Raw genomic sequence first — 144,179 nt, forward strand, 5'->3', positions numbered from 1 at the left:
CCTAAGATGCTTCTTATGGTTCCCACATCCCACACAGGCCATGGAGATACTTTCCCTGCCTGTCCCTTGCCCTCAGTCCAGCAGCAGGCATGTCCCATTCAATGAATGGACAAACTCAAAGCTACCTGCACACTGAGCACTTTGGTTAAGCAATTTTTCCAAAAACCACCTCCCTCGGCCTCTCCCCAGGCTGCTTAGCAGAAGCAGAGCCTTTTCTCATGTTACAGTTTCCAACAAGCTCCTTCCTATTTATTAACAACATCGTGTTATCATTGCGAAGCTGGTGACGGGTCTGGACCACAAGTCTGAAGGGGAGCAGCTGAGGGAACTGGGGCTGTTTACCCTGGAGAAAAGGAGGTTCAGGGCACACTGTATTGCTGTCTACCTGAAAGGAAGTTGTAGCATGGAGGCTGTTGGTCTCTTCTACCAAGTAAAAAGTGATAGGATGAGAGGAAATGGCTTCAAGTTGTGCCAGGGGAGGTTCAGATTGGATATTAGCAAAAAATTCTTCACAAAAGGGTTGTTGGGCATTGGAACAGGCTGCCCAGGGCAGTGGTGGAGTCACCATTCCTGGAGGGGTTTAAAAGACGAGTGGATGAGGTTCTTAGGGACGTGGTTTAGTGCCAGTGTCAGGTTAACAGTTGGACTTGATGATCTTGAAGGTGTCTTCCAACCAAAATGATTCTATCATTCTATCATTCTATGATTCTATTGCTTGGCCACTTTTAACTCACTGTATCTGTCTAACTGAAAGGCAGCACAAGCAGAAGACAGTGGGCAAGTTATTTACCCATCCTATGGTGGGTACAGACCTCCGGGGAAATGTGTGTCCTAGTGGTTAATGTCAGTTTGGACTATGGGTGATGGACAGGTTTTTCTTCCCTCCTACAAGCTTTACCAATACCCCTGTCTGATGAGTGAAAACCTGACCCAACTTGAGCATTGTCCCGTAGATGGAGCTACCCTATACTGCAGAGCCATATAAAATATAATTCTGTCCACCTCTATGGAGGTGTTAAACATGAAGGTTATTCTGATCAAATTGATAAAAATGCTTGGATTGAACTCCCCTGGAAAACTCTGAAAGTGATTCTGCTCCAGAAGGGGTCTGGCATGGGACATTTGCAGACGGCACATGGCATATTTTTCATTTCCGATCTGTGCCTGTAATAACCTTTATGGCTGAAAGAAAAGTTGACAACTTACAATAAAGGTGCTATAGCCAGAAAAAAAAATATATTCTAATTTATGGTGATTTAAACACACTGTACCTGCACTGCCATTTGAAAACCATGATTGTAAAAGAACTATAACATGAAAAACGTGGGGAGGAATTTATTAAAGGCCAGGCCACTTCAGCAAAGCCAAGATCTGAGCTGCCTGAAATGTAATGTGGTGCTTATAAACTAAAGGCATAAGTTATTAACTTAACCTAAATGATTTCAGATTTGTGTTCAATGGACTTGGTAATTATACCAAGGAATTTAAGCTGACCTCATCAAGCCTGCTTTCTCTTTTAAAATGTATTTCTGTGTCAATTAAAATGCCTGAGTATAAAAAGCAAAGTTTTTATAGGCCCAGCCATACAAATTCATTATTGTGCTATTATATACTTGGCAGTCTACAAATATGCCAGTGATTAACTTAGTGTGCATTAGCTGCCAGTGTTGTAGCATTTCAGATAAGTGTGGCTATTGTCTACACTCAGCTGACTGAAATTGCCATGGATATAGACCTTGGATATCCTGGCGAAAGTAAGTCCTTTGCAGCTGATAGCAGCAGACTGTGAGATGAAGCTTATACTGGATACAGAAGCATCACAGTCAATAGACAGATAACTGTTCTTGGAAAATGACTGCTGTAGAGGCAGGTTTTCTGCAGGGTGCTGGGCAGGGATGCCAAATTCCCAGTCTGGGATCAGTTCTCACCTCTGCCCATGCATGGTTGGATGTCTGTGGTCAACAGTTTCCCTATCCATGTGTTTCCATCATCATATTATTCCCACTTTGTTTATATGTCTGCTTTACATCGTAAATTTTGTGTGGCAAGGTCTGCTTTATGAATGGCTGTTACTGGGTTATTGTAAAATATTATCAGCTAAGCTGAAATTTCTCTAATGCTTGTTTCTGCTCCTCTGTCTCATCACTGTGATGGCAGTGGTGGTGGGGAGATGGAGGAGATCACCACCAAACACAAAGATCCAGGGAAAGATAACCCCTCCGTCTCCATCCCATCATGATTGTAGCAAATCAGACCAAGAATGCCCAGGGGACACTTACAGGGGCAAATGCAGAACAGAGCACACCCCAGAGTTGCAGTTTGGCACCAAAGCTGTAGACGTATCCTTTCCCTCTGTACCTTCAACACTGTTTAGTTAAAAAATAGGATAATATCTAACCCTTCTGGTAAATATTTCAAAATATCTGATATAAAGCTCAATAATGTGATAATGTCAATAGGGGAGGAAACTATTTCCTCAGGGTAATGAGCTCTTTCTGTCAGATAATTGCTGGAGCAAAGCCTTCAGCTGTATTGGTAATAGACATCAGGGCAGGCCCAGGGGAAATGGGTTTGATGCTGTGACTGACTGTTTTTTCACTTGTGCTTTATGTGTGGGCATCTGAGATCTTGTTTTTTGGTGATTCTGTGTAGCCATATTCCCTATGGGAGATGGTGGTGCCCAGTACTTCCAAAAATCAAGCCTCTCAAGATGAATCCTGCTAACCTTGGCTATATCTGAAGGTGAGTGACAGCTGCCCAACAAGGTGTGAATCTGTAAAGGAGATGATACAGTGCTTTTTCTCTGCTGTTTTTAACCCTTTGGAAGAGCTCTGTGTTTCTGGGTTCCAGCCGGAGCAAGTTTCAGGAGTAATAGTCCGAGAGGTGAACCTTAGACTTAGTGTATCAGGAGGCCAACCTGTTCTTGTATAATTTTTACCAGTCCCAAAAGGACTCCCAAAATGCAGACACAGTAATCTGGGGAAGCATGAGACTGGGGTTCCCAAGCTTGGTGTCCTCATTTCCTCTGTCAGTGGTAGCTCTACACTCCAAGTATCCCATTGAGACAAAAGCATCTCTCATCCTGTGTGTACTGCAGTTGGGAAGTCAGTCCTAGCAAAACCATCTGGTGTGCGTCTGGGATTCTTGTCCACGTCTGGGCTTCAAGACATCATGTAGATGAGATGAATCTTACTCCAAGTTTAGCCTTATGAAAAATTTGGGACCTAATCTAAACAGTTAATCAGATCCCTCTGCAGTCAAAAGTGAGGGCAGCTACGATGACAAGACCTCCAGCTTAGATGCTGGTTTTAGGCTGCCCATCCTCTGCAGATGCACAGGCATGCACAGGAGAAACCTAGGCTGCTTGCTGACATTAGATACTCAATGTTTAGCTGCCTGAAGGTATGAGATTAATTCCACCCTGACTGGATTAGCTGATCAGCAATTTGGATCCGTTCTTAAAGGCCACCTAAATATGAGCTAGTAGCATGGTGGTCTCCAGGAGTCTGACCTGTGACTGAGACCTGATCTGGGTAACTGATAACCTCTCTGGGCAAAAAAAGTCCAGGACTAAGAAGCATCTATGAAATTCATGTTTATGTATATGAAATGAACAGTTCTGTCTTAGACTATAAACAAAATTAGGCAATGTGAAATGAGATGTGTTGTATTTTTTGGTTGTTTAAAAAATACCTGATGCACTTACCTGCCTATGAAGTCTGGCTATGATTAGACTAGACCAGGTTGGAAGGAACCCAGAGATTTCCATACCAAGCTGCACATCTCTTTAGCAGATCTTGCTGTATATTTCAAGCAATGATGGAGCCAACAGACACTGTTGTTATTACTTTATGTCACTGCAATATACACCCATTTGAAGCTCACAACTGTAGGCCATGGTGAATATTAAAGTCTGTTGGTTTTAGCCAGTCTGCAAACAGTCTCTTTCTGGACAGACTTACTGCTTAGGGTAAGCTGAAGACAAGGAGGAGCTGGAAGGGAGATACGTGCCTTATTATTTCTTTACAGCTAAAGAAATAAGATAGTGTTGTTTGTGGCAAAGGCAAAGCCTAAATGTAAATTTTCTGTTTTGCTTCATGCACGAGATGACTATGAACATCTCTGGGAAGGGGATCAGTCTCACTTGGGAGGTAAACCACTTTGGGATCACAAGCACCTTTGTGGGTTCCCACAGACAACGTCTTATACCTCAGGTGTGGCAAATTCCAAGGCATGAATGGAGGGTGGTGTATTAGAGGTCCAGATATATATTTTACTCCTGAGCAAATAAAACTCAATTATTGAAGTTTTTGGAATGAAGGAGGACAATTATGTATGCAGCGGAATACTTAACACAGCTAGACATGTCACAAAATGAGACTCAAACTGATGCATTATTATTTAATTAGCATTGCTCCATTTAAGAAAGCCCATTTATACTTGTACATATCACAAGCCCTTAATATAATCCATTCAGGCACAATAATGGCACAGGAACAAACAATTTTAAAACGTACCTTTTTGTTATTGGAATAGTAAAAAGTCTGCTTTGGGTCCAGTGAAATTCTTCTTTCTCAGCAGGAAGATGTAGCAGTATTCACCAAACAAATGACGGTTGTCCTGTGGATTTGGAGTATTTGGGTACTCAGGGAATATTGAACCTGGTATGTCACCCATGAATCCCTCTGCTAGAGGTCTGGTTCTCAGAAGTGGATGCAATAGCATGTTCATAAACAATGTGTTGTACTGCGTCTGCTGGGGTAAAATCAGACCCTCTCTTGAACATGCATATAGATTTATGCCTGAGGCAGATCTGACAGTGTCCCTACTCAAGTGCTCTCAGACTGGGTACCATCTTCTCTTCAAGATGTTCGTGGCACTATCTCTGCTCCTCTCTGTGCCCAAATAACTCTCTGTTGGACACAATGGGAGGAAAAGATGAGGAGGTGACACTCAGGTCATGGTCTTGAAATACCTGTGGGTCTACTGGGAGGAGTTCTTGACTGAAGGAATTTCAGTTGTGTTACAACCAAAAAGGTGTCAATATGTTCACATACCTTAACCCTGCCTATAAGTGTTTATGTGAACCTGGACCTTCTTTTGGCTGTGCTTTGATTTGCTAGAATCCAATTTTACACCTAAAATAAACAAAAGTAGTCTAGACCTTATCACTGTTGCTCTTACCCAGACATGATTTGTACACTGATGCTCACCTGAGTCTGAAGACGGACTACAGATAGCTTCAGGGAATAGGGAACATGAGTCATTCCTCAACCAGGTGGAAGTGCTGCAATGCCATGACATTTGTGTTGGTTTTGATATTAAGGGCAACGTAACTTAGCAAATTGTCTACAAAAAGAGAGTGCAGCTGACCCCATCTTTGGGCAGAGGAATGGTCAAGACACCTTCCAGTCCTACTTTCTATGATTTTTCTATGAAGATGACAGTCTGTGCTGGAATAGTCAACAGCAACAAGAAAATCCTGGGAGAGCGTCACCATTTATTTTTCCCTCTGGGAAATCATGGACTTTTTTTTGGTTTTGCCACTACGGCCATTTGTTATCCTTACTTAACCTCCTCATCTCTGTCTGCTGTGGGAATCAGTGAGCTCAACAAGATGGCAGAAGCCCTCATGTCATTTATATTTGATGTAATAGCTTGGGACGTGTGGATGGTTTTTTTTCCCCCAAACTAGAAACATGCTGTGAAAGTAGATGCCTGCTATCTCCCTGCCTGCTGAGCTGACGGAGCGAGCACAAGGGAATGTTTGCTAATCTAATGGGCTTCTGGCGTAGACCCAGCCTCAGTTCCAGCCATGCGAGACTGAATCTGTCCCCACTGTGGCTTTGGTTTCGAAAGGGCTGGATAAGAGAAGAGCGCTACTTTCCATGCATTCCATCCTCTTGGCAGGGAAGAGACATGGAGGTAGTAGGTTATAGAAAGGGGGATGAGTGTGCAGTGTGCTGGAAAGAGAGGGAGAAGCCCAGTTAACATGGTTGTTGATGATAAAACCGCTCAGAATATTTCCCTGTGCCTAAATCAGTGGCACTTATAAGGACTCAAATCAAAGTACTGCTGTGCCGTGACAGGCGAGTATTTGTTTTCCTAGCCCAAACCTAGGCTACGATGTGAATGATCTGGGCCAGAGACCTGGCCTGACAGACTTGTTTGTCATTAGAGAAGGTTGTGACAACATCCATTAATCTTTTTAAAATTCTTCTATTACTCAGGTATTTTTTTTTTTTTTTAAGCAGGAGATTGTAGAATGAGCAATTTTGTCTCTATTTCTAATGATCAGTCTCTGTGAAGTCAAATCCTTATTTATTTATATAGGGTTAATATTTACGAAGCATAACGGTGAAGTGTCTGATAGCTTTCTGTCTGGTGATGCCATCCATCTCAGCTGGGTCTTTCAGAGGAGACTATCAGCTGAAGTGAGCAGCACTTGTTTTTTCCTTGGTAATAATTTGAGTGGCTCATCGAAAAGATCAAGACTTCTCCCCATTAAAACAAAATCAATCACCTGCATGTGAGAAAGCTGCCTGTACCACTCACTGCCACCAAACAATGCTTTTTCCTTCTCCTTTCCATGGAAGATAGATGCATCTCAAATAGTTAGACCATCCTGATTGCCTCTCCTCTCCACCTTGGCCTGGGTACCAAGTGAGGAGCACACTTCATAGTGATACACAAGCATGACTGCCATGGTGTAACAGTGGCATGTTTGTTATATTATCAGTAAGCAGTAATGTAAGCTGTTTTTGCTGCTAGAATGACATTGTGGTTACTGAGCCCCACAGCATCTCCTGGCAGCTGCTCTTCATGTGGTGTTATTCTCGGAGATTCTAGAGCTGTCCACAGTGAGCTCAGGATGCTCCTGTAGGAGATGCACCCCTCTGCCCCTGAAAGCAGTAGAAACTTCTAGGCTCATGGACCACTATGGTCATGCACACACCCCTTGGTTGACAGACAGGGCTTTTGACCAGTGAGATGCCTTGATTGAGAGAAGTTTCTAGACCACTACCATAAATGACAACAGCTCAGATTCAGTTAGGGTATAAATAGAGCTGCTGGAGAACCCTATTGGGTTTATCTTCTTTAGAGTAGTGGGTGTGCAGTTGAAGATTGTCCTCCTATGACTGGACATCTAAGGAACATTCCTTGAGGACTGACACACCTTGCTGAACTAGTAAGTGACCTTCTGGGTACCCTTGAGAGTCCTCACTTTGTAAGAGGGAAAAGATGCACATTTTTGATCATCACTCTAGAGTTGTAGAATCTGATGCTTTGAGTTTGAATTAGCTGTATAGTAGCTGAACTCCTAACCAGTATCTGAGCCTGTGTTTTCTAATGTTGTTGGAGTTCTGAATAATTTTGGATAGACCTGTTTCTAGTTGGTTTCTTTGCTAAATGGTTCTGGTTAGAATAAAGTCTGTATGGAGCTTATTGTATGCCTAAATTGACTTTTGGGGTGTCTTTGTGACACCAATACAGCTCCCAATGCAGCCAAGTTTGCTTTGTAGAGAAAGCATTTCCACAAGTGCGCGGCAGATGGTTGAATAATGTTGTATGACTCTGAGATGCATTGGTTTTAAAATAAAGAGTATTAAATACAGCATGATGGCAAGAATAGCACAATACATTCATGGAAGACCTTCTGGACAACTACCAGAGAGAAGGAGCCATTGAGGGATCTGTCACTTTAAATATTAGGTCTGTTGTTGTTGAAGACAGTTGACTTTGAATGGGTTTTGTGCAGAAATGTTTCAAGGAAGACCTAGACGTCCACAGATGGGCTACTTTGGGATTTGCAGTATCATGGCTTGATCTGTTGACAAGAGGTGAGAGAGATCATTGAGGCACTCAGCTTTTCTGAGGCAAGGGCAGGAATTTCACCTGAGCCCCTGAGAAAATCTGGCAGGCTCGAGGTTCAGGACAGGTCCTCCTACAAATGGTGAGACTCCACTCCATTGAGGGGAAATGTTCTCAAAGCATGTTTGCTTTTCATAATTGATTGCTTTCTGTGGTTTTTGATTGTTGTTTTGTGTTTAAAAGTTCCTGTGGCTCACCAATGTTTTGGCTTTGCTGTCATCTAACGCTAAGGAATTAGCTGAGAAACCAGAGCTCCAGGCACCTCGGAAAGTAGCTTTCTGCCTGACTGTTGTCTCAGTAGAGCTGAAGGGCTGTTTCCAGGCTGCAAAGAGATGGGCAGCAGGGCCACATATTGTCCAAACAAGACAGTCTGGTGTGAGCTGGGCCTCAGGGTGCCCTTGCAATGAGCTGGTGGCCACAGGAGAGAGAGACAGGACCACTGTGAGACTTCATTTAATCATGCTTTATAGATCCCATCAGGGTGTTATCTGAGCACCTTTGCCCTATAGAACAAAGGTTGTGCTTCTGAAGTTCACAAACTGTCTCAGAGCCAATAGGACTTTCTGTCGTCAACACACCCCCGAGGGGATCATCTAAGACTGCCTATCAACATGAAACAGCCACATGATGCAATGAATGAAACAGCATTGCTGGAGACCATCCTGCTGGTTGTCATCCAAAACATGTGGACTGTAGTCAACTGCTCCAGTGACATCTCCTCAGAGCCATTGTTTACACAGCAGGTAGGTTTTGCCTAGAACCAGCATCCCAGTTAGGGATCAAGAGGAAACCTGAACCATTGAAGTGGTACAAAATACAACTGGGTGTCTTGGCCTGTGGTGGGTCAGAACCCATGTAGTGCTGTGCTCTCTGAAATCCTACTGAAATGGGGAATTTTGGAGGATGTTGGAGCTCTGGGAGAGTAGTTTCATTCTGTGGTTCTTCCATACACCTCTGGTGATCATGTTGAGCAGCTGATTTAGCTCAACAATCATGCTTTTAAGGGAGGTTCCCTTGCATTTACATGCTACATGCATGGGTGATTCATCCTATCATGTCCAGTAGGACTGATGCAGGCTCCAGGGAACAACTTCAGTGATTGCTGAGGCAATTATTTTGGGTTTACTGTCTCCATGGACAACAGCCAAGAAAGGAATTGTCCCACAGAGATCACACAGATCTAGCCTCTGTACCTCTTCGCTCTCTCTTTAAAATTGAGATGATACTGCTTTTTTTCTTTTTAGATGGTTTGCTTTCTGAGGGAAGAGACATTTCTCACTCTTGGTTTACTACTTTGTACAAAATGTGAATGCTGATCTGCTGTGCCTCTTATTATATGTATATGGATGACCCAGTACAAAGGGTCTCAAACTATTCAATAACAGATGCAGCAGACATGCTTTTCAATACTGCCTTTGCCATACTGAAGCCGACAGCTTAATAAATTAAATAAAAATTAAAAGGGGAGCAGAATGGACCTTCAAGCAGTGTGAGGTGCACAGCAATATTGCTGGGGTTGGCAGTGCTGAGCTTTTGTAATATTTGGACTTTACCAGCTCTCTGCCTTATAGTCTGAAAGCTCCTCAGAGGCCACCACACCCCACCAGAGCTGCCTTTTCATCGGTGGCCAAGGTGGCAGGTGCTGTTTGATTATTATTCATTCCTTTTTTTATTACCTTTGACATGTTAAAATATTGTTTAGTGATTTACTCCCCCTTGTATTTAAATGTAGTGATTAGAATATCTTTTTATATTAGACTGCAGTTTTACTTTGAAGATGAAAAGTGCCATGTATTAAATTATAGTGCAATAACTCATGTTATTCACAGTCTGCATAACCTGTACTTCAGAAGCAGCAAGTTGGACACTCTTCACATGTGTATCTGGATCCTTTTGTTGCTCTGACAATTGCATTTCTGTAGGGAATTAACTGAAAGCATCAAGACTATGTGGTCCACCTGTGTCCTCACAGCCGATACCAGCAAAGAGTTTATTTTGCCTCCTGAAGAAAGAAGAAACCCAGCATCCCAACAAAAGCGTATCTACCCATTTTTAGGAGAAGGTCACAGACTAGGCAGGCTGAAAAGGCCATTCAGCAAAAATAAACAGAGGGAAATATGACCATCTGTGCTCATCTCAGATGAGCAAATGGTATTTGGCATAGTCATAGTCACAGCTGAGTACCATTACCTTCTGTCCCCTCCAGAGAGGGAGTGTGAACGTCACCATTTAAGCACCAGGAGGTTTTGAAGTTGAACTGGCACTGTGAGCTGTGAAACCTTGTCGTATGAACCACAGCCTTCACTGCACAACTCTGAGTATTTGTGACTTTTCTAACCCTCATGTGTATGTAAAGCAGACAATACAAACCATCTCTGTTATGACTCTGTCCCCTGCTGTGGCTCACAATCACCCTGAATTTGCCCCAGAGGGCTGACAGTGTGGCCCACATTCAATCACAGAATAGTTGGGTTTGAAAGAAACCTCTGGAGATCATCTAGTCCAACTCACCTGCAGGTTCACTGGAGCAGATCGCACATGATCGTGTCCAGGTGGGTTTTTAATGTCTCCAAAGAAGGAGACTCCACAACCTCTCTGGGCAGCCTGTTCCAGGCTCTGGCACCTCAAAGTGAAGAAGTTTCTCCTCATATTCAGATGGAACCTCCTGTGCTTCAGTCTGTGCCCGTTGCCCATTATCCTGTCATTGGGCACCACTGAAAAGAGTCTGGTCCATCCTCTTGACACCCACTCTTGAGATATTTATAAACATAAATAAGGTCCCCTCTCAGCCTTCTGTCGGTCACCCCAGAAAGCCATGAAGTTTGGCATTAATTGATACCTGTCTTCTGCCTGACTCCAGTTAAGCTCAAATTGTTGTGTAATCTTGGCTTGCAAGGCCAGATGTAATCTGGATTTAACTGATGAACTCCAAGCACCTTCAGGCAGAAGGCAAGGGCATTTTCAGTAGCCCATGGGCCCAAGCTATGGTGATGGTACCATTTGGTTCAGCTCTTGTGTAATGGCTGAGTGCAAAGTTTGTGATGTGAAGAGCTAGTCCAAGGCTGAGACACCAAGTTCAGCACAGTTACCTTGTCAACTTATTTGCACTTTTCTTAAACACCCAGTTCCTGGAATTGTGGTTTAATCTGTCTCTCAACTTTCATTACAGATAAGCACGTGACTACAGAAGAACTATCAGGATGAGTCTTGATCATTCACAACCACAAGGAAACAAAATGTGAAGTAAGATAAACCTGTCTGACTTTGAGGTGGCCTTGATGTCTACTTAAGCCCACTTGCCTCATGAAAGCCCTCATGATACAGTTACAGGTGTCTCTTTCAGGACTGCTCACCCTTGGCTCCATCAGTTTCTTTCCCTGGGGGAAACCCAGCTGTTGTGGTGTTACCTAGTTACCTCATCATATGACTGCACTCTTTGCCAGATTTGTGAAATGAAGTATTTAAAAGCAATTAAAATCTCCCCAAAAAATGCCATGATGCCAGCTGGTCTGAGGTATGTGCAGCTAATGTCAGGAGAACTACTCCCCTACTTCAGCTGCTGATGTGCACACCCGACTGTAGCTTTTACAGCATCACCAGTGATCACCATGGACATGGTTCAGTTTCCTAAATACGATATCTAGGCAACTTTTCATGCCACTTGATGTGCCCTTCGGTAGCTGGGGTGTCCTCATGGGTTGGGCAGATGTGACCCACTGGAGACCTGTGCCTCTCTGCAGTGGCGGCTGGGTCCACACAGGAAAAGCTAAGACAGCCCAGATGACCACAAATAGACACTTAAATAGCACCTGATGTGTCCACACTGCTTTCATTGTACAGAAAAAAGGTGTGGTTTTTGAAGTACACAGGCAGTTACATCAATCTGAGGTGGCTTGGTGTGACTTGAGCACACAATTACATTTCCATAGCCAGTGTGTGCAGTCTGGTGTTCACACTGCCCATCTGCTGACCACAAGAAGATGAAGATCCTAACCTGAATAGGGGAATATGGACGAACAACCCACAACTGGCATAACATCTTTTTGGACTAGATAACATCCGGATACCTTTGAATCTGAATTTGGCTGTGGTTTGTTTTGTTTTGGGGTGGGGAGGGCTAGTGTTTGTTTTTTTAATTAGGGTTACATTTGTGTTCTCTGGCCACAGTGCCTTTTACGGACACCCTAGAACTTGGTTTATTGAGTGGTTGATCCATGACCCATCCACGCTGGCATCAAGCACGGGACATTTTTATAATTATTCAACTCCATCTGCACTAAGGCGTATGCCAGTGAAATGTAACTGATTCTAAATGAAAGGATCACATGGATTTGCATAACATATATAGGGATATGGCACACAGGAACATGAAAAGTAGTAATGGGCTTATCTAGTTCCTACCTGTCAAATGTTGTGCTGCAGCTATCTTTGTGTATATTTTTGAATGTCTTTTGAATGTCTAAACCCTCTGCATATTTCTGTTACGAGACCTGCTGTTTAGCTTACCCCTTTTTCACTGTGACAAGCTATTGTGCTTAACTCACAAGAAGCAGCAATTAGTTACCTTGCCAATTTAAGTTGCTGCAACTCAATTGACTGATTGTGTCCTGGTGTTTTAGGCCGAGTCTATCATGGCTGCAAATGTTAATTTAGGGATTCACCAAATGCTTGTTTCTGGATGGAGTCCAGCTTTAAACAAATGTTTTAATCCTGAAAGATGTATTCATGGAGGATTGCTAATTTGCAGCCCTATTAGTTAGGTCTCTTTCTTCAGCAGGTGCTTCTGCTGCAGGAAGTTTTTCTCCTGTCTGTAGGGGGCTATAGGAGGGATATTGGACCAGCACCAGCCCCCCCCCCATACCCATCTTCTCTCTGCCCCACAAAACCCAGGGCTCTGAACAGCACTACTAGCTGTATGGGCTCACTCAGGCTTCAGATAACCCTTTAACAGCAAAACTTTTGCATGAATTTGGACTTTGCATGGATTTGCAGAGATTTGGAGTAAACCTGCATATATGCCTCAGTCAGCTGCGATATGTAGATATGACTCAACATTGCACCATGCCCTGGCTGTTAAGTTGTCCTCTGGTGAACCAAGAAAACAAGAGAATTTCAGGATTTAGGCCCACTCAGCCAAAGCCGCCTGCTTACTGCTCACTGTTTTCCTGGAAGTCTCTGAGAACTTCTTACGCCTTGTACGGGGGCTTGAAGTGACAAGTGGCTGGGTGAACCCCCTCATCAAAGAATTGCATTTTAGTTTGAATATGTTAAATTACACCTTGAACAAGAAGCTAGAACAGCCTCAAGAGCCTCTGCAATGAATGTTATTTTGTGGTCACTGCCACCAAGGGAATGGGAGGAAGATGTGCCAGGGCAGGTTCAGGTTGAAGTTTGGAAGAGGTTCTTCACCCACAGGGGGCTGGAGCACTGGAACAGGCTCCCCAGGGAGGTGTCACAGCCCCAAGCCTGACAATATTCAAGAAGTGATTGGACAATGCTCTCAGATACATGGTGTGAATTTTGGGGTTGTCCTGTGCAAGGGCAGGAGCTGGACTCGATGATCTGATGTTGTATCAAAAATAGCGTGGTCAGCAGGACAAGGGCAGTGATCCTTCCCCTGTACTCTGCATTGGTGAGGCCACACCTGGAGTATTGTGTTCAGTTTTGGGCCCCTCATTTCAAGAAAGATACTGAAGTGCTGGAGGGGGTCCAGAGAAGAGCAACATGACTGGTGAAGGGACTTGAACACAAGCCCTATGGGGAGAGGCTGAGGGAGCTGGGCTTGTTTAGTCTGGAGAAGAGGAGGCTTAGAGGTGAGCTCATCACTCTCTAGAACTACCTGAAGGGCAGTTCTAGCCAGATGGGGATTGGTCTCTTCTCCCAGACAGTCAGCAATAGGACAAGGGGCCATGGGCTTCAACTCCACCAGCGGAAATTTAGGCTGGATATTAGAAAGAAATTCTTTGCAGAGAGAGTGGTCAGGCATTGGAATGGCTGCCCAGGGAGGTGCTGGACTCACTGTCCCTGGAGGTTTTTAAACTGAGATTGGACATGGCACTTGGTGCCATAATCTAGTAAATGGACTGGAGTTGGACCAAGGATTGGACTTGATGATCTCTGAGGTCTTTTCCAACACAGTCGATTCTGTGATCCTTGTGGGTTCCTTCCAACACAGGACATTCTATGATTCTATACCCCCTGAAAAGGGTGGGGATTTTTACGTAAACTTCAAAGGTGAGTTTGTTTAGGATCATGTTCTACCATCCCAAATGGACCTTTGCAGGGTAAGAGAATCTGTGGATAGCACTGAGCTGATGGCCACATGAAGAGCCTGCTCGCACCATGGTGCGGGACCCAGCCTTGATGGAACACATCAGGGCTCGTATCCAGAGTGGCATGGGCATATGCACAGTTATCACTGGAAGGAAAGGCTTTCCAAACCCACATACACAAAATGAGATTTCAGGCATAACTCGGGATTCAAAATGGATCAGTGCAGGTTCGCAAGCAAGGTAGGAGCAGAGCTCCCCACCCTGGAGAAAGGCACCAGGCCCTCTCAAGGAGGTAGTTTTCTACAAGCAAACCACAATTCTTAAGTCTCAGCCTGTTTCTACCCATGTCCCAGGGTATCCACTGTGTTGTGTCTCATGAAAAGGAGAGAAAGATTTCCCTGTCCTGAGCAGCGTGACTTCCACTGCTGCCTTTGGGAGAGTCTGTGCCAGAAAATATTTAAGGGGAGTATTCAAAGCAGCAGCAGTTCTCCTAGTGTTTAATTTCTCTAGTGAGAAAAGCACAGGGTGGGCTGCAGATGATCTAAGCATGTCAGTTGTCAGATGAAAGCATTTCCAAATGGCTTTCTGGTTATATTTATGTCTTCTGGCTGAAAATGCATTTGATATTTTTTTCAGATGAGGACTTTTTTTTTCCCCCTGCCTGTCTTAGAAAGGGAATTTACTGATTAAAAGTCACTGCACTGACAGCGCTGGAAATTGAAGTTCCTTTTTTATCTACAGAACAGGTACAGCATGTACAGAGGCAGCATAAACCCAGGCTGCTGATGTGTCTGAGCTCTGTCCTGAGCTTAACAAACTCAGAAGAGGGAATAAGCTGCTCCTCATAGACCTGTTAGGTCGTGCTGCTGTTCAGATACAGAACCCTGGCTTTAAATCTGGGATAGGAGGTTTCGTTAATGGGATTGTCTGTTCAGCAGGAGTGTGCTGAAAACTCTCGGTGTCTTTGCAAAGAAGGTAACTGGATAGCTGTCAAGTACTGACAAGCGTTGATCTTCTGAGTTGGATTTGAACAGCTCAATGATCAACGAAAGACTTTTCTCACTTCTAAGAAAGTCCCTTTAAGAGGAAAGCGGTCTCCGTTTGACTGCTAAGGAGATCCCATTACATACTCACAATGTGGATATCACTTTACGTGCAGGTCTCATTCTTTTAACAAGTCTCTGAAAGAGGTCTTTGTCTTGTGATTTAGTAACGTCCACTTTTTTTTTTGAAAGATCTTTGCCAAGAGCTGAATGTATAAACTGGTTTGAGAAAAACAATTCCATGGCAAGGTAATTGTCTGTACCATGAAAACCAAGGGCTTCCTTACCATTTGGTGTAGAGATGCTGTTTCTGTTTGCAAACTTAGACAGCAAATATTGCAGCAATAGACCTTTGGTAAGCAGTCTACATTTTTTATTGCCTCTAATTAGGCCAAAATACCTTGAGAACAGTTTTATTCTGGTAGATCGTCAGGACACTGGCTGTCAATGTAGTATATGACACTTGTTTCTGCATATAGAAACAAAAATATAACCATGAAATAAATGATCATTGACCTTTAAACAGGTATCTGCACGTATGTAAGAAAAGATGGGGGTGTATTTCTAGCCTACATACTTCAGGAAATAAGACTTACATGGTGGGACATAAGACTGTGTCTGTGTATACATCCTCTTGCTACCTTCTAAGCCTGCTGGCCTATTTCAATCAAATTTGAAACAAGTCTCAAGATGCTTCATTGCTACAAGTTTCATTAAAATAGACAGTACAGGAGGCAAACTGTCTTAATGCCTTCCCTAGAGAAAGGTTGCAGTGTGAGCTTGGCTCTCTGTAGACACCAGAGTATACCTTCAGAGATGTCGAATTTGCGGGAAAACTGCCTTCACTAGTTCTATTATCTGTGGAGTTATTTGGTGAATTAGAGGGCAAGGTGAGGGACTGGAGTGTGCTGTCACTGCAGGATCTCCACTGTATGTCCTTTGCTTTTCTTTCCTTTAATTTTCACAGGAACCTTGGTGGCCACAATATCTCCTATGATTACCAGAACATCATGAGGGTATATCTATTGGTGAGTTTAGGTTAAGTTCCTTGAAGTCCTTAGGCAGATGTTTTGTGCCAAGGAAACATTGTACTTCAACAGGCAATACAAAATAATAGAAGAAGGAATGTTCCAAACTTGGAAATGCTAATGCTTGAAAAAAACAAAATATTGAGAGGAAAAATATCCATAGTTTGACTTGCTGGAGAACAGATGCAAGTTTTTGAAGCTTTCTCGCTCAAATGTTGAAAGAGTGTTTTGGTTCTTTTTGCAGAATGTTTCTTTCAGAGCTCGCTTTTCTTTTTCATCTTCTTTTTTTAACTAGCTCCAGTGCAAAGAACATAAAGCAAGTCCTTCAAATGAGTGAATTCATCATTAAACTTGGATAGTGTTCTTTATAGAAGACATTTTTCTCTTGAGCTGGCAAATTAAGTCCATATAATAGGGAGAGGTTTTGGTTGAGTAATCTTTACATAGCATGCTGTTTTCAGTCTGCACATTGCATGTTATTTAAAAAAAAGTGGTGATCAAATATCTAAGGTGGTACTTTGCATATGTTATTGTTGAATTGGAGGGTGAATCCTCTCTTGAGTGTAAAAGACACCCCCAGAGAAAGCTCCAGCACTGATAGAGGCCACAGTAGGACCTTTGGTGGCTCTGAGGTGGCGGCAGTTACAAGTAATTATCTTCAGTAGGTCCAAAAATATATTTGACAGCATTACCTCTCATTTTCAAAACATCTCTCATCCAGGGGACAAACCCCATTTGCCCTATATCACGGTTTGCTAGAGAAGGAAAATTTTGGCAAGGTGGAGGATCTGTCATGTTATGTGTGACTGGAGGCAACACAGCACTGTCTGGGGGCTGTTTTCACGCAAAAGTGAAAAAGTTCTCTAATGATTAATAATCGGGAGGTGTGGGGAAAGGGGGGAGAAAGAGCCCAGCTAACTAGTTTCAGCTACGCAAAATTCATGTGGTCAGTAAATCAGTTAATAAACCTGTCTGTTGGAAATGCCCTGTCTTACACTGATCAAAACGTTCCAGCAGGCAGTGCCTCTGAGACCTTATAGCTCAGCAGAGGATTGCAAACTGTTAATCTGAAAAATATTAAGAAGCAAAGCACAAAATAAAACAACCCTCTCCCCCCCCAGCCGTGAAGTCAAGTGTCTGTGGTTCTAAATGCATTTTGTCTGTGTCACCCCGGCTGCTAAATGCTTTCTATTGATTTCTTACTTACACACATTTTACCCTGTTTTTATTTAATTTTTTTCTCTTCCTTTACATTCAGTCCACTTGTTCTATAGGTACAATGCACAGATTTAAACAAAAGCCACAGAATGACTGTTTGGAAGATCACATCCCTTTCTGTTGCCCATGCCAGCAACACCTTGGGAAGCCGATTCATGTCTTTTGTTCTATCGGGGGACATTCAGAACAGCGGCTGAGCAAGAAGTGGTGCTCATAGAACCCCGGTTGAGTATCATCGTCACATACATATGCACCCATTGCTTCCATCCCTTCCCTTGTATATGGGAAGGAGCAAAGAGAGGGCCCTTTCCATCTGAACCAGGCCCATCACCACCCTTGCCCTGCGTGTCTCAAAGACCCCCAAAAAGTCAAATAACCAGCAAGCTGCTGCATATTCTTCTACTGGCTTCACTGAAGATTAGTTAGCATCCCATAACACAGTGCTCTTTTGAGACCAACATGAGTAGTTAAATAACAGGGAACTTCAGAAGCTTCCATGCAGCAGCAATCTAGTTCAAGTGACTCTACAGCCCATAGCATCATGTCACTGTTTTCATCTTTTCCCTTCTCCTGCTGCCCCAGGGAAGGACCCGCAGAGATTTTCCAGCTGTGTGGGGGTGGCAGGGGAGCACTGGTCCAGTGACAGGCGCTGCTGCAGCACGGGTTGGAGACTTCGGAGGGGATGTCTCACAGGAGGAATTCCCGCTCCAGAGGGTTTAGTGTTTGTGTGGGTTGTTGTGACTGCTGTTGTTTTCTCCTTTGTTTTCCACAGCACAGTATATCGTTATAATACAACAAGGCAGCATGGGAGTTGTTTAAAAAAAAAAAAAGAAAGTGTTTTTCCCTCTGCTGTTAAGGAGCAAAAGGCAATCCAAGTCCTCTAAGGTGGAGGTAAAACGTGGTGTGCAGGGGTATGAGCCACCTGGCTTGAGGTATATGAGCAAGCCGCTTTCCCCCGCCTCCCTGCTTTCTCACCATCCATCAGAGTTGTGCTCAATTCAAGTGTCTTGGCCGCAAATTTGGTTAGTGAGCAGGGAAACTATGCCTTTGTTCTGATGCTGGCAAACCTCAGCAAGCTTGATTGTCTAAAATAAAACCATCTGCAGCCACTCTAATCAATGGCACATGCAAAAGCTCTAAGCTCATGGCTCGTGTAAAATGTTCATTACATCAGACTGTTGTGCTGCAGGAAAGAATTTATGGGCGAGAGCAAGTGGCTCAGTATTACCCAAACTTGTCAGTGGGACACATGTCCCACTATGTGCCTTGTGACTCTTGTCCCCTCCAGCGGCTGGTCCAGCAAAGGTGAGGATGCTGCAGGTACTGGCTGGAGGAATTGCTGTGAGTGCCAAGGTCATTCCTGTGGCACTGCAGGTCCTGGATTCAGGACTCATTACATGGTGATGTTTTCAGGCAGGCTTGGAAAACAGAAAGGGGTCATGAAGTTTGTTCATATTACTTGTGGGGCAAACGAGATTACACTAAAGATATCAGGGGGTTTGCAGGAAATGGGTTAATCTCCATGCATTAAACCCACTGCAAGCTGGGGACTTGTGTTCAGGTCCTTGTCTCAAGGGTGAGGTGCAGCCTGCTGATAACCACAAACCATCTGGGTCTAACTGGTGACCATATACTGGATCATAGAGCCCAACTTTTCTTAGGCATCCTTTCACAAGATGGAGCAGATATCTAAGGCAGCTTGGTGGTATGGGAATCAGCAATGCAGTGTCTGTACATCGCTTGTCTTTTAAATATGTGTGCCAGCCTGGACCAGAGCACATAGGAAGATCTTTTCTCTTCAAAAGCTCAATGCAGGTGCTATGTCTAGTTCCAAGAGAATTTTCTTAAAAACTGATGGGAGATCAAGGCCAGGAATAAGTTCTCATCTACTCCTGTAATTTTCTATTCTTACAGCCTTGTGCAATTCAGCTAATGATGCACCTGCCAAGACCAAATATTTCCTTAGGCATGAAAAAACTATATCACTTCACCACTGGAGCTCACCTGCCCTAACGTTAGAGAAGTTGTTCACTGCCATCTTTTCCCATTTACACTTTTCAAGTTGAACTATTGTGCCAAAATTGACAGGCACAGCAAAGCTGAGATGCTGAATCCATTATCCTGGGTGATGATAATCACAGCATCTATTCCTCTGAAAAGTATAAAATACTGGTCCCCCATGGTCTCTTTGGAGCAACGTGAAGCCTGGTACTCGTTAAAAAATTTCTTTGACTTATATTTTTCTGCGTGTTTGAACAAATGGTGAGCCTGGGAGATCCTCTCTGAGTTTGTGATCTTCCTCCTGCAAAACCCACCTCTTTGTTCAGCAGTACGTGACACGGTGGTAGACGCAGTTGCTTTGTATTCTGAGGCAGCACTTAAAACTAGCCTTCTCCCTTCAAAATCTGATACACGGGTCAAAGGGGCGACTCATCACGTGGTTTCATCTACAGGCGCCTGACAGCTCCCATCCTCTTCTGCATATTCATCGCTGCCTCTTTCATTGCAAAATGATGTACTTGAAAGTCTACTCTGCATCTGACCACTTTGGGGACTGATTTATGATAGCAGAGATTTTTTTTTCCAAATTGTATTAATCTTTACATATTGAACGTGGCCCTGGGCTACAGCACATTGGTTTCGGGTCTGAATGATTCTGTTTTTTGAAGGGTTGTGATGTTAGTTTATAGCAAAGATTGATTTAATCGGACAAAATCTCCCAACCTAGAACCAAATCCTAATTTAGCTAACCATAGCCACTTAGCAAAGCATGTAAGCACATGGTTTATGGCAAGAAAGTGCTTAAATTGCAATAGGGTCAACCGGTTTGAATGATTTTCTTAGGGAGCTCTGCTGAACTGGGTAAGGAAAGCAGAGGAGGAAATACATCTCTACTACTTCTTGCGCCAAAGTTAGGTCACTTGGGTACAGTGAAAGCAGTGGTGGGAGCTACACTGATCAAAAGCCAGCTGGCTTCTCTCTGCTCACAGAGGCCCATGCACTATTGGTGACGGAAGCTTCACGAGACTTTTTCCAGTCTCACTGGCTACTGTCCCACCAGCTTTAACTCATGCACCCACCAGTCCCACCAGCTTTAACACATGCACCCAATGGTCCCACCAGCTTTAATGCCTGCAGTGGGTCTGAGCACTTTGCAAGTAATGGCGTCACCTGCAGAAGATACTTTGCTAGACACTTTCTCTAGAGCAAATAGGTAGCAAGGTGGAAAAACCTAGAATGTCTGAGTTGGAAGGGACCCACAAGGATCATCAAGTCTAACTCCTGTCTCTGCATATGACAACCCCACCATGTGTCTGAGGGTTTTGTCCAGTGTCTTCTTGAACACTGTCAGGCTTGGGGCCGTGACACCTCCCTGGGGAGCCTGTTCCAGTGTCCAGCACCCTCTGCATGAAGAACCTTTTCCAGATGTCCAACATAAACCTCCCCTAGCACATCTTCCTGCCATTCCCTCAGGTTCTATCATTGGTCACCAGAGAGAAGTGTTCAGCACCTGCCCCTCCTCCTCCCCTTGTGAGGAGCTGGAGCCGCCATGAGCTCCCCCCTCAGTCTCCTCCAAGCTGAACAAACCAAGTGACTTTAGCTGCTCCCCATACAGCTTCCCCTCCAAACCCTTCACCAACTTTGTGGCCCTGCAATTGCCAATTTGCATCCATATAAGAACTCTCAGCCCACAGCAAGAGCGAGGTAATGTGCTAGTTTAACCTCCACTGAGGAGAGGCTCAGTTAATCCAGGTTTCCTCAACCTGATGTTGTTCACAGGGGCAGCTATCATGGATCAGCTGTTAGGCTGAAACTTGTCACCTGCCAGTAACTTTGCTCGTGTTTCCAAGCCCCCAGATGCGCTACAGGCACATATGCAGCTTTGATATTTACTTTCCTGTAGCACTATTTGACCGTTCACCGAAGGGAGATTCTGAATTTGACAACAGCACTCAGCAAGGGTGTGAATTTCCAAGTTTTACGCTTGCATGTGCAGTTTGAAATTCATCCTGCCGTTGGTTACTTACATAAGGCTTTCCAGGGAGGGAACAGGAGCGTTACCTTGACGTTCCTAGAGCGAACCCACACAGCATGAGCTGCAAACCGTACGATTCAAACGATCTGCACACTGATTATGATTCACCGAAGAAACCTGCAAATAATTTTAGATGAAGAGTCCAATCAAGAATCTATTTGCAGACAATTCACAAACACAAAAAGAAGTGAGATTCATTGGATAAATTATGCATTATGAATTATTCATCCGGCTCCAGTTAATGAGGTAAATGTTACTATCAGTGTTTAAAGTTAAGCTTATTTGTATATATTGGGCAGATCAAGGCCAAAGTAGGAGAGGAGGTTTTGGGGGGATAACCTCGGCTCCAAGGAGCTCAACAGCAGAATAACTAACTATGTATGAAACCAAAATTTAATCCTTCAATCTGAACATAACAGCTTGTCTGTACTTTTGAATCGGAGGAGCAAAAGAAGGTATTCCTAATTCCAGCTTTGGATCTCCACATTAGGTGCCATTCTATGGGGTTTGCAATGAAACCAAGAAAGAAAACATCAGCAAGGAAGGGAAACCTGGGGTGGCTTCTTTAAAGGTTTTGTGATGTATTTAATATGGGGATTGGCCACAGTTGGAAATCTTAGGTCTTGAATGGTGGGGTTTTTTGTTTTGTTTTCTTTTGGTTTTGTTGGTTTTGTTGTTGTTGTTTTAGTTTTGTGTGGGGTTTTTTTTGTTGTTTGGTTTGGTTTGGGGTTTTTTTGTGTTTTTTTCAAGAGTTAAGTGACATCCAGGCATCCATCTGTGTTACAATGTGGAAAAATCCTATTGGAGGATGAATCATGAAAATTTGAGAGTGTTCTAAAGCTTTCCTGTTTAAATGAGCTTTGACCAACATTTTAAGACTTCCATACTTAAAACTTGGCTTTAGACCAGCAAAGCACTTAAGCACATGCTTGACTTCAATGACATGAGTAACTCTACTGAAATAGAGGGGAATACTTCTATGAGCAAAGGTATTTGTAAGCATAAGTCCATTCACAAACCCCAAGGTTTGGTTTTAGCCACTCAGAGATTTAATCAGAAATAAATGAGAGGTCGAGTGGATATTAATGTCTTCCAAAACATTTTTCTTTAAGAGTCTGAATGTGGATATAATACCTTCGTTTATTCACCCAAGTTTGAAAGTTTTCACTTTTAATCTTCTGTAACCTTGAGTAGAAGAATTCAGAGTATTCTTCATGGAATTGGTTATTACTTTACTGGAAAAGTCTTTAATTCTAAATCTAGCTTTTTTATTTTCAAATTCTTAATTTTTAGAAAATGATTTCTATTTGTTCTAGGTCCTGACATTTTTAATAAGAAATGACATTGCCAACAAACAGGTTTTTTGAAATTGCTACACTGAATCTTTAGCAGGTAACGCTTGAAATTACAGGCCCCAAATCTCTGTAAGTGCTATTTACTAACATGATAATTGTGGAACATTCGATGATGTGTTAAGTACCATGGAGTGGCAGTATAATTACAGTACATGGCACGTTACAATATAAATATAAAGTAAATACATGATTATTTCTGGCTTAGGTCACATGGTAAATACTAAGTGCAATTACGGCACCAAGTAATCTGCAGGAACGTGTAATTACTCTTGGGCTCAATTAATTTACAAATCCTTGTCCAGCTTTTCACACCACATGGGTTGTGGAAACTGTGGAAAACAGATTATTCATGGCTGCAATGTCCTCCTTATTACCACAGCCAAACCTCATATATGGATGATGGCTCCTCTGCCCTCTCCTGTGTCCCAAAGGACAGAGGTGAAGGTTGGCATTATCAAGGCAGCACCGTGTAGCCAGATGTCCATGGAAAGCTGGGCCAAGAGCTCTCTCCAGCTCATTTGACAAACTCAGCTGACATTATCTAATAGTTTTCATTTCACCAGTTTTGCTTTAGTGAGATCATCTCTTTCCACTTTTGAATTATCCGTCAGCAGAGTGGGCTCTGTCTTACTCTGCACCCTGGAAGTTGAAGGCTATGGCTGATGCTGCTCATTGTGTACTGGTCCCAGGTTGATCCTGGAATGTGCCATTTTGCAATCTCAATTTGGATCTCTCTGTTCTATCAGCTTGTAAGTACGAAGGCTCAGTAAGATGGCTTGGGTGATACATCAAACACCTCCACAGGTTCAAGAGCAAGAGATGGAAGTAGAAGCAGCCAGGGCACATGGAAATTCTGGACACCTAACAGAGAGCAGACATTTCATTCCAGTGGTGTGGAACAGTCAGGCTATGGACAACCACAGTGCATGATACTAAAATAAAAGTCTGTCAGAAAAAGGAAGAAAAAGTAGGGGAAATAAAAGTTTAAAGCCACCAGAGCATCGTTCTGTTTATCCAGCCAAGAGGAAAACATGGTGCCTCAGACATCATCGGCTGACTGTTCTCCCAGGCACCTGGGGCCTCAGAGAAGGTGATCCCTGCTGTATTTTGCTAGGCAAGATTATTAGTATTAATCTTACAGTCTGTCAACAGGATCTGAACCTGGGACCTTCACTGTTAAAGCCCAGATCCCCTGAGATAACATTAATGACTGCAGCTGTTTGCCATTAGCAAGTCATGCTCTCCGGGGACTGCTTCTAGGGTAGCTGGGATTTTGGCTTATTTCTTTTAGGGTCAGCTGCTGAGCATTTGAAGTGGAGATGGGAGGTGGGAAACCAAATCAGATGCAGCAGGAAGATGCCATGGTCTGTGCAGCTTCAAAACACATGGGAGGTGCTGGCTCCCAAGTCGAGGTGGCTGACATGATGAAAAGAAAACTTCCTGAACCCAGGACGAGCATCTCCTGAAGCTTTGAAACTCTTTCAACACTTGGGTGTGGGAATATCCCAACTGAAGAAGCGAATTGGCTAAAGGGCAATGTGGCTGCAGAAACACCGCTATTTTTTGGCTCCCCTTGAGAGCCCAAATGATGCTCCTTGTCTGAAACCTGCTTGCCTGCCCTCAGCTGGCCAAACACAACTTCCAAGCCTGGGGAGGTGGATCACCCCTGCTGTGTTGCTTTGCCATGGTCTCCTCACTCTCCCCTCTCCCAGCAAAGGGAAAGGTTGCACTGCTGAGCCAAAGCACTGGAGCAAGGATGAAAGGATCTCTCAGCACTTTTGTTTTATCCTTCTGCGCTCCCTTTCAGTGTGTTTTTCTTTGGCTCGTTCAGTCTTACTTGGTTCAGTTTTTCACTCTGTCTCCCTTGGCCGGAAAAGAAGGAAAAATAACAAACAGCCTGAGGAAATATTTCCAGTTGTGTTGCACACACTGCAGTGCACAAGGATAGTTAAATGGAGCCTTGGGGCTAAAACAGGGGGGAGAAATAAGAGAAACAGCGATGATTCTGATTTAACCTCAAAATGCATCAGTATCTCCCTAGTAAAACCATTGAACACTCCTCTACAGTTCCCCTAACTTTGGATAACATCTATGAAGAGGTGTCAGGTTAAAATTTCTGCTTTGCATTAGGCTGGAATATGTAATTGTATATTATACGATTATGGCACCAAGAGAAACTCCAGAGCAAGAACCTTCTTATTTGTTGCACGCCATTTACTTTTCATGAAATACGAAACACACTTACACTGTGATACAGCCTTGAGAAATCATTATAAAAATCTGTCATTCCAAGCGAAGACTCTTGCTTACTCTATCCAGAGCAAAGGCAATAACAAAGACATGAATTATGTGTTACCTAACTGAAGGGAAAAGTTCCTTGCCCTAGTTGAAGACTAGTATAATTTTTCAAGATACTGTGTCTAATGCTAAGTGTCTGAACACTCTCAGGTTGTTTAGAATCAATTGGCTTAAATCTCATGTAATGAAAGTGTATTTGCTAAATAGGCTCAAGCTTATTGCCATGCAAATTAACATTTGCAGGGACAAATTTCTAGGTCCTTCCTCTCTTTGTTGCTTCCAAGATGTTACAGATACAATTTTGCACTTGCAGTTATGTGTGGGTGCAGTTCGTGTCATTTAAACTTCTAATTACGGCATCTGATTGCACCCACGCATCTTATCAGCTAGTTAGACACGTCAATGACATGCACCATAACTGCAAATAACTGGGGGTACAAAATTGCATCGGCAATTATTTGCACCCACTGAAGGAGAGGATGGATGTAAAGCAGGCCATTAAAGTGTTTAAAATACTTTTCTTACAGTAGCACAAACCACTGCTACAGGGATATTACCTGCAGAAATGCAGAACAAACATTAGGCTGAATTCTGAGCAGCAGCTGGGTTGGCTTCATAACTAATCTAACCAAGGTTCTCTTTATGGGTGCAAAGTGTGTCGGCCAGGTCTGAGTTTACTTACCTGGCTTCCTCTCTTATTTCTACTCAGGATCCTGATAGCACCAGCACTGAAGCATTTCCTTCAGTCCAGCTGAAGCCAACAACGATGCCCATACTGCACCCTTTTTAAAATGTGCTTTGGCAGTGTCTGAGACGACACCTGCAAATTCACTGTGAGCAGTCTGGTTTTTCGAGCAGCCTCAGGGTTTCTCTTCGCAGCCAGAGGAGATATGTGGATGGGGATTATGCTCATATTTAAATATAAGCTTGCAAGTGCTCTGCTGAATAGGGGTGTAAATGGAGCGAGGACATTTTAAGCAGAAAGAAAATTAAACTCAGGATAATAGAAAGCAGATTCATGACCTTCCTATTAAAAATGCAAATAACAAATTGTGGTCATCTTTGGGACACATATCTCTTCCCAGATCTCTGTAGTCTTGCTATTATTTCCCGGAACATTAAAGAGGTGTCACCAGCACCATGGCAAAACGTGGTGAATACTGTGTGATTGTCCTACACCTTTGTGTTAGCCCAACCCGTTGGTATTTGGCTTAGAGACTGATCCTCCACTGGTGCTCTACAGAAGGATGGTCCCTGACCCAGAAACCTTCCAGGCTGGTTTGATTCCCTGTATCAGGCATGGGACATGAAAATGGCGTTTGCTCTCATAGATTCACGAGTGGCTGAAGGTATTAGATTTCATAACAGGAGCTGAAATAATGGTGGTTTCGAGCGCAACATTGTGAAACCAGATCTGATTTAAACAGGTCTCTTTTAAGTGATAACCATCCTCACTCAGAAATGGTGTCCGTTTTCTCATGGATGTTTTGCTGTCTAAATTGAAGTTCCCCACAACAACCGAGGTGGATGCGTCTTCAGATCTTTTTTCCCCTACCACAAATTCTTGCAGTTATTCAGGATTAGATCTGAGCTGGTGACATTACAGGAGCTGAGCCAGAGGGGCTCTTAGAAAAGAGCCCTCCCAGAAAGTAGAAGACAGTAGAGAGCACAAATATTTACATCCACACAGATAGTAGTGGTGATGAAGAGGTTGTAGCTTGGAGCTGTACTGATATTAGCTTCTTGGAGTCCAACCCTGATTTGTCTTTAGAAAGGAAAGGAGTGAACAAAACACCAACCTGGGAGGATTGTCTTCTGTTCTCATTTAGCCTGGTGTAAATCCAGAGAAAATTCAATGATCTAAATGGAACTAGTCCAGATTTCTGCTGGCCTAGATGGAAACATTGTTTTCCTATACTAGTGGGGAATTATGCCTTCTTCAGTATCATACTTTTAAATTTTGCTGTCACCATGAGACACTGAAGTTTTTTTTTTTGGCTTTTATTTTACCCATGAAAGAATTAATTGCTTCAGCTTCCTAGAAATCATTGCATGATTCAAGTTATTATTTTTCATAGCTTGTTCGAAAGTTGGACTTAGTTTTCACCACAACCACTCCCTAACCTAAAACATTATTTATATCCAGAAACTACTGCAAGTAAGGAACAGCCGGTGAAGAAGTAAAATAAACACAGTATTGCCTTTTAGCTGGAGTTGCACTCTGCTCTCCAGAAGGGATGATGCTTATAAATCAAACACGGGTTTAATTAACCTTCCGTCTTTGCACAGGATTACGAGGGCGGGCGCAGTCACACCGATTTGAAGATGCAAGGTGCTCACACGACTACTTCACAAAATTTCAGGGATTCAAAACAATAAAATAAAGCATGGTTTAATAAACTAAGGTCTAGGTTTAGGGCTCTGCCAGTGCTGGCCCAAAGCTGTAAGAGCCACGATGAAGTTATTTCAAAGCAGCGCACAATCAGAACATTGTGCCCAAAGTGAGTATTTCTGTCTTTTGTATGGCAAAAAAGATTTTCTTTTTTTCCCAGATGAAAAGACAGTAATATATGCTCTAGTATTTGAAATGGGTTTGCATATACTTTACCATCTTGCAGTCTACAATCATACACACTTATCCTTAACCTGTCGTTTCAGTGAGTGACACTACTGTAGTCAGAACCTCATTTCTCCCTATTGAGAGAGAGAGAGGAAATTCTTCTTGCTTTGAAAAAATGTTGTATCTTAGTTGAAAGGCATCCTTCCTGGGAAGCCCTTCTTTGTGCAAGTAGGCAGTTCAGGAACCATTCATAGCCTAAAATTAACAGTTAGTATAAAGTCAGTCAAAGAGGATAGCAGCTCCTTTTGCAATGAAGTTAATTAAGCACATTAATCAAGATTTGGGTGCCTTTTGAGAAGGAGAGCTCTAGCTCAATCATGAGGTGTGAGTGTTTGATGTGGGAAGCACGGGGTGCGTTTCTGGGTCTATCACAGCAGGGTTGCGTGCGATGTTCAGACTGATTCCTGTGGCCTTTAAACTCCAAGTCTACCAGCTCTGCCTGTGCTGGGAACTCTTGCCAGAACATTTATGCTATGGATACCGTCATTTGAATTACTTTAGTGGCAAAAGAAAACACCTGCTATCTACAGGCCACTGCCTTACATTTTTATTTTCATTGCTGTGTCTGTTACAGCTGCTGGGTGCTCAGGCCACATGAATCCTCCAAGCTTTGCTAGCCCGATGTGGGGAACTGGTGCTAGCAGAGGAGATGCAAAAGCCTTATCTGATGTGCACAGGGCATGAATATTTCCAGAATCTCACCGAAGAAGTCAGCAGATGAAGATTAACAGTGATGGAAGTGTTAATCTCGGTTTTCTGATTGACCCAGAACTGATTTCCACTTGGCCTGTTACGAAGGTGGGCTGACACCTCCGCCTAGAAGCCCATGGGATGGCTTCATTCCTCTACACCCACTGTTGACACCACTTGTATCAGTAGGTATCAGCTTGGGAAAGTGTTCGGCACTGCCTGGGAGCCTTGGCAGCGTGGGTGGCTCTGCTTTTTATAGAAAAAGATGGTGATGCCTGGGAATTCGGCAAAAATTCTGGATCTTGATCCCCAAAACTAGGGAGAGCCCCAACAGGGAAGGGAAGGAGCGGGGCTAGTGGCTGCTGACGAAGGGTTTGCCCTTGGGGAAGAGTTAAATCCTGCCCTGATGTCCAGTTAGAGGGAGAGAAAAGTTTTCTAGTTTGTCGTGATTCTGTTCCTTTTGTTGGCATTTCAAAGAAAATCTGGCTGGGCATTTTGGTATGCCTCTTGTTGGGCTAGCCTGGCAGGACACAAGACCAACCTCGCTAGCCTGATCTCGGCTACTGAGGGCACAGGGCTGCTGGTCTGACACCTGACTGCAGTTCTGAGCTTTGCTGAAGGATTTTAAACATAGATTTCCCCTTTTCAGTGCTTCAATTTCCGTCCTCTCACCCATTGCAATGCTGCTGTATTACCAAGAGTTTGAGGAGCATCTAACGGCTCCCACTGGAGGAGCCTACAGTCAGATGGAGCTCCCAACCTCCTACCATGGATCAAGTATATGGTATATAAAAAGGTGCAGGGCACAGAGATAAGGCATTGGTAATCCAGCCAGGAGCGCAGATAGAGAAAGCACTAAACAAATTGCTCTGCAATGCACAGTGCGTGCGTGTGTGCAAAGGACATGTTAATTCTAACTCCATTTTGTGTTTCTTCTCCCCAGTGAGCATTGCTGATGTCCGATCTGCGTTCTTGCCTTGTTATTTCTAAGGAGCTATCAGGTTTAAGTACTGTCTTTTTCTGTCTTACAAGAAGGCAATGCTTGAGCCTGTTGATTAAACACATCCCTGTTCAGGCACAAATTTCCAGACTCAAACTCTGAATGTAATTTCTATTCCTCCCACACCATGTGCGTGTTGCAGAATTTTACCATCACATTCCAAATCTTGCAGTAAAAACTTTTACAAGTTATTAACAGGCAGGATGGATACTTCAGCTTTGGCTGCTCTAGTCTTTTGGATTGGGCTGGGCTCTTTATTTTGTTTTATTTTGTTTTATTTATTTTAAGTGAGGGATTCCAATCCTTGGAGATCTGGCGAAAAATAGGTTGAGGCAGGATTGCATGGATCACTTGTTTGCACCATGCTATCAATCAAGGTGAAGCACAACATCCTAGATCACCTTGTAGAAGTTCATATAGCAAAATGGATAAGCATGTCATTCAGGTGAAGAATGGCAACCAAAAAAGGTACTGAAACTATCTGATCTAATTACAGTGTGTCTAGCAAACTATGTTCTATGGTTCCTGTATTGCTTTGCTATTACACATGTGTATATGGACATGACACAGTGCAGTGCACACATTATTTTTGATTCATGGAAATATTAACTGGGAAGCCATTAGTCACAAGGCAAAACTTGCAATGTGCATGCCTGTGAGTAGGGAAATGATTGACTGATTTTCAAAGGACCTCTTAGGGGCTTCAAATAATTGTCAGGGCCAGGCTGTGAACCTCATTCTCCAGGAGATCCAACGCTATTCACACATGTAGCCTCTCTGGCTTCACTGGAATTACTCATGGGAATGCTCACCAGTGGGAGTAGGTGGCACACAGTCTTGCTGTAAATGCTTTTTTCCCCTGGGTTTCTTGCAGCCAAGTAACACTGATAATTATAGTCACCCACAGGTTTGAGACATGTAAAATGAGGCACTAGGGAGCCCCTCCTGGAGTAACTACACCCCAGGAGTTCCAGTTCCTACTGCTCTGAACATGGGCTTCAGGATGCTTTCCTGCCTCCCACATTGAGTCTGGACACTGGATTTTCTGTTTTCAAGCCATGACTTTGGGTCTTTTCTGATTTCCAGGTGATTGATAAGGTGAGGTGGGAAACAAGGGCTCAGTACTAACCACGTGCCCTATTGTGTGACCCAAAACATGGTGTATGTCACCATGGCATCAGCATCATCCTTGCATCCTGTTTGTGTCTCACCACAGTGCAGTTGCTCTGGGGTTTCTTTATGAAGAACAACAGGAGCCTCCACTGCAAAAATTATGTCTTCAGTGGGCTGCATGCTCTCTGCAAATGTCACTGAGTACAGAGGGCAACTGGTGTGACTATGTTCAGGCTTCATGGCTCTCGTAGACCCTGAATGTGCCATCCTGATGCTCACAAGAACCCTCTGACAGTCTTACTGAGAAAGGAGAAGCGTGAGTTGTCCGTCCCTTACCTGCATTTCAAGCGTGTGAAAGATCTTGGCATTCTGGATCTGATAAAATGAACTTCTGAGTTCAGGATGGTGGGTAGCAGGGTGCTGGGAAGCCACTGTGTCTCTTAGGCAATTACTGGAGAAGAGAACTGCAGCAGCGGTGCCTGAGCGGCTGAGTTGAGAAACATGAACTCCATCAGGAGAGGGCTTCTGCCAAATGTCTTGTTGATGGTGAAACCCCTGATCCTTCTGTTGGGCTCAGCACAGTAGAGAGTACTTTGGAGACAGTGCTGGGGCACCTCTGGGGAGGTGGCAGAACTGACACTACTCCAGAGAAGGCCACAAAGAGCAGCAACCCAAAAGGTGGTCTCTAGGAAGTACCCTATATTTAGTAATTCACCTGGGGATGGTGCAGAAGTCCTGGATCCACAGTGTCCTATAGAGATGGGGCTGGAGTTGGGGCCAGGGTGGAAGTATCTGAGGGATCACATTGCCCCGTTAGCTTGTCGAGACTGAAGTAAGACTAACACAAAGGACATCCCGGAGAAGGGTCTTCAAATGATATCACGTTCCTGATCTGCTCAGTGCTGGGTTTTCTAACTTGACTCTGCTTTTCCATGTCCTACCACTGTTTTGAGTCCCAAAACTGTTCCAGTTTTTTTAAGTCTTTGCACTTAGTACTTGGAAATGAGAAATATTGCACATCAGAGAGCCTGCATAAGGGAAATATCTCTTCTGGAATTGCACTGAGGTTGCTGATGTTTTCCTGTCCTTCTAGTGAATATATTCAGCCACCCTGAGTGTTTGGGCTGAAGTCACTGGCCACCCAAGCTCTATCCTTCCCAGGACAGGAGTCATTCAGCTGCATGAATTATTTGGGGAAGACTAGTTAGGGAGCAGATGGAAACCACGTACAAATCCTCGACTGTGCTCCTGCCTGAGCTTTGGGCCAGAATCAAATCCCGTATTTGAGCAGCCTTCTGGCTGTGGAGGTGGCATAGACAAGAAGCCGTGCAACTCAGCTCACAAAGCCAGAAGGCAAGAGCAGGAAAGATTCCATCACTCACCCTTAGAAACCTCCACATTTCTCTGCTCTTTATTCTTCTTTTCCTTTATGCTGCTCTTGCCTCTCTTCACAAGAGTCCTGTGCAGCAAAAGGGTGAATAGCTTTGATATCTTTCTTTCCGTCAAGCTGCAGATACGATGAGAGGGAGATTCACCACAGTCTAGATTCACCCATCAAACTTCAGGCATTTCACCAAGGCTCCTAAATTAGAAGCCTCATTGTACCGACTTACTGCTGTTTGTGCCAGCAGCATCTTGAGAAATGAAGAAATACTGGCATCTTGAGAACATGATTCACCCTCCTCAGATGTGAATCCATCTCCTGAGGTGTCTCTCTCTTCTCTGTGACTGTAGCTGGTGCCCAGATAATGACAGTCCTAACTTCAGCGTCTCTGCCTACTATCAGGTGGGATGTATCTGAGCTGAAATGCCAGACAAGCAAAACAGCCCATCAGAAGTATGACGGGGAATACGAAATTGACTGATTCAGTCTTCTTTGTGAGAGAAAAAAAGTTATAAGAACTCTTTAAATCTGCTTCTGGGATGATATTGGTCCTTTTTTACATCTATCTTCTCTGGTAACTCACCTCAAGCAAGAGCAGTTTTTTAGTCCACACCTTTCAGGACAGCCAAGGAAAAGCACTCCCCCTCTTCCCCACTGCTAACAGATGAGATGTCCACTGAAGATATCAAAACAAGACAAAAACAAACAAACAAAAACCCCAAACCCTAGGAGTAGATAAAGTTTAAAATAAATGGTTGCTGCTTTCCAGGAAAAGGACGTAATAGGAAATATAAAACCTCTTGAATGACAAACCCATATCTACCTTGCCAGCAGGTACCACTTCCCAAAATTGTGATGCTTTTAAGCCTTAATCCATCTGTCAGCAGTGATAGGATACTTTTAAAACGAAAACACTGCTCCAAGCTATTGGGATGAAAATGGAACGGAGTATGTTAGCAAGATGTGTTACCTGTCTTCTGACAGCTAATGTGTCTTTCTTCACATCGCTGCGTCTGTCCTCTTTTGTTGCCAGATAAAAACAGAATCAGTATGGATGTCCCCAAAGACAGCTCGGTAAACATGTACAATAAATTAAGTTCTAGATTTTCCCAGTGAGATCTTGGTGTAGAAAATTCCACGCTGAGTCTGAATAGAGTCCAAGTACATCTGCTCCATGGTTGTGTCCAGAGCCAGTGAGAACAGCAAAACCTCAGACTGAATTAAAAATTTTCTTTCTTATTAGAAATGTTCATCCTTTTGCATTTTTTTAAGGCTATTCTGTTTGTGTGCCTGATCTGCCAAAGTCAAGGGAGCTTTAATATTTAAAAGTCACTTCCACCGGTTAGAAGAGAAATAGTGAACCACTCAGGTTAAAGTATCAACCACACAAAGTTATGGTCGGAGGAAAGCAAGACATCAAATGGTGAAGGTGCTTTGGAAGAAGTGAAGGGAAAGCACATGGGTTTGCAGCTGGAGGAGAAAGAAGGTGACATACTGTCAAGACAGCTTAGACACATCCTTCTGGTAACTAAAGAGAAGAGAAGAACTTTTTTTCTTTTAAAAAAGCATTTACTTTACTGGTGGTAGAACAGTGTGAAACCTTACAAATAAATCATTCAGAGGATGATAACATGAATTTAACCATCCAGATAATGGTTTTGCATTGTTTTCTTGCATTGAATATCAGTGTTGAGGAAAGACAGAAGAAGTATCCCCACAGAAGTGATAATTCTGTTTTCAGGAAAAGTTGCTCTCAGTATCTTCTCACATGGAACTGGTTTTGGCTGCATTTTCATTATCCACCTGCACAAGTTTTTCAAATAATTTGCACTCTGTGATTTGTTCGGCTGCCTGCTTGAGGGCATTGTCCCAGGTCACAGTCGGGTGAGATACAGGAAAATCAAATGGTCCCTCAATGAGATAAAAGAAAATGCATGACTTGCTTCCAGCAAAGAGACTAGAACCATGGCCTTGCAGGTCACCTGCTGCAGTAGGACGTGTGTTTCGTTCACTTTGCAGCTTCGCTACAGACATCCTATGAAATCTAAGGGGACTTTGGAATATTTCCAGAAATCTATGCTATTTAGTAGATCAACCAAACTGGTTTTATCCGTCTCTTCTGGCCTTAAAATCTGTGCTTTGTCTTCACACTCTCATATTCCTTTCTTAAACCTCCCTTGGGCTGCACTATAGGATAACACATAGCCATTCTTCTAGCTGGATTGTCTTTGCCTTTATGGTTATGATAAAAATTCTCAGCAGGGGTAAATCACTGCTCCACCATAGGGAATAATGTGAAAAGTCTTACTCACTTAAATGGATGCAAATCAAGGGTAGTTTAAGACAAGTTAAGAATTATACTGGTAGAAAAGTAAATGTGGAATGTTATTTATTACCAGTAGACAATGGTATGGTGATGTTTTAAGTGGACTTACTTATTTCCAACCTTGTCCCCTTTATGAGGTTATTTTCACCTTTGCAGAATGCACATTAACCTGTAGCAGTTCAGGAAGGTTCCTTTCTTGTCTAATTGTCACTTAATTACAAAGTTCTTGAAGACGCAAGGTGGTAGGAAATTCCTTCACTGGGAAGTGACTCTTTCCATGTCTTTTGAAGACTGCTAGTCCTCTACCTGCTTCCCTCTACAAACTTCCACCAGCTCAGCTATCCTACTGCCTTCCTGCTCTCCCCTTGCAGTCAGGCTGCTGCTTGGTTCATATTTGCTTGCCCATCTCACAGACTCTCTCATATTCCCAAGGTGCTGTTGGAGAACAGCCATAAAAAATCCTTCCACTAATATATTGCCACCTGGTCTCTGAAAATCTGCTTGATATCTGGTTTTCTTGTAGGGTCTGTGACTTTGTTTTCTGATTCTCCTCTTTCTTCCAGCCTTTCACAGGTCCTTAAGACCTTTCCTTTCCCCTTTTATCTTTCTCCATGACGAATTTCCTAGTTTCTGGTGGAATAAATTGACAATGTGAAGCTTCTCACAGTGCATGCCAAGTGATTTTTTCCCCTCTCACCCGCAATCTACCACTTAAAATGAAGCTCCAGTAAAGGCTACAGTTCCTGCTAGAAATGCAAAGTTATTTTGAGCAGCAAGGCATATTGGCCACTGATTGTGGCTTTAATGTTTATACACACACAAAATGCTGTCCTGGAGACTATTCCTTGTGCACATTCAAACCTCAAGTTAAATGTAATCACAGTTCAAATGGCTCAATATTGCAGGATAAGAGATTTTTTAGAGACATTTTGAGGATACAGTCTTACGACAATGCTTGGCAATTGAGAAAAGATCCTATCTGGAAGTGGTTGTGTTATTAGTGCTATTTCATACTAAGAGAAATGGCCAGATATGATGGGATGGCTGTACTGAGTCTCTGACCAGCCAATTTCCATGGGCTTTGGTTCCTACCATCAGGGATGTGAACTTCATTACAGACGTGATCTGCAGCAGCAAGAGACAGCCAGTTGCTCTTGCATGACCATCTAAATTCTGGGGTCTATAAAAGACTGACAAATCAAAGTCTAGGTTTAGCTGGGAGCAGGGAAGGGGGTTTAAATCCACAGAAAGAAAAACTCTGAGAGCATTAGAATCCCTGAGCACGTTACAGAGATGTGGAAGAGTGGAGCTCAGAAAAGACTGGACTGGAGTCGTCTACATTTTAGTCTACTGTCTGCTTGGCAACTGAATTAACAAATAAAAACAAACACTGAATGATCTTTTAAAAAGAGGAAATATTTATGGTAAGTTGCATTTATTCTCTTATTTGTTCATAATGAGATCAGAGGTGTCCTGTCTAAGGCATATTGTATGTGCTTAGATCAAAGAATGGTCAACAAAATCTACGGTTTTCCATCTCTCAGTGTTTTTTGATGGTTTAGAGGCATGGGCAGTTCCCATTAATACTGTGCATTTTGGGCTGACTCCATGCCATAAATACTTATAAATATTGTGATTTCCATGCTGTATAACCCTGAAAAGCTCAACCTTGAGAATTGTCATCAGGTCCTATTTAGCCTTTCTCTGGGAAAAGGCAGGGAGCTGGCAGTACTGACCATTGTGAGGCATCAGGTCTTCTGCTTCGTTGTCATTTTTCTATAGAAAGCTGCTCACCATCACTCAAATTTTCCATTTTGCTATTCCTGTCTATGGACAAATTTAGTCATTAAAGTCTAGACTAATTTGTATGGAGACCATAAGTTCATCAGGACAAGGCTGGTGTCTCATTGTCCACATATACTGAACTTAAAACAGTTGGCACCTGCCAAGAGCTGTGCTGTGGCGCCTGGGATTGCCTTGAACCAACTTGTGCTCCTCTTCCTAGTGTCTCTGCCTGCCTTTCTACAGACCCTTTGGGATTTGACCACACAGAGTGCATGAGCTTAATTAAAATTAGCTTAAAAACAGAAGCAGTTGAAAAAATGCGAAAGATGCTGGGGACACAGCTGGCAAATGCAGAGCCTGAAGTTAAACTGAATTTAAAAAAATAGGTTTAAATCCACTGAGAGTATCTGCACAAGCGTTTCTACCAGTTTAAGTTAATTGGTTTAAAAGAATGCTTTTAATTAATCCTGTGTGTTCCTATAGGTGGATGAGACCTTCCTTGGAGGCACCAGCAAGTGGCCAGTGTTCTCAGACAGGGATGATTGCAAGAAAAAGCATTTAGCCATCCATGTCCTCCTCCCGTGGGAGGAACAGGCAGCCCAGCCACTGCACCAGGGATGCTGATTCAGATCCTTGAAGTATCATAAAACATTTTGTGTCACCCAGGGTGAGCTGCTTAACATTTTACCCATTTTTCTGCCCAAGAAAAAAGAAAAAAAAAAAGAGAGATAATTGCATCTAGTTCCCTGGAGTGCCTAAGAATAAATATATAAAGCATTATGAGGGACAAGATACTGCAGTAATGGGGGCCATGTTAAAACTACCTCTTTCCTTCTATGAGCTGGTTCTAATGATGTATATTGCTTTGCAGGGTAGCTACCGGCCATCCATTGCTTTTCAGACAATGTAGGCATTAGATGTGTCACCAGAACAATTACTGCCAAATTTGTGATGTATTTTTTTATGAAATTTAAACATTTATGGAGCTTTGCAAAAATAAAGCAAAAAAAAAAAAAAAAAAAATCTACAAGCCCTTCACCCTTAACATCTTTCAACAGATCTTGTGGTGTTGGATGGAAAATGAATTTAACAGGATATTACTGTTCTGTTGCAATATTTCTGGTGTACAACAATATTATAGTTGGTGTTAAACTTTATTACTAGCCCTGTGATAAAATTAGTTCAATATTGGCTGCTTTTATAATGTGGTTTTACAATTGCAACATGGGATAATGTGATAGTACCAAAAGAAAAAAAATTAAAACCAAACCCAAATGCCCCAAACCCAAAAGTGTGGAGTGGAGGAAAGGAACAGAAAGTTACATAGTGGGAAGGTACAGGACAGGGGTTGTATTTTAATGTAGGGTGCTGTGAAAATTTCTTTTCTGGAACGGCTTGAAGCCAGAAGCAGCCTTTTGATTATATTATACACAGGCTGATGACTGTCACGGTGGAAAGTGTCAAATGGGGAGCAGGCAGGAAAGGCAGGAGAGAGGCAGGAAAGACAGCAACAATCTCACAGCAGTGACTAAGCCTGGTTTGCCCGGAGGTGAATTTAGAGCAACGTCATCGTGCTGTCATTGGCTTCTCAAGGAACGGAGGCTTCCGAAATGGATCTCTTTGAGGTTATTTGTATTAACCTCAGAATGGTTTAGTATATTAGGGTGGAAATACAAGTCTAAGCAGTGCTGTAAAGGCATAATCAGTGTGTGGCATTCAGACACCCAACCTGCAACACTCTGCCATGTTCAATCAGACATCTTCCTTTCACTGCACTGTCATTTTCTGTTTCATTTACACAGCCTGTGAGCTCCCTTGGGCAGATATTGTCTCTTATTTCATGTTTTTGTACAGCTTTATGCAACAGAACTTACTCCTTGCTGTTATTTCTGGTTACTGGGATAGCATAAATCCTAGTGGAGCTTGAAGAGCATAATTCTGAACCGGTGCAAATCTGAGGAGCTCTACTGGAGCCAGGACTAAGCAGGCAGAAAAAGAGGCCAGAAAGGCCTGTTTATGGCAATTGAAAATACACATCTGGAGACAGTGACTTCAGGGTTGTGCTTAGGATCATAGAATCACGGAATAGTTTGGGTTGGAAGGGACCTCCTCCAATGCTCATCCAATCTAACCCCTGCCATAAGCAGGGACATCTTCACCAGCTCAGGTTGCTCAGAGCCCCGTCCAGCCTGGCCTGGGATGTCTCCAGGGATGGGGCATCCACCACCTCTCTGGGCAACCTGGGACAGTATTTTACTACCTTAATTGCAGAAAATTTCTTTATTATGTCTAGCCTAGCATGTTGTAGGTATGTTGTAACTTTTGTCCTATCATGTCTCAAGGTCACCCTTGTCTTAGGGATCCCCATCCCTTAGGGAGAAGCTGACCCTCACCACACCTTGTCATGGAACAGAAGATGAAATCAGAATCATATACTGATTAGTATTATAGTATTATATCAACTTCTTTTTCAGTGAAAGTAAGAATTTTACTTCTTGAGAATTATGGCATCTACTGGATGCTGCTATTAAAAGCAAGGCTGAAATTACACACAGGGAAGAGTTACACAGTTGTCTGTGCAGAGCCCTGGACCAATTTTGAAAGAAATTTCTGCTGTTCCACTATTGAGCCAACCTGCCTCCAGTGTTTCTTCTGCTTCAGCTTAATCTGTTCTCATGTTGGAGCACATCTCTGGTAAAAAGGAATGGAAGGTGGAAAGAATCTGGAGAATGTATTGCCTACATGAGCAGTGTGTGCAGCCAGCAAAAGCAGCTATTCCTAGTAAAGAGAGCTGGGAAGAGTTAGGAACACTCACTGGAGAGAATGAAACCCTTTGAGTTTTGGTGTAAAGATGTAGTGATACAGATAGACGGTAGTTTCCAGGAGGAAGATGCATCTAATGAAAAGGCATAGCAAAGTATCAAAACTTGGAGGCGAAGTTCAGACATTCCCCAAATTACCAGATAAGCTGCTAACTGCCTGTGGAAGCCCGAGCTGTGCCAGCCCTTATCTAACCCATCTTGAGACACCAGAGCTAGATAGCACCAGCACAGACCTGGTACAATACCCACTCCCCAGACAAGAAAGCAGGATAGTTGTCAGGACCTGCTCAGCAGAGGGACATCATGAGCAGAATGTGAGCCTCAATAATTTGTTGCAGTTTCTGGTGGTTCTGACATGCTTTAAACTCACTACAATGATCTTATTTTGCTGTTCGTAGGTATGCAGGCACTTTTTTTCCCAGACCATGCACCCTTGTCACATTTGCTGATCCTGAAAGCCTCTTTTCTCTGAGACTCTTTCTCTCCTCCAGCCAAACCATGCAGAAAATTTGGGTTTGTGCATAACTTTTTTCTGAAGCAAATTCGTCTGTGTATTGTCACATACTCCATAGCATCCAGTCCATAATACACAGATGAGTTACGTCCCATCAGGTGGGTTTCAGTGACCAAGGCGATAGATTGGAGGGCAGCATCATTCATTACTCAACAATCTTAAAGGTCTTTTCCAAACTAAATGATTCTACAATTTTATGAGCAACCTTTAAAGGAGAATATACCATTGCAGTGGATGATTTGCTTAAAATAAGAGTGGCTGAAGGGTGCATGAAATGTTGAATAGTTAAAGCCTGCAGATGAACTGTCTGTTCATTGCTGCAATGGCCTTGGTAGCTCAAAGTGCTGCTTCTACCTATGGCTGGAATTGATGGGATGCTTAAGCTACAATGAAATGGGGAACAAAACTTGTTGAAGTCAATGATCCTTCACTGCAGAAAGTACAATATAAGCTCACCGAGAAGGACTGAATTCACCCCTTGGTGCCCACTGGTGGACCTGAGCTAACTGCAGACCAAGGCTGCTGCTGGGTGCCACCATCCTCTCTCTGTTCTTCAGTGTGAATCCAAGAGACGTCCGCCCGCATCTCCCAGCTTTCCTCCTTGGACAGGGTATCTCTATCTCACTCTGGTGGCCAGAGCCTCTCTCTGTCCTCTCCACTGTCTCCCAGGCTCTTCTAGAGCAGCCACCAGCTTGGAGCAAGCAAGAGTAGGGGCAGCGCTGCCTTGCACCCCCCACCCTCAAACGCAGTCACCCCAGGGTGCCCACCATAACACAGAATGCCTTTTCAGGGGTGATTAGGAACACAAAGGGCTCTGCCTGACAATTAGAGAGAGACTGTGGGACTGTGAAAAGCACGACTGGAATCTGGAGCACTAAAACCATCCACAGCCACGGCCTCAGCTTTATGTTTCAGCAGCAAGTTTTAAAGTTGAGGGACACATGTTTGTGTGTTTGTTTGTTTTAAACTTGTTAATGTAGATTTTTTCATGGTTTTCTCAGGCAGTTGAAAGGAAACTATGGTACTGAATCAACCTGTGGTGGAGGCAGGAGGTTTTGCAGTGCTTAGACCTGGAGTAGAGAACCAGGACCCAGAAACTAACTGTAATGAGAGTGAGTTCTTTCAGAGGCAGCCATCAGGGAGAGCAAATCAGTCATGCCCTGCCCTCCGCTGGGACCAGCGAGTGATTGATTCAGCTCCTGTCGGCTGCCCTTATGGACCAGGATGTGCGTGAACATGAAAGGAGCAGAACAAAGGCCCCATTACCGCAGTGGGCAGAGAGAAGGCTCCCCCGCTGCTTGATGCATCTCTCCCTCTCTAAGCTATTGCAGCCCTGTCTTTATCCTCGTTCCTCCTCTATTGCTTTGATCCTTCCTTCCTCTGCTTTCCAGCCAGCCTGACCCTGCTCCCTTTTCCCAGTTCCTCCCAGTTGCAATGTTTTCTCATCAGGAAAGTCCCAATAGTCTCACATCTGGACTACTATTCCTGGCAGATCCTTGTGGTCAGTTTTCTTTCCCATCTATTTTTCTCTCCCCAGACTCCTTCATCTATGCTTTTTTGAATAAAAATCAGGCTCAGCTGAGCATCTGCTTTTTGGGATTTGTTACTGGTGGTGTACTGGTCTCCCAGTTCTTGCTTGTGGTTCCCAATGTTTCTCTCCTTCTGAGAAGCTCGAGTTTTTCTTTATTTATTTGTCTTGGGTAGGACCATGGAGCTGATTCACAGAAGTGAAATGGAGTGTGGTTATTCTGGTTTGAAAAAGTTTCTGTCCCCTCCCACTGTACAGAGAAGTGTGAAGGGATGAAAATTTGTCTGTGATTTTTTTTTTCCCTAAGCTTCTTCATTTCACCCACATTATTCATAGTCTCTGGCTCTCCCCGCTCAGGGCTTTTCTGGGTCCTGTTGCTGAGGCTCCTCAGCAAATTGATGGCTGAAGCCAGCTGTGCCCAAACTTGAGCTGAAGGGTGCAAGGGGTATGGTACTGCCTGCCCTGCTGCCAGCCAGCTGCCTGAAGATAACCTGCTTCTCTGCTGGGTGACTGGCATGTGTTTGACACCTCAAAGATGGTGTTAAGCTTCATGCTGTAGCATCTCAGGTGCCACCTGAGACCTGTGGGGGTCTTATCCCAGCTCCAACTATCTCCAGGTTTCGATATTGTTGAATATTGAGTCCATCCAGCTTGAGTTCACAGGCTGGCATGCCTTGGGTGATGCTTTCTCTAGGACTTCTAGGCTTCCTGAAAGAGAACACGGTGAGAGCTCCAGCAACCCAAAACATCTGATGCCGTTGTTGGCCTTTGGCTTGTGAAGATGGGTTGTCCCAGTGCTTATTTTTTCTGTTTTCAGCTGCTGTTTGACTCAGGAACAAGCCTCAGAGCTGCAAGTATAGCTTTGTGAGGCCAGGGGAAGACCTGACACTCCACGATACCTGCAGTTCAATAACCCTCTACTGCCTCCAAAACACGTGGAGTGGCTCAAGGTAAGGAAGAACATCAACACCTGGCCTTTCCTCTGCTGATTTATGGAACAATCCTCTCTTTAATATGTCCTTTCTTACTTGTCTGTATTTAATCACCCCTCCATTACCCATTCAGTCTAAAAGAAGTTTCTGGTTGTGCCGTATGAAGAGCTTTTATTTCTCCAATCCATATGCCCGTGCAAGCTCAGCAAAATTCACTGGTATGGAGCAGTGTGGTTAGTATTCTGCAGCTCCATGGGAAGGCTTTGAGGTTGTTTTTTTTTTCACCTTCGTCTTTGTGTGGACACACACACAAGGAGAGGGCAAAGGCTAAAACCTCAGAGGGGCTGCTTACAGTTTCATCAATATTTCATGATTAAGAAGGTGACAGAATTCTGCTTTATTTAATAAGAATATTCCCTAGGTAGGTCCTGTTTTTCCAGCCTGCTCCTGTAATTACAAACTGTTTGTGCATTAGATGAGCAGCTTCACTGAATTGTCTCTTCCTCAAGTGTTTTAAATTAAAGGGTTGACTTTTGCCTTGGTCAGACCCATGCTTTTCCTGGAAATCAGTGACATTTTTCAAAGTTGATATTAAATTAATCAGGAAGGCAAGAAAAAAAAAGTGTGAGAGAGAAACTAGGTAAGATTGGAAGAGCTGAATTTCACCCTCTCTGAGCACAGCCTGTGAGCATCGGGTCGTAGTAGTCAAAATGTCAGAAGAGACTCTTTAAATTAAGAATTGTAGTCTGTGAGCAGCAGCACCCACCAGCTGAGTAGGTGACTGTGGATTTCCACAGCACCAAACATAACAGGCCAGTACCTGGCTGGCTTCTCAGGGCTGGCACAAAATGCCATGCTAAGAGCAGGTCTGTTTATTATTAGGTTGGTGCAAAAGTAATCGCAGTTTCAGACTGTGAATTTTAAATCACAGAGAATCACAGAATCACAGAATCGACTGGTTGGAAAAGACCTCAGAGATCATCAAGTCCAACCCTTGGTCCAACTCCAGTCCATTTACTAGATCATGGCACTAAGTGCCATGTCCAGTCTCAGTTCAAAAACCTCCAGGGACAGTGAGTCCAGCACCTCCCTGGGCAGCCATTCCAATGCCTGACCACTCTCTCTGCGAAGAATTTCGTTCTAATATCCAGCCTAAATTTCTCCTGGCAGAGTTGAAGCCCATGGCCCCTTGTCCTATTGCTGACTGCCTGGGAGAAGAGACCAATCCCCACCTGGCTAGAACTGCCCTTCAGGTAGTTCTAGAGAGTGCTGAGCTCACCTCTAAGCCTCCTCTTCTCCAGACTAAACAAGCCCAGCTCCCTCAGTCCCTTTATCAGTCTTGTTGCTCTTCTCTGGACCCGCTCCAGCACTTCAATATCTTTCTTGAACTGAGAGGCCCAGAACTGAATACAATACTCCAGGTGTGGCCTCACCAACGCAGAGTACAGAGGAAGGATTACTTCCCTTGTCCCGCTGACCACGCTATTTTTGATACAGGATCATTATAACTAGGCTCAAACACAGCTTTATTAATCAATATAGGAACTATTACAATCAACATGTCTTTTGCCAATGAGAAATAAGTTTGTTTATTCCTGTAGCTTAAAAATCCATGCTTCAGGATTCAATGAACTCTTGGAAAGCATTTTCTGCATCCTACTGGTCGTGGAAGTGTTTTCCCTGCAAAAAGTTGTCGAGATGCTTGAAGAAGTGGTCAGTTGGCGAGAGGTCAGGTGAATATGACAGATGAAGCAAAACTTTGTAGCCTAATTCATTCCACATTTGAAGCGTTGGTTGTGCAACATGCAGTGGGGCATTGCTGTGGAGAAGAACTGGGCCCTTTCTGTTGACGAGTGCTGGCTGAAGACGTTGCAGTTTTTGGTGCATCTCACATTTGCTGAGCATCCTTCTCAAATGGAATGGTTTTGCTGGGATTCAGAAAGATGTAGTGGATCAGACTGGCAGTAGACCACCAAACAGTGACCATGACCTTTTTTTGTAGCAAGTTTGGCTTTGGGAAGTGCTTTGGACGTTCTTCTCATATCAGCCATTTAGCTGGTCATCTCTGGTTGTCATATAAGTCACTTGGTGCTTTGCAAGTCCGACATGTTTTTACAGACAAAGAAAGTACTGGGAACGTGGCCATATTTTGAGTCCATGCTCCAATTTTGAGGCCTCCCAATGTGAAGATCAGAAAGGGCTACAGAAAAACACCCCATGTCTTTGCCCCCCTGCATTCCTGCATCTCAGGCTGGGGATGGATGCTACTCCAATGTGAAATGGGGAAAGATGATGTCTACGGGACTGCTGCTACACCATGGGAGCATGCAGTGGTGCAAATAAGGGGAAAATGAGGGCTTAAGACTCTTCAGCACTCTCTTATCTAAGTAAATTTATGGCAGGTTTAGAAGTGTTTCTGTTGCTGGGTTCGTGCTGGCTCATCTCTACCTCCTGATGTTTTGGGGCACAGGATTCACCAGGAGCAAGCACAGGGTTTCACACTGGGGGCTTTGACCCATGAGGAACTCCTCTCAGCTAGTATAACACACTTTCTCCTCTGCTTCTGGAAGGAAATCTGATTTCCCTCTTGGACCAAGAAATGGACTAGCAACTCTGCAGCCCTTGGGATTACCCCCCTTAGCAGGATATGTTTCATTGGCATCTCCAAGGAATGCTGTTGGCTTGTCTGGAGGTGTCACCACAGGAAGGCTCAGTCCTTTCAGGGCTTCCCACCATGTTATCTACCTGCTTTTGTCCACTCAGTGCAGTCATGGGTTAAATGGAGCAGCATTTGCAGTAGGGTCATGGCAAGCAAGTGACAGGATGAGATGCAGAGGGAAGACGGAGGACATAGGCAGAATGATGGGAGGTGGCTGCTGCTGTTCTGCCTCTTTGCATTCATCTGAATTCTTTGTTCCAGCCTTAAGAGGGCAAATTCCACAGGAGATCAGTGATTCAGCCTGCAGTAGGATCAAAGCAGCCTCATTTCCAGGGTTCGTGTCTGATGTTTGGATTCTTTGGCACTGGGACAAAGTCAGGATTTTCCATCAGCTGGGGCACTGGAAGCTGTATGTGTTTGTGTGTGTGTATGTCTCTATGTGGTTTCTCTCATGTCTAACACTGGCTGGGATCTCCACCCTTTCTTCTGCACGGGGCTCTCTCATACTTGGCTGCCTATTTTTATGAAACGTGGAGGAACTGCTTAGCTTTGGAAATGCTTCATCTCTCTCACACTTGGTGGAAACTGGCCATTGGGTTCAAAAATTATTTGGGATGAAAACATGCAGGTTATGATTGCATAAACAAGCTATGAATAACCCTTCAAACCACTTCTCAGTGTCACAACTCCCAGATTACCTCCCAGCAGGAACTGGAGTGCATTTTTCAAACTTGTGATACCTTTTCCCCACCATTTAACTGGGTATCTGAATACATGTAGTTGGAAATGCTCAGTAAGTGCCATGAACATGTGTTCTGAGTAACAGAAATTAGTTTGATGTGAACATTGCTGCTCACTGGTCTTTTCCTTCTGAACACTGTCCATCACAGAGATACAGAGATCCCTCTTTATCCTGCATAGTTTTCCCTCAGCCAGCACCACATGGAGTCAGTGTGGTATAGCAATAGGATCTGAACAAACAGAAAAAAACCCATAATCTGTGCCTATATATCCCAAAGAACATATAAGACATCCTGACAATGTCTTCTGGGGCATTGGGGCATCCTATGATAACCTTGAACATATGGTCACCTTGTGAGGCAGCAGTATGGGTGGCTCAAACCAACAGATAATATTATGACCCACAGCTGCCTACATTTAGCTGGGACTCTGGTGATGTGGGATGGGGTTTCCAGCCTCTGTGCTCCAGTTTTCCTTTGGTAAAATGATGGACTGCTACTGACCTTCTTTAAGGTGCTTTGGGGGCTTCAGTTGGGAAGCATCCCATAAAAATTGCATATTATTGAGCAGAAAAATAAAAAGCTTTAAGTTCAGAAGGTGACTAGAAGAGCCATTGGCAGCTCAGCTGTCTTCTGTGGGCAGTGATACTCTGGAAATCTAATGTCATTAAGTGGACACTGTGATGGCTATGAAAGCTCCTGCTAAGCAAAGGAGAGAAGGGAGCGACTTTGAGAGGCTACAAAGGCTTCTCTTGTCTCTGCCAAGTCTTGGGTTAAATATGAGCTGGGATTAGGCAAATTTACTTCTCCAGGTACAGAAAACAAATACCAGGTCCTAGAAGGCAGGACATACTAGGCAAGGGAAATGGTCACTCTTTTCTTCTAACACCAAAGTTTATTAATGAGATGATTGTCCTAAGAAAACAAGTCATCTGGGAAAGCTGTTTCACAGGCTCAAGTTCAGCTATTGTCTTGCCCCAGAACAAGGCTTTTAATGGAAGCCTTGAAACTAAAATAGTAATAATGACAATAATAATAACTGGTTGTCTGCTGTTTATGCTCTAGCCGAGAGCTTGCAGCTCGAGGTGTTTGCCCTTATTTCACAGCTAATTTCCCTATGTTCCTCTGGGTGGATGAGTCCATACCATCTGTTATGAACTTTTGGGAGGTGGGGAGGCAGCTCAGGTCATGATGAGCCACAGGCTGCGGGCTGCTGTAGCAGAGGAAACTGCTTCACAGTCCCTTCTTGCAAACCCTCCTCCTCCTCCTCACCAGAAGACCTCTGTGGCCACAGGGCTACCACTAGCAGCACATGACAGCAGAGGAGCGGTGGCTGGTACATGCTGCCCCCACATAATGGACACAAACAGCGAGCTCAGAGCTCGCCTCCTTGTCTACTGCTGTTCTCCAGGTGATGCTCCATGTTCTCACCTGCAATAGAGCCTCAGCACAGATTTACAGGCTGTCTATGGCTAATTTTAGAGAGATCTGTTAAAAGGGGCCATCTTCAGAGTGACTCCAACATATTGGGTCCCTCACTACCTAGTGCTGTAGTGAAGAAGTGTTTATGGGTGTATTTGATCCTTGGATAGGATCTAGGAGGAGTAAAAACATGCCTGTGTTTGGGGGATAGTCACATAACTGAGCTAGGAGAGCAGGTTCCTTCAGGGGCAGGGGAAGAACAATTACAAGTGGGTGCCATTCTGCAACAGCTGTGTAAGGGACCTCCAGTTTAGTTAGGCTGAATATCCCCATAGCAGATGCGTGAGTGGCTCAAGAGGAGGGGGAACAGCTGGACTTTATGAACCTACATGACGTTGTAGAATCATAGAAATGTAGGACAGTAGTGCAGATGCACCAGGAAGCCAGAAGGTCTCTGGAAGAAGTTTTCCATTTTGTTGTAGTGGCTTTCCTGAGCTGTCCTGTGGCTTCCAGTCCCATGGCTGATCTGCAAGGTCAGACTGCCACATGCTCCTTAACAGTGTAGGAAGATAAATTTGTAGAATCAGTCTTAGAAGTCAGAGGAAAGAGGGGAGTCTGTTTGCTTCCAGGTGTCTGGTTTGTGGGGTTTTAGTCCTGTAGACTTACCACTTTTTTTGGCCAAGTGAGATTTTGCTCCATGGTGGAGCAAGTCACCAGCTTAGAGGGCTGCTGCTGGACCCACCACCCACTCTTCAGTCCTATAGGCACTAATGTGTCTCTAGGACCTTAAAAAGCTGCCTAGCCCTCCAGAGGAGTCCCCAGCTGCCCAGCCTTTCTGTGCCCCAGGTGGCTCAGGGTCTCTCCCTGCTTTGTACAAGTGTTTGGTGGTTTTTTGTTTGTTTGGGGTTTTTTGTGTGTGTCATTTTTTGTTTGTTTTGTTTGTTTTTTGTTTGTTTGCTTGTTTGTTGATGTTTTTGTTTGTTTGTTTGTAATTTGAAAAGCAGTGCAGGCTCGACTAGAAGTGGAGCAACCTGGGCATGTGTCTCTGTGAAAATGGCTGTGGCATAGACGTGGTCAGTAATGGTAGAGTGGGGGCAAGTAGGGCAACTCCTCCAAAAGACGGGTAGTTATTCCTAGTTCTTCCATCAGTGCCTGTCTCACACTAGCCACAAAACAGGAGAATGATACCCATGAGGGAAGAAATACCAGGCAGCCCTGTAGCCTTTTAGAAAGACTGTCTAGCCAGGAAGGGAGAAGTGAGAAGTTATTTTCCCTTATAAAGATGGTACAGAACGTTTGGGTGTCACATAGTTTGTACCCAGCTCTGTGCTGATGACTCAGTTTGCTGCAGTGAGACTCGCTGGGAAAACAAAACAAAACAAACCCCACTCTAGAATATAGTTTCTGAGAAGAGGTGGGCTCACCTGAAAATCAGTGCTTGGTTAATAAAACTCAATCTGCTGAATCATGTCTTTGTGCAGGTTGGGCTGATCGACTGTGACCTGGGGAGGTTTTTAGGATCTGAATGCAGAAAGCTTTGGCATCCCTGTGCTGCTACAGAATCCTTAAAAACAAGTTTCATCGAGAGCAGTCGTTACTGTGAAAAACTCTGCCTCGTTTGCAGTATGTTTCATGCAGTCAAGGTCTAGGAGAAAGTTATATAGCAGACAGTAAATCCCACCTACACTTATTTTTTTCCTTTTTACAGACAGATGTCATTGCCTTTCAGTGTATGCTACTTTTCAAAGTGGCTTTGTAAGCCGATAACACATTCTTCCGAGGCTACACAATACTTAGCACTGCTCTAACAATTTTTATCTTCAAAGTGCTCTCCCCTGTGTGAAAGGAAAGTCAGTCTCTTCCCTGAAGAATTTCAAATCTAAAAAGACAAAAAGGGGTTAGTGGAGAATGGAGCTACATGAAGCAAGTTCTCAGATGGTAGTTCACTTGCCATAAACAAGTCATTTTTAGGTAACCTCAAACTTGGCAACATCGTGCCACATTTTCAAGATTTTTCATCCCCAAAGAATAAAATAACAATATTTTTTAAGAGATGGCAGTCTTGCACTTTGCTGTTTGCAAAGCCAAAACTTTACATCTCAAATCCATGTATTGCTTGGAAATATAACTATTCTTTTTTTCTTCAACATAAGTATAAAAATAAAAGACACAGGGAATGAAACATATTTCACTTCAGATAAAATGAAGTAATCTTTATGTTTCCTGCTTCAGCCACTGAATCAAGAAAAATGAAATCAATGCTGGGAAGAACCTTTATAAGAGAAAAGCATTATACCCCTCCTGTAAAATGGAGAAACTAAGTGGTAGTGGATATCGCTGCACTGATTTTTACGGTCGACCTTCTGGCTACCCTTGCCCTTCCCAGACCTGTGTCATGCATCAAAGCCAGCCGTGCTGTACTCATGATTTCTTAGGCACGGCACTGGGACGCAGCTGCATTCCTTCATCTCGTGTAAAATAAGACCCTCACATGAACAAGTCTGTAAAGCACTTGCATTTCTGAACTCCTCTTGCAGACAGCAGAAGAGGTACAGAACCTCCTGGAGGCAGTAAAAAATTACTGTGGGGTGGGTGCTGTGATCACTCTTGTGGTGTGATCCTGCCCAGTGTGGGTAAGTACCAAGCTCCATAGAGGCTGTGCAAGGAAGTATTGAGATCTGAAGTATCAGTCTTCATCACAGGAGAGCTCCCAGGTTTGGGCTGGATTGAGAGTTTAAGCTGGTTGCCAAATACGATCTTGAAATTCATCGTCAGTATCAGTGGAGACACAGTAAACAACTGTGTTAGTTGGAAGGAGAGTTTTAGATACTGGATAAGATCCCAGTCTGTTGTGTTGTGGTCGATAACTACATGAGTTGTTTTCTGTACGTGAAGGTGGGTAATAACCAAGGGAACATCTTTGTGAGGAGGATGAAGCCTGTTCATTGATGTGTGGAAAGGGTGAAATGTGCCATCAGGTGCGTTGATTCGGGAACATGCAGTCTCCTTAATTGCTTTGATATGGCACCGGTGTTCAGTTTGTGGATCTCAAGCTCCTTTGGCTCTTCATTTGTAGTTGAGGCTGCTCGTAGGGACCATGAAGTCCTCTCCTTGTCTCCTAAAGCAAAGAGCCTAAACACAGTCTGATCGTTGAAGGAGGTTGGAGGTTTTGGGATTCTCCCATCCCACAAAGGACTCACAGTATGAATTCCATCCTCCACCAGTGTTTTCACACCCTGCTACAGACAGAGGTTGTACAAAGGTGCTTGAGAGCACGGTGAGACTAAGCAGTCAGACCTTCCATTGCCTTCCAGCATCCTTGCTCTGCACACCACGATAGCAGCTCACATTGCAAATTCACAAAAGCAGCAATGAAAGATCACCGTGAGTACTCTGAGAAGCCCCAGCATAAGGCCTCAGCCTTAAAATAATTAGTATTGATTTGCTCCAATAACTCGGGCTGAATGTGATAGTTCCACAAGCTACATCTGCCTAGAGGCTTTGTGCTCAAAATAGCTTCTTTTTCCGCTCTCCTTCAGCTCCCGCTTCCTTCGCTCCTCCAAATCACTGCGGAGTAGTGTTCTGCAGGGAGCTATGGGGAAAATCCCATTATAGACTGTGTGGGAGCTCATCAGATATTCAAAAAAGCGATCCAGGTTAAGTTAGGTTTGAGTATTAGAAGACAAATTACCAAAAATCAGGCCGCACTTCTATGGTGTCTCGCAGCAGACACCAAAAATCAGTGCTGACAAAATCACCTCCTTTAAAACTTTGTTTAAGAGGAGTAAACACCTCGTTTTCTGCAGACACTACAAACCCGGCTAGAAGTGTTGGCGAATAACTTTTTAAAAATCCCTGTTGCTTACCATCACTGCACTAACAGGAGAATAATACTCTCTCGTTTTATCTTTTCAGAATATAATCCCCACAGACTGAGAATGTCTATTTGCATTTGCCCACTAGTGACTAGCACAGTGGGTGCAACAGAAAGTTTAATTACGAATGGGCTGAGGGAGACGAGAGAGCCACGAAGGGGAGAAAGGTTCTGTAATCGACCATCATTTCTCCTCCTCGCCTGGTTTCTCAGAAAACCTCAGGCAAGTTTCTCATGCTTCTCCCCAGACTGAAGGGGAAGGCTTTTAAAGAAAAAAATTGGGGGAGGTTGGAAGAAAATTGGTTCAATGTGTTCTGTCAGTTGGCCTCCTTATGCAGCCATTACCCTCTGCATTGGTTACCTTAAAGTTTTTCTGACGTGTGCAATTACTGGCCCCCAGAGAAACTGAAATAACACGTTGCACAATGTGATGCTGGGGCCGCCCCTGGGCTTCAACTCCTTCCTCCCATAGCTGGGCACTCCTCAACCCTCACATACATTAATACACTCCAGGGTGTGTCATAGCAAAGATTTGGGGATTTCCTCCCCACCCCCCGCCTTTTTCTACTTGCAAAAACAAAAGAAAGGAAATAAAATAAATAAAGGTTCAAAGCACCCAATATAATGATATAAATCATTGGGCTGTTATGTAGTAAAATAGTCGTGTCCTGAAAAACATACTTATACCATTCCTGTGCTCTTACGGGAAACAGCCTCATTCTTCAAAAGGAAGAAAATCTCTTCCCAGAGTCTTCTAGAGATGCATGACCCCCAAAAGGAGGGGAAATCCTCCCAGGCAGCTGAGAAGAAGCAAAATTTCAGAATATGATTTAGAAGAATAAATGTTATGATAGCAATATCTCCATGCAAATGAAAACTTGAGATGTGAAGTTGTAGGGGATGAAACTGTACCAACATCCAGATCTCAAACAACAAAATAAAGTGGGAGCCCAGTATGAGATTAACTTCTTGGGGTAGACCAGTTTGCTGCTTGCCTTAAAATCATTTTATTCTTAAGGGACATAAAGGAAACAATGACATGGGGAAAAAGAACAATTAGCATATTTCCATCAGTGCTATTACCTGGCGGATGATCTGCTGGATTTCAGTGTCATGTGGGATCATGTGTGGTTGTGTCTTCCATGCTGTGCACATGTAGATCCACTGCACATGCACTCAAATCCTGAGTCTGTGCCTTCCAGCTTTGGCAGCCTGTCTTCAAACTCCATTTTACCTCAGTTTTTTTTAACTGAGTAACTGGGGCATGGGGACATGGTGGAGCAGATACATTTCACCTCCTCAGCCCCCATCTCATTCACAGGGGCTCAGCCTTGCCTTTGGTCACATTTGAAAGTTTGGCAGCTGAATGGATGACAAAATAGGAGCTGTTTTATTGAAAATCTGGCCTCTAGTGAAAATTAGGAGACTTTGACATTTTTTGTTGGGATTCAGCTCACAGATTAAGGCACACAAATTTAGACGTCCAGCTGTTCGAATTCCCATTATGGTCAATGGAGGTCAAGGATGTCATACAGTTGTCTAAACATAGGCATCTAGTGTCATTTTAAAAGCCTTCTGGTGTCCAAGATAACTCCTTGGGGCTGGCAAATATTACCCAAAATATATGAGAAACCAGTACAGCTCTGCAGCAGCAGCTTGGAACCAGGACTCAGCAGAGCCTCTAATGGTACCAGATGCCTCTTTTACGCAAAATAATTTTCTCCCCTGATCATAATTACCTAGAAACAAGAAAAACTGACTTTTACAGATGACCAGCATTGACTAGATCTCCATTGGCTATAAAAGAAATACAGCATCTAGCTCATAACACACTTAAATTTAAGAGTCAACCTGACACTTAATCCCATAACTAAGAGCCAATTCATTCCTTTTGCTGACTACACATTCATAACACAAGTAGAGCAGCCATGGGCTCCAGACTGGTGGATCCTACCCCACGCTCCAACACATTGCAGCAGAGCAGTCAGGAGACCTGCTAGGTCTGGTTTCTTTGGGGGCTCTTGGATGGTTCATTGGAAGACAGTGATGAGGACATGGCCCAGATGGCCCCAAAGGGACCAGTGGCACCATGGAGCAGCCTGGTGGCCAAAACCCAGGGTGGCTCTGGCTCACAAAGCTCTGGAGCAGCATATGCCCGCCCCTCTGTGTGTATCCTTGTCCTGGCTTTGCTCTTCTGTTATGCTCTGTTTCTATCATGTTCACATTATCCAGGTTTCGGGTGGTGATCATGGTGCTTTCTTTCCTTTGGAAGTAAGTTTTTTGCTTAATTTTAAGGCTTATATAAATTAAAGAGCTAAGAAAGTGTATATGAATATGACCTCATTTTTCCCTCCTACCTCCCCCCACACACTTCCCCAGTTGACATGTTTGTGCAAATGTTGGAGATGAATAACGTAAATAGACTTCTTTAACAGTGATAGCTTATTAAAATAGCATGGGTGTGTGAATTTCTACCGCTAACCAGGAACCCTGCTGCTTACCAGTTGCAATGCCATCCATGCATTATTCAGCAGCTGAAAAAGCCCATTGTTCCTGTGTTCTGGAATTAATCAGTTGGGTATGAAAATTACCTGTCACCAAAATATCATGTTTACTCAGTCCATCAAAACAGCCTGCTCTGACGGCAGCTGGATTTCCTCCGTAGAGCGTTCCGTGTTAAAATACATGTTTATAAATGCGATAGAGACCTAGTGGTGTTAAGGAGAATGCAAGGGAGCAATCTTTTTCATCTGTCTTGTGTGCTGGAGTTTAAAACCTGTTGTGGAGAGGAGAAGGATGAAATGCATGGAGCAAGGAGCACCTGTGAGTTATAATTCAATCAATCTGAAATGCACAGTGTTGTTGTGACAGATCTAAATCCGACTTCCAGGCTTAAGCATTTTCCAGCTGCAGCAGAAGCATGTGAGGTCCTTGACTTCATTATTTTTCTTCCATGCCGTTTCTGAGCTCTGGTACTTTTCCTTACTGAATGCTGCAGCCTTTCTTCCATTTCTCTTCTCCTGGCCCTTGACCTCTTCACTATGTTTGCTCCTCTTGTTGCCAAAGTGAAAGTATTTGAACATCTGGCCTTGCCTATTTTCACCACTCTGCTGCATCAGATTAAGGAGGCACAGGGTCGAACTATGCTGTGGCTCATCTCAAAAGATGATTGTGGGCAGTATGACTGAACTAAGACCTGAGTGAACGCTAGCAAAACAACAACAAGTTAGTGAAGGAGAAAAGTGACATACTTGGCTTTTTTTTTTTCTTTTTTTGGCTTTTGAGTGTTCAGGATATTTGAAATAGGTAGGAATGCTACTTATGCGAAATATCACTATTTTTTCTCTTTTATACAGAATTTTTTCCTCAATACATACGAAAATATTAATAGAACAGGATCTCAGATCTTCAGATGTGCGCAGAGTTGCATGGCCTCATCTAGAAACAACTGCTTTTCTGAGCGGTGATGAAGGAGGTGATGGAGTTGTCCCTTTTGTGTTTTGGGGCCTTTGCAGAGCCCCTGCGGGGCAGAGGCAGATGTGCAGCAGCAAGGTGCTGCCTGCCTCTTTGGCTGCAGAAGCACTAATTCCAGCCTCCCTCCTTTAATTTGCCCAGATGCTGCTTTTAATTAAGCTCCTAAAGTTTCATGGTCTTTGAGACCTCTTTCACTCTGCCAATTTTTGTTGAAGCTGGCAGGCAGCGGGATCACAGACCTGCTTCCTTTCAAATTCAGGCTGAGGTTTTTGAGCAGATACGGCTGTTTCCGAGAAGAGTTAATGCATTCACCTGGGGTGTGAAATATCAGCGATGTTGCCTGTTTCCCATATGACCTTGAATCTGAGAGTGACTTGCCATATGCTCACCACTTAAGATGGTCGCAATTTTTTCCCCCCCTCGTTGACTTCAGTGGGTGTCTGTTCAGGGTCCTAATCTCTGTGTGCCTGCAATGCGAATCAGTAAATGGACTAACACTTTGCTTTATTTAAAATACAAACTCCTCATGATCACCATTTGCACAGATTCCAGAATGACGGTGTGGGTGCTGGTTTCTCCCTCTGGATCACTGGTACCAAATCATAAATACCAAGCCTTACCACCCCTCCCTGAGGGATGTGCCCCCATGGCCAATGCTCCTATTAGGGACTTTCATAGCATGTCACTGTCTGTGTCTTACAATTGTATGTCAAATGTGACCATGACAAGGAGTGTAATGCAGGGAGTAGGTTGGCTTTGATAAATAAGGGGTATGACCCCTCACAGAAAGGCAACTGTCCCCATATCTGCTCTTAAATAGATGAAATCTGTTTTCCTTGAAAGGATGTTTTAAGGATGTTCTGCCATTCTTTAAATTTCCCAAGTAAAAAAAAAAAAAAAGGATAATTTTAATGGAGAGAACCCAAAGAAAGATAATGGTTTTTAAAAGTATGGGGAGTCAGAGGGGAAGATAATGATGCCACTATCAAATACTCCAATTAGCACTTTTGGAAGAAAAGCTATTCTCTTCAGAAATCTTTCTTTGATCTTTTGACTGGCTGAGACCCATTTTGTCAGTCTGAATGGTGGTATCTCTGCTCTTACTGTATAGAGCATGTCCCTGGCCTGGCCATTTGAATTCCCTAAGCTAGAAACAGCTTCATTCATTGCAAGTATGTCAGCTCTGCTCCAGGCTCTGTAATAATAACTCTTTCACTTCAGCTGATGAGATCTAGATATCAATCTTGCTGAGGTCACCAAAGGAAAAAAATGAGCCTGATCACTTCTCCATTGACAATTCAACACAAACCATATATCTATGCCTAAGGGGCCTCACACTTCCTTCTTGTTTTATCTGAATTGCACAAAAAAGCACAACTGAGATTTCACTGAGTTAAAAAAAAAAATCCCTCCATGACACTGTTCATTTTTGATACCTACAATGTCATAAGGACAAGTGGCAAAAGGCTTCTTGTTTTATTAATGCCAACCATCTCTATTTGAAAGAAGTTGTGAGCCTGACCTAACTTCTCCTCGAATGCGAAGCACAAAACGCCTGTACTCAGAGACATTTTACAAAGCTAGTAGCAGCCTTTTCTCTGATGCTTGCTACTACTGAGTAGAGAAAAGGGAGCAAATGAATTCAAGTCTGTTTATCCCCATCTGGTTAGATGATGTGTTATTGGCAGGCCTGGTTGAATTTGCTTTGTGTGGCACCTTATTCGAGACACCTAAGGCATATGTCTTCCAGATAAAAGCCAAGTCCCCTGATTAAAGGGTCAAAGCAGAGTGCTGACAGTGGGAAGATGAAGCAAGCTGTTACTGAGCTCTGCAGAGGGATGGGAGTGGAGATTTCAGAGCAAGACAGTGAAAAACTGAGAAAAGGCGCATTTCATCGAGGCAGAGATACCAGCACTGAATGGGCTGCACGAGACACAAAAAATATACCTGCTGTTCACCTCCAAAATGCAAACTGGAGAGAATTTCCACCCCTAAGGGTGCAAACCTGGACAGCAACGAGTGGTGTGTGAAGGAGACCTGGGAAGGGGCAGATGCTGTGATGTGCTCCTGGGGCATCTCTCATGTTTGTGGCTTTTGCCTCCCCACTTCCAGCGCCTGCCCCCACTGCTGCCTCTCCCTTCCTCCTCACCCACTTCTTCAGGCTAACCATGGGGACTCTGCTTGTGAGCACATAGGATTTGGGCTGAACCAAGAAAAAACACTGACTTTTATCAGATGGCCTCATGTCGCCAAGCTGGACCAGCATCAGCAGTTAGCATCATCACCATTTGTCCCCTTCTTGTCTCTATTGCACATTCATGAGGTGTTTTGCTGTTTCATGTTTCCCCTGGGGACAGAAAGGTAGGTCTTGGTACATCCCAGAACTGGGGAGCTGAACCTCCTCTGCAGGAGCAGTTTCCATCTCCACGGGCAGCCCCTGGCAGACACGGCTCTGCTCCCAGGGAATGGCTCTTGGTGCCTCATGGAAGAAGCTGCTGTGCAGCATCCCCGAAGCAAAGATTAATTAATGAGTGTTTGCACAGCACTTTAAAGGTGTGAAGAGCCATATAGATGCTGCTAAGTATCATTGTTAATTATGATTAGGTGTAATATTGTAATATATCAATATTACACAGTAAATAGTGTGAAAAGTATGAGAGAGAATTTCTCAGCAGCCACAGACATTTTATCTTCATAGCTGGAGATGCATCTACCTGTTGGACTCAAACCTGGTCTGGGAATTTGAAGCGTGCAAGCAAATGCCAAAAGCTATTTTGGTGGTAGAATGACTTACGTGGACTTTTTGTAGGGAGTGGGCAGAAGGCAGGATGAAGTGGCATTTTCAAACAAAACAAAATGTTGGAAAAAGTTACTATTGAATAAACATAATTTCTTCAGCCTGTTTAAAGGAAACCACCACCTCACCTGTCATCATGTCTCACCAACAACAATGTTTTTGCCAAGATGTATATTTTTCATTGGTGGGTTTTGTACTGCTGAGCACTGAAAAGGGTGACTGAAGCCCAGGGACAGTCCCCAGGCTGGTCCAAACAGCCACTTGTAGATTTCCCTCTTTGTTACAGCAGCTTTGGTGGTTGCAGGGGGGCTTCCATCTGCAGCTCTAGATGTCTGTGCCAAATGTTCAGGTCTCCAGCTGGGTAGGCAATGATATGCTCCTAATGCCTGTTGTCAGCTCCCTGGGTTTGGATTTGCCTGTGAGCATTGGGGTTTGTGCATCCACCCACCGATCACCCAGAGGGACCAAGATGGATGGAAATCACCCACCACCTTCCCATTGCCTTTGACTGCCTCTGCTCAGCCTGAGCAAAAGGGTTGTAAATCTGAGGGTTAAGCTCTTGAGCCAACACACCTGACAAACTTGCAGTTTTAGGTGAAATCCTATTAAAATCAAACACCTGAGTATCCCTGAGGCTGGGCCTCTAATTTCTCATTTGTTCACTTTCCTCACCTGTAAGGCTGCAGAAAATAATTTCCTTTTTGAAACAGACTGAGGTATGTGGCCAAAGGGCCAGAAGCCAAGGAGAGATAACTTTTATTAAGTAGATTCTGAAGGTCAGAAGAACCATTATGATCGATAGGTCTTGTCCGTATAACCTTCTTCTGTACGTTCTTCGTACCGATCCTTTAGCCTCTGATTTAGTGCTGGCACATTGTTATTCTGTGACTTCATCCATCCCTGGGACCTCAGTCTGCCTCCCCCAGTGCCACCCCAGAGAATGGATCTGGTACCTGGTGCTTTTGGTACAAGTGCTGCTGTGAGGATGAATTTGTTAATTTATGTGAAGGGCTATAATTTGATGGCTGAGGGGCAGTTATATTAATCAGTGACAAGTGAGTGCTATCGAAGCCCAAATTTGCCAGAAAGAAAAGAAAAGAATAAGTGGGTAGAGCAGGGAATTGGTACATGATAAATCTACTTAATATACGGAGACAGAAACTTGTGGGAAGTGAGCTGCTCTGTTTCCTCTCTTCTTTTTGGCATTCATGCCTTATTAATAATGCTTGTGATGTTAATTTTCATCTCACACAAATGACAAATAAAAAGACTTGATTTATATTGTTCTTGAAATACAAAGATTCATACGCAGCTTTGGAGAGAAACTCTGATCATTCATTCCCCCTGGTAAACATAAATATTCAATAATTAATATTGAATTTTTGGAAGGCTGATCTATTCTCTTGATCTCTGCAGCAGCCTGTTGACCCTGTCATATGTTATAGGCAGCATGGTATTGAAAACTGAGCCTCATCTATATCTGCATATACCAAGTGTATCTATTCAATCCCACTTAGAAGGTGATATATTAACCATCTCTGACCTGCCGCCACAGTGTTACTGTCTTGCTGAAGAAGCAGCACCCTGACTATGCCTTTTATGCAAAACTTTGGAAATTCGTTTGTCCTGTATCCGCTCAAGGGTATTCTTGATCTTCCCCATTCCGTCTTGCAGAGAGAGCTCTGCTTCACAACAGAGCCAGCACAGAATTGCAGGAGAGCCTAGGGGTTTTTAGGCTGTGCCCACTTTTACCCCAAATGTCCTGGGTGCCTTTGAGGTTCATTGCAACCCTCTATCTTAAATTTTCCTCCGTACTATGTGAGGGACATCTATGCTTTCTCCATCCCTCTACAGAGCACCCAAGCACACCCGTGAGGAAGGAAGATAACCTGGAGGAGAAAGAGAAGCAGCAGCTGGTTCAGTCCTGGGGGGAATGTGGACTTGTCCTGGTTTTGTTAAAAACAAGACCAGTTCTCTTTTAGTGATTTTTCTTTTCAGCTAAGTTTAGCTAAGTGCCTTCTAAGTAACTGTGTGTTTTTCTTGGACACTGTACTTGGTCCTGATAAGAGGACCAACAGAACGCTGAAGAAGCTCATGTTTAGATTTATTACTATGGTAACCAAGGTTAACTGATAATGGGACATATTTGGAAGGAGGGGCAGACAGAACAGGTGACTGAAACTGACCAACTGAGTGTTCCATCCTGTCCCATAATTGTCATACCCTTATGGAAGAGTCTCTGTGCTCTTCAGCCACGGCTGACGTCACGGCTGTCTGTTTGCCTGCGATCTACAGGCCTCAGGCCCTGCATGCCTGAAATCCAGTTTGTGGTTTGCTGTGAATTCCCACCCATGACTTCTAGGTGCCTGCCCTGCAGCTGCTAGAGCCACGCCAGCTCCCAGCTCCACTGCCGCTGGAGTGACCCCAACTCCATATCGGGCATTCAAGATTGGTTTTGTATATTTTCTCTATTTATTAGTAGCATTAGTAAAGCCTTTTACAACTTCTCCAACTTGAAGTCTAAGTCTCTCTTCCTTCCTCCTTATCTTCCCTATCATCCTTCTAATCTAAAGGAGAGGGTGGAGCGAGGGTGAGGGGTTAACAGAGAGCATCTGCCATGGTTTATTGTCACCTTGCTTTAAACCTTGACAGGACCTGACTCCTTGGTGCTGGCAGGGACCAGCCTTCCCAGGAGTGCAGAGAAGAGAGCAGGGAGTTGATATTTTGGGCTGCTAACAACTGTTTCCTCGAGCCACGAGAACAGTGGTGGGCAAAAGCCTGCCCATACGTTCTCACAGCTCAGCGCAGCTCATTGGTTCTGTAATTGCAGTTTTTTAGACCAGCACCTCTTGCCGGCAGGACGTCAGCACTTCTGTGGTCTCAGTCCCCCTTGCCTCAGCCAGAGGATTATCCCTGATAACTCGTTGAGAGCCACCAATACAGAAAACTCACGTGACCTGCCATGTTGGCTCTGAGAAGAGGCTCCAGCATTCACTCTTTTTCAGAGCATCACTGCCAAAACAGCCACAGAGGAGGAACACGGAGAAACCAAAGGAATAGCTTCCAAAGCATGTTATTGTAGAAATGAATATTAAAAAAAAAAAAAAAAAAACCAACAAACAAAAAACCAACAACAACAACAACAAAAACTAAGCCAAAAAACACCCTCAGCACAACAAAACTCGTCTCTGACTCCCTAGTGGTTTCATCAGAGTTTCCTCCTCCTTGCTTGACCTCTCATACTATGACTGAACTATAAATAAACTTGTGATAGTTATGACACAAGCTGGGCTGCCAAAGCAGGCGTGGAAAGTGGATGGAGATGCTATGAATGATCTCCACTATTTGAAGTGTTAGTTTACAGTATTTCTTCCCAGTGACCAAGTCAAGAGAAGGAAGAGAGCAAAACAGTTGAAAAATGTCGTCTTATTTTGCACTTTCAAAATCATTCCAGTTTAAAAAATCTGCTTTAAAATGTATAAGCAGTTTCCTGCCTGTAAATAAATGGCTCTTTTGTGCAATAAACACATAAATAGGACTACCGAGCATTTCAGATACAAGGTATTTCCTTTCAGGTATCATAAATATCACCGTGTATCTCCTGCCTCTGTTAGCAAAGTTTCTGTCTCATAGTCAAGACATAGGAAGGATCATTCTCACAAAAATACCTTATTCCCTGAAAACGGTTTGTTGTAGATTATCAATCAATCCTTTAAGAGTCTGTAGGCAGACCTTTTCTTGCTATAAACTGGTGTCACTCCACTGAAGTCAATGGAGATTATATAAATCGAGGGTCTGCCTTCATGTGTGTGTCTCCCACTCCCTTATGCATGGTGTGTTTTAATCAGCTGAAGTAGAGAACTTGCTATATAACCTATTTGAGGAAGGAGAAAAAATAACATTAGAGAAATGATCATCTTTATCTAGGGCATGGATTTTCTGTTTGAAGCTTGGGCTTGCGGTGATGACTGGGAAACAGCTTGTTGGCGAATTTTTGCAGGACTGTATGCTACTGAGAAGAACACTATTCTTTTAAATATTCTAAATGAATTTTCAGGGATTCCTTGTTTATAAAGTGTACTTCTGCTGGGTGGCATCTCTGACCGCAGGAACATTACTTGTCTGAGGATGCGCTCTTGAGTTCTGTTTGCTGACCCATTACTGCATCAAAAATGAAGAGATTGAATTTAGTTCCAATAAAATTGCATTAAGTTTGCCATAGACATCTTTTATTTCCAATTGGATATGGCAGCTCCCTTCTACGAAAAAGAACCAAGTAGAGCATTCCCAACAAAAACCTCTGGAGGTCTTATCTGTGACCTTTTCTCTGGAACTTTTAGAAAAGTCCTATCAGATTAGGTACCTATATTGTTACAAAACATACCTTTGAACTAGTATTGATTAATAATTCAGGGTTGACAACACTTTAATACTTGCTCTTGCAATGTGGCTAGACTCACAGGTCTATCTGGAATACCACTGAGATGATCTTTTTTTCATAGAGTAAGGAGATGATGTGCAGCAGGGGATGTGATTTCTATTCCCATAAGTATCTATGGGGAATGGATACAGTTTTAACACTTTCTTGTTTTAGTATCTGAGAATCCTCATTACAACTAGACATGATCCACATGAGTATTTGATATTCAGTGTTAAACAAGTTCTTCACAAAGCAATTGTCAGGTGTTTAGTTTTTAAACTGTTTGTTCTGCACATCCATTACCTCCACTGGGTGACTGGCTGCTATCTGATTAAAAGAATGTTCTAAACAGGAAAATAAGATGATACTGAATTGTGCATTACTGAATAACGAATATTATTATTTTACCCTGGCATAAATTTTGAAACATTTTGGGCATTGTGTTTGTTTTTTTTGAATGCCCAAAGTCATAGCTCTACTTGTTTGCAAAGAACAAGCAAAACAATTCCACAAAATACCAGGAATCAAGTTCAAGCTGTTTTGTTTATACTTATTTACCAAATCTGTTTCCATTCTCTGACTAGCTCTCATTGTAACTAGAGTTTATCAACATTTTTCAAATGCCAACATTTCAGTGAAACAGATTTGTTTGGGGGGAGGGAGAGGAAATGTTCATTTCATTCCAAAAGAGAAGACTACTTATGAGTCAAATTGTTCCATTTGATTTAAAAAAAAACCTATTTTCAATTATCATTCCATGCATCTTTCAAGTTTCTGGGCTGAATTAGATAGTTTTCAAGATATTTCCAAAAGAACTCTAAAGCAGCTCAATGACAATTGCAAATTTCACTTCTTTCTATTCAGTGAGAGTGATGTTTCTGAGAATCTCTATGTAGGGCAAGTATTTCATTTCTCTTCACACCTCTGGTGCTTCAAAGTTTAATTATTATTTATTATGAAATTATCTAGAGCTGTAAGTGTACATAGATGACTGAAGGACTTTACAGAAACAATACAGAAGGGATCAGAGCTAAGGGGCACAAAATCAATATGTTCTTGTCATTGCTCAGAAGGTGATGCATGTCACGTTATTGGCTTCACCTCTTATCCTGACCTGTTTCCCTACCTGATTGCAATCACTGATGTACATGCTATGACTAATCTGTGGCATAGACTTGTCTATTATTTCTCATTCTTTCTTGATCCAGTAAAGGCAAAAGATTGTGCCCTGCCTTCGGTGAAGTGGTGGCTGAGTTATGGTTGTGGTTAAGAGCAGAACGGAACCCGACATTTATGGTTGGGACTGCTGATCTCTAGCATTACAGATTATTTAATATCAAATGCTTTGTGTCTGAAATAAGTTTCCTGGTAGTTTGACTTAACAAGTACCGTCTGCACAGCCCACATACTTTTAAAATAATTATTTTCCTCCCACAGCTATTAGTGAAAACTGTGACATCTTCCCCTTGTTCGCAGTGATATGTCATCTCTGCTTCAGCACCAGATGGTCCAGGAAAATGAGCAGGAGAAATAAGCATGTCTATTTTCCCCTTCCCTAACATGTCGAGAAAATAAATGCAAAGTAAAGAATGTGTTACCTGTGCTAGGATAAAGCCTCCGGATGTGATGACTCTCTCTGCCAATTCTCTCCTCTGCTCTTTCCTCCCCTGGCCTATCCACCAGTCACTGCTGGTCACTGGACCTTGTGGACAAGCTAGTCCTTTCCCCAGGCCATTCTGCTTGTGCTTTAGCTGCAGGAAACACTTCAGCCACCTTTTTTATCAAAGGCCATTGCATATCATGTGTCCTACTTCATCTGTCCCATGACTAAGGCTCTCTGTTGGGATTAGGAAAGCTAACTTTGGTTTCTGACTCTACTATGAGGATCCCAAATGACCTTAAATATTGTTCGTGTTTCCCCAGTGTTCAAGAGGAGACAGTGATTCTTGCTTTTTTTCCTGCGTATGTAAAGACAAGGCTCATCTATGACTCCTGAGTCAGGCAATCAGATCAGAACAAGATTTTCTCCCATGTCTAGAAAGGTATACCTTAAACTGACATGTGTGAAGCAAAACTCAGAAATGTGAACTGAATATAAAGGAGTAAATGATATCTATGTACATGGATAGGCAATGAACACAATATTTTTGAGGATCATTACTTGGAAATCATCCCACGACCAGACTCGGAGGCCTCCGTGCCCTGCCTTCTATGCCTTAGCTTTGCCTGAAAACTGAAGATGGCAGTAAGTCCCAGCAGATATGCTCTGGTTATTGGATTAATAACAGAGGATCTTCTATTGACCCTCAGAGCTGTCCTTTGAGGGTGAAAAAAAGATCTCTTTTTCCATGGGTGCTGGACAAGTGTTCCCAGGTTGATGCCCCAGCTATCTAGGAGGGTTTGGAGATGTGATGTTCCTTGTTGAGGTGTTCCTAGGCCAATATTTACCTTTATCCAGTCTCTCTGTTCAGGGACAAGCAAGGAAAGAGAGTGGAGGATGGCCTTCCCAGTTTCGTTGCAACCAGGATTCCTCGTATACTGAAGTAATTTCGTACACATCTACCTTACAAGAAGTTCTTCACTTAGGCTGGAATAAGAACAAAGGGAAAGTAGCTAGAACATTAGCTCTAGTTACCATCTAGAACTGCATCTTCCCTTTTAGTTTGAGCTAGAGTTGCTAAACCAGCTTAAAATCCGAATTATCCTACCATTTCTGCCTTACCCTGCAATGTTAGGTTACCAACCCATGCAAGGGACAACCACCTTTTTCACTGTAGGCATGTCCTTCATGCCCCGGTGGAGGATCTGATTCCCCAGTCTAATCTGCTTACCTGGGAGGTAGCAGCATTAATGAGGATGTGAGCCTGAAATTCAGCTGTGAATTGTCTGGCCTCTTGTTTTATTTTTGCTGCCTGCTCATCAAAATGTTTGTTAATCCTCAAATTCCCTTCAACTTCTGCACCAGTGATTACATGTCTCAGAGTTCCTAATATGTGTTCCTTGTTCTTTTTCTTGAAAGCCCTGTCATTTATCAGATAATAGAAACAGTATGACTGAGATGAACCACAACCCAATAAGGATATAAAATATTCTGAGTGAGCATCTTGTGAAGAAAGAGGTCCTGAACCTCCTTCAGAAGTAGCTTGACAAAACCGTAGGAATAAAGAGTATCTTTGCAAAGGCATAGATTGGATCATAAGTATTTTCTGTCCCAAATTACAGCTGTTTATCTCTTCTTATAGCCATCCATCACAAATGGTCGGAGCAGCCCCCCACACTTCTTATTCCTGGCAAAATGCCATGCTTCCATTTTCTTTTTGTTACTGACCTACAATAAATTGTACTGATGTCCCGAAAGCAAAAGTCTCTCTAATCCATTATCAGTCCCTAGAGCAATCCTTTCAAATGTAGTTAAACTTGGATCCCTTTTGCCTCTGAGGCCTCTCTCTTTTTCAAACCATTTTCCATTTGGATTGACTGAAGCTCTAAAAGGTTAAATGTCCTGGCCAGGGTCATACAGTGAGTCTGTAGCTGAGCAAGAGAGTCCCTGCACATGACGACAGCTGCAACCTTCCTTCCTTACTCAGGCCCCAACCCCAAGCCCTCAAGCAGTTTAGAAGGATTTTATAGGCAAAACTTCGGCTCAGAAAATTGCAGACTCTTAAATAGCAGGGTTTATAATGGAAATACTAAGACAAACCTGACTGTAGCAGTGGAATAGTAGTAATGCATTACTTATTCCATTAATGGCTGTGTTCTTAATAGAAACAGGTTCATTACATGGTAAGAAGCGAAGTTTGCATTAAATAGAAACATCATTTGGTGTTTTATTGATTAAAAGGAGATTAGATTTCCATGATGTTCTTTAGCAAATAGGATGCCTTGGAGGAAATGTATATATTTATATTATAAGTAGGAGGGTTTTATTACAGCATAATGGAAAGAAAATGTATCTCATAATGATAGTTTATATCACACAAGGGATCCAATAACTAAAAGTTTAACTCTTAACCTAGCAGTGAAGTCCAGAACTCTGTACTAATGTATTAATGCAAAAGTAACATTTTCCATTTGGACAGCCTATTGTTGAAGGCTGCATGTGACAGCAAGGTTAGACCCTCTCTTCTTGAGTAGAAGACCAAATCAAACCTGTCCTTGTAGACTGCATGGAGCAGAGGATGGAGAGGGCAAATTGTAACACTGAAATATCAACATCAGCAGAAACATAATCATCTCCAATCAGCAAATATATGGCACACCCTTGTTTCTCTTCTCCCTGGATCCTTAATAGTATAAATATCAGCAATGCTAATTACCCACCAACTATTTCACTGCTGTCTTTCAGACACACAAGGCTGTGAAAGTGTGTTTTTTCTGAGCTTCAGGACTGTGGGTGATGGGCTGAATTTCAGCTATGTAAGGGCCACCTTTCCATCTGCTCTGTCATTGCAGAGAGGTTGATCTGTACTGTCCCAAAATCACCGCAGAAGCTTTCGTTAGCAGATAAGAAACACACCAGCTCCAGCAGGAGAACATCCTGCTGAAGGCCAAGGTGGGCTAAGGCACCTCGCAGTTCACCTTGGACCAGCATCTGAATGCTACCAATCATATTCCCCAAGGATTGTCTTGCATTCAGGCTGACGGATTTAAAAACTAAATCGTTAAAACACAGTGTGGATCCCTGTGCTGATGTGGGGATGTGTAGGCTGACTTAGAAGCCAGAACCTCCATGCCTCAGTGTTTATTTTCAATTCAAGCAGAGAAGAGACACTCCAGGTGAGCACTTCTTCAAGGGTGGATGAGAATTTACTGAGTATCCCAAAGTGGCTGAGTTGTCTGAAACATACTCCCTGATTGTGTGGCCTCTCTAAGACTATGTCCCTGTAGCAGATGTCTCCGCTCATGGATACCTGGCTTGAACAGAAACCCATCATTTTTCTATCTGCTGTGAGTCAAAGTTATCAGGTCAGTCAAGAGTTAATTGAAAAGCTCCCATTAACTTCAGTGGGGCCAGACTTCGCTCCTAAATAATTCTGAGGAGTTCAATTAATGTTAACGGACGCCTAATCCAGTAACTAACAATCTACCTTTAACAACCCAATTATTTCTTGACAGATGTTGGACTGGTAAATAATCCAGTGGTCTTTGGTGACAGCCGTTTGACAGCTTTGGAAAAATACCTCTCAAGGCAAAGAAAAAATAGTTTTCCACCAGCCGCCCTGCAGATGGTCAGATTTTACAACTTGGCTGTGTTTTGACACCATTTTTTTCTTTCTTTTCTTTCTTTTCTTTCTTTCTTTCTTTCTTTCTTTCTTTCTTTCTTTCTTTCTTTCTTTCTTTCTTTCTTCTTTCTTTTCTTTCTTTCTTTCTTTCTTTTTCTTTCTTTCTTTTTCTTTCTTTCTTTTTCTTTCTTTCTTTCTTTCTTTCTTTTCTTTCTCTTTTCTTCCTTCCTTCTTTCTCTTTCTCTCTTTCTCTCTCTCTTTCTTCTCTTTCTTTTCTTCTCTTTCTCTTTCTCTTTCTCTTTCTCTCTTTCTTTCTCTCTCTTTTCCTTCCTTCCTTCCTTCCTTCCTTCCTTCCTTCCTTCCTTCCTTCCTTCCTTCCCTCTTCTTCCTTTTCTTTCTTTTCCTGTGGCTGAAATACACATGATAGGAAGGAAGTACTGTAAATGTAGCTTGGTTGGCTTGATGGTTCAGCTGGAGCACAAGATTATAGTTCCTAAGTGCTTACTGGCAAGTATGACCTGATTATTTGTAGTCTCATTTCTCTCTAAATGTATGTAAAACTTGACTTAGGACTCCTGTGCCTGACTATGAGCTTTTCCCAGGGAACAGGCAGTGGTTCTAACTACCCTTTCACCAAGCAATGGATGTATATAAGGATACAGTTGTTTGGAGATAAAGTAGTTAATTGCTTCCAGTTGGGTACGAGGGGTGAGGTAGGAAGAAAGAGCATTTCAGAGGTCTCTCAAATCTTTCATTTCTTAACATGAGAAGCGTCTCTTGTTTTCAAATAGCCATACACAAAAACACACCTACAGAAGAGCAAAAATATGTTTATTTGGAAACTTTCAGAAAAGTAAAAATATGTTTATTTGGAAAGTGTGCTGGGGACACCTGTGGAAGTTCTAGTCCACTTCATCTACTGCCGTCTATGGCCCAGGTCCCTGTTGTGTTGTCCTTTTGTGCTGCAAACAATGGTTCTGAAAAGGTAGATCATATTAGTCGCACAGAATGTGATCCACCTGGTCTGTAGGTAATGAAGATACCAGTGGAATCATAGGATAAATGAAAGAAAGCTCCGAACACACTGCAGCATTTCCAGGTAAAAAATGACACATTTCTGAAGAATTTGTGGAACATTTAAAATTCTGCTGAAAAATCAAGGCGCTTCCATAAGTGGCAATATGGGAGGAGGGAGGTTTGAACCTATTCTAGGCATAATTAGAGCTGATGATTATTGTGACTTCCCCTGTTTTCACCATGAGTTTGCACATATAATACACCCAAGCTGTGAAATCAGTGCAGCATTCACCTTCCCTTTGCATTTGCCTGCCTTTGACATGTAACCCGTACGGGAAACGTCCTTCACTCACAGAAACCTTTTTCACCAGCTGCAGAGGCTTCATCTGGAGAAGAATGTTTCTGTAACCATGTCCACCTCCTGCCTGGCAACCTGCCTTGTGCTGCCTGGAATGAGCTTTACCTCCTTGGCAAACAACAAATCTCCCAATACTTATTGTTTTTATAGGAACAAGGCATAAGGGTGATGTTTATATAGTTCAGTGTGGGTCTAATTCAGCTTAAACTATGTGAAGACCTTTTTTAAGGAAACTGTTTCCTTTTGGATGGCATTGAAAATCTTCTCAGTGTCTTTAATGGTGCTAGACCTGGCCAGGAAAAAGGCAAATTTGATACGTCTATGAATCCTGTGTATTCAAGAACCTACTGGGGAAATGCCAAGTAAGTTCCTGACCCAGACCTACCTGAAGATAAATGCTAGGGTGCTTGTTACAGAGTGTGCCTGAAGGCATCAACCTGTGTTTCTGGGAATTTGCCTGGCATGGGAGTTAGTGAGGTGGTCAGAGCAGAGGTTTTCACTTTAAGACTAGGGTAGTGATAGTCCCCCATACTTGGCACTGGTGAGGCCACACCTTGAATCCTGGGGTCAGTTTTGGGCCCCTCACACCAAGAAAGCCCTTGAGGTGCTGGAGCGAGTTGAGAGAAGGGAACGGAGCTGGTGAGGGGCTGGAGCACAAGTGTGATGGGAGCGGCTGAGGGACCTGGGGGGTTCAGCTGGAGAACTGGAGCTGAGGGGAGACCTTCTGATCTCTGAACTGCCTGAAAGGAGCTTGAAGCATGGAGGGGGTTGGTCTCTTCTCCCAAGTAACAAGTGACAAGATGAAAGGAAATGGCCTCAAGGGAGGTTCAGATTAGATATTAGTAAAAATTTTTTCACGGAAAGGGTTGTCAGACATTGGAACAGGCTGCCCATGGAAGTGGTTAAATCACCATCACATGAGGGGTTTGTAAGATGTGTAGATGAGGTTATTAGGGGCATGGTTTATTGCCAGTGTTACGTTAATGGTTGAACTCAGTGGTCTTGAGAGTCTCTTCCAACCAAAAGTATTCTGTGATTCCATGATTCAATGATTCTTGTGCTTCTACACTGGCAGCGTGGAGGGACTATCACTGTGGGACCATCCATGTTCCCATGTCCCTGGCTGTTACAGCAGATTTTCACTGGAGGAGAAGAGTTTGTGCTGATGAGGATCAGGCAAAGAAGACATGTGCAGCTGACCCGGTGAGATAGGAGTCTGTAGCTGAGCTGGTCACCCATGGCTTCCTTTATAGCCAAGGAAGAGAAATTGATTTGATTTATCTGATCCTAAAGCTGCCTAGTTCAGGATGAGCTGAACTGCACAATAAAAGTGTCTGCTTCTCTTCATGGATATGGAGGAGTCAGGCTGTTCGGCTCCAGTGGAGACATTCTCACACCCCTGCTAATGTTGGGTCAGATGAATCTCTCCCACCAGGCTTTGGACACTGATCTCACTCAGATGTCTCTTCTGCAGCAACTGGACCAAACAGTGTTACACAAGATGATGATTTACAATTTGTCACTCACTTTTCTGAGACCTGTTGCTTTTCTGTAGTGTATTTTGATGGAGCATCAAGTGTAAGTAGTTACTGTGTAAGGCATTGCTGAGAGCAATCCTGGGACACTGAGTAGATGAAGAATATTTGATGGGAATGGTTGAGATGCAGAGCAACAAAAATCATTACAATTAAAGAGGTGATGCCTATGTCTATGCTCGTAAATAAAACAGGCCAAGGCCTGTGCTCTGGTCCTAGAAGCCACTGGCATCTCAAAGCTTGTGTCTATGTATCTGAACTCTCTTACACTCATAATTAGGCTATGAAGTGCCCCAAAGAGACTGAATGATCTAAAGATCTTTTTTGGGGTAGATTAGCTGTGGATGCTGATGGTTTCCTTCAATTCATATAGGGATAAAATACAACAAACATGAAGCTGTGATCTATGGAAGTCAGGAGTAGGTAATGGGAGGCAGTAAGACATGGGAGGGTATGCAGCATTGGTGGCAGAGGGGATGCAGAAGCCCTTAGGAGGTTTTAGGCATGCTGTTATCTGCTGCTACAGGGTTGTGCCTCTGGGTGAACTTCCCATTGCTTTATCCAGGCTTTCCTGTATAGTCATGAGCATTGGGGGCTCTTCCAGGTGACAATTTTGTGATTCTGCAAGAGGACAGGACTCTATGGCTTGCGAATGAGCTGAACTGATGTGGCAACCTACATCTGGGAAGCTTCACATCTGGCCACTGGGTGATACTTTGTAGAACATAATGTTATGGCAATATTTGCTACTCTGTGTGACTGGAGATGAAAATTAGTCCATTTGCGAAGTCAGAACAACTCTAAAGTTGAGAAGCAGACATTGGAGAAGAGGTTGGAGGCACCTGGAACTTTTAGAAGCTGAAAAAAGTATGGAGAGATTGTTTAAAGAAGTGAGATTTAAAGACAGATTTGGATGTGTGAAGACAGAGGCCCAATTTCTCAACCGCTCCCAGCTGCTCTTGAGATACAACACAGCAATAAAATTAGGATTTGAAGCTCTGCGTGGCACAGAACTGGCAGATCCCTGGGGGCTTTTTAGGCTGTTAACTCCAGGAAGAAAAAGTAGGAAATCCTGCTTATCGGAGCAGTTCCTTAGGATCACATGCATAAGTCAGAGAAACTCTACTCCTGATGGATTTGGGTTGTATCTGGGCTAGCTCAATGTCATTTATGCCTCCCGTTGGTCATCTACTGGAAATATTAATATTTCAATGGGCCACAAGAATGTGGCTCTAGGAACCTACTACTGAAGAAGGTTGGATTGTGGGGCAAAACAAAAATGAGAATGGGAAAATGTAGCAACAGAACTAGGGAGACCGACATGATTATGGAAGAGTGTGGAAAAGGGACAGATGAGGTCAGAGACATTACAGAAGGAACAAACTGTATTTTTCCTGTCCCCTTACAGCATCTGCTAACTAACATACTCTCTCTCTCTCTTTCTCACTTTCATTTTCTGCACAACTTGAAGATGAAACTGCTCATGACTTTATTTTTGGCTTTCCAATGTCTGTGTCCATATGAATTTTACTCATCTGTATATCTCAAATGAATGAGATATGAAATGTAATTAACCAAGCAAATTAAATTAGCATGATTTGTCCTGTCCTTGTTCTTTGCCTCACGTCTATCTCTTATGTGTTTCCATGAATTATGGTTTCTATGAGGAACCAGACTGAAATTAGTGCAGTGCCGAGATAGGATCCTTGATTTGGGCTCGTCGCACATTAATGACATTAAAAGGTCAAGCTCCATCTCCTCACACCTTTTGAGTAGTGACTATTTCATGGGTTATATTTACTTACGAAAGGAAACAAATGAGGAAAGATGAAGATACATGATGTATCTACTCAGCCTAGAATGGCAGTCAGTGGCCAGGTATTGCAGGGGATAGTTGAAGACCCTTGTGTCATCTAGAAGATGACCCTTCCTCTAGCCATGTTCACGCCTTGATTTCCTTGGTTAGACATTGCTTGGTGCCCTATTTGGTGTAGGTCCATGTCTTTCAGTTCCACTCCACTCACTTCCAAAATCTGTGCTTTTAGTCGATGGAAAATCTGGATAGCATGAACCCTGTTTAAATGGATTTTCCCTTTTCTGCATCCTTCTGAGCTCTCAGCCTCGGTCAAGATGTCATGGTTTCTTGTGAGGCAGCGTGCTGTCAGTAAATTACACATGGTGCCAAGTACCATTCTCCTGCAGACTTCTGAATTTTTCCTGTGAACTATGTAGTATCTATTAGAAGTTGTACAGTCCTTGACAACTTGTTGCTATTAAGGGAATACTGTTACCTCAACCTAGACTGCCTAAAAGAAAAATGGAGAGCTGTTTCTGGTTCTCCACTTCCTTCTATTCCCAAAACTGATTTTTATCTTTTACATACTCATTTTCCTGTTCTCTGAGGCTGTTTTTTAGTACCTGATGGTTTGGGAGAGAATACAGAAGCACCAAGGTGAATTCCCTGACCCTTCAGAGGGAAGTTAGACATGAGGAAGAAACGTTTTACAATGAAAGTAGTAAAATACTGGCCCATGTTTCCCAGAGAGGTGGTGGATGCCCCATCCCTGGAGACATCCCAGGCCAGGCTGGACGGGGCTCTGAGCAACCTGATCTGGTGAAGATGTCCCTGCTCATGGCAGGGGTGGCACTGGATGGGCTTTGAAGGTCCCTTCCAACCCAAACTATTCTGTGATTCTATGAGGTAGAACAGGTCCTGGGGCTTTTCTCCTACTGCTGCCCCTAAGCATTAGGGGTAATTGCTTCAATGGTCTGGCATACCTCTGCGTTATAAGATGTGATTTTCATAGAGTAGAATCATGGAATAGTTTTTTTTGGAAGTAATCATGAAGATCATAAAGTCCAACGGTTAACCTAAGGCTGGCACTAAACCATGTCCCTAAGAATCTCATCTATGCATCTTTTAAACACCTCCGGGGATGGTGACTCCATTACTTCCCTGGGCAGCCTGTTCCACTGCTTCATCGCCCCTTCTGTGAAGACATTTTTCCTCATACCCAATCTAACTCTCCTCTGCTATGACTTGAGGCCATTTCCTCTTGTCCTATTGCTTGTAGTTTGGAAAAAGAGACCAACCCCCTCCATGCTACAACTTCCTTTCAGGTAGCTGTAGAGAGCAAGAAGGTCTCCCCTCAGCCTTCTGTTCTCCATGCTGAACCCCCCAGGTCCCTCAGATGCTCCTCATAAGACGTGTGCTCCAGACCCTTTTGACCCTGCCTGCTCTCAGAGCTCCTGGTGCTGGGGCAGAGACAGAGATTAAGGCATTTGTTGCTGGAGAAGTGTTTGCTTGGCTCTAGCCACTTCTGCTAGTGGTAACCCAGTGCACTGCTGTGTGTGACAAGCTCATTAACCACTTTACATATTGGCTCTTACCTCATCCTGAAGAACTTCCCACTAGGGCTCTCGCTGTGCATTAGCTTGAGTGCTGCTTGTGTGATGGAAATAAAGTGGCTCAGGCAGAAACGTGAAGTGTCCTCTTGGGAAGTGCTTTAAACAAGACACAAAAAACCCAATTGTGACTGAGTTGTGGTTCCCCCTTTGTCTGACGTCCGAGGAGGACATAAGGAACTGAGGAACAGCCACCATGAACACAACCTGGGCAGTGGAAAACAATTACCTTGCCTGATTAGAGAAAGATGCCTTTGGTCCAAGTTATTTGCAAGACATGGGTAATGCCAGAACAGAGAGGAGACTCTCCCCAGGAGTATGAGCACAAGGTTATGGGGGAACCATGAGCAGAAGTCTCCTTCTTGAGTCTCCTTCTCTGGAGACATTCAAGACCCACCTGGACAAGTTCCTGTGCAACCTCACTTAGGCGTTCCTGCTCCAGCAGGGGGATTGGACTAGATGATCTTTTGAGGTCCCTTCCAATCCAGAACATACTGTGATACTGTGATACTGTGAGAAGCATTCAATACCTTATGCAGGCAACCTCATGCTCTCCTTCACCATCCTGTCAAGAGAAATGATGACTCAAAGAATTTACCTTGGGATCTTTTGGTTGGTGCTCATAGGTCCTTGCCCACATGGTACATGTCTAACACAACAGCTGAATGACAATGAAGAACACTGAGCTCTTCTCAGAAACACAGCCAACAAAACTCGTTCTTGGAGGGAAATAGGACCAAGTGTCTCAGCATTAGCTCCCTCAAAGCTCCTGGAGGCACTGGTCCAAATCATGCCCTCTGCAGTGCTTTCACTGGACACAGTAGCAGTGAGAAGTGACACTGAAGTTTGACCCTGCGTCCCCAAGTCCACAGCAGTCCATTTGCTTCTCATCCCAGCTGCCTGTCACAAGGACTACTCACTGTGGTGGGTCTGTTGTGATACCCTGTGTCAGAGGGATCTTCAGGTTGGCTTCCCACCCCAAAGGAATGCAGTGAGCTTCTTGGGCTGTGCTGCCACCTCTATAGCAAATTCTCCACTGCAATTAAATCACAGCAGGACACTCTTGCTTTTTGCACATGGAACAACAAGCACAACAGAACCTTATCACCACAGAGTCAAAAATCTTGCCTGCGTCTTTGGATGCTTCCCTGTGAGCAATATCTGGATGGGATCCATTTACACGTTGCTGTGGAAGCCTGTACAATCGCACACTTCCCACATCCAAAGACTGTGCCTCACACCAGCTGGTGCTAATGGCTGGGTGGGTGCTGCTCTCTATGTCAGTTCCAGTACAGACCTGAACAGAGCCTCACTTCTGCATCATCGCCAAACTGGAGTCGCTGGACTGGAAATGTATAATACTGTGATGGATGGAATGCTGGAGGGACAGGAGATCTTTTACGAAAGAACACAATGTGCACAGGCCTGGCTCAGGATCCTTTGACTCCCAGTTGCCTGAGCAGGTTTGATAATACATGTAATCTGCCTCAGACACTTCACTGGAAAAAGTTGTGTCAGAGCAGCAAACTCCAGTGATTTGCAGAGCTTCCATTACGAGGATGCTGATGCCTTTAAACCATGTGCTTTATAGGTCTCTCATCTCGACATAACTCTATTCATGGTATATGTTAGGGTCTGGGGTCACACATGAGCCTTCATTAATTGCAGATGGCAATGTTGTCACAGGAGTGGTAGATCTTGATTACAGTTTTCTGGGGAGAAGCTTGCCTTGCTTTCACCTTCACACCGCATCAATTCATCCCGATGTTCTCCTGATCCTCCCCCTCCACCCCACCTCATTAAAATTGTTGCACAATAATTGTAAATTTTACAGCGCTCAAATTAGATTATTTCCCTTGACACAGAAACAAACAGACTGCTAGGAAATGATCATTTCAGATTACTGGAAGAGTCACACAACGCTCCCGGGCCCAGGCCAATTGCTGTTCTCAGTCACATATGTGTAATCCCAGGGATATCATTTAGGGCTGTGCACATGAAACGAGAGCACGCATTGTGCCCCAACGTGCATAAATAGCAGTGGACCCCATCCTGTGTACTGCTGTCATCAAGTCCAGACCGCTGTGCTTATAAACCAAACACGGTAAATTTAATTAAAGGATGATCCCACAATGCTAATCGAATACATGTGCAGATCCCAACCGCGGGATCAGGCTCAGAGCTCTTGAGGGCTGAGCCCCATTCATTGCCAGGACTCATTTAATCATTTGGGGTCTGAGGAACCACAGGATTGGGCTTTGGGTTGTTTTCCTGCACGTGTCAAGAAAAGAACCCAGAGGTTTTTGCTTCCTTCCCCATGATGTCCCTGAGTCTGGCGGCAGCAGCAAGCAGAGCTCCCTCCTTCATGCCATGCAGGCAGGTTGCCCAAAGCAGTGACTGCTTTGATCCAGCACCAGGCTATGCCTGGGATTAATTTAGCTTAGACCAGCACTGGATTCGCCATGTCACACAGCAGCAAGGCTCTGTTCAGCTCCCAGCAGCTGCTGATACTTTGAAAGGAATATCAATGTCACATTAAGCCTGTTTAGAATCCTAGAATCACAGAATCATTTTGTTTGGAAGAGACCCTGAAGATCATCAAGTCCAACCATAACCTAACTCTGGTCCCTAAGAACCTCCTGTTTGATGCTGTACAGGGTCATCACTGCTGTGGCTATGGTATACCTTGAAGCCTGATACGGATTTGGCTCAGAAATTATGAAAATGAATGCAAAGGGAGCTGTTTTACCATTACTGTTTGGTGTCATCCTCATAGGAGCTGTGACAACAGGGAGGACATGGTTTCTGTGTATATAGGGACCACAGAATGGTTTGCATGGGTTAGGAGCATTTTAGGAGATGCAGGAGAAGGTTGCATGACTTTTACCTGTGCTGGGTTTAGGCTACAACCTTTGCACTGAGAGCCTCAGCCAGAGCCCCTGCTGTGTCTGCATCTGCTGCACCGATCCCTGTGCCATGCTCTTTGCTGGAGGAGGAAAGGAGTTCAGTGTGCTTTATTCAGCACCTTTCTTCCTTTGACAGGACAATTAAAAGCCCTGCCCTGAGTCTCTGTTGTGCAAACAGGAGCGGGGAACCCCATTTTCCATGTGCTGTGCGTTGCAATGCTGCCATTATCTGCTGCGAGGAGGAATCCAAGCTAATGATAGCAGTTATTCCAACAATGTTAATGATTTGTAGAAAGATGAATTAAGCAAAGAGAGAGAGCTGCACAAGTCTATTATTACCCTGTGCCTAACTCTATTAAAAAGAGCTGAGCTGTTCATCCATTTATGAGCCATTGACAGGGAGGCATATATCTCCATGAAAAAGGTCAGATTGCTCCGAAATGGTCATAGGCACATTTCTTTTCAAGGAGGAGCTTTCTGTGACAGTCTGTGTTTCGCAGAGGTTTCCAAATGCAAGGCTACCTGAAAGACATATTTGCTACCTGCTGCATGACCAAGAACTTACCTTCAGCTTTTGAGGTGCTGGGATATGAAACCAAATTCAGCCTTGGCCTCTTGCTTGTGCCTTGCACATGGCAAAGGCTACAATTTGCTGGTAGAAGAAAGTTCTGCATTTCTGGGGCTTGGACAGAGGCAGGGCACCCTTGAGGAAACCTGGGTGTTTTGGATGAGTGCTATTCTCCTGCCCTACTCCATTCTAACCCATTAATTTTCTCCTGTCTATCTATCTTGGAGTATTTTAGGAAACTGTCATTGAAGTATTGAAGTGCCACTTGTTTAGTGCAGTCGGGATAAGACAGACCTGAAGTTCGCTATTGATCTGCAGAAGAAAAACAGCCTCATCAGCAGTGGGGATGGCATCACCGGCAGCAGTGGGGGGTTGTCTGGGAGGTGGAGGCAGCTGCTGGGCCACCACAGTGAGGGAGATGTGGTGCTGGGTCCTCACACTTATAGGGTGCAGGTGCATCAGAGAGGACCTGAGCAAAGGGGAAGACAGGTCTGAAAGAGGCATAGCTGAGCTCAGAGTCTGCTTTGATGTAGCTGTTCATAGCACTGAGAGCAGATTAGCCATGGCCACCTCAGTATGGATGCACCCGGGCCTCTAAGTCCTGCCCTGCAGTTCACAGAATCACACAGAGTCACAGAATGTCAGGGGTTGGAAGGGACCTCGAAAGCTCATCCAGTGCAATCCCCCCATGGAGCAGGAACACCCAGATGAGGTTACACAGGAAGGTGTCCAGGCGGATTGGAATGTCTGCAGAGAAGGAGACTCCACAACCCCCCTGGGCAGCCTGTTCCAGGCTCTGCCACCCTCACTGAGAAGAAGTTTCTTCTCATATTAAAGTGGAACCTCTTGTGTTCCAGTTTGAACCCATTACCCCTTGTCCTACCATTGGTTGTCACTGAGAAGAGCCTGGCTCCATCCTCCTGACATTTACCCTTTATATATTTATAAACATTAATGAGGTCACCTCTCAGTCTCCTCTTCTCCAAGCTAAAGAGACCAAGCTCCCTCAGCCTTTCCTCACACAGGAGATGCTCCACTCCACCATCTTTGTTCTCCCTCAGGCATGCAATTGCACCTCTCTGGTGGCCGCTAAGTCCACTGTTGTTTCCATTCACAATGACAATCAGGTGACAATGGCTCTTACCTACCAACACACTATACAAGACTCAGTTGGAAACAGTGACCTAGCGATAAAGCACTTCATATCTCATTCTGTCTAATGGCACAATGCCTCGTGCTGTTCTGTTCCTCAGAGGAGGAACCGAGCCAAGCTGCAGGTTCAACTGGTTCATCTGTTGGAGGCTGTGAAACTTGTGCAACATGTGATGTGCTTTGCAGGGTCTACTCCTGTTTTTCCCTGCCAATTGAAAAGAGGTTCAGGAGTGGCTGTGTCCGTGCCTTGGATTTTTGTCATGTCTTGATTTCAGCATGTTGTGTCATTTCTGTTACGTCAGGCCATGGTGTGTCATCCCTGACATGACATTATTTGCTGACATCGAAGGAAATAAGATGGAAGTGGGCTTTGAGCTGTCAGTGCTGCTTAATATTTGTACTGTGGTCATGTCTAAAGAGCTGAAGTGAAACAGGGCTCTTCAATGATGGCAGCAAAGCAAAAACAAGGTAGGAAGTAGGCTATCACTTGAAGAGCTTTAAGGTGAACATGAAAGACAAGGTTTTGGAGGAAGGAAATATCATGCCCGCTTTTTCTGACGGCAGCCTGGGCCACAGAGAAAACATGTCACTTATCAGGATCACAGAAGCCCTCAGCAGGGGAGTGGGATGGACCCTGCTCTGCCTGATCCCACTTCCACGCTTCATTAAATATGTCCATCCTTGTCTGGCAGTATAAAAGAGAGGCTGTACCAAAAATGGATGCCAGCACCACACATCACCCTCTAACATTTAAGAGTAGTCTGCTGTGTAGGCAAGGCATACAGTGCTGAATATTTGCTCTTATTGATAATGATGAGCAATGCAGGATTAATTGCTACTGAAGATCAAGTGGTTTTGTGTCGCACAATCCAATTTGTCCACCTCGTGCTGCCAGCCGGAGCCATGCCATTGCAGCTGCTTCATGCAAGACAGGAAAGTTGCTTGTGAAGCTCCTTTCAAGGGACATTGCTTCCGAACCAAACACAGCATGTAGGTTATGGAAGGTCATCTTCTGAAACCAGTGATGGGTGAACACGTTTACGTAAAATAAAGGACACCCCCAAACTTCTTCTGTTGCTCAGACTGCATCTCACCCAAGCAACAACCACCTCTTTACCAAGCAAGTTCTGACCTTTTTCTGCAGGCTTGGCAAAAATGTGGTTTATATTCAAAGTCTATTCTTATCTGATTTCTCGTGTGTTTTTTCTGGGTGGGTGGTTAGGGTATATCTCTCCATCATGTTAGCTCTCATGTTCACTTAACAGGTTTGACAAAGTCTTGTTAAAATCCAGCAGTGTTGTGAGGAAGAGCCTAGATTATATCATCTAACTCCAGATCTTATCGTGGCTTTTCAGCCCTCATCAATTACTGCAATTCAGACAAACGTCTTTTTTTGATAATTCAAACCAAATGATCCTAGAAGACACTCAATTGACATCCTAAATAACTCGAGTCATCTTTCCATTATTCAGGCACAGTATGGCTGCAATTCCCCAAAATCATGTGCCCCAATGGTACTAAAATGCTCAATTCTACCTTCACATGTTTCTAAGTCTCCTTACTAAAGTCACTGTGATAGATCTCTGGAGACAACAGTGAAGGTTGTATTAATGACAATCAAAGGTTTAAGTGTTGTTGCCCAACAGTTGTGGGACCCAACCCTATCTCCCCTTGACACATTACTGTCTGTTTTGTGAGTAGGAGTTCATGAAGCAGTTAAACAAATTAAACAAAGCAACAAGTTAAAGCAGCAGGTTCCCAGCTGAAGTAAAGAGTTTGCTGTGACCTGAGAAAGTCCTTTTATACAAGTGGAACTAAAAACTTCTGGGGAGAATGAAGGTGCTTAATGAAGGAAATGAGGATAGCCAGCAATACAGTGAATAGTTGGGCCACTATTTTCTTTCAGAACAGATTATAGATAAGAACCAACAGACACCAAGCAAAATTGATTTCTGTAGCAGTTAAACCTACTCGCCTTTGAGGAGTTTGTTACAACCTCAGAAAAGAGGAGATAAATTCTTAGAAGAGCTGCAGAAGATGTAACAGTGTATTGTGCCCCACAGCCAAGCAATTTTGTCGGCTCCTTTGAGTTTCATAGTAGGATGAGGAGATGATGTAGCTGAATATGTGGCAAAGCTGGAGGGGCTAATTGAATGTTGTTTGATTAGCAGCCTCCTGAGGGATCTGCTGTGAGACAGATGGAATTTCATAATTATGACTGCCATAAACCATTGCTGATTGCTGGTGGAGGAGAACTTCACCTGGCCCAGAACAACACTGTCAGCAGCAGCAAAGGAGGAAACTGTGAAAGGCTGAAAAGACAAGTATTTAGAAATACCCAAAACAACTGAGCTGACCATCCATAAAATGGAAAACATCAGTGAGTTTTTTTTCAGCTTGTTTTGTAGCAAAATCTGCATATGAAGTAGTCCAGGGTTATATATGTTTTAGGATGGAATGTGTAGACAGAAAAGGAATGCAGCTCTCAAAAACAACCTCTCAAATCCACTGTTTCCTCTGGAGGTAAAGGAAGGGAGCAGAGGGCTTTTGATTTTAATGAAGTGGAAGATGCAAACAATATATGCTTTCTGAAAGGCAATGATGGACTTTATGGCATAAATATAGAGTTAAACTGCCTGTCAGCTTCCACAGGAGCACATACAACACCCATGAATGAAAATATACCCTGAAGGGCAAAAGAGGACTGAATCCACTGCTGAGTGCCACAGTGATATGTAGGCTTGCTTTGGAGAAACTCCTCCTGGTGACAGTCTCTTGGTTTGTTTCTCTAAAACATAAATGCAAAGGTAAAATATATATTAATCCTAGATACCTAGGCCTAAACCAAAACTTATCAGATAGAGATTGTTTGCAAGTATTGGAAGGGAAATATCAGACCAGTCCTGTGAAAATACATGCAGGCACTTGTAAAGGGTTAAGGCATTTAGAGTGGAGACAACAGGGATTTATGCAGAGGATGGGCTCACACCAGGATAGCTGTACACAGGGTTAGCTCCCCACACCCTTGGAGGAAGGACTGAGGAGGGGTGGGGAAGGAAGGCATCATTCACAATCCCTCTTGTCTGCCTGGAGTGCACTTCAAGTCCCTGTATTTGAACTAGACAAAAAACCCAGTTTCTTCTGCAGCAATTGCGCACAAACCCACAGTGAATCAAGTCTCTGGAACAGGGAAGCATCCTGTCCCTTGGACACGGACCATCAGGGCAGGGTGACGTGAAAGGTGAAACCTTAGTGGAGTGAGTACATCGCAGGGATCTCAGCAGACAGGGTTGGGTGAGCATAGTGAGGGTCTGATTACCAGGAGAGTAAAAGAGGCAATGAGAAGCCTTAGATATCCTCAAAGAGCAGATGAAATATCACTGAAAGGGAACTTGTGTTTTACAATGAGAATAGGTGATGCCCTCAAGTGGAAGAGATTTTGGTCACTGGGAGCAGCAAGGCTTCATAACCAAATATCTGCTCTCTTGTAAAACAAGAAGTGTTGTAAAATCAAAAGTGTGGACCCTGTGGTACCCAGTAGACAGAGAAAGGATTTACTCTGTGGCTCTTCACTTGTGGCCTTTAAATAGGTCAGCCACCTGGGAGGCAACTAATATATGAAACATACTTAAATTGGTTAAAAACTATTATCAGCGTTGCTATCAAGTATTTAAATACCTTTAGAGTCATAACATGAAAACCTGAGGTGGCTTGGTACCAGTGGAAAAAGGCAAAAAGAGGATTAAGAGAAACCTAAAAAGAGTGAGGTCATGGGAAGTGCTTTCCGTCTTGACCCTTGCAAAGGTCATCCCTGCCATGTCCCGTGACATTCTGATATGTAACATGAAGGCTGTTGGAGAGTGGACAGATGGCTTCATCTTCAGGTCAGTGACTAGGGCAGAAAAGACTAAATTAGCCCTTGAAAGAAAGGCAGGTTGTTGTTCTGGGAATAAAACGTCTCCATCACTGCCTAGATGGGAAGTACTTTATTATTCTGTCAGATTGTGGTCTGCTTATAGGATTCTTCTCTGGAAACAAGAGTGGGCTGACCAACGTGCCCAGCCAGCTGCCCGGTGTTATCCTTTCCCATGTAGGAATTGGTCTGTAAGGTGAAGGCTAATGTAGACCTCCTCCCCCTGGCAGTGGCTGGTACTGCAGAGGTTGTACTCCTGAACGAGTCGTATCCTTCTCCAGCAAAGGGAAGGGATAGCTTGGACTCGACACATGCTGCAGGCAAAATACATGCTATTGTATACTCAGAGGCCAATTATTGCATCAAATGCACAGAGCGTTTTTTGCCTACAATCTTTGTGGAGGTCACAAGGACCTGAGCATGGTTTCTTGCAAGGACCTGTCTCCTCCTGCCCCTCCCCATGATTGCCAGGATGCTCAGCATGTAGGATTGACCTCTCTTGGTTTAAAAATTCATACTATGGGGCATATGTATCTGAAACAGCTGGGCTGTCCATGGTTGTTCATACTATGGGATATGTACATCCAAAAGAGCAGGGTTGTCCATGGCGACCTCAGTGACCTCCATGTCTATCCCCAGAAAGAGTAAACCAGCTGTGGTTACTCAGAAACAACACCTAGGAGTTGTGGAAGGCTGAATAATAATGAATGTGGACATACTGAAGACTTTCTGAGCAAGAATGGACTTAAATGTTCTCAAGCATTTTAATACATCCAGCTTCAAATGGCATACTGGAGAGCTGCTAGAAAGGGAGTGTGAAGGAGATGATTAATGGGATCTTGGAAAAAGATCCAGATAGTTTTCTTTTGAACTGTGCCTCAAATGGATGTGAGCCTGGCCTAGCTGTTGATAGGCAGGAAGATAACACTCATTTGGCATTAATCTATCCCCTCCCAGGAGAAGAAATAAAGCTACCCTCTGAAATACAAACCGCTCACTTTCATGCAAAGGATGAGCGCTATGTAAAGACCATCCACATAAAAATGCCAGTAGCTGACAGTCTACATTATCTCTGGGTATTGCCTGAAAGTAATTGGACGCTTTCTATTTAAGTAGTGGTTGAGGCTTAAGATTGTATCAGGGCAGTGTGTCTGCTGGGTGATGTTTAAATATTGGAGCTCGAGTCCCTCTTGCATGAAGGAGCTGAGGCCAGGAGATGTGTGTGTGCCGCAAGATAGGGGCACCTTCTCAATTCCTCGGCTCAACCAGGGGGTTATCTCTGCTATGCAAAGGGGAGGACTTGAATGTTATGGACAATGGGTACGAAACAGGTGATGTGAAAGAGTCTCTGTTTTTTAACATGATACACGTGAGCTCTAGTTAACAGTCCCGGCTGTTAATGGCAAGGAAAGTATAGAATAAAGATGTCATAGAAGTGTTAATATCTTATCCGGGGCATTGTGGGATGCAACACCCTCATTTTTTGTTTTCTGCAGTTCTGTGATAAATAAGGCAGCAGGTTCCCACCTGCAGTGCTGCGAGCAGAGTGTTTGATTTTCTTCAACCAGTCTCTTTACTCAAGGAATTGTTTTTTTCCCCACCTTGATCGAAGCCCTGAGGAGTCTGATCCTTCTTGGGTAAACTCATTCCTTGGATGTATGAAGTTATTTCCTTTTACTCCTTTTTCTTCATTTCAAGGAGAGCAAATGAGAAAGGCTGGCCCAAAAGCTGGGCTAGTCTGGAAGACTTTTATCTGCTCCCTGGAGGCACATCAGTCAGTGCAGTAGCCCTGGGGAAATGTTTGTGATTGCGTGGGTGCCAGATACATGTCATAACCCGATCAGCCCTGGGTTTGAGCCTGCAAGTGCTGTTTGGGGAAGCCACGCAGGGAAGCTGAGCTAATCTGCTGGTGGAGATGGGGAGCTAAGTGGAGTCTCCTCTTACCTCCACCCCCATGTCCACACAATTTCCAAGTGCTGAACAGGGATAAGACCATGCAACAGAAAAGCTTGAGAGCAAACTCACATTGAGCTAGTTTGGTTTTTTTTTCAGCAGCGATAAAGAAACCCCCAGCCCAGATAGGTTTTCAGCTCTAAGCATGCAGCAAGGTGCGTGCTGGTGCGTGGGCAGGGGCAGTGCAGGACCGCAGGCTCCTTGCTAGCACCTTGTAAACGTGAGCGTGAAAGTGCACGGTTTGTCTTAGCAGCTGCTTTTTGGAGTTGTCTCTGGCTGTCATTTTTGGGGAGGGACGGGGGTAGGGAAATTGGGTTGGGTGGCAGATGGTGTTAAACAGGAAGGGAGGCAGTGTTTGTTTGCAAACACAGCGAGGTGTCGTTCCAGTATTGCCCGGCGCTCTTGACAAAAATCAGTGTGGGAGCTTTCTGCCAGATACCGCAGCCCCGCAACACTGCATGGCAGATGAATCAACGCCAACCAGGGAGCAGGTCCCTGCCCCAAAAGTCCTCCCTGAGAGTGCAACAAGCAGGAGCAAACATCGCAGACATTTTCTGCCAGGCACGAATGAGGACGGCAGTGCCCCGTATTTCAAGGCTAGCGCAGGGCACCGGCAATGTGCATTCAACCAGCTTGTGTCTCTGTCTGCTTGTTTTTCCCCCCTCGCTGTCCTCGGAGATGGAGTGATATCTGCAGGGAGAGAGAAATGCCGCCTGCCGACGTGCTGGGTTGTGGCGAGCTTGTGTCTCGCTGTGACCACGTGGTGGGTTTCAAGCGCTTGGGACCAGCGCTCAGCTCCTTGTATTTCTCCCCATCCCCATTACAGGGGGCAGGGCTGTGTGGGGATGTCACAGCCCTGCAGTGGTGGAACTAAATGGGCAGCACACACGTCTGAAGCTGTGGCAGCTCCCCATCAGGAGAGACCCCTGCTGCCGATGCCGACAGACACCCTGCCTGCCTGGGGAGCATCTCACACCCTTAGCACCCATCTGGGCACACAGCTCCTGAGACCTTTGCACCCTTTGCACAAAGGGTATTGCTGTTGACAGCTCCTTCAGACCAGTGCTACTGTCTCAGGAGTTTGCAGATTTGGGAAAGACAGCTTTACCACGATCGCAGGTTTGCTGGCTGTGGGGTTGGGGGGATTGCCAGGGGTTTTAGCCTCCCCTATAAACCCCTGCATCACAATCACCCTGGCTCAGTGTCCATGGGTTTCGAGTCACCATCCCCTAGGGAGGATAAGTGAGTTAAGGGAGACCTTCTCGCTCTCTACAACTACCTGAAAGGAGGTTGTATCACAGAGATGATTGGACTCTTCTCTCAACTAACAAGCTATAAGACAAGAGGAATTGTCTTCAAGTTGTGCCAGGAGAGGTTTACACTGGGTATTAGGAAAAAGCTTCTTCTCAGAAAGGGTTGTCAGGCATTGGAACAGGCTGCCCAGGGCAGTGGTGGAGTCACCATCCCTGGAGGGGTTTAAAAGACGCGTAGATGAGGTTCTTAGGGACACGGGGGAGTGCCAGGGTTAGGTTAACAGTTGGACTCAATGATCTTCAGAGTCTCTTCCAACCAAAATGATTCTATGATTCTATGATCTCCAGTGCCAGATGTGGGCAGCACAAGGGACCTGGCGATGCTGTGCTGAGCCTGGGACAGGTGACATCTCCCTGCCTGCAGACCCACAGCACCGGGGTGCTGGGGAGTTAATACCCCGCTAAGCCTGGGGCTGCAGCCAAGGCTGTCTCCGTGGGGCATGAGTGGGTTAAGGATGAAAGAAGAGATGGTAACCTTTATGAGCATCCTCCCAAGCCATCTCAGATCCTCCTCTTTTGTTTTTTTCCTGAAAGCATGGTGGTTTAGGACATTGCTGCTTATGTGTCTCCTTTCTTCTTCTGCTGGGAGAGCCAGGATTGATGGCTCAGAAATTGTGAAAAACATAACGCTCAACACTGCCACAATCAGGAGACCGGCTTAAAAATCATGAGATTTCTACTAAAGAGAAATCAATTCTTTTCCTTTGTCCTCTGGCGTTTTTGACACGGAGGTCATTCTTTGGTCCTCAGCTCTGAGGAATGCATTATTTTATTTTGTTGGGTTTTTTTAAATGGAAAATGGGGTTCTGAACTTGTCTCTAGAAAGGAGGACTTGAGCACAGTACCAAGTCTCATGCCTCTCCCATGGAAAATGTGAGTGCTGCGTACATCCGAGTGTAGGAAATACCAGGAAGGACGAATGCAAACACCCAACTCTGCACCATTAGCTCTTATATGAATATTAATGACCAAGGCACCACTGCAGTGAGTCAAGATCCGGGGAGCCAGGTTGTCTCCAGATCCTGTGACCACTTGCCAACAGGAAAAATGAGTGAACTTTCACTGGCTGTTTTTCAGGGCTGGATATTGTACTTTAATGAACAATCAGAAGGCAACTAGCTGGAAAATAACTGAACCTTTAACAGCCTTGGTGCTTAATTTACCATGTACTTTTTCTTACATTCTCCCTCTCATTGCTGATATTATATCAGCATGGCCGCTTCTCTGACACCGGTTTTATTCAAATATTGCTGTTTCATCTCGCCTCTGCTCCTCACTCTGCTTCCCTGGGCTATTTCACTGTGTCTGCCTCACCTGCCAGAGCAGCCCATCGCTGCCTCCTCAATCACAGCCCATTAGGAAAGGCTGCACAACCGACACCTCCATCTCTGTGCTTATGCCACGGTCCAAACACCATCTCCTCCATCAGATTCGGGGCTGGTTACCCCGCTGCCAAGCCCACCCTGTCTGTGCCGAGGGGACTGCGTGTGGCGGCTGTTTGGATGGAGTCATTTAAATCCGTGATTTATGTCTTCTTCACACTTTAATTGCATGGAGGAATCTCTCACCCTGGCAGTGTCTAATCTCCCGACATTTCACATGCTCTGCCTGCGCGGTGTCGGAAGATGAATAGCCTGTTCATATGGGGAGTGCTTCACATCCAGATATGCTGCCTTACAATGCCGATAGACTGGAGCAAGAGATGAAGGGTAGCAGCAGGGACTGGATAACTTGTTGTGCCTACCAAACCTCATTGGCTCAAAAATAAAATGTTCTCTGTGTTTATCTGTAAATGATGGTGGTTTTACATGCATGGTTTTTTCCTTGCATCTTCCAGCAGATCTCCTCCCTATTTACTTGTCTCTAAACGAGCTGCAAAGCAAATCTTTGCCTTTAGGGTTTGCAGGGTGGTGCTCTCAGAGCCAGCTTTGGCAGAACAAGCTATTGAGGAAGGTTGAAAGCTTCTCTTTAGAATATGTATGTGAGTATTGTTACTATTTGGCACTGAATCTATCACCTGAAATGCCTGAGATTTTCTTAATGGTGCACGCACATTTTGCTGACTCCTTTTCTCTGCTCTCCTTAAAATACCTTAGTTCTCGAATACTGTTGGGCTGAAGTCCTTGACTTTTTTTTCGGCATTGTAACAAATAGGAAGAGACTGCACCATACTCATCAGACAGAGTGGAAGAAAGGAGGTGACTTTATCCTCATTTGAGGAACTAATAGGTTTAAAAATTTGCGCAAGGCCATACAGCAAGTCTGTATCATCTGATCAGAGAACTGAAAACATGTCTTTTTTCAGGGTTTTGATCATAGGATGAGTTTTATCATCCCAATCTGCTATATTTTCACACTGAAATATATTACCTCTAGAACAGGTAAAACTTCCTTACAAAGAATATTTATAAGGACTGTCCCCATCCAGTCAACAAGTCATTTGTGGGTGAGTCCTGATTTTCTTCTGTAATTTGTGTATTTGCACAGAGGAGTTTGGAATAAATGAAGGAGTTCATTTGTATTGGGATGTGATACAACGCTGACGAGAATGGTCGTATCAGGCAAGTTTAAGTTAATAAATAGAAAAATAGAAGCACAAACCAGAAGTTGCCTGATCTGAAATCCCAGTGATTGTAAATCAACAAATGTGAAGGTTCAGCCAAGGAAGGACTAGAAGGGAATGTCTCTCTCTGAAATTGTAATGTCCTATTTACTCTGACCACCCAAATGATAGCTAGTAAATCTTATTTGATTGCCTAATAAATGCTAAGTTACTTGAACAAAAGAGGAAAAGTTTTGGCAGAGTTTGAGGCTTAGCCTAAAGCAGGCCTTGGTCTGGCTGGGATTGGTTGAAGGAATCTCCTGTACAACTATTCCTTGGTGATTGAGTCTCTCCAAAATTTTCAGTCTGGAGGCTTTCTGTCATGCTCTTATGAAAATACTTGGAATTTTGGAAACATTCCTGAGAGAGGAAAATCAGTTTTGGCCCACGTCTGTTCTTGAACTCTAGGTCAGGAAACAGTACAGCCATGGGATCAGAGGGGAGGGGTGGTTCTTGCATTTCAGTTGGAGTCTTATGAAGTTGGAATGAGTCCAGAGGACAGCCACGAAGATGATCAGAGGGTTAGAGCACCCCTCCTATGGAGACAGGCTGAGAGAGATGGGATGTTCAGCCTGGAGAAGAGAGGGTTGTGAGGAAACCTTAGAGCAGCCTTCCAGTACCTAAAGGGGACCCTACAAGAAGCTGTTGATGCCCAGTTCCTAGAAGTGTTCAAGGCCAGGCTGGACAGGGCTCTGAGCAGCTTGGTCTAGTAGAAGGTGTCCCTTCCCATGGCAAGGGACTTGGAATTAGATCATCTTTAAGGTCCCTTCCATCCCAAACCATTCTATAATGAATCACTTATAGCATGAAAAAGTGAGGTGATTACATATGTTTGAGCAGTCATGTAAGTGAAAGGCAGGACGAGAGGCCTGTCTGCCATAACCCAAGGAAGGACACGTATTTAGCTGTCAGAGATGCAAAGGACTCTCCATTCTAACCTACCAGCTGTAATGATTTGCCAATATTTGTTTTCTGTGTTGAAGTTTCCTGGCAATATTTTTACCACTACACGAGCTGTCTTGGAAAAGTTGACCAAACGTATCTTAAATGATAAATTTTTCTTCTTCTGAGAACATACAAAGACACAAAAAGTTGGATTTTTTTTTTCTTTACATAGAAATCACAGTTGGAAGGGTTGGTATGTGTTTGAGTAGAGCAGCAAACAACTGCCATTGAAGCGGGGGATGGAGTTTGGAAATGGATCTAACACTAAGATTGCTTGTTTATCATTACAAGTAACATGATGAGACACTGTCTACTTTAATTTCCACTAATTTGGCAAGTTACTGGAGTAACTCTAGGTCCAGATTTTCAGAAGATCTTGGAGGCTTCTGAGCATGTCTGAAAATCTGGCTCTTATTTTAGGTGTCTAAATGGGAATCAAACACTTGTAAAATAATCTAGCCCAGTTGTGGCTGCTGAGCACTTAGAAATCTGGCCTTCAGTTCTCCACAAAATCTGGCTGCTAACATGTTTTAAGACTGAGAAAAGCATGACTAGAACATCAAGCCAAAGGAAACAATTTGTCTTGTAATGACAGGGTTGAGAGGTAGATTATATTCTTTTAAATAAGTACAGTACCTAGGTCTGGATGATCTCTGCTTCCAACTAGATGAGGATATAAAGACACTGGTAATGAGATTCATTACAGCAGCTTTCTAATCTCTTTCACTACAAAATACATTACATTTGGAATTTAACTGTGTGTGCAGCACACCAGGTGGCCAAGCTGCTTTTACAGAGAGAAAATAAAGAAGCTGAAATGCACTGCTATATAGTGCTCTTAATGCCTAATAATGTCACAGAGGAAGAAGTATGTTCTTGCTCTCTGTTGCTGATGACTGCCGAGCGAAGCACATGTTATACAAAGTCACATATGCCGGAGAATAACGCTGCTGCGGGAGCCCTTAGCTCACTGGTATGTGACACTGCAATGTGATTAGGAAAGAAATTACATACTGGCAAAGAGCTTTCCCCCATTTTGGGAGTGAGAGAGAAGAATAACCCCCTTGGAAATGTTATATCTGAGTGAATTTACTTTTCCATGGGCTCATATTCTTCTAAGGAAGAAGGATGTTCTAGCTGTTGCTCAGCAGAAAGGATATTATTTTTTCTACTTTATTGGCCTGAGGTGATCACAGGGTTGTGGACCAAATTCCACCCTGGGTACAGTGGGGAGGATTTCAACAGTTTCAGGGGAATTTGAGTCTGAGGTTTATGTTGTGCTGAATTTGAATATGGAGACTTAAAAATAGGGCTTCTAGTTCACATCCCAGTCTCTGAGGTGTTCTTGCTAACGGTGGAGGTGTGTTGACATGGCAACTCCCTAAATCTAGCCCTGAATGCTGAAAGCTTAGCTCCTGGCCTACCAGGACTCAAAACTCTTCTGAATGAATGACTAAATCAAGGCTTTCTATCCACCGAGGGTGACACTTTATCATATAGGTGAAGATGGACTATGTGGGGTTTTCTCCTAATCTCATAAATGCCCTCAGAAATTTTGCATTTTAATTTAATAAGAACAGAGCTGGATTGCTCACCTGTAGTATTTGGTCATAAGAAAACTGTGGCAAGCACCATTTGTCTCCTTCTAGAACCTAAGGTTGTTGTGATGCAGAATTACTTTACCTTTTTCTTTCCCCCCTCCTTCTTTTTGGTGTTGAGCAGAAGTTCTGGTTGGTTTTGGCAGAAAGCTGTGGATGGGCCATGAAGCACAGCGCGAGTATTGAATGCTCTTCCCAACTGTTTGTCGTGGATCAGATTCTCTCTTTGTCATGGGCTGGGATCCAGTTGCAGGACGGATGCTTTCCAGTTTTGTTTATTGGTCTGCTACACAGAGAGTTGTGCTCTGCACTGACAGAGAGCAGGTGGCTTGTAGAAAGGAAAAAAAAAAGCACCCCACAAAACCAAAAACCACATATTTGTATTTTTTTTCTTTACTGTTTACAGATTCTTGTGACATACTGATTGCAGCTGGATGCGTAAAAAGACAGGACTGGAGGTATCCATGGAATCATAGAATAATTTTGGCTGACAGAGACCCTCAAGATCTTCAAGTCCAACCATGAACCTAACACTAGCAGTAAATCGTGTCCCTAAGAACATCATCTATACAGTCTGCCATCCCACATCACTGAGACGCAAACACTGATCCACCAGGACTTGTGCTTTCTCCAGAGCTCAGGTATGTTCACACCATGGCCAATGGGCAAGCTTGGCTGGCTCCTAACCTTCTTTAACTTACCTTTCTCCCATGACTTCTTACTCCTCTTAAAGCTGTGGACCCTGTGCATGTCCAAAGCAGTCAACCATATTAGGTCCCATGAACCTTGGAGAATCCTGTAGGCATGACCACAGCGCACCCAACCCTCATCTATGTACACATGTGTGTCAGGTTCTGTAGCAGGTCTGCTTCCACCTCTTGTCATGGACAGGACACCTGCCTGTCATTCCATGGAGGAAACTGTCATTTTGGTGACAATTATGTTGGATGTGTCTTTAGTCTGTCTCTGCTGATGTCATGGATGTTGCTTAGAATGGAATGAGAAATGGAGTTACCAAAATATGTAAGTAAATGGGGCATTGATTCACTTGAAAAAGCAGCAGGACACTGAATAGACCATTAAAGCGTTACTTTTGGTTTTGGCCCCAAATAGAGCTACATAGTGACTGTGATCCCTTCATGACCTTCTAACCTTATATTTCCTCCATCATGAGACCAGACATGAGCCCTTTTGTGGCCAGATTTTAGATGTTTACCACTTCTTTCTGGAGCTCTGACTGTAAGAGTCACATAATGGTACATGCAAGAAGTTCTCCTTATGAGAATGACGGATATTCATGTGAGGTCCATGTGAAACCCCACATACTTGGGGACTTCAAAGGAAACAGAAATTGCAGCAAAAAGAAGATTAGTTTGGGTAGCGATCCACAGAATGCCTTCACCATGTAACTTTAAGTCAAAATCCAGGGGCAATGTAGAGGGTTGTCAAAAATAACCATATTAAAAACTGAGAAGTCATTGCTGTCAGCATATTTCCCTGTCTGCATGATGCCTTCGTGTGACACTGGTTGTGCACAGCACATCTGGTGATCTCTCAGGGACTTTTCCAAGCAATGCTAGTCAGTTATATGGAAATGCTTGGACAGTGGGACTGGCATTCAGACCCTACCTCACGTAAAGATAAGCTGGAAAACCACACTGCCATGTCATATGACTGCCGTTCTTGTGTGCTTAGACATAAAATTATTTCTTCTTATCAAAGCATGGATAAGAGGGCTTTCACTCATGTGTTTGTGTAAGCAGCACTGGTAAAGCCATGTGAAAATCTTCATGCCTAGTTCTCAGTTTATACAGTCGAAGGCTGGGATGAGACACATGGTCCCAGTAGCATGAAGAGCAGATAAGGAGTCAGGATCTTTTTATTCACAGCTGCGATGATCTGTGTGTGAGCAACACTCATGTCAGCATAGGTTTGTACATACCAGTTGAGATAATTAAGTGTGAATAGGTGTGAATTTGGGAAAGATCAGCCTCTATTTGTGGAAAAATCATAAACAGGAAAAGGAGCTGACTTTGTGAGACTGCTCAGAGCCAGCAGGTTGCCTGGCTCTGGACATGACTGAAGAGCTTCTGGTGGAAATTTAGGAACTAAGGAGATAAATTGTTTTACTTTGGTATACAGGGAGGTTAACAGGCCCCCACTGGAACCCTTTTAATTGGCAACTACACCCATGGAGGCTGGAACATGTTAAACAATCATCCTGGTAACCCAAAGCACAGCTAGTCTGAAAGTGTTCGCATCTATCTTGTGAATTCCTTAAATAATAAACACTGGACAAAGTTCAATAAACAACCAGATCAAATCTCTTTGAGGAGGCACTAGGAAAGCAGCTAGACAGAAGCTTCTATGGGTCAATGCTCTGTAAACAGGAGAAAATGACAGAGAGATGCAGGCTGGAACTGATATCTGCTCTGGAAGGATTTACTGGCAATGTGAGGTGAAGTGTTTTGGGCAGGGCAGGTGCTTTTTGTTCGTATTTTGAAGCAGGAGTTAGAAAACTTTTCCAATGGCTGAATCAGTCTTTTGGACTCTTTTGGTGAACGAGAAACAAACGTCAGTCCATAATAACGCCAAAAAAGCAATGTGCCCATGAGCTGTACAAAACGGAATTGCGGTTTATGGAAGGGCCACAAGTTCTCCATTCCCATGTCTAAAGTATGTGGGATTCAGTGCAACAAATCTCTTCTCTGTAGCCTTCCTTACTATCTATTACTTCTCTTTGTTAGGGCAAAGTTTAGCATCCCTAAATCACCATCAAAGTATGCCTTCCCTGAAGCATCATTATAGTTCCTTGCTAATTAAAGTACTTTTTCTAAGCTCCTGATGTGCATCTAGCATATGACAGCTTCAAGAAGCTGGGATGACTGGACCAAACAGCTTGGTCTCAGCTGAGTGGTGGGGAACAGACTGTGGCAGGATAAGCCCAAGCAGAGGGAGCTTAGGGGTACCCATGGAAAGCAGCTGTAACCCAACTCATCACTCTCTCCTGGTGAATCCCACTCCTGGGTTTATGGGGTGGCATTTAGAGCTGGGAGGAAGTAGGCTGTGGTGTTGTGCAGGAGGGGTCATACACATAAGGGCAGTGGTGCTGTGCATGGGGTTGGGGGAGGCAGATAGCATGTAGAGAAGGGCTGTGGAGTTGTGTGGAGAGGTCAGGGTTCACTTGTATTGAGGTTGCTGATGTATCCTGGATAAAAATTGCTGTGACATTACAATCCTTGAAAAGGAAAAGGTTTTGGTATCTCTTTTTTAGCCAAAATGGAGATCTCTGAGCCTTGAGGATATAACACCCTTGTCATGTTTAACAGGGTACGTGTGAACTTCTGGCTTTTCTACAGCCTACCTGCACATTTGCCTAGGCCATTATGCCAGGCCTCTTACCATGCAACACTTTGTTTGCACCTTGCTGATGGGGTGTCAAGACGGTGCACGGGAACGTGACCGTGCGATTTGTCACCGTGCCATCACAGTGGAAGCAGGTGGTGATGACATACAAGTCTCCATCCCTGCCCACCTCCTCTCTGCTCTGCTGCTCCTCACAGCTCATGGCATCATCCCAGCTCCTCCCAGCCCTTTCTCACTCCTTGCTGAACAGGGGGCTCTGAGTGTTTTGGGTCTCTCCTGTGGGATGGAAGATGGAGTTCAGGCTTTCCTTGCTATGGTGCTGTGATAACCAACTACAGGGCAGCAGCATGTGGAAGAGAGTCCAGTCCCCTCCATGAGCACTGGAGGGGAGACAGCTCAAACCCACCGTGGAAATGGGTATTGATTTCTACAGTGAAAAAGGGAGAAAAACCTTCTGTCACAATCTCATTCTCTGCCATTTTGTCCAAGTGTAAAACCAGTTAAAGAAGGAAATAATACTTTTGTGCTTGTGACCAAGTGGCAGGTCAATATCTGGGACTTGCAAGGTTGTTTCTGTTAGGATGAGCAAGCAGTGATGTAGGCTGGGTACTGGACTGATACTATTTTGTTTATTCACCAAAGAATACCAACAAAATCCTGTTTCCCTAAATGAAGTGAAGGCAATGAACAGTCAGTCTTCTTGACCTAAGAAGCTCTGAGTGCAAGCAGCTTGTCTTTTTGTGCCTTCTGAAGACCCTGCTCTCATAAGACTCGGTGTCACTGGCATAAATCCTTGGCTAAGCATGGCCAAGAGCAGGGAATTACTCCTTTAGAAAGCTCCAGCCCTGGCCAAAGGGAGCTGATGTGGGGTGAGCTCATGGATCAAAACCACTCAGCCAAAGCCAAGCCTTAGCAGAGTCCTGGGATGCGGTGAGGTCAAGCTTGATATGTCACCCAAATCCTTCATATCTTGGTGAGCTGATAGTGTTGGTAGGGCAAGTGGCAAGCAAATCCCTGGCAGAGTGGGGAATGGACTCTGTGTGTCCTGCTGCCATCCATCCCCTCACCCAAAGCACCCGAGTATGAGCAAGGAGGACCTTGATTCTGCAGATGAGCTCTGAGAGGTGAAACAGGAGCAAGCTGTAGGAATTATATATAGGTGGAGCCTTAATGGAGGAGCAGCACTTATCAAATCAGTCGAGTTGCTGGCAGAGCTGGTTGTAAACAAGGTAATGCTGAATTGCCATCCAGTCTCAAAAGGACAACAGTGTGAATAAAACACCACTTTATGGTTGTGGTGGGCTTTGAACGAAGTGACCTCTATGCTGGGCCTCCAGGAAATGAGACAGCGGAAGACAGATGGGAGCTGGACCAGACAGGTTTCAGTTGTGCCTCTTGAACATAGAGAGCACACCAAAATATAAGACTTAGGAAAGTGAAAGGGAATAGCTGCTGTGGTTTGAAATACTTTTTTGCCTGCCCCCTAAGTGTTTTTAGAACTGAAGGAGAATGTCAGACCTTTGTCTTGCATGAAGGATGAATTAATTTCCTATATAAGTATGAACACTTTACACCACCTGCATAGCCAGCCTGGAAAGCACGGAGCTATCTGTGCATCGGTGGATAACAGGCACACTCTGCTGTGTGCAGTTTGTCTTCCAGAAATGTTGGCTGAGCTGCTTGGTCCTGGGAAAGTCACTGGGATCTTTCTTCCTGCATTTGAGAGGATGAAGATTCATGCTGAGGAACTCTTCTGCCTGGGTCTAGCTCTATAGAGTGTGTTTGCTTGTCTCACAGAGGTGGGAGAAGAGTGGTCACTTGTAGGCAATCCTCCTGCTGATGCCCCTCTGAGGCTGATGTTCCCAGAGTGGGGAGCAAGTTCCTACTTGAAACAGAGTGGAGGATCTATGCCCATATAGCTGGTCCATCATTTTGAATGGGATGCTTCTAGCCTAGTTTATATTTCTATAGGACAGTTTTAGATGCAAACTCGGACAGAGTTCGAGTTCAAAGCAGTCAGTCTGGGCATTCTTTATAGCCAAGGTGGCAGGGGGAAAGCAAATTCAGCTTCTCCAAGAGGTGCCCACAGAGTATCATTTCAGCTCATGTCTGACCATGATAAAGCTCTGGCCCAGGTGTCTAATGGACAGAAACCTAAGTTAATTGTGATCAGAAACAAATCAATCAAATCAGGTCTGTTCTCCTTTTGCCTTAATGGTATAAATCTGAGGAGAAAACAGTGTGTTGCTACAGGAATCATGCCAGCAGGATTTCTTTATTTCTGATGCTTACTAGCTACAGAGGGGACAACAAATTGCATGGGTGATGAATCAGGGTTTCCAATGTTACCTCCCTGTGTCAGCATGGAACCAGTCAAGTGCAGATTTGGGTCAGCTTGCAAAGAGATTGAGAGGGACCTGAAGTGGACCTTACTTAAATAAAACTGAATGACCCCAGGGTGAATCAGCACCGAGAAGCTTCTTTGCCTACTTTTTGACCTAAATCTGACCATTTGGAAATATTGACTTATTGCATTATTGCAGGTAGAGCCTGTATTTTACCCAGTGTAGCTCAGCTCACCTCTCAAAGCTCACAGCATCTCTTGTGGGCACTTGATGGACCAGTGTATTCATGTAAAAGTTTTGATCTCTGTGGGATTGTGTGAATGTGTTTTTCTCAAGTTGCCAGATCGCTGGATCCAGTTTGCCTGGACCAGGGTGTGCCTTGCACACCTCTGAGGTCAGCATCTTCACAATACAGGGACAAAATTTGGTCCTGGTTGCAGTAACCTTGCTCTTGTCGCTAGATCTTGTAGCACCATTAGAGCCACACAATGTAAATGTTTGTTGCCTTCTTTTCGTGGGGCTGTGGACTGTGTTTGGTGTTTCATGCAATGCAGTGAGGAGGACCTCCAGACAGCAGTGTTGTAAAAGAGCCAGTGGCCAGATGCATAGGAGACTCCAGGCAGAAATGGCCCCACAGTTTGACTCCATCAGGGCAGCAGGGTATTGAGAACAAGAGAAAACTGAGTCAGCCGTAGGATGCCATCCGGTCTTTAGGGTGGACAAATGCATGTAATCTTGGTCGGGGCTGTAAAAGCAGCATTGCTAGGCTGGAAGAGAGGAATGTGTGGCCGGGGAGCTGCAATAATGGAAGGAGGAGCTCGGGAGAAAGAGGAGAGAAGCAGCATTCTCTTTCCCTATCTGTGAACTTGATGCAGAGAGACATTCGTAGTTTCCAATAAGCAGTTCATTTATCTTAACTTAATACCTTTTTACTCCATCGCTAGAAGAGTGATCCCAATTAAGGCAGCACAGCAGGGCTTCCTGTATATACCTCCTAACACCGCCAGTTACGTTATTTGGTACAACCAGCCGGAGTTATGATCACCAGTGAAAAATAAGCTTCCTATCTGGCAGCTGGCCAGATTCATCCCAGCAAAGCGGCAGAGTAGAAGGACCGGGAGAGGGAATGCATTGAAATGTAAAACAGTTAACATTTCTACAATATATGTCAGCATCCACCAAGCAGTGTGGGCAATTAAGTAATGTTACATTGTACACTTCACCTCGGAAGAAAAGCTCATTTTGATGAAATAAAATACCCGAATGCCACAGGCTCTACTGCCAGTTTCACATCTAAAGCAGTGTTTTCCCTTCTATGCACAACGTTTTGCACAGAATTAAGAGATGGGGGAAAAAAAGCATCATGATTTTAGGCTTAGAAGATAAGTAAAAGTGTGGGCTGTCTGCCAAGTTTCTCACCATTTAGCAGTACTGAGATGGGATAAAGAGCAGATTCCTGACTGCTTCCCACAGCCACTTTTTTAGTTTTGCAGAGCTGTTTTATATTAGAAAGTTGTTGAAGATCTTTCATTGCATCTTTTCTTTCCCCTGATTTAAGGGATCTTCGTGTCTCCTCCTCCCTCTGCTTTTCAGTGGAAGCAGCCTCTATAGGGGCCCTGACCTTGCACTGCAGGGGAGTGGTTTGCTTGCAGGAATGATAAAGCTCTTCAGCACAATGACCAGGGAAATTGGTTGTGGCTGAATATGTCAGTCCTGCTGCACTAGTTTTTGGGTGATTTTTTTTTCTTTTTAAGGTGGGGGTGTGCCAATATTAAGTGTGATAGCACTGCTGGAGATCCTCCACGTCTCCCTGTGGACAGCCTTGAAATCCGATGGTGACTTCACTGAAAAATAAAACAGCATATGTGCATCTGGGCCACTCGTCTGAATAGCTGAAGTCAAGAGATGAATGGAAATTGCCTGTTGCTTGAGTTCACCAGAAGGGAAAACCTGTCTTTCAAGAAAAAAAAAATAAAATAAATAAAAAGCGAAACATGTATAAGAAAAAAAAAATGCAGTCTCTAAATTCCTGTGGGTTCTATTAAAATTCTTCCTCTGCTGGCATGTTATTGGAGAGCCTTTAGCTTTGAGAACTGATTGTCAAGTACTGCTGGCTTGTCTTTTTTAAAACCTGGATGCTGACTGGAACCAGATGAAAAAATTTAACTGAAATGTCTGTTACAGAAGTAATTCTCAGAGGAATTCAACAGACTTTTAGGCTTATTTCTGATACACCCAGATGCCAAATTGTTAAAGAGATACTGCACATGCTGCAGAGCAGCAGAGGGAGAGGAATGGAGAAGGAAAACACAAAAATAAAGTGGTGAAAGTGTTTGCAGAGCTGGGAGGCAGAGGGGCAACATTTTAGCCAGGGCATCTTTTTCCTTTGGTCCATGAATCTCATGAATGTTACTGTTAGTTTAGTCATTAAACATAATAAGATCATGAAGATTCAAGGAGGAAAGGTCCTACTTGCAGCTATGCTGAAGTTTCCGAGAGGTGTTTGGGATACATAAACTGTTGTTATGCAAATGTAAAATGGTGCTTGCCCTTTTTTTTCCCCTAAACCTCTCTGTTTGGGGCATTGGAGCCTGGTGCAGCATCTTCCTTTAGTGTGGTATTTTTGCAATTTGTTGGGCTCAAATTCTGAATGCGGGCTCTGCTCTTAACACTTTGAGGGTGTAGGAGGCTGGCTTTGATATTTTGCATAGGTTCTGCTGAACCTATTTCAGGCTGCAGTTTTATGCTTTACACAAGAAAATAGCCTGAAGAAAGTGGCATTTAAAACCTGATTGTTCATGAACTACCAAAGCCAGGAAAAGTTATGTGTAATGGCAAAGCTGGAAATGCCAATTTTGTAGAGGTTCCCTTCTGGTCATCAGTTTTATGCTTCCAAATAGTCACTGGTCATTCATACTATTCAGGGAAGTGGTTTTTTTTCAGGCCTCCCAGAATACCCAGAATAGCAAAACTGGGCTTCTCAGGCAGCCAGGAACAAGTTAGTCCCATCAATGCCATGGCTAACAGTGGGACGCTTATTCATATGGCAACAGAAAGTCCTCCTAGAAAGCACCCATGTGGCGGTAGGAACATCCGAGCCATGGGAACTCTACTGGATTCAACTGTTAAACACAAAATGTCCCTCTAGCACTGCTTCACCATGAGATATGCTGCCTCAACCTGCTAAGTGCCTTGCCCTTATGGACATGGGTGCAAGTTGTTTTCTGGGCTTTGTCGCACCATTTTCTAGAGCTTTTCTGATAGCACAAAACCTCCTGGATTTTTCTTTGATGCACAGCTCTGACACAGACAAAATGTCCAGAAGGTCTAAGACATCAATTGTGCAAGGGCTTAGCCCCCTAAACACTTTGACTTTGTCGGGACTACCTGAACTCATTGTTAAGCATATACTTAAGCCTTTTCTGGGCTGAATCACAGAATCACACAGAATCACAGAATGTGTAACCAGGACAATAAACTGTGGGTGGTGGCTTAGAATGTCAAGTAGCAGGGTTTAAAATATCTAGATGTCTGGGACCTAAAACCAAAGAAAACTGATTCTATATTTCCATATTCTGAACTGACCTGTATGACATGGGGTATTTTTTTATGTTCCCACAGCGCTTTCTTAATCCCTATTCCTTGTATTAACTGGAAAATGAATGTACCACCTGGGGTAGCTGCTTGGTTCACCTTCATGGCTCTGTTTGCATACTGGCTTGAGCAATAGGCTAGCAGGATTTATGTTTTTCCTGGGTTATTTTCTGCTCTTTTCACTGTTATCTTGCTTATTTATTTGCTGTGTTAATGCTGGCAGTGTTCATGTCAGTTTGCAACAACATTCAGAGACAATTAGGTGTTTCCAAAAATCTTTGGATATAAATCACTGAGTTAATTGAATGCTGCAGATGTCAATGTGCCCTGACATACCCAAATCATGAACATTATGACTCTTATATCATTCTTCCAAACTTCTCTCTTCCCAGGAATTACCTTTCTAATGCCTTCTTAACCATCTGAAACGTATTAATGGTGGCAACTCCAAGCAGCTTTTCCTGCTGTTGTTTCCCATGTGGCTTCCAAAATGGGATCCAGGGGCTTGAATGGTTTCTGTCTATAGAAAATATCTCTCATAGTCATAGAATCACAGAATAGTTTGCGTTGGAAGGGACCTGCAAAGCTCATCTGGGCCAACTCCTCTGCCATGAACGGGGACATCTTCACCAGCTCAGGTTGCTCAGAGCCCCGTCCAGCCTGGCCTGGGATGTCTCCAGAGATGGTTCATCCACCACCTCTCTGGGCAACCTAGCCAGCATCTCACCACCCTCACTGTAAAAACTTTCTTCCTCATGTTTTACCTGAATCTCCCCTCCTTCGGTTTAAAACCATAACCCCTTGTCCTATCTCAACAGGCTAAAAATTCTGTCCCCATCTTTCTTATAGGGCTCTCTTAGGTACTGAAAGGCCACAAGTCAATGAGGGTTATCCTGTGGAGGAGAGTGGATGATGGATCAGGCCAGATTACGTAGTCACTCCTGTTTATAAACACAAATGTAGCAGGTTGGGGGAGACATGGTCAAGTCCTGTAACTGTGCTTGTGAGGATGTAGGCCACTCCCTGAGACAGTAATTCATATGCTGTTCCTCAGTAAGATTCTTGGTCTGTTTAATAGGACAAATTCATCCTCTGCCTGACCTCAGTGAGTTCTATAGCAGCACTGCATGTAGCTCCCTGTGCTAAGCCAAGATAGTTCTGGGTAAAGCCAGCAGCGGGAAGAGCCGCTCTGTCATTTGCTTAAGGATCACTGCTGCAGGCACAAAACACTATTTTAGTCCAAAATAATCGACAATGACTTCTGTAAGCAAGGGGCTCTTCTGTGTACAAAAAAGCCTGTGCTAATCTGTGATATGGAGAGCAAGTTCAGCCCATGGCTCAAATGCACTGTGCAATCTCTGGGTTTCCTGAACCCTTGTGAAATTAGGTAAAGCAAAACTCTGCCATACCCAGCACACAGTGTTCACCCTCCAACAAACCCATATTGCCCTTGATAGGGCAGGGTGTTACCCAAGATATGGAAAATTCGCATTCCTTCTTGTCTCAGTTTCAACAAGAGGGGAAATGAGGCTTAAAGCCTGTTGGTGCTCTCACTAATTCTAATTCTCTTGGCTAGATGGGTAAAATTCATCTCCACTATAAACATCTTCAAATATTTACATACAATAACAATTATGGACATTTTGATTTAAATGATTAAAACACCAGGCTTGACTAGACACTAATTGCTATTGATTGTTTAATGATATTGTGGAATGGTAATGCAGGTTTCATATTGACAGTCAAAAGCAATTGACCGAAAAGTCATTATCCATTTTTAGCCTTAGAAGTAAACTGCCTGAATTTTGATTGAAAAATATTGTGCTAAATGTAGAAAACCTCCTAAAGAAAAAGGATGAAAACTCTAACCTTCATATTATTGAAAGCATTTAAATTACTCTTCTGACCACACAGCGGGAATACAAGAAGAAATTTAACCTTCATTTCCAGAAGGAAGCTTTGACTACAGTCAGTGGTTAGAGCACTAATCTTTTGGTTCTGGGACTGGGATTTAAGTTCCTTCTCTGATTTTTATGTGCAGTATGTTTATGGCCTCATCTCGCTCCTATAATTGGCATTGCATTTCATCACAAAACCATTATACATAATTTAGCTCTGTTCCTCATAGGTCAGACCTGAGTAGAAGGTCACATTGGAGCTACCTAAACCATATGCAATCTGAAGATAAACACTGAATCTTGATTTTCATTTTGCTGCCGATTTTTTTTTTCTTCATGTGTAAGGGGGAAGGGAATATGCAAGCAAAATCCTGAAAAATGTTGTATTTTATCAGTAGTAGTATACTTTTGGTGTTCTCTGTGTATATTATTATGCAGCATAACATAGAAACCTCCTGAGTAAAATCAAAGGCCCACAAACTCACCATCTTCTCTCTGATCATGACCAGTACGGGAATTGTGATGGTACTATTGCAGCTTATGTTCCTAAAAGGTGTATGCAAACCAAGGCAGAATCTAAGCTGAATCATGGACATACAGGACACTGAGCTGTTGGAAGGATCAGAGCTGGACTGGGGCTTTCATAGATCTAACCACTTCTAAAATAATCATCCTGAAGTTGACCAAGCCCAACTTGTGCATCTCATCTCTCCCACTCTTGTTAGTGGTTGCCCAGGTTTCATAGAATCACAGAATGTCAGGGATTGGAAGGGACCTGGAAAGCTCATCCAGTGCAATCCCCCCATGGAGCAGGAACACCCAGATGAGGTTACACAGGAAGGTGTCCAGGTGGCTTTGAATGTCTGCAGAGAAGGAGACTTCACAACCTCCCTGGGCAACCTGGTCCAGGCTCTGGCACCCTCACTGGGAAGAAGTTTCTTCTCATATTTAAGTGGAATCTTTTGTGTTCCAGTTTGTACCCATTGCCCCTTGTCCTATCATTGGTTGTCACCGAGAAGAGCCTGGCTCCATCCTTCTGACACTCACCCTTTATATATCTGTAAACATTAATGAGGTCACCCCTCAGTCTCCTCCAAGCTCCCTCAGCCTTTCCTCACACGGGAGATGCTCCACTCCCTTCAGCATCTTTGTTGCCCTGCTCTGGACTCTCTCCAGCAGTTCCCTGTCCTTCTGGAACTGAGGGGGCACAACTGGACACAATATTCCAGATGCGGTTTCAGTACAGATCCACATTCAGGAAACAGATTATTCATCTCCAGAGAAGCAACCTTACTGATTTCCGTTCAAAAGGTGAAATCTGCTCATCCTAGAAACAGGAAGATATAGTTTGCATGTGAAACAAGAATCAATCTTGAATTAACGGAAGCGAGGATTTCATTTGACCCACTAGTTGTAGGGTAGGCATCAGCTAAATGACCTGAATGTCCAGAAACCTCCAGCAGTTTCCTACATGGGTGTTTTCCAGGTCTTCTCTATGAATGGGTCAAAACATGGCTGGGCGAATTGCAATTGTAAGACCGGGGGGCAGAGCCATGAGAAAATCAAGGCATACATACAGTGCAAAGCCTGGCACCCAGAGGGATATATCCCGACTATTTATTTGTCTTTTAGCTGTTTGCACTGGGGTGAGCTGTCTCCTGTGCTTAGATGGATGGACTTGATCACAGTCAACAAGGAAAACAGAACAGCTCCACTAATATACTCAGGAGAGAGTAGCACAATTTATGCACTTGAATTAAATAAGAACATACCTTTTTTGTATCATTTATTGTGATACTCAAGAATCTTTTCTAAGAATCTGAAAACAGTCGCTATTTTAATTAGTACAATGAAATCTCATCCTCTCTCCTTGTTCGAAGTATGAAGCTATTTCATTACAAATCCAAGAGGATGGGATGCTAAATAAGATGCCTCAATCAATATTAAATCACAACTGCTTTTCAGGGCTTTAAGAACAAAAATACACACTTTGATAATTATGCTGTGACCCCATTATATGACAGGTATAAACCATGGCTGCTAATGAGTTGTCATAAAATAATATGAAAGAAACCAACTCAATTTATAAATAGTAATTTTGTTTTGAAACAATTCAGAATGTATTTTCCTAAATGGAACTTTAAAAAATTACTTTTAAATACTTTTCTGCAGAAAATGTGGAAGATATTTATTTATGCTACAATTCAGAAGGAAAATGCATATTAAAAGGTTTTACCTGCCCACCGAGCACAAATTGTGACTTTCCAGCCTAGGAATGCTATGAAGTTTACTTCAAGGCAAGACCAATGTTTTCAAATATCTGTTTTTACTGGCAGACCCCTAAAATCTAAACATAATCAACTAAAACTAGACTGATATTTATAAGACGGTTGAACCTTCAGAGGATATAGAAGCTGAGAACAAGTTTTATTAATTTTTAAGGCCAGAAAATCTTCAGAACAGCTCAGGAAAAAGAAGAAAATAATCACATAGTTACCATTCCAGTCCTAGTGGTATATCGAGCTAAAAATTCTGTTCCAGAAGGAAATCTACTTTTGGCTTAGTAACTCAATCTTTGGAGAATCTTTCTTCATCTTTGGTATTCTGCTAAATTTTTGTGTTACTTGGCTTTTAGGAAAGGAGAAGGGGCATTTTTCTATTTAAAATAGTTGAAGTTCCAGGTGCTCAATCTAACTGATGAAGTTTATTTGCTAAAAAGCCATTTAGGACTTGATGCTCTCTCACTATGAAGACGTTTGATGGTGCATAATTGTCATTGAGGCTTCTCAGTTTTAGGCTCAGTTCTGGGGACATTTGTTCTTTCTTGCAGTCTTGCAGAGACTATTCCCTGTTTGGGAATTGAAGGGAAAAATGACATCCTCTAGTGCTTGGTGGTACTGAGAAGCTGGGAGTCAAGTACTCCACTCCCTGCTTTTGAATGATGGAAGAGATGAGGCTATGAGATGACAGCTTCTCTGATGTGTGTCGTTCTTCTCTAACACCCTGTTCATTCCTTATGCGGATGTTCTTACATGAAGAACACAAATGAAGCAGATGGGTTTCTCCTCTCCATGAGCATTTAATAGTAGAGTGGAAAGTCATTGGCCAAGCTTGGTTGCTTGGTTTGTATGTTGTTTCACTGGAATTTTAGGTGCCTCATCCTGAGAAAGAATGGAGGTGATATAGTCCAGGTTGCCTAATGTACCTAAGTACCTTTTCTTCTAATAGAGTCTGACCCTTCTGAATGACTGCAGACTACAGTCTAGCTTAACTAATTTTGGTGTTTTCTTTCCCCATATTTAGGAGACCATCACTGGGCTGCACACAGGTCCAGAGGACAATTCAATCTGCTTTTACCTCTTTGCTGAGAGGCAGTGGGAAGCCCTGGGTGCCACCATTCACCAGGGAGTCAGGTCCGCCACGTGTGTGGTGGTGACAGTGGCAACACTACTATTTTGTACAGTAGCACATCCAGCCAGGAAGAAGACCTTGGTCTCTAAGCTGTGCTCAACAGGAGGGGAACAGCAACCCTTCTGTCCACCCCAGTCTGTACCCAACAGTGTTGGGACTATCTCTGCCTTCAGCACTCTGCTAGGGCTGCAGAGCAGCCAGGACTGGCAGAGTTATAGGACTAGCCAGAGAGAAAAAGAGGAGAATTCTAACTTTAGCCTAACCGTAAGGGCTCTTAGCTGAAGGAAATAAAAACTGGGCTCCAGGCCCAGCTTCCTGGTGATACCGTGCAATTTTCTTTAACTCATCAATGGCGTAACAAGTGAAAAAGTCTGTAGAAGAGACCTGAAGCCTAGGTCTTAATCCTTGGCCACCAGCCACTCCTTTCCCCAGTTTCTACCTAGTCCTTGGGAAACATCTCTTGCCCTCTTTTCTTTCCTGGAAATATATTGATTCCTGTCTGTCAGACAAAGCTCAGCTCCAAGACGAGAGTGCAAGAGCGGGCACTTGTGGGCCATCTTATATCCTAGTGGTTAAGGACCTCTCAGGATGTAGGAAACATGAAGACTAGTCTCCAATGGACTGAACAGACACAAACTACAGCGTCCTGCTGTGGGTGAGCACCAAAGGGCTAGAGAAATGGGCCAGAGACTGGTGATACTCCCACCACCACATACTACCATCCTTGCTGCAGAACTGATCACATCTTTGCACCTCTAGCAAAATAAAAGATGGCATCATCTTCTAGATTTAGGATGTCTGGTGATGGTTGGTGACCACAGCTATGCAGCCAGCAATCTTTCAAGCTTAGTGTACTTTGACATCTGCAGGGCAAGGCAGATTTGGTCTATACACAGGCTGTTTGGGGCTTCTGATGAATTTCAAGTGTTTAGATCTCATTTGAAGCAGGATTTGGCGAGCTAGATCCTTTTGTAAATGGCTAAAATTGGTTTATAGGGTTTGTGCCTCAATATGTGACCTTTTGAGAGGATTCACAAGTATTGGGCTGGGAAATGAAATACTTCAGAAATGTCTGGCTTGGAAAATGCAATGGCTTTAATTCAAGTCATTCTGTTTATTTTAGGACACTCCGTCACCACTTCTGGTATAGTCCTATGCAGTCTGGAATTAGAGGTGGAAATAAGAGCTTTATGTGTTTCTTTCCAAGATCTTTTTTCTTAAGTGATTAGTACTCTCCCCTTAAATTGAAGTTTCTATTTGAAGTGTGAAACTTCAATTATGGGTAGTGGTGTCTTCTGTATATACAATCCATCTGTCTTTATATCTGACCTTTCTGGTGTTAACAAGAGACTTACTAAGCATCCAATAGGTAAAACAGTCTGAAAAAAAGCATGTAAGCACTTTTACTACAGCTTTGTTTTTACTGCAGATTGAATAAGCTGGAATGCAATGCAGGTATTAATTACAATCCCTTTTGCTGTGTAGTCAGAACAATATAGGAAATACTTTCCACTTTCCTGGCAGTGGCCCTGATCCAGCAAAGCACTTAGGTGTAGGAACAGTCCCATTCAAATGGTCAGGAATTTTATAGGATGAAAGTATATGTGAAAAGAATATTTTTGTGTGTGAAAACACATATGTACACACACGTATGAACCAGAGGATTTTTGTTGTTGTTGTTAAATTCTTAAAAGGCAATTCTCTAATTTCTCAATATTAGGGGCAGATCTGAAAGGAAACACATGTTACTGTTCATGGCAGTTACTGTGAGGCATGCAACACCATGCCAAGGTGGCTGTATGACCCCTGTTAAAAAGCTGGCTGGTGGGGTGAGTGGGAAGAAGTTGTTCGTCCATCCATGTAGACATGCCCTTAGTCATGCTGAGTGAATCACATTTTAAAGAAAAAAAAATCGAATTCCTGGATGAGAACGTCCAGTTCTTTTGGATTTATGATAGCACAGTCTGAAGTTAGATCCAAAATTCATGGCTGACTCTTCCTTCCAACAACCCAAGCCAAAATTCTGGACAAGAATAAATATCCTGTAACTCTTGGAAAGTTTGAGTTCCAGACCAAACTTCTGCAGCTCACATCCCTCTCCAACCAATTGCAAGGTATTTTTGATTGAACAGTTGTTTTCTTCAAATAACATAAGGCTTCATAGTTTGTCCTTTCACCTCCAACTCTGTTTAGTCACTCGTCAACAATCTAAACTAACCCATCCAGGTCAAGCATCCAAGGTTTACGAATTTGGCTTTGCATACCTGTCTCTTGTTCCTTGTCTCATCTTGAAATATTAATAGCAATGAAAGCCCTGCTTGCTAGTAAAGTGCAGGGAGTAGATGCTTACAGTGGGGCTCACAGCACATGAGATTTGATGACTTTTTAATTGTTGTTTGTTGGTTTTTGTTTGTTTTGGTTTTGGTTGTTGTTGTTGTTTTGGTTTTTTTGTTATAAGAATGAAACATTAAAAAGTCCTAGGACTTGTATCTGCTAAAGTCTGATTGGGTCCCCCCGCTAAGGCAGGGAGCAAATATGGGTGATCAAGGGGGCAGCACTTTGGCTTCCTCTGTAGACTTCTTCTGATTAACGATGTAGACATTCCTTTACAGCCTTAAGGCCTTGATCCTCTAAAAGTATACAGCTTTGCTTAATTTTACACACAGAAACCTAATATATGAAGAAAACTGTGCAGGGTCAGGACCCCAGTGAACCAGTCAAAAACTGAGAGAAATACAGCGATGGAACAGCTTGCTCATGGTCAAAAATCAATTGGGAAAAGCATCAGGAACAAAATTCTCCTTAGTATTCATCCACTGGACCCTCCCAAGTAACTCCTTCAATAAAGAAGTGTTGATGTCCTCTCTGATGGACACTGTGTAGTGTGGTGATTCTTTATGTGTGAAACATGCAAAGACAAGCTCTGAAGTGCAACAGGCAGATAACTCAAAGAATATCTAGAGATTGAGAGAGACTGCATCTGATTAGACCAGAAAACAGGAAAGCTGCCTTCTGGCTTCTCCAGAAGAAAATCCTACAAGACCTGCTGGAGTCCCCTAATTCTGCAAATCCTGGCAAAGGGTTAAGCACTACTAAGGCTCCAGCCTGACAGCCACACTTGCTGTGAGTAGTTAGGAGCTCTTTGGCCCATTCTTCACACTTTAGGAGGCCCCTCTCAAAGCAAACATACGTCAATAGTTTAGAGGCAGAAACTATCAAGTCATGCTGTGTTACTCAGAAACAGAGAGAAGAAACCGGTATAATGGGAAAAAGAAATGATCTCACCTGCCTGGTGGTAGAGAGACATTTCTCACAACATTTAATCTAAGAACTAGTCTTAGCCGCTGGCCACATCTATCATTCATCATGACTTAATGAGAGAGGAATTGTCTTGCATTGGGTGCAGAGCTGTGCAACGGCAACAACAATAAACATTTTTGCACTTATAGTGGAATTCTCTTATCTTTCTTTTTTCTTTCTTTTGACATATTGAGCACCACACAGCAGGGAATAGTTTGGTTTTATAGAGAGCTGTATGCTGGCTGTGTGCTTTGCAAAGTAATGGATTGGTATAGTAGCAATGATACAGTTGTGCTGCTTGGGCTGTCAGCTCAGCAAGGGCTCACTGGTGAATGTGGAGCATATGGAGATGAGGAGTGCTGGTCAGGGCACCAGAGATATCCTTCTTCAAGCTTTTCAGTGGTAATTTTGCCAGCAGGATAAAAAAAAAAATGAGTTGCAAAAATTCCAGTGATTGTGAGGTTTTTGTAATGCTTTGTGTTTGAATGCTGTTCCCGAGACAGTGGTGCAACAAACAGATGACTGATTTACAAACAAACAAGTTCAGATACTGGATTAATTTTAGTTCAAGTGGCATCAGGGTCCATGCAGATCCATAACTATCTGCATCTCCATCACAGCCCTATAGCACAGCATGTGTCTGTGAAGGGTCTTGTTTTTTCTGCTGCCCTACTTGGGAAATGAGGAGAAACGCCACCCTTTGATCACTTCTCATTTTCCCTATGCCTTCTGCTCATATCAGGTGAATACGGAGGTATCACCTCATGTCTGGGTGTGCTTGGAATAAATAGAGTGCCTTCCAAAATTCTCTCTGTGTCTAGTCACTGTGTGGTATAGGACAACATGGCTAAACCATCAGATGTGAAGATCTGGTACAGGAAAGGCGATGCTAGCCTAGTTACCATGAAAGTATACAGAACAAACTACCCTACTGATGTCCAGACCAGAACCAAAGAGGTGCCAAAATATGTTAGATTTTTAGCAATGTCAAACCCACCTCTCTAGAGATTTCACTTTCTAGCAGACAAGTGGAGCCATAGGAATGACTACCTCAGGTTTTGGTAGAAAAAGACCTGGCAAAATAGCAGAAAGGTGAGAGCTTCTTAAAACATAGAGACCACCCTAGGAAAAGAAGGGAAGGGACAAGTATCCAGAGCACTCACAGGCTGTTTAGGAAGATGACCTTACCTGCCATGAAGGCCGTGCTGTCCCTCCAGAGCACGAGGATCACAATGTTTGCCAGATCTGTGATGCACCTAGACCAAAGTACAAAGTGACAGTTAAATGAACAAAGTGTGAAGTAGAAAAAAGAGTTCTTTCTCTCCCAAAATCTACACATCTCTAGACAGAGATCAGAACAGGGAAACAAGAATACACCTGAAAATCACAAGCAACTATAGAGTGGAAAAGATGCTGTCAAAAATGTCACCCTCCCAAATGTGAAGTCTCTCATTGTAAGGAAAGGGGTGATGGAAAGTCGTGAAAAAAAGGATATAATGTTTAATATTAGCAAACTGGACTTTCCCCCACCTTTTTCCCCAGCAGTGTTCAGAGAAGACTCTGGACTGCTTTTGATTATATTGAAAAGAATCAACCTGAGGCAAACACACAGTGTAGAAATGCTTTTCTTATACCACCAAAACTTTGCAGAGTTATAAGAAATGGAAAGCAGAACATTATAATGAAAAGTATTGGGTTAGATTAGTAGTAGGCAGTGTTAGCTTCCCTAACAACGATATTATTTATCCATGGGAAGATTACAAATAACCACATTTCTAAGTACAAATTATGGCATGTGCATAGGAGCTGCTCCCAAACCCCTTGAAGTCCATGAAAGTCTTTCCACTGATTTCACTGTATTTTTGCTTGGATCAAGCCCAAGGGCCTGAATTTGTTAAAACAGCTTAAGACAGGAAAGTGTTACTTTGAGCTAAAATTTGCAAGGTAATTATAAAAATAGTTGGCCGTTGAAGTAATGTACAGGGAAACCACTGTTTGTTAATGAGAATAGCAATGGGCTTAATATGTCTAACTGGAGGTAATAAATAAATCGGCCTCAGATCGAGAGTCTGGGTAGTTACCTAAAGAAAGAGTAAAAGAAGCTCTAATGTTTTTATGTATGCCCTATAATAGGGGCCGAATTTGATGAGGATTTTGGAGATTTATCTAGAGACAATGGAAATTTAATAGTCCAGTGCTTTTTTGTAAACCTTATTAAACTAAGGTGTCTTGAATGTATTGCTGGATTACACGCACCAGCTATAGATACATTGGTGAACGTAATATTGGATTTTAAAGAGAAATTTCATCAAGGCTCCAGTCTCACATTGTTTGACACAAAGCATCAAAACTCAGATCTTTGTATGTCCTGTTCCTATACATCTTGTATATACAACCCATTTGAACTTTTAGGTTAATTTGATTCAATTCAAATAGCTTGCTTCCTTCATCCTATAAATTTCAATCTGTTTCTGTCATACTAGTGGAATAGCACAGGTTTCTTCCAGCAGATAAAACAACTCCTTTAAATTCTTGTGGGTGTTAAATGTCTACTACCCCACTGCTAGTTGTTATAAAAACTAATTCCAAACTATGTTCCACCTCAAAATGCTTTCATTTGAAATTTTTTAAAGTCTTTTTTACAATGAGCAGGTTATTTGGAAGTTTTTACTTTTCATTACCCATATAAATTCGTAGACTGTGCGTCTAATTCCTGTCTGAAGGCACGTACAGGTCTCACCTTGATGGTGTCTGGAACTGATTCTTTAGAGCATCGTCTAAAGCTTGGTTTGCTTGTACTGGGATTACTGGAGGAAGTTCTTCACCATAACAAATGCAGTGCCCGATTCCTCCTGTACACTTTTCTATAGCTTGGCAAAAATAGAGTTAAGTAGTGGCCAAAATATTGAGCATATCTGGGTAACAGTTCAGCGCACTGTGTGGTCACAGACACTAGTGAGGACCCACTCTGCAGGTGTGGGTTCAGCTTGATGAATATTGGGGTAGACAGCTCAGATAATGTGCACATACATCTGGTGTGGTCAGCCAGTCAGTTGGATGAAGCACCCCTGGCAATCTCCTATCCCTCTCTTTATAATTCAGATGCAGATGAAGAAAATATTTCTAGAACATCCCAACATTGCAAACTGGGGTGGGATTTATAGACCGCTGGTGCTTGATCTGTCCTTTGTGAGGACAAGCAAGACTGTGAATGCTTGGAGATCAGGCACAGGGCAGGGGGCACTGGGGACACTCTGTCTTTCTGGAAAGTCAAGGGAAGCTCTGTGTATCCAACAGATGCTGCAGCCCTTGTCACGAACAGGAGATAAATTCAACCCTGCCTGCCCCCAGCTGAACCTGAAACCAACTGTCCTTCCTTCTCCTCCGGCAGTCTTGGCCCAAAAACAGAGGTGAGGATGTATGAGTACTTGTGTCCTGGAGTTGTCCTTTCCATTTATGAGCCCTGCACACACTCCCACAGGCAGAAACATGGAGATTACTAAATCAGGAATGTTCTCTCTTTGTAGGTGGGAGAGAGAAATGGGAAGGAAGACGATGTACCTGGAGACAGAGTGGGGAAAACTGCAAAGCTAATTTAGGAAAGATGACTTACTTAGCGCATATACAAACACTCAAAGGGACAGCATGCGGAAACACTTGCCATCGTGGGGTGGAAGAGAGAGCTCATTGTAAAAAGCATTTCCAGAATAGGACTGAGAGTGAGGATGTAGAGATGTCCTTCTTCCTCTGTACCTAGAGCAGCTGCCTCTCAGCCACCCTCCACCTTCTCCCCGACTGGGATTTTTTAAGGGTAATAGTTAAGGTGGGTGAGGAAGAAAAAACAACTTGGCGGTTAGGGTGTCTCAGTGAGGTAAAAGATATGCTTCTCCCATTCTTTTCTTCAGAGCAATGAGTCAATGTTGGGAGGGGTTGAGGTTGGTGGTGGAAAAGGATGACCTTTCTGAATCTGCCCCAAACCAGGGAGATGGGATATGAGGTTTCTTGGGAGGAAGGGGTCTTGAGGCAGTTTGGGACATAACTGATGGAGGATGAAATGGGATTTATTAGTAGGAGGAGAGGACACGAGGTCAAGGTGAGGGATGGTAGCGGGTCTAGCTGCCAAGAGACAGGCAGAACTGTGGGCGAGCAGAATGATGGGAACAGTGAGCTTTTCAGGGTTTTCCAGATGACTCTGAAAGCATGTATAATAAGAACAGTAGCTTATTAGAGGTAGTGGAATGACCTTTGCAATTTGGCCAGTCGTTCACGTGCAAACTGGCCCATTGCACTGCATATACAGTATGTTTGAAAGGAAATAGATAAAAGCCACAGCTCTTGAGGGGTGTTTGGCACAGCATAGTGAGCAGCACAGCCACAGCAAAGGCAGCATAGAGGCTTCTTGTGATCCTCCTTCCGAGGGAGCAAGCTGCTACCGAAAGACGTGCAGCCTCTCAGATGGGCAGGGTTGTTGGGAAAACAGCACCAAAGTGGTTCAGCCAAAGACTTGAAGTGATAGGAGTTAGGAGAAAGACATCTTTAGAAGATGAGTGATCTGCATATCACTGAGCAGCTGAAGTGCAGAGGCACCAGCATAAACAGAGCATCTCTGAACACCCAGCTTTCCCCTTTCTCCTCCAAGCTACACGAGCATGGTTCACATGTAGAGCAGAGAGGAAGCCCTTCCAGCTGTCTGCCTGGCATGTTCACAGCAAAACAGAAATCATTTTGGCTTTCAGTTTCTAGAAAACCCTCATACTTCTTAAAAAAAATAAAATTCAAAAGACCCTTTTGTAGCTGAGCAACATGGGGACAAACTCCAAGTCTTCACCTTTTTTCAGTTGTCTTTATTAATAATTAAAAATAGTCATGGCCTAAGTACATGTGTCATGGAGATGGCTGGTGTCATTCTGCTCCACCGTTTTGCTGATGCTAAAAGGAGACAATAAGGGACAGTGATGCAATGCTGCATCCAGCACACTCTGGTATTATTAATATTGCATTGTGAAAGGCCTTTATCAGCTAGATTAGAGTTAGGAAATGCCTACACATTATCAGTACAATAATAATTATATAATTGTGCCCCAGAGCTATGCTGTCATTAAAGAAGACTCTGAGATACAGAAAAATCCAGTGGCTGAATTCTAAAGAAACTCATTTGGCCAAAGTCCCTCTCATCAGTAACCTATTTTTCTGACTATTGAGGAAAGAGGCTGATGATTTTCCTGCTCTGCTCATTTAAGGATCACCTCCAAAATAATGCCCTTTATGAAAAATTTCAATCAGGTTTCAAACCTTATCATAATGCGGAGGCAGCTCTTCTCAGGGTCAGCAATGATTTACATATGTATAGTCTGCTGATCGCAACTTACTGTCAGCTGTTTTATTTTTGGATTTCTCGTCTACTTTTCGCAGGACAGACCACGCAGTCTTGAGCTCAGCTTGGAGAAAAGTGACTGTACGACTTCCAGCATGGCTTTTGGTGATTTTGGCCCTTAGATTACCATATCCACCAACTGATTTAGCGAACAGGATGGGATTTTTCTTCTTTTTATTCCTCCCACAGCTTTGTCTTCCAGTTTCCTGAAAATAAAAGCTTTGGGTTCATGCTTTAGTACAGTTGCATTGGCAATTAAGCAACCGTAGGACTGAGTCGTGTGTGAAGTTCAGCTGAGTGTCTCAGACCATTGACACCAAGGCTAATGTGCTGCTGAAATACCTCTCCTATCAACCCAAACTGACATAAGCCTTGAATCTTCCACATAAATGGCATAGAAATGGGACTGAATCTTCCTCTTTGCTTCGTCACTTTTATATCGCTTATCTCCATTTCCTCCTTTTGGTGGAAAAAATAGGATCATACCACTGAAGCTTGGGTTCCTCTTTGTGAAATCATTGTGTGTTTTTATGAAATACTATTTAATATCAAGTGCATAACCAGTCATTTTCAAACCGTTTACTTGGGGTATGTGGACTCATATCCAAGCAGGGCAAGTAGGGAGGGATCATGGGTCCCATTTAGGGCCTTAATCCCACTGCCGTGACTGTCTTTGAGACAAAATAGTTAGAAAATGCCTTCTTTGGGGGATCTGGATCTTGTTAATGTGAATTATGAATACTCAGACCTATGAGCCAGGTAGGTATCCAGCAGTATGCATAGGACAGTGCTTGTTGGCATGAGTGGAGCTGGGACAGGTGTTTGCTATTAGGATGTCTCTTCTGGGTTTGGATCTTTGCTTTTCTTTGCCTCATTTACACTTCTGTAAAAGGGCGCTGATGACTGTGAAAGGCACTTGAGGTTTTGAGCAAGTCAAGGGCAGTTGTTTCTCCTCTGTGCTGCAACAAAAAGAAACCTGACGGACAGCGGAAATGTTTTCCCTCAGAAAGCCTCATCTTTGTGACACTTTACTGTGACATCAAGTAAGACGTGCCTTGCATTGCCCAGTGTACACAACCTCTGATTAATCCCATTAACTTCAGGATCACACTTAAATCTAAATACACGTTTAAATATTTTGCTAAAATGGGATCGTGGTGCTCTGCTTCTCTACTCATAAAGCCAGATAGGTTTCATGGCAAGTTCACTTGAGTGTCTTGAATCCATTTGGAAAACAGCAGCGTAACCTGGAGTGTCTTTTTTTCCTCTACCTCTTTGAGCTGGGTAAGGATACAGGCAGCAGAGAGTTTGTGACCACACAGCATCCAAATGCAGCACATCAGAGGATTTGACATTGTAATTCAACAACAAAAAACCCCCCTACGAAACCAGTTTGTCTGTTTTTCACTTTCTCTTGTTAAACCTCACTCACCCTCCTGTTTGTTTTTATTCTGTCTCATGATAGCACCTCAGGGCTTTGGTCACAACAAAGGTCTCTCCTGCTTATACAAAGGCTAAGAGAGGATTCCTGCTTTGAAGACATTATGGGCTAATGGAAGATGATGCAGTGAAGATGCTGCATAGAAAGAAGGAGAGGGAAAGAAACAACACTGAGAAGCTGAGGAGAAGACATTGTGGCTTAGCTGGACAGTTAGATGCTTTCAAAAGTCATAACAAACAAGTATAAAGAGTATAAAAGATGATTAATCTGTTACCGTTTCATTTTCTCTTTCAGTATTTGCCCCCTGATTTTAAAAAGTGTTAAATCTAGGCTTGGAGGATGTAATAAGCTGAATTTTTTCCTTTTTTTGAAGAGCAGAATGTTATTGTTCATTTTTTTTTTTTTTACCCTTTCATCTTTTTAACACCTCTCCAGGTGTTAAGAATTTCTAAAAAAATAAGTCAGTAGGACAGTAAATTCATCAGTATAGTTCCCTTTGATCTCCTCAGAAGGGATGTCTGCAGATATTCCCTCAAGTCCCCTGTCCACTTCTTATTGACAGATTTGACTGCAACTAAACCATAGGAGGCCATAAATAATCTGTCAAAACTCCTTTCTCTTTTGCATGTTTCAGTAAACACTTTTCCTCAGGGATAACATCTGCTTCCTGAAGAAGACTTCCACTTTGGAGGAAAAGTGCAGGCATTTACAGGCAAATTCCCTTTCCCTTCCCTTTTCATCCCTTGCCCTGACTTTTCTTCCCTTTATGAATTTTTCTCTTTATATCCTCATGAAGTTGATGATGTTGCCCATTACCCATAGCTCTGTCCTTACATGAGATTTAGTTGTCAAGTGAAATAATTCAGAGGAGGGTACAACTCCAGCTGCTCTGACCTTACAGTGGAATAAAAGGCAGTGAAAGGATGAAATTCACTGTGACACAGTCTCCCAAATGGATAAACAAGCCAAGTTTGGGGTCTATGATACTCCCCCTCTTTTAAAATCAATAACATTTGCTTTCTGTGCATTTATTCTAAGAAGTACTATATGTTTTCAAGGTAGGCTATTATACCTTGCATTCACCTGACTAACCATCTGAATCTCAGCTAGTACACCCTCAGCTCCCTCTGAAATCAGTGGAGATCTAGTCCAGGGAGCCAATGATTCATTTCATCCTAAATTAGATACTTAAAATGGATGAGAGAATCGTGCCGTAGGTGCCTGTTTGTCTCCGTTGACTATGAGGGAATGACTGATTGAATGACTAACTCACCTGCATCCATCTACTTATAGATATATGAAGGTTGGTAAGGCAGATCCTGCCCTGTCTAACTGATTTCTGAGGTTTAATTTCATTCTACCTGGTTTTGTGCCACTGAACTCATTCTTTGTTAATAATGAACCTAAATTCTGTCTTCAGATGCTGCGAGATGGGCTTTGGAGGACTGGATTTAATTATTGCAAAAGTTGCAAATATTTAAATCACTACTAGTGTATACTGGCAGGTGTGCCTTTTCTTGTGGAAATACATCATTGCAATCGTGATATACACATCCGAAATTCTTTTTGATGTCCAAGTGCTTTTATTTATACAAACTATTGAGAAAATAATAATTTACTGGAGAAATAGTTTCTATTAATATTCATTATCATATACCCTGAAAACACATACACAAAATGTAATCATAGTCTGTATGAGTTCTGTACTTTGTGTGCCTGACATGTAGTTATTTGAGAACCACTTTGTATTGACAGAAACTCTCCACTTGCAATGTTTCATGATATCTGGATGGGAAAGGAAAAAATGGTGCAAAAATGTGGGGTATTTCCATCGCAGTCCGAGAGAGATAGCCAGGTCAAGCTGTTTACAGTAATGAAGAGCATAAAAAGCTTTATATGGAAATTGGAGGAGGAAGAAGGTCTTAATGCACCGCTGAGATGTGTGTATAACAAAGGGCTTAAATGAAACTGAGGAAAGGCTGGAAGATTTTGAGTTTGACTCCAGTTTGGAAGTGGAATTTGGAAAATAAATACCAAAATGTATTAGTTTATGATGGTTCAGCTAGAGATGGAGGAAAATTGAAGCAATAGCTAACTCAAGCAACTGATTTAGTGTTATAGCACACTGGAAACTTAGCAGCAGATACAAAAAGGAGGAAAACGACTTAGGGGTGAGATTCATCTCTCCTAACTTCAGGGATAGGATCCATCTCACTGAAATGTGGGCGTATAGAGAGTGATTCACTGACCAGACGTAGGAGTCTGCTTTACAGTGAGACAAATCGCTTCCTCGGCTCCGCCGACCACGTTGACTGGATCCCCAGCGCCGGCAGTGGGAGTGCAGACTTCCAGCTCACATGTAGACTCTTGCATTGCACCATCCTACACTACCTCCTACCCAGGCTGGGTTTAGGGATGGGATTCACTTTGTCTAATTTCAGACATCTCCTCAGCACACATCTACATCAAGCTGGTCACCCTGGGCTCCCTGCACAGTCAATGGAGAGACGCAGGTATTTTTAGGGAATGAGTCATGACAATGCAGATCTGTCCCTCCCAACTGCTGGGCTTCAAAGCTCAAGCCCCTTTTGCTTGATCCTGTGATTCCTGCACACTTGTCTACATTTAAAAGAAGGAAAAAGAGAGGCCATCACCCCAGTCTTGCCAGAACCTGAAGAACAGGCTCAGTTTTGCAGAAGGAAGCTTGGAAGACACATTTTCTCACAGCTCCCTTTCCCCATCTGCAGGTCCTCCTCAGCTCCCTCTCTGTGCCCACAGCCAGCTCTAGACATACAGTCCGGAGCACGGCATTGCTGTCACCTTGTTCATGGCCCTGATTCAGGCATCAACATCTGCAGCCCAGTGCAATTCCAGACCTCCTTTCATGCTGCCCTGCTCCATCTGTTCAGAGTTTTAAGCTCCTCTGGGCTTGACCTGAGCAATGCTGGAGCCCAGCTCTGTACTGTGGTTTTCACACCATGGCCAGGTACCCAGAATTGTGTCACCATGCACCTCAGCTGTGGGCACGCACGTCCTTTCTGGGAGTCAGAGCTCATCTGGGTCGCAGTATTGCTGAAACTATTATTTCAGCAAAGTATTTGCCAGAGGGAATTTGTTATGAAAAAGTTCTTTGTGATTTTGGCGTTATTTTCATAGAGTTATTGCTTTGGGGAAACGCTGCTATACCTGTTCTGGGCTTCTAAGATCTTGTGCCAACAGTACTCTCAGTTGTGAGACCAATAAAAAGAGAAAACAAAAACCATCACCTTCATATTGCTTCTCTCCTTTCCCCAATTCATAAGGTCCCAAGGTGTCTTGCAAACTGCATATACATATGCACAGGGGAGATATTTAGGGCAGTGAATATTCAGCAGCCAGCTGGACTGTTAAACTGCTGTTTTGGACAGGAAGACAAGAAAATTGCTAAATGCCAGGGAAAACTGAGGAAGAAATTTAGATAAGTGGGACATAATTACCTGACCTGGGAGTGAGCCAGGACAGTGGAGCAAAATATCTTCATTGTTTGGGTTTGCCAATGCCATCAAATCTTCCTGGATTGGGACTTCAGTCTTTTCCTGTGTGAAAGGGATTGGTTCTCCCTGAGCAATGGCACTGTTGGTGGGCTATGCTCAGAGCCAACAGCCCCAATTTTTTCCATGTGGGACTCTATCCCTTCTACCTTCCCCAGCTCAAATTTGCTTAGCTCAAAGAGGTGCTTGGAATCGCTCCTTTTGAACAAGCAACTGTTGATTTAGCACCAAGCCACAGTTTTTCCAAGTGCAAAACACAAAATATAACAAGCGACACATCTGTCTCTGCATGGAGAGATGCAGTCCAAATCCACTGGAGACAGGAAGAGCTCATTCAGCACTCTTGCTGAGATCCATTAATCCATATATTTAGTACAAACACAACATTAGAACTAATTCTGGCTCTGATGTAGAAAGCAGATGTAAAGAGTGTATGTGTGTCAGAAAAATCCAGCTTTTCAGATTACCCATCATTTGCGGTTTGAATGTTAATGTGGTAGTCAAACCTCTTAGGATTATCTACCTGTCAAGAAGAGAAAAGTAGTAGTATTTTCTTTTAGGCAAATGTTAAACCACATAAATGAAGTTAGTCCATTGCCAGCTGCCTTAGAGGATTGTCTAAAGATCCACTGAGGTTATCCTGTTTCAGAACTAAAACTTGTTTATCTAGCCAAGTGAATTTAATTATTTGGAGTATGTATGGAAGGCAAGATCATCAAAGATGACTCCATTTTCTGTGCTTCAATATCTGGGTGCTCAACAAGGTTGCACTGGAGGAGGCCAAAATTTGGAGGCTGGTAGCATACCCAGGAGCTTTACCCTACCGAGTGCTCTTAAGTCTCGTGCAGATATCTGACAAAAAACTCCAGTTACTGAGCCAAAGGCACACAGAAATGTGTAGAGCGGAGAACAAGCAGTGAAAGCACATAATTGGTTTTTTTTCCCCATCCTTTAGGACCTGGCCTCTTGAATTCTCTTTGTGTCTCAGCTGGCACATCCTCATGGAAAGAGATTTCAGTTTACCCTTGAAGCAACATAGGTGACAGCAAGAGGGGAGGCAGATGTCTGTTGGGTGGCAAAGCTGGGACAGTTGAGAGGAGATGGGATGAAAAATACAGCTGGAATATTCAAATGTGGCCAGCCCGCAGTTTCCTGAAAAGTCGGTGGAAAAGGTTTTCCTTTCCCATAGCAAAAAATCTATGAACCTCTCCTCATGCAGAGGCAAACACCACCATGTAGATTAGCTGGGGCAATAGGTTAGTCCCCGTGCTGTGCAACTTGCACCTCTGCTTGGGGGAAATACAGGGAAAACAAAGAGCAACATAACCACAAGGTAAAAACTCTTCAGTGGGGGAGGGATATTTAGTGCTGGTTCTTGTGATCTTTACCATCTGTAGAACAGATGGAGCTTCATTATGAGGAAGGGAACACCTTGAGAAGCATTATAATCTCACACCAGCCTGGAGAGAAGCAAAACCTGACTGTAGTCAAGATCTCTCCCAGGGAGGATTTCAGCTTGTATTTATGAAGGTTTAGAGAGCGGGGAAAAGAGGCTAATGAATGATTGGCCAAGAAAAATGCTGCCATTAATTTCGTTAGCGTCTGAGACGAGGAGTGGCTTTATTTAGTTCTCTGTCTGAAATAGCAGAGTGTATATTTTTTAATCCTGAGAAGCAAGCCTCCTGCTTGCACCTGAGAACTCAAGTTAGCTGGGTGGTTTTTGTTTGCAGGATTTGGTGCAAATGCTTTTATTTTTGTTTGTTTAACCTTCGTGCCTTCAGCCTCTGTCTGCCCTTCAGAGCGTCTCTGAATTTGGCATTCTTGCAAATTCCAAACTCGCAGCAAATCGCAGCTCTACCCTCTGTGTTTTTCCTGCTTTGGCATTCAAATACCAGAAAAACCGCAAGATTCATCCAGCTCATGAGCGGTGGATGCAGCACAGATCTGCAAGGAGGCTGTGCAGGCATTCCTGCCTCACGTGGCCAGGAGAGAGGTGGCTGCAGCAAACCCTATAATGGGGGGCAGGCAGACCCCTAACCCCCCGGCAAGTCTGCACCTGGTTCTGCACCACAAAGCCATAAATCAGCCACAGGATGCATGAGCAGCCCTTGGGTTCCACCACCCTGCTGACAAAACACAGCTGAGCTTCAAGTGTGAAATGAAATCCAGGTGAGTTGGAGGGCTACAGAAACAACCCCTTGAAGCTCCAAATCTCTAAGGGTAAGAAACGCAGGCTTTGGTCTTTATGATTTCATAGAATCATAGAATGTCTTGAGTTGGAAGGGACCCACAAGGATCATTAAGTCCAACTCCTGTCCCTACACAGGACAACCCCAAAATTCACACCATGTGTGTGAGGGTGCTGTCCAGTCTCTTCTTGAACACTGTCAGGCTTGGGGCCGTGACACCTCCCTGGGGAGCCTGTTCCAGTGTCCAGCACCCTCTGGGTGAAGAACCTTTTCCTCATGTCCAACCTAAGCTCCCTCTGGCACATTGTCCTGCCAGTCCTATCACTGGTCACCAGAGACAGGCAACCTAAAATCCCTGAATTTCTTAAAATCCCCAAATTTCCTAAAATTCCCTTCTGCTAGTTCCCATGGTCAGATACTCCAGAACTCAAAAACCACTCATACAACTTGGCATATTTTTGTCACCCTTGCAATCATTACTGTGTTTGCCTGCTAGACGTCTGAGAAGCTTATTTTATGAAGCAGCCTCATCCACTAGATACAGAGCATGGGACTGGGTGGCAGGAGCCCAGCTACTGTCTTTCTCCAGCATCTCCATATAGTTTTTTTCCTTGCCGCTCTTTAGCTGCCTTGTGTCTTTCTCTGTGTTCATGCAGTGCCTGGCACTATGGGGTTGGGGTCTCAGCTGAGCCTCTTGCAAGCAGCACCGTAATACAAAGAAGATATGTTCCTTTAGAAACTCTACCACCTCCGTGAATAACTGCAAGTTTGGTTCTGATCCAAGCAACCTTATCCACAAAGTACAGAGAGAACCTGTCATGGTGTGAAATACTGAACTCTGCCTCTATTTGGAGGAAAGCCACAGTTTGTCAAGCTGAACACCACTAGGAGCGGATCTGTCTGCCTACCTAAATATTCTTTGCTAGTTAATAGCTACGCAGGGAGTTTTGTCTTCTATATTTATTTTTTTTTTAAACTGAGAAGATCATTTATTCTAAGTGTAATAACTGAAGTAGACGGGACTCGTAACAGATTCAGAATTAACATAATGATATTTGATAATAATCATAACATTTCATAATATTGATTGCCGGAGAGAACTGACGGCAAAAGAATGTACCAGCTGTCTGTACATGTAACATCTCTCAGCTTTTTAACTTTTTATCTCCTGACAAAAAGTATCAGACAGAAGATCTATTTATTTGTTTATGGGGGTTTGTTCATTCATAGAGAAAGAAAGGAAGGATGGCAGAAATCATAGAATCATTCATTTGCAAGAGACCCTAAAGATTATTGTGTCCATGTGAACATTAAAGCATCTTCCCAGAAAGGTAAAGACCTTAAAACCATAATCTTGGCCTAAATGTATTTTCTGACCTCTCTACCTCTTGCCCAGCCACTCATAGGCCCTGATCCAGTCCCTCTTCGATGCCTGTTGGGACCCCACGGGCTCCTGGAACCTGTGCCCAAGCTTCACGGATGACGGCTGTGGCTGAAGCTGATTTTGGGAAGGGACTGCTCCATCACCCTGAAGACAAGAAGGGTGTCATACGTTATACCTGTATTGCTAAGCCCTTTTTTCTCTTTTCTCCTTCCAGCCTCAGGGTGGTTGTGTCCAAACTGCCTCATGCCCATAGCCAGGGGCATGAACCCCTGAGCCAAAGTGGGGACAGAGCCAGAGAGCACAAGCCAAAAATGTCCCAGGGATGGTGCAGCCGTGTTGGTCACTGCAGGCCAGCCCAGTGCACAAAGCCATGATTTTATTTATGGATACCCATGGAACCTAGATGCTTCATGGGTCCCAATTCAACAGCACATTTAATCCTTTGCTAGACAGGGCTGCTGTGATGGTGGTGTGGCTTTTCCAGTGGCTGGTTGCTTTGAACTTCTTCATTTTTACCATAGTAGATCTCTGCAGGTACCAGGCAGGGGTTTAACTTTCCAGGTGCATAGCTGTTTCTGAAAAGCTACATATGTCAAGAGGAACATTCAAAATCACTAGTCATATCGGCTAGCATTGTCTGGAAAAAGTTAAGTGTTTCCTCGGACTGTGCAAGTTTGAAGAAGGGAAATCTGCCTACCTCTCTCAAATCTTATTCTAGCTCTTTAATTATAAAATCTTGCAGTAGATGAGCTTCTTTTGACCACTCAGAGGAGAATGAATTGCTAAATTTGTACTGCAGGGAATTTGTATTGTGGGAAATTATTGCTACTCCTACCACAACTTAGAGGTACGAGTGCTTGTCCATACTAAGAAACAATTCAGAGTGTCTGTGCAGAGGGATGTGTGTGTACCAGAGAGCTTGCTTGAGCTGCCAGCCTGCTGCTTTAACTCTATACCTAAGTTCTGCAATAAGTTAGATTGCAACCGTGGAGGTGTTTGGTGAGGAATTTGTTACGCACATGCAATGTAATGACACTGTGGCGACATCTGTGGCTGGCATTTTCTGTGATGCTAGCAATGCAAAATCAGGGCTGAGAGGCATTATCTGAGAGAGAAACAGGGAAGGAAAGAGAGATATTCTGTTGACTTAAGAAACCCTCTAAAGAGCATGGGATAAGAAAATAAGGAGACTGGTGGAACAGTCAGTCCCTGTTTGGACGGCTGGCTGCAGATTGAAAAGATCAAATATTTACCGGTGCTCCCAGTGCGGAGGAATAGCTGGATCTCTGGCTGATTGGAAGCACAGCAATACTGAATGCTGTTAAAATAACATAATGTTTAATGCATAATGCAGTTTTTCAGCCAGTACTCTGGTATTCAGCCATACCTGTGCTTGGGAAAACTGTTCATCACTGCAGTAATTTTCTCCTTGGAGAAAGGTGAGCTGGGGAAGAAAATACACATTAAGATTGGAGAGATGAGTGATTTTGTAAGGAAATTTAAAAAAAGCCCCACAGATGTGAATGGAAGGAACCCCCTTGGAGGTTCATCTGTTGCTGGCAATGCCATAATCATAGAATCATAGAATATTTTGGGTTGGAATGGACCTTCACAGGTCATCTAGTCCAAGCCCTGCCATGAGCAGGGACATCTTCACCAGCTCAGGTTGCTCAGAGCCCCGTCCAGCCTGGCCTGGGATGTCTCCAGGGATGGTTCATCCACCACCTCTCTGGGCAACCTGGGACTGTGTTTCATCACTCTCATTGTAAAAAATTTCTTCCTCATGTCTGGCCTGAATCTCCCCTCCTTTAGTTTAAAATTGTCACCCTTTGTCCTGTCGCAACAGGCCCTGCTAAAAAGCCTGTCCCCATGGCATCCCTCTCTGTAGCAGCTGCCTATACAATGGTCAGGAAAAGATGGACAGACTCAGCACCCATCCACGCTGAGAGTTATGAGTACTGTGTAATGCCAAAGATGTTACATGCCTGAAGATCCCCTTTCTATAATAGTAATCAGGGAAGCAAAAGGAAGTAATAAAGGCACATCCTGAATTTCAGAATTGCTAAGATCCTCTGGTCTAATAACTTCATCCGAATTTGTGAACATTTGGCACCTCTGTAGAATCAAGCTTTCCTTCTTGGGATGGTGGATATAGGAGGACTGTATTAAGCATGGTAGGTGAAAGAAGGATGAGGCTCAAATGGCACATGTCCTCTAACTTGGTACTCTCCAGACTTTTATAGCCTGTGCAAAATCCTGAAGCTTTTATTTAATGCTGATTTGTTCTTGCTCAAGGAAAACATTCTCTTGTTGCAGTGGATAAGTTGCCAGAGGAAATTCTTGAGGATTTGTCTGATAATGAAAAGATGATCGGAATGGCTGTGTAAAAAGCCTAAAATGGCGAGAAAGTAGCAGCAGAGTGGTTTGAGAATAATACATTCACTTCTCTGTGTGTATAGCTCCACTGCATCCTTTGTGTAAATTCTCAGCATTCCTGGAAAAAAAGAAAATCAACCAAAGGTGGCATTTTCCAGGAAACTCTTTGAAAATAATCTTCTTCATATTCATTCACTGGAGACTGTCAATATACTTGTGTGTGAAATTCTAAAGCCTTTGGAGAGAGCAGTTGAATTAAAGTTTGCTGTTCTTTGTCTGTGAGAAAGAGAATTTTCCCTGATACATTGTGCTGTTGTCCCCTCCTCCCCTTTTTCCTGTTGGTCCAAAAGTTGGTCATTTTAAGTAACTGATAAAATTGATGATTTTAAGTAATTAGTCTGCCCAGCACAGTTTCTTCTAGGAACTAGAGCTGAACCAGTTCCTAAACATAAAAACTGGAAAATATTGAAGCAGAAGTGCTTAAAATGTTGTCCAGAGATCATATACCAAAGTTTAATGCAGTGATTCTTTCAGGTGCCAAAAGGTGAAAATTAGTGTGTTAAATATTTCCTGTGGTTATTTATCTGTGGATCCAATAACCCAATAGTTGACTTGGTGGTGGTAGAAAACAAAGGATTCGTGAATGAGAATGAGGAAAGAGTGATCCGCCCTGCAACAAACTGCTCCATGCTTAAATTCCTGTAGCAAGTCATCAGGTCATAGTCTCTGCTAATCTGCTACAGCCTACAGTTTCTCATCCAGCGTGCTTTTAATTCCCACGTGTTTCATTTCTCTTGAGGGACTACTGAAGAGCCAGGTGAGAAGTTCTGCTGCCATTCAGCCTGCATGCAGCTGCGGAATTCAGCCTGAATCGGCTCATCCAGAAGACGCTGATTTATTGAAGGTTATTGAACATGTTAGAGATGGTCTGCTGGAAAGGTGAGAATATGTTAAAACAATGGGAGAAACTTCAGAGTCAACCAGGTTCAAAATGGAAATCACAGCTGATATTAGTTAATAAACTATTGGGAGAATGAGAGGGGAAAAAATTGTGTTTGATCTTGCCAAGCATGTAGACTTGTTGGTAGGATGGCCAAAGTGCCTTAGATACCCTGCATAAATGTCAGAGAGAAAAATGCACCTTCTGGGGAAAAACTTGGTGTATGAGAGATCTGAATACCTCATGTGAGAATCCTGTCTCCCTCAGTTACAGAAGCAGCACAAGGTGATTAAGTTTCCAACTTATATGCCCTAATGAGATGCTCAGTGAGGAATCCTGAAATTGCCACATCCCAGAGCTGGTTCCTAGGGAGGGTGAATTCAGATCATTGCTTTTCCATGCAGCGGAGGACGATTCCCTGGAAGAGGGAGCAGAAAGGCTAAAGCAATGCAAAGCAAAGGGAGGTTTAGAAAGCTGCTGAATGCACCCTGATCTCTGCTTCTCATGCTAAGAAGCAATTGAAATATTAAAGGTAATAAAACATGATTTAGTTCATGCTGTGAACTTCAGTTATTTACTTCAGTTCACACTTTGCATTTTATCTGCTGGGCCTCAGACTGTCTATGTTGATAAATCACCATGTTCCAAGTACAGAAGGGGAGAAGAACACTTTATTTCATAACTATTCAATTATGAAAGCAGGGGAGGAGGGAAGAATGCATGAATCAATATAACTTTTTCCAGAATTATCAATATCTCTAGTGTCATCCTTATTTTACCTTTTCTCAGCCAGGGATTCTCATTCCCATTTTAAGGATATTAATAGTGACTTGTTCAAGAAGCCAGGGATAAAAATGAGGTTTCCAACTATGGTTCCCTTTTTCCACTTTACAAAACTGCACAACAACACTGTGTTATGATTAAAAACCAGCCCCTCCACTCCAGGGGGCCTCTGGACCCAAATCCTCCATGCTGAAAACCCCAAGTTGCACTCACAACTTCTAGCATGAGGAGATTGTCAAAAGCAACACAGCAATGCTCAGAGAGAAACTGGTTTTGCAATGTTAGGGGCCTACCCTTAAAATGATGAATGGTGACGCTAATTGACAGACTCCCCAATAATTAAATGGAAGGTTTGAAGGTGTTTCCTTTTTTTCTTGTATTTCTATCTATTGCCACCCCCAACAAAGGACAAAACGTCACTCATAACTTCAACTCAGCAGAGCTTTGTCACTTTATCTCTGTTTTAAATGTTATTTGAATGTTAGCTCTTTACATTTGCTTTTCTTTCTTGAATAAAAAAGGCAAAGCAATCATAATAGGCATAAAACTGTCATGAGAAGGTCATAAAATGCATATTGCTTACTGAAATGAAAGGGGTCATAGAATAGTTTGTGTTGGAAGGGACCTTCAAAGCTCATCCAGTGCCACCCCTGCCATGAGCAGGGACATCTTCACCAGCTCAGGTTGCTCAGAGCCCCGTCCAACCTGGCCTGGGATGTCTCCAGGGACGGGCCATCCACCACCTCCTCTGGGCAACCTGGACCAGTGCCTCGCCATCCTCAGTGTAAAACATTTATTCCTCATGTCCAACCTGAATCTCCCCTCCTTCGGTTTAAAACCATCATCCCTTGTCCTGTGGTAACAGGCCTTTCTAAAAAATCTGTCCCCATCTTTCTTACAGGCCCCTTTTAAGCACTGAAAGGTCACAATAAGGTCTCCCTGGAGCTTCTCTTCTCCAGCTGAACACCCCAGCTCTCTCAGCCTGTCCTTCCAGCAGAGCTGTTCCAGCCTTGGATCATTCCTGTGGCTCCTCTGGCCCCCCTCCAACAGGTCCATGTGTGCCCTGTACCTGAGGGCTCCAGAGATGGATGCAATACTCCACTTGAGGGTTATCACTGTGGACAGGAAGAGGTTTGTGGAAAGGTAATGTTGATGTGTAATAAAGTGAGTGGGAGGGCGAGATCATTTTCTTGGCGAGTGTCTAGGAAAGGGATGGAGGTGGAGAGGGATGGGAAGCTGGGGGTAGGTTTGCAGATGGGGTGGAGTTCCATGAAGGATGGTGGTCATGGAACAAAGTGCTTCCAATACTGCAGACTCGGCAGGACCTGCTGTCTCATTTCATATTTGTGGGATGTCGAAAGGGGACCTGCCACTTCTCACAGTTTAATGCTTCATAATTTGTGTTTGTCTGTCCCAGCCTTTCACATCTAGTATTTTCTTGACCCTTCACTGCTGTTTCTGTTTCTGTCCTGTGCTGAGGAACCAGAGCTGGACCAGCACTGCAGGGGGGTCTCACCAGAGCAGAGCAGAGGGGCAGAATCACCTCCCTCCACCTGCTGCCCACGCTCCTTGTGATGCAGCCCATGATACAATTGGCCTTCTGGGCTGCAAGGGCACGTTGCCAGCTCATGTCCAGTCTTTCATCCCCAGCACCCCCAAGTCCTTCTCCGCAGGGCTGCTCTCAATCCCTTCATCCCCCAGCCTGTATTCATAGTGGGGGTTGTCTTGACCCAGGTGCATGACCTCACACTCGGTCTTGTTAGTCATTTCCCATTCTATATGGTAAATAAATATTGAAGGAAGTTTCTCTATCTTGCTGTTGTTTATACGTTTTTAAGTGTACTCTGAACTGAGATAAAGTGCCAGATTGACAACTCTGCTTGTTGCCAGAATAGTGACAGCATAGACTGCAGGCAGGGTGAGACACCATCATGCTAATATCTCTCAAGCCTGTTTTGGACCAGACTGGGATGAAAGAAAATATGCAGAGTGAAAGATCCAGTGTGTGGCCCATGTAATCTTTTGTCTCTATAGTCTAACATAGATGGTAGTTGTACGTGCCTCATTACAGAAGGGGAAAAAAAAGTGGGGCGGGGGGGAAGCTGGCATTAAAATAATTACTAAGGAAAGACTTGTCCAAGAGTTACAAATACAGTGATTTCAGTGTGGTTGGATGCTATGATTTCAGGGTGTGCAAATTAAAACACCTTAGAGACGTGATTTTCAGAAAGCATGGAGCACTTCTCCTCTGTGAAAACTGTTCTTCTTAAACAGTATGTTGCGCCCCCAAAACCTAAATAATACTTCTGTGTACCCAGCTTACATACAAACAGAACATGAAAACACCAATATCATGTGGCAAGCAGGAAGTTTCTCTCTTCGGATTCTACTCAAGCAAACATTCATTAAAATGGAAAGAAATCCCTAGACCCACAGGTTGCTAGGAAGTCCTTTTGAAACCTGGACTATTAGTTGGGACCTGATAATATTCCCAGCTCATGAGTCAAATAAGTAGCTCGGGTGCTTTTCCTGCTGCTCTTGGCTTTGTCAGTGTGGGGGATTTAAAACTGTCCAGAGAATCTGTGTGTAACACTGAGCTAAAAATCAGGTCAAGTGCATTCTGCTGCTGCTACTGAAGGTTACATAGCAAAGTATGTTTATGCATCTATCATATGTATATGTATGTATGCATTGTAGCTACCGGTGGAAACAGAAGAAAGGGAAAATTTCCCTCACCTCCACCCTCAGTTTGGGAAGAAAAAAGGACAAAATTCCTTTTTTAACAGAGAAGATACACAACTTATGGGAAAATCATTATTTAGAGGTTTGATGAGGATATCCCCTTTAAATACAAGATGTGGTATGCTAAACAAATGTTTCCAGTTTTTAAACCTATGGGTGGGTGGCACATCTGATATACAAAGCAGTAACGTGGGTGCTTTTTGCCTTGCCCAGGTGACAGTTCGTGGGCCAGGAGATGTCAGGTCAGCTTTTAGGAGCCCAGTCTGTGGCTAGGAAACCTGTAAACCCTCCATTTATCACCTCCACAAGAGCTGCTGTCTGGGCAGAAACATCCCATCAGAAGCAGGTGAATGCACAGAGACTGGTGTTGGTGTGTTCCCGCAAGGTCTGTACCAACCAACGCAGCTGCGGGAAGGGGAACCCAACTGTGTTGCTTCATCAGCTCTTGCAATTAGTTGCTTCTAATCGCAGGACCAAACAATAGCGATTGATGAATTAATGAGTTGGCAGGAGATGATCAAGAGAACATAATGTGGCTTTCAGAGCCTTATGACTGATGTTGCGATGTAAAAGAGAAGGAAAGAAAAACAGGAAAGAACAATTTTTTCCACCCAGGTTATCTTCCTGTGTTCAGGAACTGGAGAGATTAGTGGACAAAGAGGAGAGCTCCTACAGAAGTTAAGACATGATAGGAAATAAACCTTGCACCGAAGAACCTGAAGTAGATAAAGTAATACAGATGGATGGGGTGGGAGAAGCACTGTATCATTTTCCCTGTAGCTCCCTGAAGCCCCAGTTGAATGCACGAGCTTGCACTTCTTTGTGCAGGAGATGCATGGCAGAGCCTTGAACTGAACCCACAGCTCCACATGTAGGACAACATGTGGACAAGTGTTTGACTTAATACATGTGCTGAAGTCCCTTTCAAATGCTTAAAAGCTATCCTAGGAGCTCAGAAAGAGCAAATGCAGTTCCCTGCCTTTTTAACTGACCACTCCTCCTTCAGAAACTGGTTTCAAGCCATCTTCAGCCCACTGGATATTTTGCTTAATCCCATTCTTGGCCACCACTGACTGGCTGCTTTTATATCAGGAAAGCTCTCCAGCTTACCCTGGATACTGCCCTGAGCTGGGACCATGTGATCTTTATCATAAAAATCTTCTCTCTGATTCATTTTTGTCCTTTTCTTTTACATATTAATCTTATTCCTATTATTGCTAAGCTTACACTGCTGGGAAGCACTCTGGGCTAGGACACCAAACACATTCATATGGTATTATACATCGCCTGCCTTCCTTGCGACAGAAGGAGTTAGGAAAACTTGTGTTAATTAGAAAGCTTGACATGAGAAGCGATCCATTGATCCATTGCCACTTCAGTTTGGAAGAGGACCTGTAGATAAAATGCTACGTTTCAAAAAGCCAGGAGCCTTAGAGACTCCACAAGGTTTCCCGTCTTGCAAACGGCATGCTCTTTGGGCAAAGTTTTAGTGCATTTCTTGGCACACATTTGGGTGATTCTTGTTCAAATGTTGCCTTCATACCCCCTGGACACTTAGCCAGGTTCCAGTGAGCCAAGGAAGTGTTTGGCTGAGCAAAAGAGTTATTTGAGGCTCGAGTCGTGGTGAAAATGAACCTCTCTGAACCTCGAGGCCCCAGCCAGGATTGTGAAATCACTGTGTGTCTAGAGTTCTGTCCTCTTCCGTGAATAACAGCTTTGCTCAGTTGACTTTTGAAATTCGTCTTCTTTGTCCTAATAATTCCACAACAACATCTTGGGGGAAATTATCTTAATCTACAACATGCTCATATTTCTGTTCATCATAATCTAAATTTAGCCACAGAGAAAACTACAGTCCACTAATTCTCCCTACTGAAAGAGAGGCTAAGAGGGAGCTTTTACTATTTGCACAAGCTAATGGAGATACATCTCCCAATTCCCTCTTTGCTTCACAGGCTTGAAGCTGCTTCTTGTCTTCTGTTAAAGCTGGTGACTGATAATAAAGGTAGCAATTATTTTTACATTGCAGGATGCCCAGTACAGAGGCTATGCAGGAGCCTCATTACTAAACAGTATTCAATATTTATTCATGTATGTAAATTCCATTGGTCGAAATCTTGACACATTCACAGCATCACATATTTCATTCAGTTTATCCTCTGTAATTGTTCCCAACTGCTCAACAGCTCTGAACGATGAGTCCCATTGAGAGCAGTAGGTACAATGAGTGTAGTGGCTGCTGCTTCATAAATAATCTCAGAAGCTTGAGGACTGCAAATGACCTTGTTGCGTTTGAGCTTGGAGCAAGGAGAGTACTGTTGAAAAGCTGTTCAGTGGTTTTGACTTTTACACCCTGTGTTTACATATGTTTTGTTATTCTGTCTTCTTGAGGCAAAGATGGATGGCACAAAGGGATATAGAGAATGCAAGGTGGAAGAGGTGTGCAAGAGTCATCACTGTAAATAATAACTTTGATATTTTGACTCTGTTTTTTCAGTATTTATGATACAGAATCATAATTGTGCAGTTGGTAGGAGCTGATCTAGTAAACTGCATGCATATCGTATATTTTAAGAACAAAAATTTTAAAGAGGGTGCACACAAGAAAGGGTGGAGATTGAAGAGCAATAGGTGAATATATGTTATGAATGATTCTTCATTTCTGTCTCAAAACTGTTTTGGCATGACTCTGACTACACTCAGAAGGACTAGTTCAGTGCAACTTTAAGATCTTATTAGTTCAGAGTCTGAAATGGTGGGCATAGCAACACCCAGACTTTTCTCTTAAAACTGTTCTCACGTTGATGGCCCTGGCATCACTGGAAGTGCTTGGTAACTATTCCTGAGCTGCCTGGCATTTCTGCTGCAGAGCTCAGAGTGCTTTGCAGTGGCGCAGCCAAAGATAAGCCCAAGAAAATAGAGTTTTCACATGTTATTTGGGCAACGTGTTGTTTACTTACTCCTTAGATCCATCAATGCTGAAATTTCACTCTGTACTCACTGCTATGCCCCAGGGTGCTGCCTGCCTCTTAAAGCATCAACTAGTTCAGCCAAGGGAGAGAGACCCCTCTGAGAGATCTGAGCATTAATAAGACTCAGATTATGCCTTCCACCTTCACACAGGGCAATTTGGAAGACGCCACTAAACATCTTGAAAGATGAAAATCAAGAGACGAGTATTTTCGGAAGGCAAATCAACACAAGGAAAGAGGAGAACAAAAACCCCAAGGTCTTTTTAACATATCTGCAACTTGTTTGTTGCTTTAAGCAAGACTTGAGCATTGAATTGAAGCCCAGAGAGGAGGTGGAAGAATATAAACATAATTATTGCTGTGTGTAAATGTGGATGTTTCTGAAGGGAGACGTGCCACAAGTGATCGCAGACTAGAAACTTGCACTGGGGAACCAAAAAGTGAATGGCTGAAGTCCTGAGCCCAGTCAAGTGAAAGGTAATCAGCAAGCTCGATCTCACAGAAGGAAAATAGTGAGGAGACGTGCACTCACATTTAAAAACAAACAAAAGTGATCTTGGCACAAAACTGATCTTGGCCTTATTGTTACTGCCTAAAGTTTAAGAACAGTATGGTAGTGATTATCATTCCATAATGGAAGGAGAGGGATTGCTCCGGGCTCTAGCTGAAATTACAGCATCTCGTCTTCCATGCACCGCCCCTCTGCATCTCCAAGATCTCTGCCTATGTGGCAAGAGGCTGTCATTGGAACCTTGGCACGGCCACCTCCTGCTACACACAAGACACACTTGCTGAGCTGATGTTCGTGGTCCTTTGACATTTGTTCTGGTTTATTGTATTCTTTGAACTAGGTGATGTTAGACTGAAAGCATATGTTGGCTGTTTGTATAAAGAAAATCATGACCAACCGGTGCACATAAATTACAGCCGGTCTTATTACTTCTTATTAGCAAGAACAAATTTGAAAGGATGTGGTTTGCGCTCACCCTGACAAGGTTCTTGCATAGTGTCTGTCTCCAAAGCAGGCTTCAGACCTGAAGAGTTTTGTATTTCTGCTCTTCTATGATGTAACCTGGCCCATCCAGTGGGTTCAGGCTGCGTCACAAGCTTAGCAGGAATTACTGTTAAGAGAGTATGAATGATTAAAAGGAGCCTTGACCAGCTAAACTGGAAAGGCATTTGACAAAGAAGTCTATGTTGCTGTCACAGTAATTAATGCCGAAGAGCATTTTGGTGCCATGAATATTGTACTTAAGGAATTATATCAGCATGTTAAAAATGCATCATGAAAGGGCACATTTCATTTGATTTAAGTTTCAAAAAGGAACAACCAAGAACATAAAGACATAAAACCATGCCAGAGGAGAAAATCATCCTTTCTTCTCTTTGTTTGCTGTAACCAGACTCTTTCAATTACAGAGATCCCAAGAATGTGCCCAGTTGTTAAATTTAAGCTTATCAAGATTTCAGCAATACTGTCCAGTGTTGCCAGCAACTTACCGAGTGTCTCAGATAGGAGCGCTTGAGAGGAAAATGAAAGCTTTCCAAAAATTGCATGTCGAAGAGAAGGTGTTTGATCACGTCTTTTATACAGTGTGCAGCTCTGGTCTTCCAATCTCTCCATCTTGAGAAGGATCTCTTAGAACTACGAATAAATGGTACTAAAAAGGTGAGAAGATTGCTTGCAAATATAAAAAGGCTTTATTACAAGGAGGCTACATCTGTGTTAGTAAATTGGACAGTCTGGGGCCCTAAGGACAGGTAGGCCAACATGGCTTTCATGTGTATACCCTTCTTCTGCAACAAAATGGGCGGGTCTGCTCCCTGATGCCTCTTGGCAATCCCTGTCTTGATCTGTCCTTGGGAAGATGTAGTATCTTCATTATTGAAGAGTTTAAAGAACAAGTTTTAAAAAGTCAGAAATAGTTAAACTCTTCCCGAGCCTGCACTGGGACTGGGACTCAATATCTTTCTTCCAGCTCCAGTGCTTTCAGTTCTGTTAGTTTATAAATATATTACTTCTTGCCCTAAGATGAGCTACAATTTTTCAAGGCGTTTTTCAAGTCTTACCTTTAACTCACTTCTGAAGCGGCTGCAGGAGGTGGTGAAGTAATCCTTGTTCATAACAATCTTTGTATTGTATGTCTGCACACAATGTCCCTCGGGATCCAGCCCCGGTACTGGACGTGTACTAGACATGACTATTTTAGCCATCACTTTTCTATTCAAGCTGTAGAATGCTGCTCTGCTCTTCCTTTCATTTGACGGCGTCATCTGTCTTATTCTTCTTCCAGCTTTTTGTTTGTTTTGTGTTTGAGGAATGTTCCTTGATTCTGAACTGAAAAGAGAGGTCACTAATGAAAACCCTGCATCCAGAACACTGGGAAGTGAGAGAAAAACTTTGCCCAGCTTTGAGGGACAACTTCTGGTTGTTAGGATATGTTATTAAATTTGCCTTCATTTTTGTGCCTGTGGCAAGGGAGACCACCTTGGAAAGCACATGGACAGAGATGAGTCTACTCTGTGTACACCCCCTTAATTTCATAATGACCTATATCATGAGCAGTTACTTGCACTGGGGTGTAGAAGCACTTTACATCCACTGCATGTGGCTATCAGTCTTCATAGGGCAAAGAGCAGCAGACCTCTACTCTTCTATTATAAAGGGAAATGGACAGAAAGAGTAAGTGACACCAGGGGACAAAGCTGCCATCTGAGGACTGAGGTCCTCAGAGAATAAATGTTCCAACTGAGCTTTGTGCTCTTCCCCATTAAGTGTTAGATGCTAAGTCTGATTAATACAGCCTTCTCTTGCTTTGTCATCGAAACCTTTGGTATTGTCTAAATTAATGAAAAACATGTTTCTTTTACCAACAAATTGATTTGATTTTCTTTGATAAATTATGACTTATCATAAAAGAAGAAGCACTTTGTGTGCCTGGTGACAACTTCCTTTGAGGTAGAGCATATTCATCTACATACCACATTTGCTTTGAAGTCAGAACAAAATCCTGAATCGTGATGTGCGTGCATGAAAAAGAGACAGACGGCAAGCTCAGCTCTGCGCTGCTACATCCATGTAAATCCAGATCAATGCCAAGGCTGCAAGAGAGATAAGGATTGGTCCCAGTATGTTATCTCCATGCACATCCCATGCTTGGTGGGAAGCAAGAGGCAGGAAAGAGAGAAGTGAAAATTCCCTGTTTTAGCTGTATGTCATCTCCCTAGTGAAAGATATGTTGACCGGAGGATGATCTTGCACATTAAAGGTAATATTGTGTACCTATATAGAACATCTTGAAGTGAACTAGGAATAAAAAAAGTCAAAAGAAGCAGTTATGGTAGTAAATATTAGTGTGATACAGACGAAGTAACTCAGAAGGCTTTTCACTGACACAACGTCAGCAAGACGTAGAGCCTGTTTCTCTACTCGTACCAGTTTTACAGCCACATAACTCACTGAATGGCAACAGAATAAACGTTGATTTGTGCTCGTTCAGGAGGGTCAAGCACTTACCCAAATTTCTTAGTCCAGTCCTCTCATTTCCTTTTGCCACAATCCAGCCTCTTCCTTCCCAAAGCTGCTGTTGGTGAAGCCCATGGGTCTCCTGCTCTGACAGCTCTGGTGCCGTGGGTCTGGTTGTCTGCAAGAAGGTCCTCCTGCACTATATTAGCATCCCTGAGAAAGGACTCAGACCCCGTGTGTGGTTGTCAGCATCCTATTTGCAAAAATCTTGTTTAAAGGCAGTGTGTGTAACACTGAACATGTGGACCACCCAAATGTAAATGAAGGGTTATGTGGGAGATATCTTACCTGTTATTCACCATTCATCGCTTGTGCTCAGATGTCCTCTCATGCTCACTCCTTTGGCCAATGTATGGACCTAAATATCCACCTTGAATTTGGGTATATTATAATTCGGCTTGCAAATTTTACTTCGCAGATTTGTCTGACAACACCGTGGTAAATGAAAGCTGCTGGGTGGGAGGAGGTTATCACAGAAGGGATAATGGAGCAGGAAAAGCAATCACGGGCATCTGTGCTTGGATGACATGGGAAAACCACAGAATAAAATAAAGAAGTGGTGAAATCATTGGAAAGGACTGGTTTTATTATCGTCATTGTTGGAGCCTGTACCACAGCCTGTAACGCCCAAAACCACAGAAGCAGCCGGTCCACTTCTAGTGAGAGAGCTCCCTGCATCCAGTGTGGTGGAGTTGTGCTCTGTGATGGACAGAGGCATTGTACACCCACCCAGCACAGAATCATTGAGCAGCTGAGGCTGTAAGATCCCTCTGGAGACCACCTAGTGCAATCCCCCTGCTCAGAGCAGGTTGCCCAGGACCTGTTCTAGATGGGATTTTAACAACTCCAAAGGAGAGGCCACAAATGCTCTGGGCAGCTTGTTTCAGTGTTTGACCACCTTCGCTGTCAAAAAGATATTTTTGAGTTTAAATGGAATTATCTGTATTCCAATTTATGGCCATGGCCTCTTGTGCTGTCACTTGGTAGCTCTGAGAGGAATGTGGCTCCATGTTCTTTACACCCCCCATCAGGTATATTTGCACATTGATAAGATACCCCTGAGTCTTCTCTTCTTAAGACTGAATAGTCCAAGCTCTCGCAGCTTCTCCTCTCACATAATATACTTTAATCCATTAATCATCGTTTTGACCCTTCAGTGGACTCACTCCAATATGCCCATGTCATTTTGTAATGGGGAGCCCAGAACTGGATCCAGCACACCAGATGTGTCACTGGTGCTAAACAGAGGTGAAGGATCAACTCCCTTGATATGCTGGTGATGACTCTCCTCCTAATGCAGGTCAGAAAGCTGTTGGCTTTCCTTGCTATAATAGCATGTTGCTGGCTCATATTTGACTTGGACACTTGAGCCTTTTCTGCAAAGATGCTTTTGAGACAGTTGGCTGGACAGTACTGGTGCATGGAGTTGTCCCTCCCTAGGTGCAGAAGCTGGCATTTCCCCCTGTTGAACTTCCTGAGATTACTGTTGGGCTACTTCTTCAGCCTGTTGAGGTCCCTCTAAATGACAGCATGACAGCTACTCCTCCCAGTTTTCTATCACCTGCAAAGTGTCCCTCTGAGAGTGTCACTCTGTCTAGTCAATTAATATAGGTGTTGAAGACTAGCAGCCCCTGTGTTGACCCTTGGGGTGCACTGCTAGAGACTCCATCTGCATTTTGTGCTGCTGCTCACGCTCTGAGTTCAACAGCTCAGCCAGTTTGCAGTCCACCTCACTGTCCACTTATTAAGTTTGTACTTCATCTTATCAATTAGGATGTTGTGAGAGATACTGTCATAAGCCTTGTTAAAAGGAACATAAACAACATCCACTGCTCTCCCCTCATCAGCCAAACCAGTCATCTCATCGTAAAAGGCTGTCAGGTTGGTCAGGCATGATTTCCCCTTCAGAATTCCATGCTGACTATTCCAAATCACATTCTTGTCCTTCCTGTGTTTGGGAAAGGCTTCCAGGAGTACTTGCTCCGTCATCATCCCAAGGACCAAGGTAAGACTAACTGGCCTGTACTTCCCCAGATCCTCCTTCTTGCCCTTCTTGAAGACCAGAGTGAAATTTGCTTTCTTCCAGTTCTCAGGAATCATTCCCAGTTGCCATGGCCTTTCAAAAATAATTGGGATTGGCTTCACAGTGCCATTGGCTAGGTCCTTCAAGTATTCATAGATGCATCCCATGAGGCCCCATGGACTTCTCTATATTCAGCTTTTTAGAAGTTCCCTGACCTGGTCTTACTGTACCAACGGCAAGTTTCCTTGCTCTATACTTTGATACAGATCTCAGGGTCCTGGGATTCCTGAAGGCAAGGTTTTTCATTAAAGACAAGTAAAAACCAGCACAATATCCAGCAACAAATAACAAAGCAGCCTCCTATCTTTTTTCCCCCTTCTCCGTAATTACAAGAAAGGGTGTAAAAACTGAGACAAAACTAGGTAGCATGTAGAGGCCAATCTGAAGAAGACATTAATGCAGCTCTATCCTTCCCAGTGCTCATGTGATTGCCAAATAAATGCTTTTTACTAGAATAGCAGCCTCTTTGACCTATCAAGAATGTTACAACCACTAATGCCACAATTTAGTCTAGTGCATTTTCCTTACAAGCCTATAAATACTGTAGAGTCTTACTTGCACAGAAGGCAGTTGGAGTCTTGAAATGGCTTCCCTTTAAGCGTACCTAACTGTAGTATTTGAGGTGCTTCTCAGCATGTGACAGTAAGTGAAACAAGCAGAAAGGAAAAGATGCAATCTGGCTGGGGTTGGATCTATTGCAACAACTTTTTTGGTGTGTGTTGTATGTAAGAGATCACTTGCATTTGCACTGTCTTTGGCTTTCAGAGGGAGGGTTAAAGGGGAAAGACTTGTTTCTGAATCTTATCAAGAAATAAAATAACACAAAGTACATCTTACGAAAGAAGAAGCACGCTGTGCCTTTTTTTCCACTGGCCTGCTGCCTAAGGGAAACATTCACTGGCAAATCTAAAACTTGTTCAAAACCCTTTGGAGAAGTAGACTATTATTAAATTATTTATTTTATCTTTGAAGTGTTTCCATTTTTATACTGTTAAGGATTTCTCTGTAAAAGCTGGGGTGCCTGAGAATATTTGGCCTGTAGTGATCTTTGGAACATAAGCCTCTGGTTTTTTTTCCTCTGTCTTTTCTTCTCCCCCTCTCTCTTCCTCCCAGTATCTTCCCAAAATGAATGAGGAACTGTCTGATGCAGAGGGGTTGTACTCATCGGGGAAATTTAAGGAGATCTTTAGTAGCTGGAAACAACTAGAGCCTGGTTTACACCATGTTTGCTTAATTTTTTTAAGAGAAACAAACCTGGAAGAATCAGAAAGGGGGAGATGCATTCAAATGCTCTCAAGTGCTTATTAAAATGTTATGTAATTAAATGTTGAGATCATGCCTGTAGCAGTGTCTTTTGAAATAACTGTGCTAACTGGGCCTTCTGAAACCAGCAGAGGAAAGTAACGCATTTGCAAGGTTATCAGTCATTGAGGCATCTGCCTTGGGGACCTAATTTAATGGGAGAACTCCCATTGACTTGTGTGGGCTTGGACAGGGCCTGAGGAGACCCCTGCTGCTGCTTCACAACATGGTCCTTGCAGACTCGGAGGATAAAAAAATCACGTAGCCATATGACAAGCACAGTTCTTTGCATTGGGGTGAGGTGTTGGTGTGACCCTGAGGGGGGTGGCAGCAGAGCTGTTGGGGCTGAGCCCTCCACAGATGGAAGGTACAGGGCTTGGGAGGGGTGTTCTGCTGGATGTGGTACTGCTGCCAGCGGGAGATACGCTATTTGAAGACACAGGGGCCATCAGTGTCTGTGCAGGATTTCTTATTGGATACCAAAAAAAGGGGACATAACATACAGGCTAGCATATGAGTCTGGTAGAGATGTGCCTTTTAAAATAGTATTGTAGGGCTTCCCTTTGCAGTGGTGGCTTCCCAGTTGCCACAAGGAGGGTACCTCAATTAATGATGCTTCAGGCTCAGGGAGCAGAAGTGGTTTGAGTCTTGGGTGAAATGGATGTAAAGGTGCAGCCTGAAAGCTGTGAGCATCCATGTGTCAGCAGATCCATCCTTCAGTGTGGAAGTCCCATGCTAGAGGGTGATGTTTGTGGAGCTGCATGTGTGGAGGAGTTAAATAGCCTCATCAGTGGGATTAGGACCACGTGCATGAGGGAGCATTTCTGTGCAGCTGGACTAAAGCTGAGCTCAGCAGTGAGGAGCTAGCCCAGTGCCAATGGGAAGGGTAGGACAGGTCCCACTGCAAAGGGGTTGATGAGGCTGTTGGTGCTTCTTCCTGCAGTGGCTGAGACGCCAGCCAGTACTAACCCATAACGCTCGATGGTCATCGTGGGGAATTCCTAGCTCCTAAGATTACTGGTAATGAGATGTTTTCCCTTGTAGCTAGCTCTCTGATTGAAGGGCATAGCTAAAATGCACTGAAAGCCTGTACACAATGCTCCATTTATATTGCTGAACTTTATTCCACAAGGGAGACCTTCTGTGTTGGTCTGTTTTGTCTTGTGCAACCTCCTCCTTGCTGTCTTAACTGCATATGATGATGAGGCAAATCAGTCTGTTCTTTCCAGTAAGTAATGGGCATCTTCACTCTTCAGAGCAGTCTGGGCCACAGTGGATCATGTCACACTTTTTCATGCAGCATATTGCCTGTCATTAGGAATCTGCTCATCTTTCCTTCATTTCAAAGGCCAGTTAAGTGTGCACAGCTGCAAATGCCTTCAGGTTCTGCCTCTGCTCCCACACCTCTCCTTTTACAAAATATTTGAAACTCAACATGCTGGAAGTGCATCTTGTGAAGGAGTACTCTGCTGCCACAAATTTAAAACCTCTCATCCGTGATGACTAGTGTCAGGTCTCTGCAGTGCCAGAACAGCCGCCTCTGCAGACCTGATTCTGAGCATCCATGTATCTGCACTTTCATGAACTGGCAGGAATGGGACATTATGCTCCCAGTTATGGGAAGACTAAATACTTGATCTGGCAATACTATTCCTGATATAGGGTGAATCTGTGAATAGTTTTAAATTGCTAGTAAGCCCCCACCAGACTAATGCTGCATGTGATCCCTTAGATCCAGCACTTTGACCCCAAAGCCATAAGTGATGTGTCATCAAACCACAGCTTAAACTTCCTGCAGGATCCATATTATGATGGGAAAGCATAAATCTGTAGTGCCAGGATGTCCACTTCATATTTTTTGTTAAATAAATGAGTGCAAATCATGCTTGTGAGACCCAAAAGCAATATCGAAATATCAATAATTGAGAGGTCTGTGTTATTCTGGGTAGTCAGGACAACAGGCCAGCTTGTGGTTCCAGGGAAATTGGTGGAAGCCAGTGAAGCCACATTTCAGCCCTCAAAAAGGCCAAGTTTGGAAGGGCTCCACTAAAATCAAAGGAATTGTGTTTGCCTGGGAGTGTCCCTGAGGCAACTGCTTCTGCGAGACTGAAGGGTTTGCAGATCAGGGTACAAGGAGAGAATGAAAGCCATTTTCCTTGTGTACAACATAAAAATCAGATCCAATAAACAACATTATTTTTATGTCCCCTGAACAGCGTCAGGTTTTTTTTTTCAGGCTTTTAACATTTTAATCTACTGCTTGCAAAGCCCTACACTCTAGCTCCCTCTTAGCAGATGGAAATAGGAAGAAAAAAAAAAAAGACTCTATGTGCTGGCATATCCATATGGCATTCAAGTGAGAAATCACTTGGAACATGGGGCCTCGTGTAGGGTCACAGCCTCCATACGTTCTTTGATGGGTGCAAAGGGTCCTGAAACTTGTTGCTGCTGTAACAGCGGGGGAATGGGGTTGGTATAGCACAGGCTGAAAATCCCTGACAGAGGAGGAAAGGAAGACAAGAGATATGAACAACTCTGAAGGTGTTTAGTTACCTATCTGCCCCTGAAATCTCAGGCATCGTTGAGAAGCCAGGCCCGAGTGCTTTTGAACGATTTGCAGCCTCTTGCTGTAAAACGATAATTACATCAGAGCAAATATATGCCAGCTTTATCATGCCGAAACTCCATCTGAGTGTAACCCTCCCCAGCACGGAGGATCTGCAGAGGATGCTGCTGGGGAGGGTTGAAGTGATGCAGGAGCCTCATGTGGGCTTTCTGCCTCACTAGAAGGATGTGTGAGGACCTCACATGTTACAGCAGGAGCATGAGCAGATAAAAGAGACGTTTGTGCATTGTTGTGAGTGGCTCAGCAGTCTGCTTCAAGTCGTCTGAGCAGCTACTCGATGCCAAAGACTGACTTCAAGCAGGGTCTTTTCTCTCATCTCCTGCATTATCTAAACCTGTTCTGGAGTCATCTGGTACATCCATCTTTGGCTTTTCATTGACTTCAGCAGGTTTGGCATCAGCCCAGTGTATGTGCGTATCTGTCTCTGTAACTCTCCTAACTGTTTACATATCTGTCTTATGTATTTATTTTCCCTAGTACCCACCACTGCAATGTATAAGGCAGGAATCATCCTCCACAATGCCAATTTCTTTTGGCTTCTTTCCTGTGCGTGTTTGGCTTTGCACTTTTCCTCTGAAGTTATGGCTGGGATTCTCAGTTATTCTGCAATGTTGCTCTAACTCTGCTCAGATGAAGGGTCTACAGCCAGCTTCAATGGAGTAGACCCAAAGCAGGGCTGAGGTTTTTTGGCTATCCTGCCCTCCATGCCCAACAGAAACAGCCTGGAGTTGTAGAGTATCCTCCAATCCTATGACAAACAAAAGGCAGTGGACCATGATTTTCTTAGGAAATCAGAAAGGCTTCAGAGACCCTGCAGGTCCTTTCCCACCTGGACAGGCTTAAATGTCAGTTGTTGCATCTCTAATTAATACTTAAAATAGCTGTGAATGATATATTTTTTTTGAAAGCAGAATATAATGTACAAAAAGGAAACAAGTTGTATTCAAAACTTTATTCAGACTCACATCAACAGCCACGAACTCCCATTTGTGGAAGTCAAGGGAACAATGCATTTGTTCATATTCAGAGTGCCAAGAGTAGGCTGTGGAGAAGTCACAGGACTTGTAGACCTCAGCATCCTCCAAGGCCAGCTCTGGTCTAGCCCATGTTTGGCCTCTTGCCAGCTGGTTGCTGTGATCCTTCCCAAACTCCTTTGCAGGGAAAACCATACAACCGATGCTCTGAAACCTACTGAAGCGATGGGGAGTCTTGGGCTGAAATCCAACTCTGTGCAAGATTTTAATCTAACACATGCTAGTGATTCAGCTCCAGGATGACAGATAGACAGTAGTTCAAGGGTGACCACAAAGATGGAGACCCCTTTTTTACAAGGAGTTACATGGAAAAGATGAGGGGCAATGGGTACAAGTTACTCCTACAGAGATTCCAATTGGAAACAAGACAGAAATTTTTCACTATGAAAACAATCAACCATTGGAATAATCTCCCCAGGCAAGTGGTGGATTCCCCAACACTGGACACTTCTATTATTTAGATGGACAGGGTGTGGGGCCATCTTGTCTAGACTGTGCTTTCACCAAGAAAGGTTGGACCAGATGATCCCTGTGGTCCCTTCCAGCCTGGTATTCTATGATTCTGGGATTCTTTGTGCCACTCAGAGCCCTTTCCCAAAAAGCTGCTCATTTACGTGCCCTTATGTTAAAGACTAATCTTAGTTACAAGCTCTGACATGGACTTCTCATTAGTAACCACCTATGAACTTGAACTGCTCCAGGTCAAGTCAGTTGCTACTTCTAATTTTTCAGAAGGAAAGAGCTTTGTGAAATATCACCCTTCGGTTCTTTGCTCGTGCCTAACCAGCCCTCAGAGAGCTTTATAGAGGTACACACCTGTAAGGATGTGTTCTTGTAGCAATGAAACAAAAGACAACAAAATACAAACAATTCTAACACTTGTTAATCTATTGGAAGTCTGAAGAGACAGTCATTATGTATGGACAGCTTTATACCAGACATAAGTATTGCTTGGCATGGGTCCTTCTTTAATTGCATTATACAAACATAACAGAAAATTGACCCAAAGGGGGAAAACAATTTTATCCTTAGAACACTCTTCTGACTAAGTACAGAGCTTTTAATTAAATTCCCTATACAAAGTGACTGCCTGTCTCTCATGTTGAGCCTAATTGATATCAAAGCCATCCTTAAAATCAATATTTTTTTCTGGAAAAAAGAGCAAATACTCTCTCCACCCCAACAGAATTCAATACATAATTTGATAGTACTTGACTCCTAACTGTAATCTTTGTCTCATTTGAGCAGAATATAAAGTGAAAATTTGTCCCCGCTGCCCCCCAGCATTCCCATTGCATCACAAATCAGTGACCAAAAAATGTCAGTATTCCTCCTCAGCGGGTCTGCTGTTGCTATTTATTACAGTGAACCATGCTGAGCAAGGGAGGAATTCAAAATCTTCAAGTGGCAACACATTTATGCTGCTTTTGTTACCTATTTTATATTTTTCACTTATTTATGATTACGGTTGCAATTGGATCCCATTAGAAGTCTCAGTAAGATCAAAGGCTTGTTCGAGCAGGCAGGAGACAGACCCATCTTCTTTCAAGCCTGCTCGGGAGGGTTTGCCATGTACCGTACCCCCGCTGCAAACCTCTAAGCAAGAGCTTATTTCTACTTCTAGGAAAAGAAGCGTGCAGGTCCCTGCAAGATGGAGCCCCGCTTTGATAAGGCGAACACGCAAATCAAAGGAGAAGGCCTTGTTTGTTACCTTTGCTTTCTAAACAGTCTCCTTCATCTGTCCTTCTTTGTTTGCGCAGGAACCCTGTCAGTCTATCTCGTCAGAGCTGGCAAAAGAGCTGGTCCTTTTTGCCAGGAGCAGCTTAGAAAACCGAAGGAAAAGAGCAAGAACAAAAATGAAGTTAAACGTTTGGGTGGTTGGGGTTTTATTACAATTATTCAGCCAGATTTAGTGAGGCGGGTAGCTGAAAGTCTGGCATTGCTTACTGCCCACCAGAAAGATGGTCTAACCATAAGTCAAAGCAGAGTTAGGGTGTGCAGCCCTTTTGCATCGCCAGCTCTTGATAAAAGCAGGAATAATCTCTACAGGAGCCGCTGCCTAGCGAGGGAGCACGGACTTGAAAGCTCAGCCTTGATCTTCAGTTTCTGCTCTGTAATGTCTCTCTGTTGATATTGGCCCTTGGAGACTCTTGCTACAAGCACAATTTTCTTTCAAGAGCGTATGCTAATCGTGGCATTAAGGGTGTATTTATGATCTCTAGCTGACTGTGGCAGGTAGGATTCGTAGGGAAGT

Source organism: Nesoenas mayeri (assembly GCF_963082525.1).
Source record: "Nesoenas mayeri genome assembly, chromosome: 2".
Taxonomy (NCBI): Eukaryota; Metazoa; Chordata; class Aves; order Columbiformes; family Columbidae; genus Nesoenas; species Nesoenas mayeri.